The 144,179-nt window shown below is 41.6% G+C and overlaps 1 protein-coding gene and 2 long non-coding RNA genes across 4 annotated transcripts; 1 reads left to right on the top strand and 2 right to left on the bottom strand.

Moving 5' to 3' along the window:
* Positions 1 to 51,160: 51,160 nt before the first annotated feature.
* On the bottom strand, positions 51,161 to 119,790 carry Lpgat1 (lysophosphatidylglycerol acyltransferase 1). 2 transcript variants are annotated; one of them, XM_048356822.1, is made up of 9 exons: positions 119,057 to 119,569; positions 118,667 to 118,863; positions 117,422 to 117,686; positions 81,410 to 81,528; positions 76,787 to 76,882; positions 73,091 to 73,364; positions 67,688 to 67,814; positions 53,807 to 53,913; positions 51,161 to 51,393 (listed from the first exon to the last, which is right to left on the bottom strand). In XM_048356822.1, exons 2-9 carry the CDS (start codon positions 118,781 to 118,783, stop codon positions 51,242 to 51,244), a joined length of 1,257 nt encoding a protein of 418 aa, XP_048212779.1. In that variant the 5' UTR covers positions 118,784 to 118,863; positions 119,057 to 119,569; the 3' UTR covers positions 51,161 to 51,241. The 2 variants fall into 2 exon arrangements, with proteins under 2 accessions (XP_048212779.1, XP_048212780.1); XM_048356823.1 differs by lacking the exons at positions 51,161 to 51,393; positions 53,807 to 53,913 and adding an exon at positions 63,931 to 64,136 and having other exon boundaries at positions 119,520 to 119,790.
* LOC125359216 lies at positions 55,829 to 57,447 on the top strand. The gene is made up of 2 exons (XR_007212516.1): positions 55,829 to 56,171; positions 56,392 to 57,447. It is a non-coding gene; the product is annotated as an uncharacterized LOC125359216 (long non-coding RNA).
* LOC125359215 lies at positions 88,270 to 93,605 on the bottom strand. The gene is made up of 4 exons (XR_007212515.1): positions 92,885 to 93,605; positions 91,201 to 91,204; positions 89,075 to 89,255; positions 88,270 to 88,854 (listed from the first exon to the last, which is right to left on the bottom strand). It is a non-coding gene; the product is annotated as an uncharacterized LOC125359215 (long non-coding RNA).
* Positions 119,791 to 144,179: the final 24,389 nt, after the last annotated feature.

The raw sequence follows: 144,179 nt of genomic DNA, 5'->3' as shown, positions 1-144,179 counted from the left end.
TCCCTGCACCATCAAACTTACCTTCCCCAGGCTTTGCTTGCCATATGGGCTGCCATTGTCAAATTCCATTTATATCTGGTGATAGGAGTTCTATGTCCTCTCTGTTCACAAGGGCTCTACCTGCAAGAGCATTACAAACTTCGCAGGTCCAAAATCAAGCTTGTGGTAGATTTTTTTTTTTTGCCCCAAATTTGTTCAGCTCTTTGTCTTCAATAACTGATGCAGATCGGAGTAGGTGACTGTTTTATTCACTGAAGAACCTCCAGTACCTATAACATAGCAGGGACTCCATGAGCATTGATCTCTTTCATGAAGGAAGCCAGACCTCCTTGCCCTCAACCTCCATTTTTATACTATGTTTCTCTCGACTGAGTTTCCTGAGTTTCTGTACAACAATGTTAAAGGCCCACTAGAGGGCTGTACTACCCTGCATGGTAGTCTCGGCACTATCCTTACAGGAAACCCCAAAGTGTATACAGTTGACTATAATCAGATAATCTCATCTCTACAATGACTTGCTCACGGCAGTTAGAAGCTATGGATTATGAAACTTCTTTAAAGTGCTTCATAAAGATTTTTAGATGCTTCACACACCAGAGGGGAGGATGCATACCTGTAATCCTCACACTCAGCCCCAGGACTGGCAAATAATAATAATAATAATAATAATAATAATAATAATAATAATAATAATATAATCTCTAACATTCCTTCATTATCCTTTAATATACAATAGCTTGCCCTCAGGAAGTGGTGATCAGGAAGATTATAACTGGAGGTCAACTTGGGCAAAAAGTTAGTGAGACTCTGCCTAAAAAATAACTAAAGAAAATTTTGTATGTAGTCAATAAATATAGCTTTGCTCTAGAATAAAAAATGAAACGTAATATCAATAGATAGACAACATGTAGGCTAGGAGACAGCTATGGATCGAATGGCAGACAGCTGATAGAAGAATATGATGAGAAGAAATGTATCTTTAAAACAGACAATGTTTAACTTAGAGCTCCATGACATTGTCAACAGGGATAGGTGCAAACAAATCCAAGTACAGTTCAATACAAAGATCAACTTTTACACAAAGAAAGCCATTTATAAATTATGCGTTGCTTTCCATGAGATCTGTAAACTCAGTATCTTTGTTATCTCTATGACTGTTAATCATGTAAATTAAAAGAGAAGAACGTTAGAGCTCATCGTGGATGCTGAAACCCACTGTGGAGTGAATATATATGCCCCTAAATCATATGTTGAAACTTAACCTCCAAGGTAAAGGAATTCAGACGTAGTATCTTGGGGAAGTGATTAGTGCCACTCTGAAAGAGGCATGAGGGGTTCTATTTCCCGCTTCTGCCCTCTGAGGACACACAAGCCATGCATGAAGAACAAGCGCTTGCCAGAGACAGACCCTGATCTTGGACCTTACAGGTTCAGGACTCGTGAGCAAAAGTAAAATCCAATACTTAGAACTTTTCTAGTCTGTGATGTTTTGTTCTAGAAGGCCAAATGGCATGAGACAACAGTATTCATGCATTTTAAGCACCTTTTAGGATGCAAAAATCAGAGAATATCCCTGATCTTTCCCTTAGGGGGCAGCATCATGAAATCATGGAAGCCGTGGGTTCCAGCCTCTTCCACTTCCTGTCAGAATGAGTTGTGTGACCTGAGGAATCCATTCTACCTTTGTAGGTTTTGTAAAGGATTGGATTAGATGATGTTAATGATTGATTCTATGCCCTGTCACAGAAAACGCTCGCAAACTGCCATCAGACTGGAATACGGGCTTAGCTCTTGGTCTGTGGTAGCTATCTTTTTCTGCTGTAGCCTTTCATTCTTTACTGTTAGCATCAGTGAGTACTGAGTGACAGACAGGGATAGGTGCTAGGGCCAGAGGGATGGAAGTCCAGCCCCTTGACCTCAGGGGAGCCCCATGGGAATATGAGACAGTCATAAGTCACCTTTCTTTGTGGAAAATGTGTATTTGCCTAAAAGACAGTGAGGAGCCCAGACTCCAATAAAGATGGCTGATGTGCAGGACAGGCAAATGTTCATGGGAAGGTGATACCTGAAAATACCCAAAGGAGGAGTTGGAATCAGGAGAAGGGGAATGAGAAGAATGGATTTTTGCAGAGGCCTGCAGGTGATATGCATAGGACTTGTCTGTGAAACAGTATTACACAGTGAGTAGGAAGATCTAAGATCTGAAGCAGCCTTCGGAAGGTGATGGAATCACAGGGGAAACTGAGTCTCAGTAGATTCATGCTCTACATAAACCACTCTGGTAGAGGACAAATGTGGGGTATAAGAACACAGCATGGCAGCAACTAAGGGAAAGTGATGTGGACTAAATAAGGAATGGATGGCCCAATGAAGAGAAGAGTCCAGAAATGCTTTGGAAGTAGGTTAGATGAGACATGGTGATCAGCTATATCTGGGTAAGGAGGACAAGACTTGTCAAAATGGTGGGGTCTTTCAGGTCTGGACGGAGGTGGGAGATGGAGCAGGTGTGTGTGTGTGTGTGTGTGTGTGTGTGTGTGTGTGTGTGTGTGTGTGTGTAATACTTTAGGGTTTGAATATGAAGGTCCCAAAAGGTTCATTGTTAAAAATTGCCCCCCCACCCTTGGTGGTACTATTCTGTAAAGCTCTGGAAACTTCAGAAGGTCGGGCCTAAAGGAAGAAGGTCACTGGAGGGGGAGTGTCCTTGCGGAATATATCTTGTCCCGGCCCCTCCTTCCAGTGGACTATGGGGTGAAGATCCTCTCACATGCACCCACCATCCTCATATTCGGTCACACATGGACCCAGAATCATCAGCACCAAAAGACTGTGGATGGGAACATCTAAAATGGTGAGCAAAATAAGTAACTCCTCCCCTAAAATCTTCCTCGGGTGTTTTAGAAAAGTCTAACATAGGTGCTGAGCCTAAGGGACAGTTACAGCTGGACTCAAGATCTCAACAGAGCCTCTGAGCTACAGACAGAGAGCTGGGAAGCAGGGGTTGACAGGAGCCGGGTGTGAGGAAGAACACACCTTCCAGTGGTGGAGCAAGCAGGAAGGAGCCTGGATGGATGGAGACCAGAGGAGGAATTAAAGTCAGCACAGGAGACCAAGGGAGAGCCAGTGGAAAGAACTTGTAAGTTCCCACTGAGAAGAGCGTGTCAGGAATGTAGGAGGGGAACATAGCACTAGCCATTGTCATGGGGCATGGAAGGCTGGGTCTGTCATTTGGAGTGACCTCTCTGAGGGCATTTTCAACTTGCGTGGAGCAGCAACGGGCCCACCGGGGGTTACGCCCTGGGCTGATGGTGAGGGGGGTTGATGGAGTGCGCATGTGTAAGGACACTCTGGTGGTGAGGGGGTTGATGGAGTGTGTGTGTGTAAGGATGTCCTGGGCTGTTTTCCAGGGCAGCCACAGGCCCTGCCTTTTTGCCTGTTTGCACTTGGCTGCTGTGCCCCAGGAGTGTTTGTGTCCTGTCCAGCCCAGGATGGAGAGTGGCGGATGCAAAGTGAAGACCAGCTAGGATCCAAGATCTTTTAAACTGGTTTATATGGTTTGTGTGTAGTTTTATTTAGGGTGGATGGGATTAAAAAAAAAAAACACCAACAAGAAAATTCCAGCAACAACCCAGTTTCCAGTTTGCATTACCTATTAGTAGTGAAGGCCACAGGTCTGGCCCATGCCTTCTGACCCAGTGTTCAAGTCCTTGGTGAGCTCTAGGAGCTAGCTGGCTGCAACAGCACTCACTGTGGGGACACAGTGCTTCAAGATGCAGCTCCTGAGTCATGCAGACCTGAGGCTTTCTCACAGGCAGTTACCCTCCCCTCAAATTCTGGATGCTTCCCTGTGCCCTCAGCGGGAAATGAGGTCTGCTTTGCAAGGTTCTGTGGAAGGAAATGAAGTTTGGCCTGACTAAATGTCCCAGATATGCTAGTTGCTATGGTTTTTAGAAGAATTTTCCTACTGGCTAGAGTCGTGGAAGAAAAACGCAACTCCTGCTGTCTACCAAGATGCCACCAGGGGTATTTATTTTTTATTTTTATTTTCTGGCCAGTCCTGGGCCTTGAACTCAGGGCCTGAGCACTGTCCCTGGCTTCTTTTTGCTCAAGGCTAGCACTCTGCCACTTGAGCCACAGCGCCATTTCTGGCCATTTTCTATATATGTGGTGCTGGGGAATTGAACCCAGGGCCTCATGTATACGAGACAAGCACTCTTGCCACTAGGCCATATCCCCAGCCCCCCACCAGGGGTATTTTATACAACCTCCAGCATGGCTGTCCAGCCAGCATCCCCCCAGCAAGCACTTCATGGCTGACCTGGCTTACCATCTTGCTTCTGCTTTTGTCTTCCTCCGTCCTGCCATCCTGCCCTGGGCGGGCCCTCAAAACTGCATTCACCAAGCATGGGTGAAAGCTACTTCACTTCCCCCCAAAGTGCTCCCAAATGCTCACCACTCTCTGCTGCTCCCCCTACCCCCCGGCACCCCCAATCTCATGAATACGCTCAGTTACTTGGCAGAGTGAGACAGGCAGCTGATGGAGAGGAGGCCCTGTGTATAGAGGAGGCCTCTATGTTTAAATCCTATCTAGCCTCACTCAGGTCTGAGACTATGCAAAGAGCTTTGTCTTCCTATCTTCTTCTCCCCCCACCCCCCCCGCCCCAGGAAACATCTGGAAACTCCTTAGGGGAGATCTGCCTTTAGTAAGTTTTAGACTCCTGCTTAGTCTCTTCAACTTCTTTTTCTTTTTTTTTTTTTTGGCCAGTCCTGGGCCTTGGACTCAGGGCCTGAGCACTGTCCGTGGCTTCTTCCCGCTCAAGGCTAGCACTCTGCCACTTGAGCCACAGCGCCGCTTCTGGCCATTTTCTGTATATGTGGTGCTGGGGAATTGAACCCAGGGCCTCGTGTATCCGAGGCAGGCACTCTTGCCACTAGGCCATATCCCCAGCCCTCTTCAACTTCTTTGTTGGATATATGAGAAAGAACATGCATTCTCCAGAATACACAGCATGAGTCCAAAGGATTGAATGCAAGAATACCGGAATTGACTAAAAGGAATAATTTGCGGAAGAGGATTACTTGTGACATAAAGTGCTCTTTATTTTGTAAAATATTTGCTCTTGATTAAACACTAGTCTTCCAGAGAGCTCTTAAAACATGTTTTAAATTAAAAGATACTCTTTGCACTGTTGTTTCCCTTGAGGAATTTGTGGTACACAGAGGAGGTCAAACGTACAACTATTCAGGATCTGTCCAGCTGTGGTGTCCTGGAGTTTAGGCCCTGAATAGCCACGGAGGGCTGGGAAATCTGGTGGTCTGAGGGCACAGCTAGACATGGCGTAATAGGTATGGCCTACAGAACCAGGATGATAAAAGCACCTCCTCATCCATACCAAGCCTTGTGCCACTCACTCTTCTCTTTGGCTCTTTACCATATCCCACAATTGGAGCATTGGCTTATTTCCATTTTCCAGGAGAGAAAATGTGGTTGTTTCAGGCCTCATACTGGTTATATGAAATAGAGAAAGCATAAAGAACCGCCCACCCAGAGATTGTCAGAAGGCTGCTTCAAGAGTGTCTGAGAACTTTCTCCTCAACTCATCCCCCAGTTCTGCAGCCAGCCACCCAGAGGACTGGGAGGGGTGAAGAGTCGGGGGTCCTGAACACATTACTGGACCAGTGACTGCAGATGCTCCAGAGAGGGGGGCTCCAAAAGGAAGGGGGCCTCTCCCCGACCCCTGGGTACTGAGTTCTTAGTGTTGTCACCAAAAAATAAGAATTTGAGGACACATCGAGGTAGAAACCAAGAAAGCTTATTCTTAAAACAAAATGAAAGTTAGATAGATAGTACATAACCCAGACATGAGTGCGGGCACATCTGGTCAGAGGTGCAATGAGTGCACTACTAATATGGGTATTTATGGTGAAAAAGGTAGATTGGGTTTGACTTTGATTCACCTGAGGAGCAATGTTGCCCTTTGTTCCAACATCTGGTATATTTCATCATTCTTTTTTTTTTTTTTTTTTTTTTTTTTTTTTGGCCAGTCCTGGGCCTTGGACTCAGGGCCTGAGCACTGTCCCTGGCTTCTTCCCGCTCAAGGCTAGCACTCTGCCTCTTGAGCCACAGGGCCGCTTCTGGCCGTTTTCTGTATATGTGGTGCTGGGGAATCGAACCTAGGGCCTCGTGTATCCGAGGCAGGCACTCTTGCCACTAGGCTATATCCCCAGCCCTCATCATTCTTTTTGATTTTTTTTTATTGTTAGAAAGGTGGTGTACAGAGGTCTGGTGTATAAGTCTGGTAATGCATATATTTCTTTTTGCTCTCTCCTAGTTCCCCCCCCATCCCCACCCACTAGTTGTATAGTTCATTTTCAACATTGTATCTAGTGAGTACCACTGCTGCATTTTTTTCACCCTTTGTCCCTCCATTTCTGTGCCCTTCCCTTACCCTCTCAAAGACAGATAAATGAACAAATAAGACCTCCCCCCCCCCGCAAAAAAAGGAAAAGAAAAGATAAACAGCAACAAAGAAAAAAAAAAAACCTCTTGTTCCATGTCCTGGACTTCATTTTGAGATATAGATAGATAGGTAGGTAGATAGATAAGCAGATGCACATAGGCATTGTGTCTTGGTGTTCCTCTCCTAAGAATATCCTCCTTTACGGTCACTGTGAATTTCTTCATTCTTGCTGTTACACTATTTTATTAATGGGGCCCAGAGATTTTGAAGTTGGTCTTGGGTTATTGATGTTTGGGCATCCCTTGAATCTCAGAATGGATACTGTCACATGATCTTACCAAGACAAGTGTCCATCCCCAAGATAAGTTTTCTCCCCTAAACATGTTCTCTTCCAAGAGGAGTCATTTTTCTCAGGATAAGTTACTTTCTTTAAAATATTCTTGTCTAGGGGCTGGGAATATGGCTTAGTGGTAGAGTGCTTGCCTAGCATGCATGAAGCCTTGGGTTTGATTCTTCAGTACCACATAAACAGAAAAAGTTGGAAGTGGCTCAAGTAGTAGAGTGCTAGCCTTGAACAAAATAAGCTCAGGGGGGCTGGGAATATGGCCAAGTGGCAAGAGTGCTTGCCTCATATACATGAAGCCCTGGGTTCAATTCCCCAGCACCACATATATAGAAAACGGCCAGAAGCGGCGCTGTGGCTCAAGTGGCAGAGTGCTAGCCTTGAGCAAAAAGAAGCCAGGGACAGTGCTCTGGCCCTAAGTCCAAGGCCCAGGACTGGCCAAAAAAAAAAAAAAAAAAGAAGCTCAGGGACAATGCTCAGATCAGACCATGGGACTGGCAACACACACACACACACACACACACACACACACACACACACACACTATTCATCTAGTTCCCAGAGCACACTAATTATTTGGACAAACAGGCCAAGGTCAGAGGGAAAGAGCTGTCCTTTTAACTTTGTTGTTTTGTTCTGTGTTCTCTCTTTTTTTCTTTTTACTAAACCATGTCGTTGCTGAGGGACTACAAGGCTTAAAGCAAAAACAATGCATATGTGCTTTTAATCAAGCTATTCATTAACACAGTTAGTCTCTGAATTCCTGGCTGCTGTTTCCCAGGCCTCATTTTCCCTCCTGGGTGTGCACCTTACTCTGGGTGGCCTGTGAGTATTTGTGAACACAGAGGGAAGGCTGCTGTGGTGATGAGAGTTGTTTTGACAAATAGAAAAGCTACAAGCTCCCCCTTGTCAGCCTTGTGGGTTATGAGCTCACCACAATACAAGTGGGACAGGAGAATCATATAAAAACAGAATAAAAGGACCACAGCAAACCCCGCTTCAACAGGAAGTGAGAGAGGGAGGACTCCCAGGAGAGAAAGACACTCCTCATACTCTCTTATTGAGTATTTCGTCAATCTAAAGCCTTTCAAAACGACAGCATTTGGGACTGATGGTATAGCTCAGTAGTTGAACACATGTTCAGCGTGCATGAGGCCATGGATTTGATCTCTAGTACCAGAAATAAATAATTAAAAAATGTTTTTGTCTGACACTGTGGCCTTGGGCGTGTTGGCCTTTAGCTCTTTTGTTCAAGGTAGGTGCTCTACCACTTGATCCACAGGCCCACTTTTGGCTTTTTGCAGGTTAATTGGGGAAGAGTCTCATCAGTTTTCCTGCCTGAGACTGGCTTCAAACTGCAGTCCTTAGATCTCTGCCTACTGAAGTAGCTAGGATTATAGAAGTGAGCCATCATGGCCCAGCAGTAAAAATTCATTAAAATGTGAGAGAAGTTGGGTGCCAGTGGGCTCATGCCTGTAATCCTAGCTACTCAGGAGGATGAGATCTGAGGATCACTGTTCAAAGCCAACCGGGGGCGGGAAAGTCCCTGAGACTCAGGTTGAATTAACCCACCAGAAAACTGGAAGTTATACTGTGGCTCAAAGTGGTGGAGCGCTAGCCTTCAGGAAAAACAAAGCTCAGGGACAGTACCCAGGCCCTGAGTTCAAGCCCCAAGATTGCCAAAAAAAGAACCTGAAAAAGAAAAAAGGTTCAACTGATATTTGAACTGAGAATTTTGTTCTTTACCAAATGTGGATGTCTCCTAACATACTGTTTCAAGTTTGTCAGCACTGGGGAGCTTCCAGTTACTAGCAATGTGCTCATGGTTCCTTACAGGAAGCCCCTTCAGGCTGCCTTCCTCTTTAAGGTCTGAGACATGGAACAGGATTGCTAGAGTGGCTACTGGGCTGGATCATGGACTGTGAGCCAGGAAAGGAGAAGGAAGAGAAAGAGGAGAAAGAGGAGGAGGAAGAGGAGGAGGAGGAGGAGAGGAGGAGGAGGAGGAGGAGGAGGAGGAGGAGGGGGGAGAAGGAGAAGGAGGGGGAGGAGGAGAAGGAGGGGGAGGAGGGGGAGGAGGGGGAGGAGGGAAGATCCTAAAATAAATAAATATAACTATGTTACACAAATACAGTTGCACACATTGGAATGTGGTTTTAATGGTTTGGTAGGTCTGACAATGCAGAATGAAAGGCTTCACATGAAATCAATGTTAACCAAAGCTAACTTTCCCTCAGCCTAGCTTTGGGTCATTTTCTGGTTGCTTTTTTTTTGCCAGTCCTGGAGACTGAACTCAGGGCCTGAGCACTGCCCCTGGCTTCCTGGCTTCTTTTTGCTCAAGGCTACCATTTGAGCCACAGAGCTACTTCTGGCCTCTTCTATATATGTGGTGCGGAGGAATCGAACCCAGGGCTTCATGCATACGAGGCAAGCCCTCTACTACTAGGCCATATTCCCAGCCCCTTCTGATTACTTTTCTTTCACATCCTGCTCAAAGTTTAGCAATCCAGAGCCTACTGAATGACTACCATGAGTCTAATGTACCTGTCCTAAGTGCTTTCTTTTAATGTTTTTATTGTTATCATGAAGGTGATATACAGAGGGGTTACAGTTATATAAGTCAGGTCGTGCGTACATTTCTTTTTGGACAGTGTCACTCTTCCCTTGCTCTCTCCCAGTCCTCTCTGCTTTCAAAGCACTCTTCCCACACTAGGTAAACCTGTAATGCCGTTGTTCCCATGAAGATCGTTGAGCCTTCTCTAGATGTGCATTTGAATCCTCCACCTAATCCTATTGTGCTCTGTCTGTGCCACAGGGTAATCAGGCCTGGGCCTGTCCCACATCCTGAAAGGTGGCATCCTGGAAAGCTTCTGGAAAACCGAAAAGCCGAAAAAACTGGAAAACCAGGAAAACCAAAACAATTGGTCAGTTTTCCTCTGAAGCCTCCTCTGTAGCCTCTCACGTATCATGCAGTCGGTCCTTGGATGGCACAGTGGAGATGGCTAAAGATTATCTCCATCATTTCTATCCTTGCCATGTTTGAATATGGCTTAACTGCTCCCAAAACTCATGTTGAAGCCTAATCTTCATAAATGGATGAAAATGTAATCTGATCATGGTGCTTAGAGGTGAATGAGATGAGGCAAGCTCATCAGAACAGAGTCCTTACGTTTGAATACTCAAATGCTGTGAATCCCAGTGGTGGCTTTGTAGGAAGAGGAAGAAAGACCAGAGAAGTCAAACATGCGCGTGCGCGCGCGCGCGCACACACACACACACACACACACACACACTTCACACTTCAATTTGGACCCAAGCTTTTGGGAGGCCAGCAAGGCTCTAGAGCAAACAGAAACATCTCAGTCTGAACAGGTATCAGCTATTGTATTCTGCAAGGTTGAGGAAGCCTGTAAGTGTACAGGTGTCCAACAACACCACCAGAATGTCCTGTCCTCTCTGAGTATACAATGGAAAAGGAGAGCTAGAGAAATGCCTCAAGCCTGCTCATATGTAATGTACTGATTCAAAATAAATAATTGAAAATGATTTGTAAGACCTCGCCTTCAATTTCAATACCCTACAATTCTCGTGTGTGTGTGTGTGTGTGTGTGTGTGTGTGTGTGTGTGTGTGTGTGTGTAGATGTGGATTCCGAGACTGGACTCTAGAGAACTCAAAACCTTTGGGAGGCTTAGAGACGACACAATGTCTGATTATAAACCATACTGGCCCAATTACTAGAACAGTAATAGCAGCAAATTGCTGCTTTTTATGGACAGAGATATTCCTGAAGCGGTCTAGGGACCTGTTCGCCCAACCTGGGAGTGATTGGTTCTGATCCCTTCTCTCTTTTCAATTCCAGCTCTTCTCATCTGCTCTGATCTGACTTTGAGAAGAGCCTAGGGAGGTGAAACTTTTTCTTTCCAAGTGCCAGGAAAGATCTTCCCAGAATCCTTTGCAGACAAGAGCCTCCCTCACTGTGTCCTCTGGGGCTTCACAGTGAGCTTCAGGGGTCTGCTAGTGACCCCTCCACACCACTCCGCTTAGTTGTCAGCTGGCTGCAAATGACTTGACACCTCTTTTTCATATAACTGAAGAGCAGGTGGGGCTGGAGGGGTGGGGAGAGAGGGGGGTGGGGACTTGGCAGAGGCAGGGACTGGGAAGGAACCAGTATAGTTACAGCCTGTTATAGCCTTTGCCTGTCCCCTACCTCTCTGGCCTAAGTTGGTTCACTTTGTCTTTGTGATGTGTTCAGCTTACAGGACCAGTTCTGGTTTTGTTGTTTTTTGGTTTTTCGTTTTGTTCTGGTCTGAGACTGGGACTCGAACTTAGTACCTGATGTTTTCACTCATCGGCTAGCTCTCTACCAACTGAGCCACACTTCTAACCCCTAAAAGGTTGGTTACTTCTTTTCTTTTTTTGTTGGTCATGGGGCTTGAACTTGGGGCCTGAGTGCTGTCCCTGAGCTCTTTTGCTCAAGGCTGGTGCTCTACCACTTTGAGTCATGGCTTCCACTTCCCGTTTTCCACTTCCTGGTGGTTAATGTGAACTAATAGTCTGGTGGACTTTGCTGCCTGGGCTGCTGTTGAACTGAAATCCTCAGATCTCAGCTTCCTGAGTAGCTAGGACTACAGGTGTGAGCCACCAGCACCTGGCTGTGGTTACTTCTTTTCCTTCCTTCCTTCCTTCCTTCCTTCCTTCCTTCCTTCCTTCCTTCCTTCCTTCCTTCTTTCTTTCCTTCACCCCTCTCTCCCTCCCTCCTTCCCTCCCTCTCCCTTTCCTACCTTCATCCCTCCATCTCCTTCCTTCCTTCCTTCCTTCCTTCCTTCTTTTCTTTTTTCTCATGCTTGTACATGGACAAGTGTTCCTGCCTACCAAGTGTAACAACAGAGCACAGGTATGGGACACACTCATACAAACATACCTGAGATACAAGTTCTGAGGGAGTCATTGAGGAAGACCCCTTGGCCTTTCCTGCTGGGGTGGGGGAGGCTCCAGCCCACTAGGGTCTTTATGTGTCTAGCTTTGTGCCAACTCTTTGTAAGTTAATGTCATTTTATACTTCTACTGCGCTAGGAGAAAATAGCATGAATCCCATCTGGCTTTGTTTTAGTTTTAGAAGAAATAATGCCAACTTAAACTAGCAAATGTACCAGGGCCTGCTGAAAGTCTGTAATTTGCAGGTCTTCCCTGTTGAATTAAAACATTCTATTCTATAGCATTCTATTCTAGTCCATTTTCTGCTGCTATTATAGAACATTGCAGACTGCATAAGCTATCAACAACAGAAGGTCATTTGGCTTACAGCTCTGGAGGTTTGGAAGTCCAAGGTCAAGGTGCCACATTCTTTTTTTTTCCACAGCTTATAGTTTTATTATCTTTTAAGTAGTTGTACAAAGAGGTTACCATTTAATGTATCTGTAGGAGTACAGTGCATCTTTTTTTATTAAATTTAATTTTATTGTCAAGGTGATGTACAGAGGGGTTACAGTTACATAATAAGGTAGTGAGCACATTTCTTGTCATACTTGTTAGACCCTCCCTCATTTTTCTCTCTTTCCCTCTCTCCCAGCCTGCTAGTTGTACAGTTCCTTTCCAACATATTATCTTATGAGTATCGCTATTGCATTGGTTCGCCCTTTATTCTTTGTCTCACCATTCTGATGTTCCCATTCCCTTCCCTAATTCAGATAAGCATATATACCATATACTGGGTATACAATACTCAGTATACCAAAATCATATACAGTAGTAACAGGGGATAAGCCATAGGAGATTCATGCAGTACATTCAAAATAACAACAACAATAAAATCCTCTTGTTTCCATAGCTCAGAGTTCATTTTGCTTAGCCTCATCTTATACGATCATATGTACATAGCTGTTGAGCTATTGTGATCCTCTGCTAGGACTATCCTAGACATTTTTATGTTTAGTAATTGTTTGGTTTTAGAGACATGATGTAAAGTCACTGACCAAAACATGAAGAAATACCATTTGAAAAGATGTTTCTTATTTTACAGACATGTTCTCTGCTTTTTAATGTTTTCCCCCTAACATCCACATATCAGAGAGACCATGCGCCTTTGTTCTCTGTGTTCTAGGCTTGTCTTGCTCAACATTATTTGTTCAAGATCTGTCCATTTCCCTGTGAATAAGGCACCACATTCTTTGAGGAGAACCTTTGGGTTTGTGGCAGAAGGACAAGCTAGTGCAAGAGACAGAGAGGGTGCTGGGCTAGACTTGTCCTATTATCAGTAACCCACTAATGGCAAAGACAGTAATCCATTTCCTCTAATCATCTCTTTTGTTTTTGTTTTTGTTGCCAGTGAGGTTTTGACCTCAAGGCCTTGTGCTTGTTAGAGAGCCACTCTACCCCTTGAGACAAATTCCTGGTTGGTTCTTTTTGCTTAAAAAAAATTGCTATTATAAAAGTGATATACAGAGGGCTAGGGTTACATAAGTCAGGTAAAGAGTATATTTTGGGGCAATGCCATCATCCCCTCTCTCCCCTCTCCCAGTTTTTCCCTCCCAGCACCGGTTGGACAGTTCATTTTCAACATGGTGCCCAGTGAATCCCATTGCTGTATTTATTTACCCTTTGTCCCTCAATTCCCGTGCTTTTGCTTCATTTTTCAGATAGGGTCTCAAGCTTCCTCCCTACTCCTCCCTGGAGCAGGCCTCAAATTACAATCCTCTTACCCACACCTCTCTCTCCCTTAGAGCTAGGATGACAGATGTGAATTTCAGAGGGAAACACTGTGTCACCATTTGATTTATAAAGCTCCCCACAGTTGTCCATTGAGAATAAACTAGCCTCAACATGGGGCCCTGACTTGTAAAGCCATCGCTAAGTATTCGGCACCTGTTTGTAACTGATTCCCTCAAGAGTGAGTTGAACTCTTCTAAAAATACTGGTTCTGTGTTAAAAATGAACTATCCAACTCGTGGGTGGGGAGGGGAGGAAAAAACTGGGAGACAGAAAGGGAAGGAGTGACACTGTCCCAAAAGAAATGTACTTGCTTACCTGACTTCCATGATTATAACCCCTCTGTGCATCACCTTTATGATAACAATGAAAAAGAAAACTTAAACAACAATAACACTGGTTGTTCAGGACAACTTAGTGCATTTGCAAAATTTGAGAGGAGAGAGAGAGGAAAGATCAAAACTTCTGCAGCATAATCAGGACAGTTTTTTGTTGTTGTTGTTGTTTGTTTATTTGCCAGTCCTGGGCCTTGAGCTCAGGGCCTGAGCACTGTCCCTGACTTCTTTTTGCTCAAGGCCAGCACTCTGTCACTTGAGCCACAGCACCACGTCTGGCCTTTTCTATATATGTGGTGCTGAGGAATCGAACCCAGGGCTTCATGTATATGCGGCAAACACTCTTGCCACTAGGCCATATTCCCAGCCCCTCAGGAGAGTTTAAAAACGACCCGTCACTGCTTTGCCAGAGAGAGGTAAGTACCACTTGAGAATCAAGGAGGGCTGCCTAGGAAATGGAGGTTTCAATTGGGTTTTGCAGGTCAAGTAGGAGTGAGCCAGGAAGTCTGAAGTGGGGGAGACGAAACATACAGTCTCTTTGTACTCACACATTCCTGCACTAGTGGGGTGGTCAGCCTGCAAACCCAGTGGGGCATTGTACAATGTAACCCAATTCTCCTATTCTCCAACTTGGGCTCAGAGGATGTGCTCAGTCTTCCAAGCCAGTCAGGGCTTCCTGGCCTTCTGACCAACCAGGTATAAATAGAGAGTTGCCACCTGCCTTCACCCCCACCCCCACAGGGGTCTCACAATTTGCTGGAGTGACTCACTTGTCACAATAAGCCACTATCTTTAGTCCCTGGATTATTATAAAGTGGATGCCACTCGGGAAGAGTCCGGTGAAGAGATGGATGCACAGGGGAAGATGTGGGCAGACCAAGGTGTGAGGGAGACAAAACTCCCAAGTCCTTTCTGGGCACCCCACCCATCCTAACACCTTTATCTCTTCACCCATTAAGACACCTGGGGTCATCAGCAGGTGAGTGATAGTGGGAGCTACAGAGGGGGGCATGAGTGAGGTGGCCAGATGGTCAAAGAGATGTGTGGGGCCAGTGATCTCTGCCTTCAGGATGTTGCTAAGCTTTTGTGCTGATGAATCCAAACCCAGCTACGTCTGCTAGTCATGAGAGTGGGATTGGCACCCGCTCTCCAATAAGCGAGTTCTTAACCGTTGGCCGCTGCTTCCATGAGGAGCTTTTTGGACAAGTGTTAAAGTGAGGGTTTGGAGTCGGGGTGAAGCAAGTGAAGATGTCCCCTGCCCTGAGTACATATGAACTCACGGGTGGCAATGGCCTTGGAAGGAAGAATCGGGCTCAGAAGCGCATGAGAGAAGATGGAGGCTTCACAACTGCCTCCTCCACTGCGCCCCAGAAATGACCTTCCTTCCTTCTCCTCTCACAGGAAAGAGGCAGCAGGGTGCGGACGGTGGCTCTTATCACCTGTGCCCACAAAGGGAAGCTTTGGACTGCAATTCAGGCGTGAGCTCCTCCTCTGGAAGCGCTGGAGGCCGCCAGGGTGCCCCTGCAGCAGGAGAGCTTGGGAGGAGAGCTGCGTCCTGAAGCTGTGGCTTTGGCCATGGGGCTTCCTTCAGCTCCTCCCTACCAGCTCCAGGGAGCACTGGCAAAGGAATCCTTGGGTGTGGCACATGTCCAGTGCCCAGGGCACAGTTTGTTTTCTCATCCAGCATGGCTGCCACCTTCTCAGTTGGTCCTCTCCTCTTCCCTCCACAGGACTTCCACGATGTTCTTCAGGGATTGCCAAGTCCTGTCCACAGAGGGCTTCTGGAAAGGAATGGAAAGGACCTACCTGCCTTTGCAAATTCTGCCAAGAACGCGCAAGTGCTCAGCACGCATGTGAATTGAATTCTTCCTCATCTCTTCCCAACGCCAAGTTGGGGGTCCTAACCCTAGTCCCTCAGAAAGTGACCTTACTTGGAAATAGGCTCATTGCAGACAGAGTTAGAACCCCGTCATTTTGGCACGCCTAATTCAATATGACCAGTGGCCTTGTAAGAAAGGGCAATTTGGAGGCAGTCACATGCCCACAAGGAAGATGCCGTGCCAGGGGGGAGGCAGAGACCCAGGGCAGGCCGAGGGCACGTTCTGCCCCACAGTGCTCCTCAACCCTGCCGACATCTTGAACTCCCAAACTCCATAACGGTCAGGCTCTACATTCCTGTCACTAAGTGTGTGACACTTTGCTATAGCAGCCCTCTCAAATAATCATGGCTCTGTCTAGAATACTGTATGGGCTGGACACACTGGTGGAACTGCCACAAGGTTCAAGGGAGGGGGTTCCCCGTCCCTCTAAGAGTCCACCACTCAGAGACAGTCTCAGGTAAAAAGATGGGTTTATTGGGAAGCAAAAAGCTAACTGACGGGCCAGGGACACAGGGAAGACTTGGGTGCTGACACTGTGACCCCAGGCAGTCCTCAAATTGGGGTTTATAAAGGTAGCACAGATATAGGGGGTTGACACAGGGGGTAGAGCAAGCAACAAACAAGTTAAGCCAGCCAATTACAGAAGCAGAATTTTGGGGTCAGGTTGACCTAATCTACTTCCCCCAACATGTCTTACCATGTTTCCCTAGTCAAGATGGAGTCAGCTCTACAATAGTGTCTTTCATACCTACACAGGGCCTTTCATGCAGGAATTGGGGGAGGCACCCTTCCCAAAGTGGGCTTCTATGGTCTCTCCATCCCGCCAAGTTACTCTAGCGCATCTCAGTAGGTTCTCGTTGTTCCTCCTCCATGGCCTGTTCATGACTCTCCCTCCATGTGTTCTTTCTCTTATCTGCTTGTCCATCTGTCCACTTGTCCATTTATTTTGTTGTTGTTCACAGAATATGTTTTTCTCATCCCTGCCTTGTGTGCTGGCTGTTGTTTTAGGTGCCATACACTGTGGGGGCCAGAAAGAGCCTTCCCCTTGGGGAGCATTCACTTCAGTGGGAGGAGAGGTCACCACACAAAGCCGAGTAGTGAAAAGCATTGCCATGACAGAATGGATACAATGAGGGGTGTGTGTGTGTGTGTGTGTGTGTGTGTGTGTGTGTGTGTGTGTGTGTGTACTGGGGCCTAAATGCAGGGTCTGGGTATAGTCCCATAGCTTTTTCAATGAAGGTTGACACTCCAGCTCTACTTCTGGCATTTTGGTGGTTAATTGGAGATAAATGTCTCACAGAATTTTTTACCAGGTTGGTTTTGAACCATGATCTCAGATCTCAGCCTCCCGAGTAGCTAGGCATAAGGAGTTTTTTTTGTCACCTCCTAGTGTTCCGATATTTTGAGTAGGTAGCCCACCCTTCTCACTACAGTAAAATCATAACCAACTCATGGTTTTGGTGCTTGTGCCAGGGCCCAGGAACTTACAAGTATCACTTAATCTCATCTTTCTTGGACGACTTTAAAAGTTGGTCCTAGAAGTGAGGCGCTATTTTATATGTGTACACCCTATTAAAGATAAGGCAACAAACAGCCTCACTGATCTATAGGCCAGTTCTCTCAGTCAAGAGGAAGTCTGTTTGTCCCCAAGCCATGTTTGTGGCTATCAGTGTCCTCCGCTTCCAGAAACAGCAGCGTTGTAGGCCAGCCTCCCTGGAGGAGATGCCAGAAGGGTAAGATGATACCTAGCAACTACTCAGTGGGTGGGTGAGGCAGTGGGTGGTTGTGCCTAGCTCCCAGCTACACCTGAACCCAGCCAGTTTAGAAGCCAGTTCTTTCATGGGAAGCTGGAATGGCTCAAATTATGCATGAACAGCCTCCTGTCAAACATTTTTTTGTCTTCTAAAGAATCACCAGTGGCTCAGGCCTGTAATCCTAGCTACTCAAGGAGGCTGAGGTCTGAGGATGGCAGTTTAAAACCAACCTGGGCAGAGACTCTTATCTCCATTTAGCCACTCAAAACAAAAAACAAACAAAAAAAAAAAAAACCAAAACCAACTGGAAGTGGAGCTGTGCCTCAAAGTGGTAGAGTGCTAGCCTTGAGCCAAAGCTCAGGGACGTGCCCAGGCCCCGAGTTCAAGCATCATGACAAAAAAAAACCAAAACAACCATGCACCTTGGCAACTTGGACATAGCTGTGAGCATCAGGGTAGCCTGAGGGTTCTCTGGCTAAGTTGGTGGGGATGTGCAACACCCATTTGTAGTGCTACCATTGCTGCATGAAGACCAAGAAGTGCCAACACTGTGTAAGAGACCCAGGTGGTCTGCAGGAGGTGTGAGCCCCATGTTTAGTATAGGACTGTGCTACTGAAGGGTGGCTCCCTGACCAGAAGTCCTTCTGTAGGACAGCTTTTGAAGAATGCAGATTCTGGCCCATCTAGAGCTACCGAGTCAAGAACTCCAGGCAGAGTCCTGCGCTTCAACATGTCCTCCAGGGATGGTGGCCTGGGAAGAGGCTGGAAACTACAAACATCGTTGTGGGGCAAAGAGACTCCAGGGAGAAATTGTGTCTGGATTACTGAAGTATGGTTCTTATCTTCTTTTTAAGTGTTGTTGTTTGTTTGTTTTGTGCCTGTCTGGGGCTCTTGGTCTCAGTGCTCTACCACCTTCGCTTAGAAGTTCATTGAAGATAAGAATCTTCTGGGCTTTCTCGCCCAACAACTTTGAAGCATGCTCCTGCATAGCTAGGATTATGGACTTGAGCCACCAGAGCTGGGCTCAGTTCTCTTATCTGTAAGTACAAGTGTGCGTCTATAAAAATAGCACCCAACTTCTTGGACCAAGTCGAAAGTTGCAAAGATTAGATTAGGTAATACATGTCAAGTGTCAAGGATCTGGCACAAATACCCAAAACATGAGCTGGTTATCTAGGTGTCTGTGGAGAGTGAGCTTATCTACACAATCCACTGGGACACTGGGAGGTGTTGGAAAGGTCTGAGTCTGGCGGGCCCTGAGCTCTGCAGGTCTGCAGTCTGGCAGAGCTGTACCGGGAGGCTGAGGAGGTTGCCTAAGCTCCGGGACTGGGTGTCTCCTGGACGTGAGGGCTTGTGGAACAAAGTCAGGAATCTGGGCCTTCACTGGTTCCCAGAACTTCAACTTTGCGGATCAGGTTACATCTGCGAATCAGCAGCAGACACCAGGCCAGCCAAGCCCAGTAGCCTGGTGTGCCTCCTGTGGGATCTAAACCAGGGTGTTGACCTTGCCTGTGTGTGAAGAGGAGGGCCCCATAGTCTCCCCATAGGCAAGGGAGGTCCCGCTTACCATCTCCAGTGCTTCCGTTACCTCTTGGTCTACTTGTTTCTTTAAGCCGCTTGATTGTGCTCTGCCAGAGCTGGGAACAGCCACGCTTTCCAGGTCAGATGGCCCAAGGCAGATGAACAGACACACGCACGTTTCCAAAAGGAGCGCAGCTTGCTTCACTACTCTTCTGGGAATTGACAACATGTTATTAGACTCCCAGGGCTGGCTGCATGGGTAATAGGCCAGTCACCCACTGCCTCCTCCCACTTGCAAGGCGACAAATCAGCCAGTTTGGCGCATCTGCTTGATGGGATAAGATCCTGAGGGTCTGGTGGTCTTACCGGGATGCAGAGTACAAGTGGCACCTGCCTTGTCTGTTCTACACTTTTTTGTGCAGGGAGGGAGTCATGGGGCTTGAATTCCGGGCCTGGGTGCTATCCCCAAGCTTTCCTTCTCACCGTTTAGCACTCTAACACTTTGAGCCACAGCACCACTTCTGGTTTTCTGGTTAATTGGAGATACAAGTCTCATGAACTTTCCTTCCCCAGGTTGGCTTTAAACTGCAATCCTCATATCTCTGCCTCCTGAGTAGCTAGGATTACAGGTGTTTGCCACTGGTGCCTGACTCTATCCATTTTCTTGTATGGTGGTGTGGAAATCAAATGACCTGCTTGAAACTATTCCACATTATATATAACAGTTTTCAGTTTCTGCTTTGTTGTGAGTGTGTGTGTGTGTGTGTGTGTGTGTGTGTGTGTGTGTTACTGGAGCTTGAATTCATGGCTTGGGTGCTATCCCTTAGCTTTTTTTGCTCAAAGCTAGTGCTCTATCATTTGAGCCATAGCTCTGCTTCTGGCTTTATTTTGGTGGTTAATTGGAGCTAAACGTGCGTGTGTCTGTTCATCTGCCTTGGGCCATCTGACCTGGAAAGCGTGGCTGTCCCCAGCTCTGGCAGAGCACAATCAAGAGGCTTAAAGAGACAAGTAGTCCAAGAGGTAACGGAAACATGCTTTTCTGTCTGGGTGGACTTCAAGCCATTGATCCTCAGATCTCCACCTCCTAAGTAGCTAGGATTACAGGTGTGAGACACCGGTGCCTTTCAAATGGCAATCTATTCTTATCTGAAAAGTATGGGAAGGATGTTATCCCCCAAATCAGGACTCACTTTAAGACACTGGAGAAGGCATAGGACTAGAGGTCCCATGGTCGGTTGATCTTTGTGCCCATTCAGTTTCCAGGAACAGCTTTTGTTCTTGTTTCTTTTCTTCTCCCTGTTCCTGCCCACAGAAAGAGTGTCAGATGCACCTTGAGGACAGCCCTCTCTCCCTGTTCTTCTTCTCTCAGGAAGCCCCTTGGAGGGAGAGGATATGGATATTGTCCTCTTGCTTACCTCACCAGAACCCTCCTTAGACATGGCTCTTGGCACACTACCTCACAACAAGCTTCTGAAACACTCCTGGATGCCCCGCAGACCCAACAGGGAGCCCCTCTACCCTCCATGCCCACTGTGGCTTCCTCTTCCACCTTTCCCCATCATCTGACCCAAGTGCCCAGCAGCCAATTGGCAGAAGATGTAGTAAGACCCACCATCCATCACTTTTCTTTTCTTTTTTTTTTTTTTTTTTTTTTTGCCAGTCCTGGGCCTTGGACTCAGGGCCTGAGCACTGTCCCTGGCTTCTTCCCGCTCAAGGCTAGCACTCTGCCACTTGAGCCACAGCGCCGCTTCTGGCCGTTTTCTGTATATGTGGTGCTGGGGAATCGAACCTAGGGCCTCGCGTATCCGAGGCAGGCACTCTTGCCGCTAGGCTATATCCCCAGCCCCCATCCATCACTTTTCATTCCTCTCCACTCCCTTCCCTGTCTCGGACCCAAGGCCTTGCACACAGTAGGTAAGCTCTGAGCTGTACATCCCAGCCCACATTCTGTTGAATCTGACATTCTCTCCCACTGAAATCCCAGCACTGGCTGCCAATACTTATTGATAATGAGTTCCTAAATATGCACCTGCCACCATGCTGACAACCTATGAGCCATCATGGAAGGACTCAGGACTACAGGTTCCACATCTCCACATTTTGTTAAGAAGGGCAGTGTGGTCACCTGTCACTATTCTCAGGAGACTGGTTCTAAGACTTCTCATCTTCCCCCAATCTTAACTTCCCAACCTCCAATGACAGTATTGACACGTAACGTGCCCACATTCTTCTGTATAGTTGACAGGACATCCAATACAGTATAATGCTATGTGAATAGTTGTTATACTGTGTGGTCTAGGGAAAAATGTTTATAAATCATTGCAGGCCTAACTACATAACGCATAGTACACTTCAGCAGCAATGGAACATTGTTTATAAAAGGTTTTTTAATCCAGTGTTGGCTGAATCTCTGGATGAAGAACCCCCCAGTACAGAAGACCAATCAAATAGAGGAAAGGTTTGGCTGGGAGACTACTATTTGGGCATAAAATGACACTCAGTTATTGAATGTGCTTGGAAAAATAACCTCTTTTTTGTTGTCATATTTTAGTTTCTTTTTTTTTGGAGACAAAGTCTTAACATGTAGCCTAGTCTGGCCTTAAACTCATGAATCTCCTTCCTTGGTTTCATGAGTGCTTGGATTATAGGTGTATGCCACCGCTCCCCGCTCCATTTTAGCCATCTTTAAGTGTTCAGTTCAGAGATATGAAGGACACTCACAGAATTGTACACATTATTATCCATCTGAAACACTGGTAGCTTGCACAACAGAAATTCTGGGAAGTGCTGATATGTGTTCCAACATGGGTAAGTCAGTTAAGAAAAGACCAACTCATGATTCCACTTACATCAGAGACAGAGAACATAGAAACGTAGACAGAGAGCAGGCTGTGGGGGCCAGGTGCTGGGAAAGGGTTATGAATTGAGAGCTTGAAAACAGTGTGCAGATTGAATGTACAGCAAGATGAATGTATCTAACATGGCAGAAACAAGCACTCATAATATTTCAAGACAAGAAATTGTATGTTATGTGTATTTTTTCCACAATTATTTTTAAGGGCCGAGGATATAGCTTGGTGGTAGAGAATGTGCTAGAAAGTGTGAGACCTTGAATCTTGGGTTCAATCCTTAATAGGGTAAAAATAAATAAATAAAGGAACTCTGAAAACTCTGCTCACTCAGCTTATCTCTTTTTATTCAATTTCCTGATTTGTAAAGCAGGGATAATTAAACTACCTCCTGCACAAGGCTGTGGCGAGGGTTCTCAGGGTAATCACTCACTCTCCTGCAAGCTGTAATTACGGTGCACGGGAACAGCAATGATGCGAGGCGGTGTGTTGGGGAGACCACCTAACGATTCCGGGACTGTAGGAATCTCCCCTGAAAGGTGGAAGAATCTGTCAATGCTTGTTTGAACATCTGGAAAATGACTTAAACTGAAAGCACTCACCTTTCCTCTGACAGCTTTATCTTAGAACTGTCCTTGCTGCTGACCCACTGAATCAGCTCCCCTCCCTGGACCCGTGAACAAACATACCTCATCTGGTCTTGGAAGAGAGACCAAGGCCATGGGATGCTGATGTCCCTAGTGGACTCAGATTCTGTTGAGAACTTGAAACTCCTCAGCCAAAATAGCATTGCTCAGCCACCCTCCCTCCATCTCACTTCTATCGGCCCCAGCTGCCTTCATTCTGCCTAATATTTAAAGAGACTCTCGTTGTAAGGGGGTACGCCATTTCCCCTTCATTCTGGCTGAAGGAGACTCAGTTACCCTTCTCAGGCTTCACTCCTGAATAAAGCCTGTTGGATTGTTGCGTTTATTTTTCCATTCTTACAGGGCCCAAGAGAACTTCCCTGTCACTCTAATAATTCTGAATTTATGATTATTGGTACACAGGCTGGAGTTTCTGATTCTTTGATCACACAGAAGAGTGAGCCTAACTCATTGTGGATTCAAATAAGGTAGATGGAGTGCAGGTGACACGTCTGAATTTCTCAGCAGAATAAATTTCTTTGCCACCAAGACCCATTAGCAGGGGTTTGCAGAAATATCGTAAATCATCTTGCCTTCTAGTCAAGAAATATTTCCTAATGAACACCCTAGTTATTTTTTTTCATTCTGGTAAGATATACATGAAACATCAAAATTTGCCATCTTTACCATTGTAAATGTACGCTTCAGCAGTGTTGTAGATTCCCATTGCTGCCCAATTTGTAAGCTGTATGCATTTGAAAGTCTCATGAGATTATAGAATGTTCATCACATGTGTGTATTTGTGTAATTTTTGTATTGCTGAGAATTGAATCTGTGGTCTTGCATAGGAAAGCACTCTACCACTCACTGAACTACACTGTTAGCACCCTGTAATCTTATTTAGCAAAAAAAAAAAAAAAATTAATTAAAAGAAAAAAACCATACTGGAAACCTGGGAAGTATAGACCCCTGTTTTATTGGGATCCTCCATCATGAAGCCAGGAGGTTGAATTCTCTCCTTTCCCTAGTGTTCTTGGGATGACTTGCAAAGAGAGCAGCAAAATGGAGTACCAACAATTTGAAGTAAAGACCCAGATGTAGATAGGCAGCAAAGAGAAATGACGCAAAGCAAAGAGATTATTCCAGGGGGCTTTACAACATCTGTTAGACCACATGTTCTCAGACAGCTGCACTGAGAGGATTGTTAGAGTCCTCTCATTCCTCCGGAATTTCCCCAGCAGCCATGCTACAAGGCCACTGCAAGAGTGAGGCCTCCCCTCCTGGGGAATGGGGCTGACAAACCCTAGGGGCAAAAGAAGGTAGGGGTGGTGCGGATGGGGACAGACTTCCTGCAGTCAGTCATTCTGGCACACAGGGTGTGGGTAGATAGGGGCTCGCAGGGCTGAGAACAGATGGTCCTTTGTTGCCTCCCTCTCTTCCCTGCCTCTATTGAGACACAGGGCCACAGCACTAATGCTGGGAACACTGAAGACATTGGCTGCTTTGGGGGAGGGGGCTGGTCCTGTGGCTTGAATTCAGAACCTGGATCCCTGTGCTTTTTTTGTTCAAGGCTATTGCTCTACCACTTGGGCTACAGCTCTGTTTCTGCTACCTCCTCCTCCTCTCCCTCCTCCTCTTCCTTCTTCTTTTCCTTATGGTTAGTAGGAGGCAAGAATCTCACAGACTTTCCTACCCAGGCTGGCTTTGAATCTTGATCCTCAGGTCTCAGCCTCCTGAGTAGCTAGGATTACAGGTGTGAGCCTACCTCATGCGTTTTAATGCCACATTAGTTAATTTCTCTGATTTGGACTTGGTTTAATGTAACATGTAAGTCTGACACAAACCCAGGTGAAGGGCAGGCCCACAGTCTATATACTTTCAGTTGTGTACCCTTCCCATGGTGATCTATGCTCAGGCAGGATTGTGAGGCCAACCTGGGTTACATAGCAAGACCTGTTCTAAACACAGCAACAACAACAACAAAATCAACAACGATCTATCCAACCTCCATGGCCTAGCAAAATGTGACCTCTATGAAGTATTCCCCGATTCCTCAGTGGCATTGCCACCCTCTTATTCTGTAGTCCCATGGCTTATCTGAGTCTGCTTTTAAATATCATATGATTAGTAGCCAACTAGCACGTCATGCCTGTAATCCTAGCTACTCAGTAGGCTGAGATCTGAGGATTAAAGTTCAAAGCAGCCAGGGTAGGAAAGTCTATGAGACTCTTATCTCCAATGAGCCACCAAAAAGCTAGAAGTAGAAGTATAACTCAGGTGGTAGAGCTCTAGCTTTGAACAAAAAAAGCTAAGGGACAATGCCCAGGCTCAGAAGTCAAGCTGTAGTATCAACACACACACACACACACACACACACACACACACGATTAGTAGTGTCCAGGCCTTTTATGCGGACAAGTGAACATTTCATGAAGCCAGAAACCATGTCTTAATCATTCCATAAGTCTGCTTCTTCAAGCAGGGACTGGCCTGGCAGAAGCTCAAGGGAAGTTTGAGGCGTAAATGAATAAATGAACTGAGATCCAGTGACAACACTAAAGAACAGGCATTCTCAGCCCTAGTGGGAAAGTCTTGGAGATAGTGAAGGTCATCAGGGACTCATGGAAGACCAACCAAGGAAGAGGGGAGTTTGGGCCTTTGGATACATGTGTTAGCTCTAGGTAAAGCCAGGGAAGTAATGAGGACACTTAGTTCCATGTCCAGCCTCTTTGTTGATGCTATCATGATGCTGAATGGTCACACTTAGAAGATGAACTTCCAGTGTGTTTGCTAAAGAGGCTGCAGAGAACACAAGAATGATACACCCAGATGCACACAGACAATGGCAGCAGACACATGAATTATCAAAGGGGGTCATGCCTACATGGAGACCTACAAACGTATACTTGAATGGCCAGGCATGAATAGTTGCATGCAGAGTGTGTGCGCGCACAGGCTCTGCAATTTTTGTTGCCCAGGAGAGCACAGTGGAGTATGATAAAAAAAAAAAAAAAAAACCTGAGAAAACACCAGCTTCCTTCTGATGACCAAAGCGAAAGAGGTCAACCAGGCTACTACCGAACTGCTTTTCTTTTCTCTCCATTTTCCCCTTCTCTAGTCCAGAAAAATAGACTAAAAATAAAGGGATGGACAAGCAAGATCCTTGCAACTATTGCATTCCTTAAGGAACCACACAGTCCCTTGAGAATACTCAGCAGGCACGGAGGAAATTTGGACTCTTCTTTGCACAGCTCTGCACTGGTTGACAGGGGGGCCTTATAGGAATGGATGACTTCCATGCCAATCTCCTTCAGTGGTCAAATTAGTTCTTGCCTCTGGCTCAGTATATGCCTTGCTTGTACTTTGTTCTAGTTGCTTGTACTTTGTTCTAGGTGTTACAAACATGTGTGTGGGCGCACACGCGTGCATGCCAACAGCTCCCTAAAGACAGGGTGATTCCTCCTGCAGCTACACTTCGGCTGAGCATCTCTCTAGGGAAGAGCTTGCCTCCCCTGGGCTCTTCCAGTGTGAAGCTGATGTTGCTTTCCTCCTTGCCTTCACATATACCCAGGGCCCTGAAGGAGTGTGCTCTCTGAGTTAGGTTTCTTCTATTGATGGGTTGCTGTTCTCTCCTCCCTAGAGATCTTTTGGGAAATCCCCCTGAAGGCTGGGATAAGCCCCGGGCTTTGGGTCTCAATCTGTGGCAAACACAGAGGCCTAGCTCAATCCCAGCTGGGGCACCCAAGCTCTGGGTCCTCTCAGATTTCCTGACCTACAAGAATGGCTAGGGAATTGTTGAGAACCTGAGACTTCCTCAAGAATTCACATCCACGATCCTCTTTTTGCTGGGTTGTATGGCCTCAAACAAAGTCAGTGAACATTACCCCACGGAAACCTAATCTCCCAGATCAGCTAACAATAAGGAGAACAGTACCAAGGATTACCTTGAACTCTGGCCAGCGCCCCCTGGGAGAGCTGAACCTAGCTGGAGGCCAGTGACCTGGAAAAGCCACTTAAGCTCAGCAATGGGCTTCATTTTGCTGGGAAGTGCAGGATAATGGAGCAAAAGGAAGCTGTTTACTTTGAGAGCCTCAGGAAAATAATGGAGGCCTCTGTTGCTTGGGGGATGGTGAGTGAATTTAGCCTGGATGTCTGTTTTCTACCTTGTCTCAAGCACTATTAAACTGGGGCCTCTGTTGATCATCTGTTCTGTTTCCTTTCACTTGTGCTCCAGGTCTATCCCTGTCCTTGTTCGATTCCTTCCTTCCTTCCTTCCTTCCTTCCTTCCTTCCTTCCTTCCTTCCTTCCTTCCTTCCTTCCTTCTTTCTTGTCCCATTTCCTCAATAAAAAACAGGTTCTTGAGGTTGGGAATGTGGCTTAGCGGTATAGTGCTTGCCTAATGTGTTTGAAGCCCTGGGTTTGACTCCTCACTACCACAGAAACAGAAAAAGCCAGAAGTGGCACTGTGGCTCAAGTGGTAGAGTGCTAGCCTTGAGCAAAATAAGTTCAGGGACAGTACATAGGCCCTGAGTCCAAGCCCCAGGACTGACAAAAAAAAATGAAAATATCAGTTTCCTCATCAATTGTATTCAATTCCACTAATTTCATTCAATTTCCTTCATCCATTTCTGGACTCTTCTATCTCCTCCCTTTCTAAACTCGATACCTGTGTAGCCTTCATGGGATGGGACTTAAACCCTTAGTAGGCGCGCGCACGTGTGTGTGTGTGTGTGTGTGTGTGTGTGTGTGTGTGTACACGAAATGCTTTGGGATACCTGTTCTCAAAAAGTGAGTGATCTTGTAATATTTCTGAGTGTGAGTTTTACTTTTCATGTTGCAGTATCCTTTGGTAGAGTTTTATTCTTAATGGTTCTGCATTTCTAAGATGGATGTACAAAAACACTTCTTGAGTGAAATACAAGACTACACGCGCATATACACACACTAACACACATACACACAAAAATGCCTGTTACAGGTATTGACACAAGGTCTTTCAAGTATTTTCTGTGAGCTGACTATGATATAATAGAAAATATATTCTCAATGGCTGGAGGGGGGAGTACAGCTCAGCTATGGGGTACTTGCTTAGCATGAGCAAGGTCTGGGTTTAACTTTTCTTTTTTTTTTTTTTTTGCCAGTCCTGGGGTTTGAACTCAGGGCCTGAGCACTGTCCCTCGCTTCTTTCTGCTCAAGGCTGGCACTCTACCACTTGAGCAGCAGCGCCACTTCTGGCTTTTTCTACACATGTGGTGCTGAGGAATCGAACCCAGGGCTTTGTGCATGCTAGGCAAGCACTCTACCACTAAGCTCCATTCCCAACCCCATCCTAATCTTTTGTGACCTAGCCACAGTCAATACATTCTATCACCTTAACTGTAACAACTCCGGGATCAACTTATGTACTAGGGAAGGAATCCTGAAGTTTGTGAGTACCAGAAGATAGGAGGGTTGGTGACTGGGACTGTGCTCCAAGACTACCTACCACAAGGTAGAGCTATTTAAGAAATGAAATTTCTAGCTGCATGCCTAGCTTATGCCCATAATCCTAGCTACTCAGGAGGCTGAGATCTGAGGATCATGATTCAAAGGCAGCCCAGGTAGGAAAAATCCATGAGACTCTCACCTTCAATTAACTACCAGAAAACCAGAAGTGGAGCTGTGGTATAGCACCATTCTTGAATGAAAAAGCTCAGGTACAGTGTCAAGGCCTTGAGGTCAATCCACAGTACTGGCACAACATTTAAAAAAATTAATGTAATTGAACATCCCCTTTGCTTTTCTATTGAATAAGTGGGTAAAAGGGGAAATGTTACAGATAGCTGTAACCAGCTCTCCAGTGCCAAGTCTCTGCACACAGTGTCTGCTCTTCTCTGTGATGGTGCTGTTCCTGTGGACATCAGCAGCTTGACCAAGAATCTCACTGTCAGCCCTCAATTGCAAAGCAGTAGCTGTTTCCCTCAGCTTGATTCACACAGTCATCTCTGGGGTATTTGAGCACAGAACAAGTATGCTGGGCATTGGGCCCCATATGGGCCTCTGGGCCAGGGAAGGGAACCTATCAGAGCAAGGTTACTCCATGGAACATGTGACCAGAAAGGTCAAAGCCAATCAAGAGAGCTTGACAGACAGGACAAATGCCCCTTCTCACATCTCTCTTGCACATAGACGCACACAATGAATCTGGGATCTGTTCCCACCATCTAGTCGTATAACCATAGGATGAGGCTGCTTAATGTCTCCTCTCTAAGATTTGCTCATTTATAAAATGAAAATATCAGGACTTGTCTTGGCTCTGGGGCCACTGTGAAGATCAGGTGATTTAAGAGTGTCTCCCCCACCAAAATTCGTGTTTACACAAATTCTTAGAATGTGACCTGATTGGGGGCTAGGGGCATGGATCATATGGTAGAACACTAACCTAGAAAGCTTGAGGCCCTGAGTTCAAACCCTAGTACTGACAAAAAGAGGAGAAGTTGGAAGGAGAAGGAGGAGGAGAAGGAAGAGGAGAGTGAGGAGGAGGAGGAAGAAGGGGAAGAAGAAAAGGAGGAGGAAGAGGAGGAGGAGGGAGAGGCTGACCTTATTGGAAAACAGGGGATTTGCAGATGTAATAAATCCTGGGCTTAGGGTGGGGGCTTAGGGTGGGCCCTAAATCTAACGATTTAGAGGAGGATCAGGGAGGGGCACCAGCAAGCCCAGGAAGGTCAAGGTTTGGAAGTCACCAGAAGCAAGGAAAGATGGCTTCCTCTTTACAGCCCTTGGAAGGATCTGACCTTGCCAATACCTTTGACTTGAGCTTCTGACCTCCTGATCTGAGAGAATATAATTTTGTCATTTGAGGCCACCCAGTTTGTAGCAATCCATACATTCGTCGTAGAGATTAATGCATAAAGGTGAAGAATGTAAATTACAAGTGTCATGGGGTAAAGGATGTTATTAGAAAAAAAGCATAGCAATTACATGGAAACCCATAGTAATTTTGCCTAGTTCAGGCTGTTCAGCTCCCTCCCTGTTGTACTTAATCCTGCCAGCTGTCTTCCCTCATCTGTGCAGGAGTATACTGCAGCTAGAAGGTCATCACCAAACACAGAGGCAGAAGTTACACGGGCTCAGTACTGACTCTACATACTGGTAGTGATTACTGAGTACATGCTTCAATGCTAGCCATCGTTCCAGGCACCAGATCCACCAGTACACTGTGTGCCAGATTCTCTTCTGCCGCTGGGAAAACAGGCAGAGCACGTAACAAAAGGCTAAACTCAGATTTGAATCCAAGTGGTTAGAACCTGTGCAACAACACCATCATTGTCATTGCCCTGAGTTGGTAGCTGATCCTCGCCCTTCCTTCTGCCATTTGCCTTAATGTCTAAGGAGATTACTCATCTCTGAAAACCTCATGTGTCCTAGTCCACCTCCTCCTCAGGTCAGGCCTGGCCTTTGCTGTCCTCACCGAGTAGCCAGCCCCAGCAGCACAAACCATTACACACAGGGAAACAACCTGCTTGGAATTACAAACCCACCATATCTAGCCCAGGTACTTACTGTCAGGTTCCACATAATAGTTGTGAAAGACAGCCCCCTCCCCGTCCCCCAGTTATGGGGAAGCTGGGTCCCTGCCAGCAATCCCAGCTCAGGGCTGCAGGGGGCGCTCTTGAGTATTTCAGCCCTGAGCTGCTGATTTTTCTCAGTTCTCTTTTTTCATTTCCCCAAGTGGAAATGTTCAGCCACCCCCTCCCCCTCTATTCCCACCTCCAGAGACCTTGGGCTTACACTCAGCCTCTCCCTGCCATGGCTCATTTCATCCTGAATCCCTAGGATCCCCAGTAGCCTATCAACCCCGAGCAACCTCACCTAGCCCTACCGCTTCCATATTATGTGTTCAACACAGACACATCCCTGAGGAATCCAATCACTCACTGGCCACGTCCCCTTAGATATCTAGTAAGTATCTCAAAAACCTATCCTTTCAGAATTCTCCTGCTCTTGTCATCCCCACCTCAGCAAATGGTACCTCAATCTCAATTCACCCACTTGTTTTAGTCTTAAACCTAGGGCTCTCTCTCTCTCTCTCTCTCTCTCTCTCTCTCTCTCTCTCTCTCTCTCTCTCTCTCTCTCTCTCTCTCTCTCCTCCCCCCACCCCCATTCCTCTTGAATATATTCTGTATCTGCCCCAAGTGTCATGGCTCTGGGTGGAGGCTCTGCTTGGACATGGGGGTCACTTCTCACCTGGACCCCAGCTTCCATCTTGGTATCTTTCGTCTAATCTCTGACATAGCAGCCACAGCTCTAGGAAAACCCATAGATCAGCTTCATTGTTCTTCTGGAACCTTCCATTGACTTCCTTGACACTCAGAATCAAAGAGAAGGTTTTGAGAATCAGAATCAAAAGCGAAAGCTCTGGAGACCTGAGGTCTTCTCTCTAGCACCTTCTTCTTCTTCTTCTTCTTCTTCTTCTTCTTCTTTTTTGGGCCAGTCCTGGGCCTTGGACTTAGGGCCTGAGTACTGTCCCTGGCTTCCTTTTGCCCAAGGCTAGCACTCTGCCACTTGAGCCACAGTGCCACTTCTGGCCGTTTTCTGTATATGTGGTGCTGGGGAATCGACCCCAGGCCTTCATGTATATGTGGCAAGCACTCTTGCCATTAGGCCATATTCCCAGCCCTCTAGCATTGTCTTATACTACCTTTGCCTCTCAGCTGTTCCACACTGTTTAGCCATGGGGAACTCAGTCTGTCCCCACCCATGCCCACAGGTCTCCCACCCTAGGTCTCTCTCTTTGTCCCACCCCTCAGAATGCTGCCAAGTCCACCCGTGGCAGCCTGATTCCTGTCAAGCAGGTCTTATACTTAAAAGTCACCCTGGAGCAAGGTTCCTTGATAGCTCTCCACTCCAACCACACCCAAATCCATCTGTCTTCCCATTTGATGTTTGTGGAGCTTATAACTAAAACTACCACCCATCCTCATTGTTTGTGGTAGTTATTTTCTGTGAAGATACCATGAACATGGAATCAGTGCATGCTGAACCACTGGGGAAATACAGAGGGTTTTTTTTTCTTTAAAAATGGTTATTATAAAGGTGATGTGCAGAGGGGTTACAGTTACATAAGTTGAGTAGAATATATTTCTTCTTGGACAACGTCACTCCTTCCCTTGAGCTTTCCCTTCCCTCCCATCCCCACCCTTGATTTGTGTAGTTCATTTTCAACATAGTGTCTAGTAAGTACCACTGCTGCTTTTTTTTAACCCTTTGTCCCTCCATTTCTATAATCTATAACCCTCTCGTACCCTCCCAAAGACCGATAAATGAACAAGCAAGACAAAAAGAAAACAAAACAGAAACAGCAACAAAGAAAAGACCTCTTGTTTCCATTTCTTGGAATATATAAATATAAATATTATTTTATATGATCAGATGCGCATAGGCAAAACAATCAATATGTAATCTTTGTGTGTGTGTTTTATTTAAAGTTAATATACATTATTGATTCACTAGGGATGATCTAACGCCTGCTTGAACAAATTTACCTAACCAAGCTATTTTCTTTTTAAGGCATATCTCAGCCTGTTTTTCACTTAGGAACATTAGGTAGCACTCTAGTGTTGCGTTTGGTCATTTTAAGAAGTGAAATCACCAATAAAAAGCAGCCTGTGCAGGATCCAGAGATGAGAGGACTGAAGCCCAGAGGAGAGCCAGCCTAAGCAAAACATTTAGCAAGACCAATCAGCTGTCAACCAATAAACTGTCCATAGTGCTGCACATCTTAATCCCAATTCTGTAGGCAGCAAGAGTAGGAGAATCATGGTAAGTGAGCCCTGTGCAGAAGCACGAGACCCTCTCTGAAGTGAGAGGGGCTTGAGTGTTTCTCAAGTGATAGATCACTTGCCTAGAAAGTGTTCAAACATCAATACCACCCAAAAAAGCACATCCAAATGCAACAAACAAACCTTACCACAAGAACCCCCAATAACAAAATGACACTAAATAGACTTTGAAAAGGATTCTTGTTTACCAGATAGGAGGTTAAAACAAAAAGCTTGAGTTTATCTGGAAACACGCATTGCGCAACTAAAATTGTTACTAATTTGTATGTACTGTGAATAACTTAGAAACTACTTTGATTATTGATTTTGGGGTTATAAATAAGTTTAGCAGGTAGACAAATTCACAATCAGAATCTGTGAATAAGGAAGATTGACTCTATTCTATATGGTCAGTTGTTTTCTGTTTCCCTTGACTAGAATACAAATTTGAGGAGACTGTTTTGTTCCCTGCTGTGTGACCAGCACTTAGCCCAGCACCTAATACAGAGTAAGTGCTTAGGACATAGTGACCACAAAAAAAATAGGGGAAGGAAGGAAGAAGACAAGGGAGGGAGGTAAAGAGAACAAAATAAAGCCTTCCAGATGCTGGTGGCTCATGCCTGTAATCTTAGCTACTCAGGAGGCTGAGATTTGAGGATTGTGGTTTGAAGTCAGCCTGGACAGGAAACTCCATGAAACTCCTATCTCCAATTAACCACCAGAAAACTGAAAGTGGTAGAACACTAGAGCACAAAAGCCCAGGGATAGCACCTAGGCCTTGAGTTCAAGTCTCAAGACTGACCAAAAAGAAAAGAAAAAGGAAGTCCACTTTCAATTTCAGTATGCCTATCACAGACCTACTATTCCCAAAGAGCTCACTGGGCCACTATTAGCCTTGTCCCTTTGTTGCCATGGTTAGGGTCTCAACTAGGTCCCCAAGAAGAAACAAAAAGGCCTCAACTTGACTCTTAAGTCTTATCTAATAACAGAAGAATTTCAGGATGAGATTCAGGGTAAAAGGCTGGTATGATTTATTTAGCAAGTAAAACATCTTGTAAAACATCTTGTAAAGCATCTTGTAGACAAACGTGTGCACAGAGGGAGGAGATAGGGGTATAAGCGCTAGGAAGAGTGGGGCTGATGGTCCTGTTAAACACTCCTTTGAATAAGTAGTCCTCTTTTTTTTTTCTTTCCTAGCAACCTGGCACAACCTGATCATTCCTGCTGCCATAATGTGTTGAGGTTATCTACTGAGAGGACATGGCTAAGTTGGTTAACTCTAGGTCCTTGCAACATAGACTCTGTTTATGATTTTAAGCCAAGGGATGTTTTCTTTTTCTTTTTTTTTCCATTTTTTTCTCTACTGTCAAAGTGTGACACAAAGGGGTTACAGATTCATATGAAAGGCAGTGAGTACATTTCTTGTTCTACTTGTTACCTCCTCCCTCATTTCCCCCCTCCCTCTCCCCCTTTCCCTCTTTCCCCCAAGAGTTGTGCAGTTGATTCACATCAAATGGTTTCATAAGTGCTGCTTTTTGAATGGTTTGTCTTTATGTTCTATGTCTCTTGATTTTGGTATTCCCTAAGGATGTTTTCTTGAAGGGATGCATGTTGATCCCTAGGGACTGAAGCAAGGATGAAGATGAGGGGGAAGAAGTCTTTCTTTTTCTTTCTTTCTTTTTTTAATTTTTAGGAGCATAAGGCTTAAAGAAAATAGTGTTTGTGCACTTCTGAATCGTGTTATACATCAGTTCAATGTTTATTTCTGATTTCTTGGGCTTTGCTTCCTAGGGCCCTACCTCTTCTTCATTCAACTTAATTATATCCTGGTGAATTTTCCTATGGTTTGGGCTCCTTCCTGGAACTCCATGTCTTTCCCGTCTGCCTCTGCCGTCAGATCCACACATGCCTGCACAGGCAGCTCAGCTGGCTGCATGCCTTGTATTCTCTCATCTTTTCCTTCTACCTAGGAGCTTCCTGGGAGTGGTATAGGAACATGTTGCCTCCCTTACTGGCCCATTTCTCCACTTCCATGCTATCTGGTTCCCAGAACAAGGCCCCACCCTCCCTACAAACACCCTCAGCCTGGCTCCATAATCTAATGGCTGGCCAGTGTCTGATGGTTCTCCATCCTCCATTCCTCTCATCCTGAAACTCATCTAAGAGGGAAAGGTAAGGAGCCATCTGGCCTTTCATTTTAGTTATGGGAAATACATAATATTCTGTAGCTTGAGGGACTGGAGTCTCTTCCAGGGCGGGAAGTATATTGGGTCAGGCAGCAGAAGCCATCACTTAAAAGTATCAGTGCCACAAATGTTGCGTTGTCCAAAGTCATCTTCCCAGTCCCCCCCCCAACCCTGCCTCCTTTACAGCCTCTTCTCCAGCATAGTGGTGAGTTCTACCTCACACTCTCTCAATCCAGGCCCTCATGTAGGCCCTGCCTTCTCTTTCCTTGTTGTTCCTCCCATGGCTTCCCTCATTGTCTTCCATTTCTGGAACATACAACAACCATGGGACTACAACAACCACGGTTAAGTGCACCACTACCCCTTCCTGTCTTCATCTATTTTATGCTGCTATAACAGAATATCAGTACCTGGGTAATTTAGAGAGAACAGAAACATATGTGCTCACCATTCTGGAAGCTTGGAAGTCCAAGACTGAGGGATTGCCTCTGATGAGAGCCTTTTAGTTGCATCATCTCATGGTAGAAGGGCAGAAATAGGCAAAGGAGCGAGGGAGTAGGGCACTGGTGGCTCATGTCTAATCCTGGCTATTCAGGAGGATGAGATCTGAGGATTGTTGGTCAAAGCTAGCCCAGGCAGGAAAGTCTGGGGAGGCTCTTATCTCCAATAAACCACCAGAAAGCACGGAGTGGTGCTGTGGCTCAAAGTGGTGGAGCTCTAGCCTTGAGCAAAAGCGCTCAGAGACAGCACCCAGACCCTGAGTTTAAGATCCACAACCCAAAGCAAATCAAAACAAAACAAAAAACCACAGGAGACTGAGAAAAAAGAGACCAAGTTCAACCTGTGACCATGAATCCATTCCCACAATAGCTAACCCCTACTATAAGCCATTAATCCACTCACAAGGGCAGAACTCTCCTGATCTGATCTCTTTTCAAAGGGCCCCCCTCTCCTCAGAAGTCTCAAATACATGAACTTGGGAGAATACATTCAAACCCAAACATCTGGTCAGTAAAGATGAGTCATTCTTTTCATGCACTTTTTGTTTTTTCAAATGTACCTTAAAACATTTCAGGATCTTGCTTTCAAGTCTATACTAGGCTTGAGGGATGAATAAATGCTATGGAATCAAGTCAGAAAGCTCATTCCCCCCCTCCCACCCCAATAATAATACCCTATGTTGACATAGCACTTGACCATAGGGCTCATTCTTATGCGGAGAGTCACATCTGAAGTGACTCTCTTTAGAAGGCAGGAAACAGACAGGAGCAGGCATAATAACCTCCTTTATCAGTTGAATCACAGGAGATTCAGAAAATGTAAGATTTTGCCTCAGGCCACAGAGCTCCTAAAGTTTGGCTCTGGAGGGAGAATTTCTGGCTCCCACCCTCATGTCATGCATGCTCACAACCCTGAGACAACTTACCATTGGCCTGTTGGAGCATCTAGTTCAGATTCCAGACAAACAGGAGTTTGCCAAGCTAACAAACTCCAATAACAAAGTCCACCGTGTGTACCAGGAAGCCAACCTTGGAACAAAGCACAAAGGCAGCAAACTGTCGTTTTTCACATCACATTCACATTAGACTGCAGTAGTGTGAAAGAAAGTTCTGCTCTACATCACTGGCCATAAAAGAAATGCAAATCAAAACAACATTGAGATTCCATCTCCCCAGTAAGAATGTCCTATATCAAGAAAACTAACAATAACAACTGTTGGAGGGGATGTGGCCAAAAGGGAACCCTACTTCATTGTTGGTGGGAATGTAAACTGGTTCAGCCACTCTGGCAAGCAGTATGGAGATTCCTCAGAAGGCTAAATATAGAACTCCCCTATGACCCAGCAGCCCCACTGTTGGGTATCTACCCAAAAGACCACAAACATAATCACACTAAAGCCACCAGCACAACAATGTTCATCGCAGCACAATTTGTCATAGCTAGAATCTGGAACCAACCCAGATGCCCCTCAGTAGATGAGTGGATCAGGAAAATGTGGTACATATACACAATGGAATTTTATGCCTCTATCAGAAAGAATGACATTGCCCCATTTGTAAGGAAATGGAAGGACTTGGAAAAAGTTATACTAAGTGAAGTGAGCCAGACCCAAAGAAACATGGACTATATGGTCTCCCTTATAGGGAATAATTAGCACAGGTTTAGGCAAGTCACAGCAGAGGATCACAGGAGCCCAATAGCTATACCCTTATGAACACATAAGATAATGCTAAGTGAAATGAACTCCATGTTATGGAAACGATTGTTATATCACAGTTGTAAATACTTTCAATGCGCCATATGTAACTGTAGCCTCTATTATTGATAATATTCCTGTATCACCTTCCTGTGGTTGTACCTACACTATCTCTGTATCTTATCTGAGTATATTGGAAACCATGTATACTGGTATTAGAACCAGGAAATTGGAAGAGAATACCAAAATCGAGAGACACAGGGTAAAAAAAAGACAAACAACTACAAAAGCAATACTTACAAACTGTTTGATGAAAATGAACTGAACAACTGAACAACTCGTGGGGGGGGCAGGGAAAGAGAGAGGGGATGGGGGAATGAGGGACGAGGTAACAGTACCAGAAATGTATCCAGTGCCTAATGTATGAAACTGTAACCTCTCTGTAATTCAGTTTGATAATAAATATATATATATTAAAAAAAAGAAAGTTCCAGATCTCACAAAGACTCTATGAGATAGGAATGGTAGGGCTGATCACTGTCTCAAGAAGTGGAAATTATGGAAATTAAAGTTCTTTAGATCATACTCTATTAAGATTCCTATGTGTCCTTTGAGGTGGCTCCTTTCACTCACAGACTAATACTATGTTTCTGCCTCTGCTGGCAGGTTCAAGTTCAGGGCTTCTGGGCAGGACAATTTGCCAATCAGTGTCTCAGAACAATGTGAGAGATAACTGGGGCCTAGGAAGCGATTAATAAGACTCAGGAAGAGGGCCTTGAAAAGGGGAGGGAGACCTAGGCACCAATCAGAGCTCAAGGTGAGCTGTGGCAGGTGTCTAAGGAGCAGAGCAGCAGTCTCTGGTATTCATTCTCGTGCCAGCTGTGAGATTCATTCTGGATCCTTCCCTAGGCTTCATGCTTTGTTCTAAGGATTACTCTCCTCCCTGCCAGCCCCCTCCCCCCCCCCCCTTCCTCAAGCCCTGCAGCACTGCCATGGCTTATCTTATTTCATCCTTGGGTTGTTACCTGTAGTGATGCCTGTGCTAGCCCCGCCCCCTGTTCCCTTCTCCAGAATGGCAGTTCCACTAGGGACCTGGTGGGTAGGGAGGAGGCTGACTCCAAGAATGGACAACTGTCAGTGAGAGGATCTAGCGGGGGGGGGGGGGGGGGGGTAGGAATTTGCAGAACAATGCAGATCGTTTTCTGCTCTCACCAGGTGCCACTTCTGCCCAGTATTCTCTTGGGAGCTGGTCCTTAGGGAAATCTGGGCCCTTGGACAGATGGACAGACAGATAGCTTACTGCTGCTCAGCACATCCCCTTGGCTCACTGTTTTCCCAGGTCATTGTGCCCTGCAGCTCTGGGTCTATAGAACTCACTTGCCTTGGGCAATTTCCCTCCTCAAACACAGAACTAAGTCTTTCTGCCTAATTTGTTTTTTTTTTTAGTTCAAATTTTATTGTATTTAAAAAAATCTAATTTTATTGTCAGGGTGATGTACACAAGGGTTAGTTACATATGTAAGGTAGTGAGTACATTTCTTGTCAAACTTGTTACCTCCTCCTTCATTTTTCTCCCTGCCTTTGTCCTTGGGGATTCTCTTGGTGCTAGGGATGGAGGGACGTGTGTGTGTGTGTGTGTGTGTGTGTGTGTGTGTGTGTGTGTGTGTGTGTATACCATGTACAAGTCCTGGGGCTTGAACTCAAGGCCTGGGTGCTGATTCTGAACTTCTTTTATTCAAGGCTAGTGCTCTACCACTTGAACCACAACTCCACTTCTGGCTTTTTGGTATTTAATTGAACACATAAGAATCTCTTGGATGTTTTCAGCCCAGGCTAGGTTTGAACCTTGATCCTCAGATCTGAGCCTCCTGAGTAGCTAGGACTACAGGTGTAAGCCACCAGCAGCCAGCAATTGGGAACCTTTTACTAACCCACTGCAGGGGCAACCCAGGAGGTTTTGGTTGGGGTTGGGGGTGGATTCGTGGTCATAGAGATAGCTGTTAGCAGTTGGTGAAGGATAGGTTTCCATGCATCTTTTAGGGTCTCAGGCTTGCAGCTGAGTGCTGATTCGCTTGCTGCTCTTAACTTCCTGCTCTCTAAGAGCACCAGGGCCTGTCCAGGGCCTGAGAAGGAGAGACAGAGAGGGGCACTGAGGAATCCGGTCTCTGGCATTTTCCCACTCCTCACTGCCTTCTTGGTGGTCCTGTGGAAGGACTGACTTCACAAGTGTGTGACCTGATTGTTTCAATGTTTTGCATGCTCTCTGGACATTCGTACCGTGTATTCATGAAGGCAGAAAGATCCTTCTAGATTTCAGTGACTTGAACAATATGCTATTCATTGATCAAAGGAAGAGATTAGATATTTGGTAAAGATTAGACAGTTTTACTATGTACAAGACAAAAAGAACAACTTAAAAATTGTTGCTGCAAAACTGTTTGGTGTAAATGAACTGAACACCTCATGGGGGGAAAGGGAAAGGGGGAGGGGGAAGGGGGAATGAGGGAGGAGGTAACAAACAGTACAAGAAATGTATCCAATGCCTAACGTATGAAACTGTAACCTCTCTGTACATCAGTTTGATAATAAAAATTTGGAAAAAAAATTGTTGCTGCAAATTATTTTGCGTAAAAACAAAAACGAAAACAAAACAAAAGAAATTCTTCACACTTCTTAGCCAGAACCTTAGAATTTTCCCTTTGCACCCAAGTGTCATGGCTGCCCCTGCCTGGTAGTTTAAAGCTTGGTGCGGCCTCTGTGGTGATGAGGGTGAAATGACCCTGTCATCTGGCCAGGCTGAGCTCATGGTTCCCTCTCTCCTCTGAGCACAATAGAAAAGACAAAGCACAGTAGAAGCGTTGATCAGGGTCCCTATGACAAGGGTCTATGGTGGCTACTGAAGGAGAGAGGCTTTAGGGGGGGTCAGCTGGTCGAGCTCCCCCCCATCCCAGTTGGGTTCTTCCACCCAGCACCCCTGGTACTGGCTTGCTCAGCCAGTGTGTGAATTCTTCTGGTGACAAGAGAATGTTTGTCTCATTGTGGACTCAGAACTGCCCTCACATGTGAAGTATTCTGAGTTTCTTCCAGCCTTTTCATGAGGTCAAGTGATCTCCCTGGATGCTAAGGGCTTTCTCCTTGGGTGATGAGTAATCTCTAAGCAGGCATGGAGAAAAACCATCAAATCAACTACCTGAGCAGCTGTGCTCTTCCCATCTGGCCTTTTCTTTTCCTTCCATCAGCAATGCACATCTTGCCTCAGCTACCAAGTCTTTCAGCCTATCAGAAGAGAGGGGGGAAAAAAACCCAACAACAAACTACTGATTCTTTGTACTAAATTATCTCCTCCTTGTTGTTGTAGTCAATGTGTTTTCCCCACCTCCAGATGTGTTTCACTTTAAATGGTATGAATTCCAGCAGCCTATGTTCTCTACAAATGCTTGCCATGCATTAGAACTTTGTTTTAAGGGTGGCAAAAGAAAGCAGGGTCTCAGACTCTTCATCCTCATTGCCCAAAGAAATAAAAGCAGAAATTCACAGGCAAATAAAAGCAGTAACAGCTACCTCAAACCACACCAGAGTTATCAACATCAGTCACAGAAGGAAAGGGCCCAGTACATGTTGTGAAAAGTATCGGTCAAGGGAAGGACATGGACATTTCTAGAGTCATGAGACCTTTACCTCATCCCCACAATTCGTAGGAGCAGCTTGCTGGGGGGATGCCAGGCGAGGCTCTCTGAGTGGATGTCTTTGGACCCAAGCAGTGCAGGAAGAACACGCCTTGGTTTGCTCTCTTCCAGGTGGGGTCCAGGGTTAGAAACTGGCTCTCTGACCTCAAGCTTTTTGCTTGCCCTGAAGGGCCTAGATACATGAAATAAGGTCTGACAGTGGGGTCAGGAGCTTGGCTAAGTCCACTTGCTGGTTGGGCTGAAAACCCTCCTGCTTCCATAGCTCAGAGCACACCTTACAGGCTCAAGGCCTTTTGCTTCCTTCCTGTCTGTGGCTTCCAGTCTTAGTACCCCCAGGTCCTGTGCCAACTCTACTGGCCACTCCTCTCCCAACAGTGAACACTCTTAACATGACAGGTTCTATTTGCCTTAGACTGGGCCACTCTGTTAGGCACCTCAAGTAGGGCTGGAGAGCTTGGCCCTGCTGCTGTTCCGTCCTTTCTCTTTCAAGGCCCAATGAATGAAGAGTAAACCAGGTTGGACCATGTGCTTCCTTACCCACCAGGTACCCCACCACGCATGCACAGTGACTGTTCCTGTGGTCACCCCCAAACAGACACCACCTCTCTACTCAATGTAGTCAGCTACTCCACGGAGAAACTGGGATATAAATTCTGTGTCCATTCACTCCATTGTTTTTCCTTTCTAGCAATGCTTTGGGAAGACAAACCAGGCTTTCTTGACTGTGTGTAGCCCAGCACTGCTCTGAATGTCATGGTACAGGCATCTCCACGAGTGGTTCATGCTAAGCTTCCTACAAGATGATGCCTTATGAGTATTAAGACATCCATTCCATAATCTCATCCTTGCCCTGTATCTTGCTTTCTCTCCTGCAGTCCCCACCTTCTGGTGTTGCTCTGTAGAAGACCTGTGAATGCGATCTGTTGGGTATCAGGTTGAGGAATCACAGGCTCTTAGAGATTTTAAATAATCTCCTCTATTGGATACTGGTAGCTCCTATCTGTATTCCTTGCTCCTTAGGAGGCTGAGGCATGGAAGACCTTGGTTTGAAGCCAGACAAGCCAAAGAGTGCAACTCTATCACCAATTAACCAGCAAAAAAGCAGGCTGGAGGTATATAGCTCAAGAGGCAGAACAGAAGCCATGACCAGCACATCTGCCGACCCAAGTGTAGCTCAACTTCCCCTGTAGTATACTATAATCTCAATAAGCAGAAGCAGGACTCATTCTCATCTCACTTCTGCTGGCACCTTGATTCTTAACAACAGATCCCCAGCACTTACCACTAGGAGATAAAATGTCAGCTCGCAAGACAAACTTCTGAGATTTCTTCTGCAATTAAGAAGAACAAGTTTTCCACTTTACTCTCATCTTCCTGAAGTTTTAGGATGCTTTCAATGGAGAATTTTATATTTAGGATCAAATGAATTATGCAGACAGAGGGGAACCAAGGATCTGATGGATCGCTTCCAAACACTAGAAATTATATTTCCCTCTCTTTTGATAATTAGTTCAAGGTCTTGGCCATAGGTGACATCATGTCTCAGAAGCAAAAATAGGTCCCTATTAAAACTATGTAATGTCTCCTGTCTAGCAGATCCTATTTCTCCTTTATGTGCCCGTCTCTTCACTTTCATAATTGCTTCTCCAACCTCAGAGCTTTTTCTTACAGAAGACCTTAGATATATCAGACACAGGGTCAGGAGCTGGTAATGTGGACTACAATTGTCTAGCTTAGAAACTCAATGCACCCAGGGCTATGGAAAATAGGCTGGTAGGCATTCATAGCCTACGTGAGTAGTGCAATTTTTATGTACAGATCAGGTCATTTGGAGTTTGGGCTCAGCTAAGTACAGGAATAATTACATACTCTGTTGAGCTCAGTGGAACAGATAAACATATCCTCCTTACTGAATGTTCAGCACATGTGCTAATGACCTATGTACCTCAGATGTTTCAGCCCACTTTATACTATAAGGAACTCTTTAAGTTTCCCACTAGACACATGTGAATGAAGTTGCGAAGAAATATGTCAAAGGGCAGAACTGTGGTTCAAGCTCATGGCTTCTGTGGTTTTTCTGTAGGCTCCTTCTTGGACAAAACTTTGAAGTTAATGGTGCTATGATGGAAGGACTCTTGGGCACTAAATGTTAATAATCACAGCCTAGAATTTATCACCCAGCATCAGTTTCAGATATGGAATTCAGAAATAACAGGCACTATTCCAAGATTGAACTCTATTTCCTTCCGTGCAAAGCTAAGACACTTGCTTATATTCTACACAGGGCAAAAACCACTGCACACTTCCAAAGCCACAATCCCCAAAGAACAAAACCATGGATTTCAGGCTTTTAAAGTGACGAATGGTATCTTTGAAATACTCAAAAGGAACACTTGTAAAAATTATCTGATTTTGGCTAGGTGCCAGTGGTTTGTGCTTGCAATCCTAGCTACTTAGGAAGCTGAGGTCTGAGGATTGCCATTCGAAGCCATCCCTGGCAGGAAAATCTATGAGATTCTTATTTCCAACTAACCACCAAAAAGCCAGAAGTGGAGCTGTGGCTTCATTGGTAAAGTGTAGCCTTGAGCAGAAAAGCTCAGGGACAGCACCCAGGCTGAGTTCAAGCCCCAGAACTGGCACATACACACACACACATGCATGTATGCACACACACATGCACGCACACACATGCATGCATGCACATACACACACAATCTAATTTTGAAGGCTGTTAAGTTTGCCTTAAAATTGAGGAATTGTAGAACTCTTAGATCAACCATCCCCTTTATAAATGTATTTAATTCTTGATATTTCTCATTTACTAAAAATAGAAACCTTAACAGGGGCAATCTGCTGTTTTGGGCAAAGCATTTGAATAGAAGTCAAGAGACCGGATTCTAGTTCCACAATTATCAAGGAGCCATTTGATGCCACCAGCAAGGAATCCAAACTACACCAGAATAAAATCTGCCCTCCCAGAGCAAAGTGGTTTCTAAGGTTCCTAATAACTCTGAAGTTCCAAGGGCAAGTGAGTCACATGTGAATCACTGTCAAAAATAGCATAAAGACTAATCTCAAACAAAAGCCTTATTGTTTTAGCTAGGTGTCTATTTGATTGTGACTTAAATGAGTGGCAGTATAACAGATCTAATCTGCTAAGTATTTGGAAACTTGAAACATTTCCAACTAATAGGGATTGTGGGCAAATTTGTGAAGTATGAGAACCCTTCTAGACCTAACCAACATTCTTTATTTAAATAGCTGAGGGATGTTCTACTGTGAGAGTCAATCTTTTAAAATAGCTCCGATCACCAGGTGCTGGTGGCTCACGTCTGTAGTCCTAGCTACTCAGGAGGCTGAAATCTGAAGATGGCAGTTTGAAGCCAGCCCGGGCAGGAAAGTCTGTAAGACTATCTCCAATAAACTCAGAAAAAGCTGAAATTGGTGCTCTGACTCAAGTGGCAAGGTGCTAGCTTTGAGAAAAAGAATCTCAGGGACAGCACCCAGGCACTGAGTTCAAGCCCCAGGACCACCCTCTATCTCAAAGCAAATAGCACCTACAAGACTGGAGGTGTGGCTCATTTGTCAATAACCAGCCAGCCATAAACTAGCAAGCCAAACAAACATGAGGCACTGAGCTCAAGCCCTGATACCAGCAAAAGCAGCTCCTGCAGTGAACCTGGACAGGTCCCTGTGGCTTGCTTTAATCAAAGAGTACACAGCAAGTGATGCTGTTCCTGGTCAAGGCTCTAAGAAGTCCTGGCAGCTTAGACTTTTGTGCCTTTGGGAGCCTCAAGCTACCATTGTTCTCCTTTCCTACACTGAGTACACCAGAGATCTAGTAAATCTAATATGGTCCCAAATTCTAAGGCTATCTTTGTCCTCACTGGTTGTATGTATGCATATGTGTGTGTGTGTGTGTATACATTTACATATATAATTATACACACATATATTTGGAGAAAAACTCTATTGTAGACCATAGATGATGACTGTGTCCTTGGTTGGGCCTCCTGGAGGGAAGGTGCCTAATGTTTGAGAACTAAGCTTTCTTCTGCATGTGCATATACGTGCTTATGTGCATGAGTGTGTGATCGTGTGTGTGTTGTGGAGGGGCAGATACCTGAGGGAAGAGACATTCTTAAACCTGGATGCTCAGGATGCATTCTGGGCAGTTAAATGTGGAAGCCGATTTTCTTGAGACTATCATTTGTTGCCGTTTAAATTTAGGGATTTTCCTTTCCCCTCAACTGTCCATCAAGCTGGTCCTGACATTGCCAACTAGTAGGTCAAGCAGGAGTTTTTGCATCAAAATGAAGTAGAGGGATGAAGATATAATAGTAGGGTTTCCAGGGCTGGTACTTAAGTCACACATTTTCTCAGTGACACCATTAAGACAACCTTCACACGAGGCGCTGGTGGCTCAGGCCTGTAATCCTAGCTACTCAGGAGGCTGAGATCTGAGGATTGTAGTTCAAAGCCACCCAGGGCAGGAAAGTCCCCAGGCGACTCATATCTCCAGTTAGCCACCAGAAAAGCGGAAGTGGCACTGTGGCTCAAGTGGTAGAGCTCAAGAGCTCAGGGACAGTGCCCAGGCAGAGTTCAAGCCCCATGGCAGGAAGAAAATAAAAAAGCCTTCACATTCACAAGATGGCCCTGGTCTCTCTGACCTTGGGTTAGCTCCAGATTAAGACTCACACCTAAAAGGCAGGAAGTATTCTCAGAGGTCTGTGCTGTGATACTTTCCATGATTCCTAACAGAACACTGTTTCAACTCCTTCCTTTGTATAAATGGCCCAATTAATCTAATTATTATATCGATTTTTTTTTTCTGAAAGGAGCCTCTTTTGTTTCCAACAGTTTGCTAGCCTTCTTCCTAAGGCTGCATTTACGCATCTATTTTCCTATGACTTGAATTTTGGAAACAGTTGGTGTTTCTCCAGCCTCAAGGTTAATAACAAACTTACCCAAATCCTGAGAGGTAAAAATTTATTGATTTCTATCATATCAGCATTTAAGATATGGTTATACCTGTTCATACAGCTGACTTCTTAGAGCCAATAGGATTTTTATTTTATGTTTAAAAATGCATTTTTTTCCACCAGGAAGAAACATTTTTTTAAAACAAGCAATTTCATATTAAGTGGGAATTAAAAGCAATGTTTCCCCCCAACTCATGAAGAAGAGGGCTGGTCAGCAATAGATCTCTGAGTGTTTTGAATTTACTTTCAGGTCTCTGCCCCAATCTGTTCTTCCACAGAATATACTTCTCAGAGGGAAAAACTAGAACCTCACCAGAACAGCAGCTTAAATCAAGATAAAGAAAGAAGAGGTAGACTGAACTGTAACTATTTAACTTATTTGGTAGATGAAACAAGGTATTTTAACACAGTTGAATTTTTCAGTGGGATCAAATACATTCTACAAACACGTAACGAAACAACTGATGTTTCAAATGCTTACAATCAAGTCTTAGAGATGCTTATAATACATTTACTTAGCTTTGAATAATAAAAACAATTTAATATGCAAGCTTCCCTTGTACTTCAGGAAGTTTGCTCGTCAGATCTTTTCAGATGAAAAGCTCACTCACTAGGGTTGATCTGAATGCTTTTTCTCAGCCTTTTAAGCCTCTTCAAGAGTCAATAGTAGCATCTCTGAGCAGGGAGTAAATTAAGTTTTGAGAAGCTTAACTAATATCAATAGTTAAAAACAAAAATAAAAAATCCAACCCTACAAAGACCAGGGCAGTGGTGTGCTGGAGACAGCTCCTACTGGCTCCCAAGAGCCAAATAATAAATTTTAGGATTTTTTTTTTCAATACTTGCTAAGCAAGTGTTTAACTTTTATTAAAACTGAGTTATATAAAGTTATCATTGGTGCTGAAGGTACACGTGGCTTTGTATAAGAAGAAATAATTTAACTGCACAGTAAATCACATACTAGATTAGATGACAATAACTTTATTGGGAGACAAGTTAGTTAGTAGTTTAGGATATAATGCTGTAATGCATATCTTGCTTGATCTGAGATCTTAGGTTGCCTATAATGGCTTAGCAAAAAGCAAGTGAATATCTTGTTGAGAATCAAGATATAATTGGTGATATGGACTGATGAAATTTATAATTTACTCACTCATGGATCCATAATTTTTTTTCAGGACAGTGGACTATTACCAGCATACCATGGAATGGGAAGACAGAAGGGGACAAATGATGAAACCAGTGAAGGAAGCCTGGTGTGTTTTCATCTGGTGTTTCAGCTTACCTTCCACCTTCAACTGCTCTAGGTACATGCCTACAGGGGTTAACACACAGCACCAGAACACAGACACCCCAAACCCCATTACTAAGAATGAAAAGCATTGTACTTGAAAAAAATCAACTTTATTTTCTCTACGTTTAAAAAAAAATAGAACCAGCTATTAATTTTTGCTGAGAAAATGCTTCTTTTGGTGTGTACATCTAAATTTCTGCAAAGGTGATCTGGTTACTAATTTTATCCCAAATGCATTCATAAGCCAGATCCATGTGTGACCAGCCCTTTACAGAAGTTAATTACAGTTGCCACAGCCTTTACATTCATTCTCATCACACAGTACTTCATGTCATGCAGGTACACAAAGAAAGGTCAACAAGCCAAAGTAAACATTACAGCAGAAAATGAAAATCCATTCATATAAAATAAATAGAACTTCGTAATAATTGTAAAGACAATGAAAGCACTTAATAAAACATGGCAGTTGAATGTGTAACTGTCTCATTACCCAATCATCAAGGAAGTTACTGTAAAGTGCATAGATTCTTTACATGTAAAGAATTTGTGCACCACAGTCATGTGTTCAACAGTTTTACACAAGAAAAATAAAGCCATTTGAAATGTGTGCACACATTGCAGGTAGAATACACTTAAAATCTTTTTGCTCTTTAAACTGTTTTAAAAAAATATTAAATGTAAAAATCCTCAGATGGAAATTTTGCAGCAACCCCCATATTTTATCTTCATATGGCTACAGTCACATCCCCCAACAGTTCGCACGCTCCGCATATTCCCACGACCCATTTCCTAAGTGCTGGGGACTGGTGCAAAATGGTTACAATACAGCACCGAACAATGGCTGCTCCAGAGTACTCCCGGCCCTTTTGTGAAATTTCCAACTTAGGTGGTTTTGGTCCCAAACACATTAGTCTCTAACTGTCATAAAATGAACTCATACACTTGTTGTCCAGTGCTCCTTTTGACTTTGCCTTGCATGGTAACAGATGTAAGGCTCATAGCACTGCAGGACAAGGAACATAAAACAAAACCACATGACTAACCATGATTACCCATCCACTGTGGACCAGTGTTGAATACACTCATAATGGTAACTCTGGAGTGAAGTCCTGTGTAGTGACTTCAAAAAAAAGAACAACAAAAATAGTTCACCCTTCCTATTCAGTAGTGCAAATAAAACATTTTTTAAATATAAAAGAGAACACAAGACTACTCATGATCAAAGACTACGTTCTAAGATGATAATCAGGACCAAGTAGTTCAGAAGAGTCTTTTCAGAAGTGATTGTCAAAAAACATTACTAAGACAAAATCACAAGAAGTGAGCAACGAAAGTCACAAAGTTGTATTCTCAACGCTAGACGCTAGGAAACTGAAGACTTCATTTTCAGAACAATTTTAGTTCCAGCAGCTCTTGATTATTCAGGGATACCTTTTCCAGCCCAGGGATTAGTCAGGCTTTGGTAGTTCCTCTTCCTGATAGCAGTCTGTATTTCCATATCATTTCACTTCCTTATTAACACAACCACAAATACATAGGCAAAAGAAGTACATCAATTCTCTCATTGATCCAATGAAAAATAATCCAGAAAAAATTAAATTAGTAAGCATCCCTATAAGGAAAAAAAAGTTTGATGAGAGTGAAAAGTTACACTCCTATGCAGAATTTTTTTGGCTTCCCTATGACTTACCACTACTGGATTAACTAGCCAGTAATAACTAGGCAGTAGTCCTTAATTCCTTTACTGTGGAAAATTAAGAATTAGTTGTAACATCAAAAGAGATTAAATAGCATGACAGATCTGAATTTACAGCTATCTTCTATTCTCAGCAATTTTGCCCACCCAAAACTTTATTTTCTGCCTTGATTTTGGTTTAGTTTCCATTGTGTATAGGTTTCTTTGTCATATATTCCAACACCAATCATTGTTCTTGCAGCTAAGAGTGCGCTATGGCTTGGTCATTTTTGGAGTTGCTGGACCCTATGGTGGACGAGCAGATGCTTTATCACTAGGACTTGTTGACACTGGATTTCGGTAAGGAGTTCTTGACCTGTCTGCAGTGGGCATCTAGGAAGTCCACCTGAACCCAACAAGTGCTGAGATTTCTAACAAGCCACTGGCATAAAACAGACATAGGCTTCCCCACAACACACTAGGAACAAAAGCATAACTTTCTTTCATTTCACTTTACAAAGAAAGCACAGGCAGGAATTTTTATTCAATTCTGTGTAGTGGCATATTGCTGCTGCCCCAGATGGCCATAAATGAACATGATTCTTTCTTAACATGTCTTAGTGCAAGCAGGTGAACTCCAATTACTAAGAAGGAAAGCACTATCAATGCTCCCAAACATATTCTGCAAACAATTTCAGAAAGAATTGAAGAGGGGTAGGACAGTCAAATGCACATCTATTTACAACTCATGGATCTATTTTCAAAAGGTAACTCACAAATCTATAGGTCATTTTAGAGGCTGTGGAAATGACACTGCACATGAAATGTAAAGCATCTTAACAGGAGAGTGTGTCTAACACACACAGAATTTTTAACAATGTCATGTTCCTTTGGAGCACAGTGATGGCAAAGGTGGTCCAAAGCCACATTTATGTATACACATATGCATTATTTTTTGGATTAGGCAACTGACCACTCTACCTTGTAGCATCCTTTGCAATGAGGAAATGGTCTATTAGCTAGGACTGTACATGCTATACTTGCCAGTGAGCAACTTCTTCCCCAGATGGCTATTGCCTCAAATGAACAACTCCAATTCATCCTGCAACTGAGTAGTTTGGTGGGTTGCAAAAAAACAAAACAAAACAAAAAAAAACCAAACAAACCAAAAACCAACAACATTGTACAGCTTCTCTTTGGCTTTCCACCATCACTGATACCTCAAAATGAGACTTTTCACAAATTTACTCATTGTAGAACACATAATGATGTGTTGATTTCCAAAAAACTGAATTAATAACAATGGTTACCAAACAAACATATTCTGCATTTTAACAGTGGTATAATATTCAATGAGGTATTTTCAGTTAATGAATCATTCTCTTTCACGTATTCTCTGAGTTATCTTAAAGATGAAGCTGTTGTAAGCTTTTATTTGGTGTTGCTTTGACTTTCCCACATAACTGGGGGAAAATTCACATTTTTTTTGGTTTATTTGAAACAGAGAACATTAGCCTTTATTTTTGTTCAGCAATCTACTTCTCAGAATTGTTATTTGTGTGATTAGTTGGCAATGGGGATCTATAATGCTTACATCACAGAAAACTACCACTGACTTATTTTTGGATCTTAACCGTCTTACAATCCTAAGCCAAAAACAAAAACAAAAACAAAATCCTCCTCTTAGCCTGAATTTATGGTGAAGTTTGGTTCTATTGTGAGGTAAATCACATGAACACAATTACTAATTTAAAAAAAAACCTTTTCTAGAAATAATAGAACCTTGTCTTTACCCTCTTCAAAAGCAACTGGAAGAGAACGAAAAGCCTTTTGTGCTGGTCTCTCCTTGGTTACACCAGCTGCTTGTCGCAATGACAAAACACATTGCTTCCTATACCAGCTCTGGGGTGCCCATAAGACCTTGTCACCACGATAAGCTAATGAATGTCTGGCTCAAGCTCTTTTATTTCTAATAAACTAGTCTATTTTCCCTTAAGCTGATCATTTGAATGTTGGGTTTCAACTATCCCCGACTGCATTTAGTGCTACTATGTCAAGATGGGAAAAAGTTTCCTGCTACAAACAAGGACATGAGGTCAGGGTGACCAATGTGGCGTTGGTGCTGAAGCGCATCGGGGCTCCCAGGAAAGCCTCCTGGGAGCTGCTCACTGACGAGGCTTCCCTTTGTTTGGAGGCTTCATGACTATCTTTTGCTATTTTTGCATCTGATAAAAGTGCATTTTGTAAAACACAATTATCCATCTGTGAGATGCCTTTTGAAGATAAAGAGAAATTCGGTGACATAGCCACAGTGGAAGGGAGAGCACTAGTGCATGTAAACATGGTGCTGGACTGAGCTAGCCTCTGAAGGAACACAGGTGTTCAATGGACACCACCCCACCCTCAAGAAGGCCAACACTGGGTTTCGTCCTATGTTGAGCACTGGAGTCTATTACTCCAAAGGGCCAGGACACCAATCTCCAGGGGGTGCCCAGCTGCTCTTCTCAGACTACTGGAACCGCAGTGTGGATGAGGGAAGTGAGGGCGGCATGGAGCACTGCTCTGATGGAGATTACTAGCTAGGAGGGGTGAGCACAATTTCTCAGCCCGAACTACATGACCAAGTGGATCTGGTGGCAATAGGGTTTCTTTCAGATGTCTTCTAGGATGATGTTATGATTTCTTCTTTTTCAAATAGGATGTTTCCTTAAATATATGGTAGAGTGTATCTCTTTAAAACATGGAAAGTTTTAAAATATATTATTAGCAGGTCATTATATTACCGATCTTCATTTGAGTGGAGTTTTAAAATATCCCAAAGGGGGATAAACATTAATCCATCCATTGAATTTCCTCTGCTTCTTGATAGTATTTTGATTTGCACATGTAAAATAATGCACACTTATGAAAGTCTGAACTCCTATGGTGACCTTGACAAGTTCAAGTCAATTTCTAAAATAGGCAATGGTAAAAATACTGAATGATGTTGTACCACATATAGCCAGACAAGAATGCAAAAGACTGTATGAGAAATATCCACATGTTGCTGAGAGTCATCTCCTTGGAAACAGCTTCTTTATGGCCCTTGAGAGGTGGAAAGGCTCCTAAAAGATATGATAGAAATCTGTTTTATTGTGGTGGCAGGTATCCTGGAATAAAAGTTGAAGATTTTTTTAATTACAATGGTGTGATTTTTCATTGCTTTTGAGAGATTTCTTCTAAGCTGTGTACCCCTGGCCCTTGCCTTTCTTATTCTCGTTCTCGGTAAATGGCTGGGTCACTGGCATCCGTCCCACACCAGAAAAATGCCCACTTCTGACCCCTGTCATTCTCCCCTCCAGCTTTAGTTCCTTCCTGGCACTCTCCCCAATCTGTACCAGTCTCTTGTCTCTGCTTCTGCCTCTCTGTTTACCACCTGTCTGCCAATGGAATAGAATCTGCAGGAGAGCCGGGGCTCTGGTTGCCTGTCTTATGTCCACTGGATGCCTACAGAGTCCCACAAACCTGTAAAACTGACATCAAACCATTTCTGAAAGCACAAAAGTTATACTAACTCCTTTATTTACAAGTTCGATATTTTTGGTCTCAAAAAGTATTTTATAATACTGACATTTTCAAGAGGTAATATGGTTTATGAACTATATCTTAATAATAAAAAAGGAAATACAAAGTAATTAGACATCTTTAAATTCTCTTCTGAAAGACAAACTAGATCACTTCAGAGCAAACTTACTGAAGGTCATCTTTAACACTGTTCAGCATTCAGTCTCTCCTTGCTAATAATCCCCCAGGGTAAGCTGATTCATAAGGGGATTTGCTTCTTGCAAGCAATTTAGAGTGCACTTTAAGATTTCAAGGTCTATTATGAAAATAGCTTTTTTAAAAAGAGGCTTCCAAGGTGGGCCTGGGGCCCATAATCCTAGCTACTCAGAGGCTGAGATCTGAGGAACGCAGTTCAAAGCCAGCCCAGGCAGGAAAGTCTGTGAGACTCTTAGCTCCAATTAACCACCAGAAAACTGGAAATGGCGTTGTGGCTCAAAGTAGTAGAGTGCTAGTCTGGAGCAAGAGAGCTCAGGGACATGGGCCAGGCCCTGATTTCAAGCCACAACAACAATAACAACAACAACAAAAGAGGCTTCCATTATTCTTGCTATAACTTAGGCCAAATATCACAGGCAAGTGACTGAGGACTAAAAAGGAGAAGGACTATATTGGTCTCTCATCATTTCAACCTCTCATCATCTCATGCCTTCTCAGTCCAATCTGTAACCTGTGGCTATCCTGAGATACACGATACCTTTGTTTCTTTTTCATCCCATTTAGGTGCTGGAAAAACCAGCAATTCCTCAAAGTATTTTGAAGTCTCTGGCATTCGACCAATGCTATTTCTTTCCTTTCTTCTTCCCCATTTCCTCCTCCCCTCAGGTTGTTCTCATTGTAGTTCTCATGAACTATTGAGAAGACAGAAGTGAGCTTCAGCTGGACATGATTTCCCTCCCAAGGAGAAAAGCCTGTATCCATGAAAATTTATGAAATAAACTATCCCTTCATGTAAAGAAACTGTTTTGTTACCATGAGGTAAGCAGCTTCTCTCCACCTGTGTCTTCCCCATGATCTTCAGAGACCACAGACTGAGATTTTGCAACTGGGCTCACAGCTAAGAGTTCATTTTGAGGCTCAAAAAAAAAAAGATTTCATTTGGATTTTTGAGCAATGTTGAAACTCTGAGACTTTGGGGACTTAAAAAGATGGACTACATGCTGATTATGAGATGGACATGAGCTTTTAGGTACAAGCAGAAGAACTCATGGTTTGGCTCTGAAATATTCCCCTAAAACCAACAGAAGCCAATCTGTGGCACTACCGGAAGGTGATGCAACCTTTAGGAGATGGGATGTACAGAAACAATCAAGTTGACTAGAGGGACAGGGCACACCCTTGAATGGATATTGGGACCTTGGCCTCTCCTTTCACTGTTTTTGCTTTCCAGCCACCATGAGGTACATAGATGTATGCCCCAGATCCACTAAAATAGTTTTCTACCTGGTCATAGGCAACTGGCCCAAAGCAATGGACTGAAACCTCTGAAACCATGTAACAAATTGTTCCTCAAAAATTTTTTAAAACATTTTTTAAAACGACTGCAAATGCCACTAGTAATCAAGTACAGTGATTAGGTATGAATGTTATCACTATTCATAAAAGACCTCACATAATGGGGTATGAACAATTGCAATCACTTGAGACTGGTGTTCCTCCTCGTGAATGAGATCCACTGTGTGATACCACACTTGTCACATGGTCCTTGCCCACAGGCTGATAAAGAACATGAATACATTTAACATAAACTTATTTTTACAGAAATTCTAAACTGAAAATTTTAACTATTAAAAACTCTGGTTTCTTTAGGGTATTGACAGAATTTTAAGAAAGAAAAAAAAAAGGTTCTTTCTCCTCAAGCACACATTTGAAATTTCTAGTAACTTCACAAATGCATGTAAATAGAAGACTGTGTACCTGTTTCATAAAAATGTGTTAAGAGGTCTTCTTTTTCAATAAACCGTTGATACAGCCAACTGGCAAGATCATCCGTCTCCAGAGGTACATCTTTAATGGGAAAGATCCTATTAAGAGGGGGGGAAAAGGGTAAAATTACCCTTAACTCAGAATGAAAATCATTCGGAACCAGACATTAGCTTTGATGATAAAAAAGATGAATGAACTTACTGACCACCTTGAGCTTTTATAAGGGTTTTAGCTTCTTTAGCTTTTCAGAGGCCCCTGGTCTTTTGAAGTTGTTGTCGATTATACAACAGTCATTTATACATTCACATAAAAACATTCAGTAGCATATTTTGTGTTAGGTGCGGAAGACATACTTTTTTTTTAGACATACTTTTAAATTGTGCTCTATCTATGAATAATTACTAGGAGTAATTATTTTTCCTGTGTTTGTGGATTTATGTATGAACAGTATATAGAAAAGATAAAGTTTTAAATGTAGCTAAATGAGAACATGCTCAGTCATTCAGTGAAATGCTAGATCAAATAATGCATCTTGGCAATATTTGGTGGGAAAGTCTGAGAATCAGATTAAATCGACCCAACTAGTGGTTTTGTTTTACTAATTATATGTTTCATGAATAGAATACCTTTTTCTTCAGTACTGGGGTTTGAACTCAGGACCTTTTGCTAACCTGAATAGGTGTTCTACCATTTGAGCTATGTACCCAGCCCTTTTAACTTTTATTCTTAAAATAGGTCTCATGTTTATATTCAGGTCAACCAGTACTGTGATCCTATTTATTCTTCCTGTGTAGCTGGGATAACAGACATGCACTATCATGATCAATTTTTTATTGGTTGAGATGGGAGTTTTGCAAACTTTTGTACAGGCTGCCTTAATTAAATCTTGATCCTTTAGATCTCAGCTTTCCAAGTAGCTCAGATTATAGGTTTGAGCCACCACGATCTATCTAGCCCAGGCTGGCTTGAAACTTGCAATCCTCCTGCCTCTACTTCCCAGGTGCCGGGATTACAGACATGACTACCATGTCCAGCTGAGAAAACTTTCACCGACCAGGATGACTCTTGGGACACTATTCCAAAAGCTCTCAGATCATGTCCTAGTTAAAGAGGAAATAAGATTGTGATCATTAATGATACCAATGAAGTGAGAAGAAAAGAGGTAGCATGAGTCTTATTTACTATGAGGTTTTCTTGCCTTCCAGTTTATTGGCAGGTTTTCTCTATCTTTTCTTTATTAAAGTTAGAAACATACAGTTTTAAAAATCTGCAAAATGTATACGAAAAATGGCAGTCCTGCTCCTCCTTCTGTATCTCCCTACCCAAGGGAATTGATTTTCACCTCCTTTAAACAATTACCTTGGTATTTATCACTGAGTTTCTTCTGTTATACATGGAAGATAAGAATCAAACTGCTTCTTTTTCCTACTCACATGCATACCTCCATCTTCCCAGTGCAATTGTATAGTTAATTTAGTCAGCTCAATTTTAGCTGTTATGTATGATCAAAATCTAGACATAATCACACAGATGAGCCAAGCCATAAATAAATCCTGGCTACTTTTTCTTTCTTGTCCAGTTTTTATTTTCCCTAGATTAGTCATTTATATTGCTTTCCATTTGCTTCACTTTCTGCGTACATAAAACTACTGCCACCATAAGCTCTCAGTCAGTTGCCTAGAATCAACTCTCTAAAACAAATCTGCAGACTGTTTGAAAGGCTAGGTAGATTCTAGGCATTAGACAATTTGGTCTCTGTCATAGCTACTAGTACTGTCTGTAGTAATGAAAGCAGCTGGTGAGAATGCATAAATAAATATGCAGACCTATAATTAACACAATTGTATTTTCATATGTCGTGCAGAGTGGATTTGATGCCTGCCATTTTCATTCTGTGACAACACTATCATCTTGATGTACTGCATTCTTAAAATGTTCCCCAAATCTTCCTCTTTCCTTCTCATTTCATGGAACACATCCTCCGGCAATTCTTTGAGAAAGGGTACAAAATCTTACATGTCTGACACTGCCACTTTTCCTCCAATATTTCTGAAGCTTGAATCTTAAATGTTCCCTAAACATGCAGATTGTTAGAGGCTCAATCCCCAGGCAGAAGCTAGCTATCAGGAGGTGGTGACTCGTTTAAAAGATGGGGGCAATTGTGATGTCCTTAAATTATGAAGTGTGTGTCCTTGAAGTGGGTTGTGGGACCCCAGCTTTCTCTTCTCTCCTTGCTCCTTAGCCTGAGGTGAGTAGTTTTGCTCTACCATACACTCTGGCCATGATGTCACAGGTCCAAAAGTAACAGGGCCACCTCATCTTGACTAAAACTTCTAGAACTATGAGCCAAAAGAAAGTTCTACTCTTGGGGCTGGGGATATGGCCTAGTGGCAAGAGCGCTTGCCTCGTATACTTGAAGCCCTGGGTTCGATTCCCCAGCACCACATATACAGAAAATGGCCAGAAGTGGCGCTGTGACTCAAGTGGCAGAGTGCTAGCCTTGAGCAAAAAGAAGCCAGGGATGTACTCAGGCCCTGAGTCTAAGGCCCAGGACTGGCAAAAAAAAAAAAAAAAAGTTCTACTCTTTATAAATTACTATACCAGGTGTTTGCTACAGCTCACAAACATAGTCCCCAGATTATAGGTTTGAGCTGCTAAGTACTTGGCTGCTAAGTAATTTGGCTAGATATAGGATTCAGGGTTAGAAACCATTTTCTTCTATTGCTGTCTTTTTGTCCTCCTTTATGGGAGACTTCGCATTTAACTTCTAAACCTTCTATTGATTTTATTTTGCTGTATTTTAATTTCTAAGAGCTCTTCATATCACATTTTTATAGCATGCTATTTTTGTTTCATTGTTGCAGTCTCTTACTGTTACAAGAAGTTTTTACAACTATCACAGAAAAAAAACTGAAACAGTCACAAAAGTAGAGAAAAGGATTAATATTGGAATTTGGGGAAGTTGTGCTTTCCCCATACTGCCTCTGTTCTTCCAAGTTTGTTTTAGTCTCTTTCAGACATAGGCTGGTTAGATTACTAATTACCAGCAATTCTTTGTTGCTGGCTCACATTTGCAGATGTGAGGCTGAAGAGCAAATTCCAAGTTCTCAGGGTGCGTGGAGCCGGCTGACCGTGAGCTCACTAAGGACCACCTGGATGGCCCACGTCAACGGTCTTTCTTAGTCTTAATGCATTCTTAAATACATCCATTCCTCACTAGAGATCTCTTAACTTCCTGCTCAGAGTGAAGCTTTCCTGTAGCCAGAGAAATAAGAGGGCTGGGAATGTCAGCACTCAGCACACTGACATCCCTTCACCATTGGGGACCTGGGCTTGAGTAAGGCCTGTGGCTTAGAGCATGCTAGGCAAGCACTCTACCACTAAGCTACGCCCTCAACCCCAGGCTCAGAGTTTTGTTGCCAACTTCCTAAGAAATGATGCCGATGGCTTCCCTAATGTTCTTCTCTTCCTTGTGGGTTTTCACCTTTAAAAACTCTATTTAGGCTGAGTGCTGGTGGCTCACACCTGTAATCCTAGATTCTCAGGAGGCTGAGATCGGAGGATTGATGATGGTTCAAAGCCAGCCTCGGCAGGAAAGTCTGTCTGTAAGACTCTTTTCTCCACTAAACTACCAGGAAAGCCAGAAGTGGAGCTCAAGTGGTAGAGGACTAGCCCTGAACAAAAGAAGCTCAGGGACAGTGCCCAGGCCTTGCATTCAAGCCCCAGAAATGGCAAAAAGAAAAGAAAGGAAAAAAAGAAAAGAACACAGGTTCTTTTTACACATGAGGTCTCCAAGTCCTTCACACTTGGAAGAAGTCAAATTATCCCTATTCACAGATGACAGGATTCTGTAATTGAAGACCTTAAAGAAGCTGGGTGCTGGTGGCACATGTCTAAAATCTTGACTTCTCAGAAGGCTGAAATCTGAGGATCTGAAGCTACAAAGAGGATCCATCCATCTGTGAGTCCTCTTCATTTTCATTAAGATTATAGCTGTCTTATGTTTTCATCTCAACATTCATCTTAATTACATAAAACACTCTGAGTCATGAAGATAAGCACCTTGTAATTAAGTACTACAATGTGACTCTGAGGCCTGTGCTTGCACAATCACTTGGTACCATGTAACCCTACTAAAAGCAAAAGGCAAAGGCATATTTAAAAGCAAAGCTTATTCTCTCATTTCTTAAAGTTCAAGACTGAGCTGTAATTCTCTGTAATCTTCTTCTAAAGCAGTCAATCAGGAAATGGTGGCTCACTGAACTTGCAGAGAGCAGGATCAGCTGATAAACCAAAATCAGAAATGGGGGCAAGGGGCTACAAAAGAATGAAAGAGTAAGAAGGACCAAAGAATGAGAAAGCAAGAAGGACAAAAGAATGAGGAAATAAGGACTAGGCACTAAATCTCTGCATCAAGACCTTACAGGAAATAGAAAGGAGATCCACCAATCAGAAACTCATCTTTAAAGGATTTCAATTCTCACTGTTTAACCCAAGACCAAGCTCTTTAAGGAGGAAGACAATAAGATAGTGCAAGATGGCTGACTTGGGCTGTCTTCCCTGTGGCATATCTACGACACACTGTGTTTGTGTGTGTATGTGTGTGCGTGTGCGAGTACACATGCACACCAATACCGAAGCTTGAATGCAGGGCCTCAGAGGTGTCCTTCAGCCTTTTCAGCTCAAGGCTAGAGCTCTACCACTTGACCCACAGCTCCATTTCCAGATTTGTGGTGGTTAATTGGAGATAAGAGCCTATGGGCTTTCCTACCAGGGCAAGCTTTGGACAAATTCTTAGATGTCAACTTCCAGAGTAGCTAAGATTACAGGCATGAGCCATGGGTGCCCAGGACATATTGCTCCTTTAATAAACTTTTCTATCATCTTTAACTTAAGAAAAAAGAGCACTCTACTTCTATTACTCTGATTATTGTGTACCCTGGGATTAAAATATTAAAATGAATAATCCTCTAATACAGCAAAGGATCAAATGAAGTGAATATCAGTCAGCTCTTTTGGAATCAAATAAGAGGTGTTATTAGGGGGTTTAAATTAAAAAAAAAAAGAAACTACACATATCAGAAATAAACCTTTAGAATACCAACAGCTATCCAAATGGAAAAACAGCTCCTCATTTTTGAGAAACAAAAATTTTTACTACCAGTAATCTAAAATATGCTTTTAACAGAATATTTCAACTGAATCCATAGAATTTGATTTAAGTACTAGATGAAATTACAGTTAAAAAAGATGTAAAACTGATTAGATGGCACTCTCTATATTCAAGTTAGAACATTTGAACTTTTAAGCTATCAGGATACCAAAATGTGAGCCAACAAACCTACCTAAAATCCTCAATTCAAATATGTCAACTATATGTTACAAACCAAGCATGGATGAGATGGTGAGATAATCAATTCCTGATTTCAAATGGTTAGTAAGAGAGCAAAGCGACGAAAGAAATAAGCCACCAAATATGGAGAGTGTTGTATAGTTTAAAGAACTGTCATGCGAGTTTAAATGAAGGAATGTTTGTGTTCATTTATGGCACAGGTTATGGAAAAAGTATCACTTGAGTTTGATTTAAAAGAGTTAATACTAACAATCAAAACATTTTAAACTAAGTAATACTGCATATAATTTTCAAAAATTAAAAGCATCCCATACAAATGTATAGTATCTCAAATATACTCCCGTTCTTCTAACAGTATGTTTTGCTATTTGCTTCCATCTAGTTTACCAACATGTGAGTGTCACTATTTCAAGACGATCCCACTGTAAATGTACTCACTGATTCCTGCTATGGAAGATAAGCATCTGCATGTCTTCCACCATTTCTTCTCTTTCTCATCCCCCTTCCTCCTCTCTTAGACAATTAAAACTTCCTTCTCCTCTTTACCTGCCATTAACTGTAGTCACTCTGTATATCACTTTTATAATAGCAAAATTTTAAAAAGTTATGCTCTGAAAAAAACAACTTCCTTCTCTGTGCTCACCTGGTCCTTTTTAACTATGTCTATGATTATGCTTATAATTTTATGGGTTCTATATTTTCTTAAGTATTTGTTTTCTCTAGTCAACTGTGTTATACTCTTCTTTGCATACCCAATGTAAAAGCCAGGACCTGGTCTTTAATGGGAACTCACCTTTGCTGAACCGAATTTCATTGACAGTGCTAAAAGTGGCTCAGATGGTAGTGTGCTTGCCAAATAAGCACAAAGCTATGAGTTCAAACCCCACTATCTCACACACACACACACACACACACACACACACACACACACACACCCTAAATTAACAATAACCTGCTGGCATAAAACTTTATCAGGACTGTAACCTCTCTGTATATCAGTTTTATAATAAAAACTTAAAAAAAAACAAAAAACTTTATCAGGTACCATCTATAGACAGCCATTGATACCATGGGCTTAGTGAACAGACACTACCAGAGTAAGACAAGAATAGCTGTGCAATACCAAAACAAAACAACAACAACAAAAAACTTATGACCAAGTACAGATACCATCAAATATAATGTTTCAGAATATCTCTCAGCATTCATTTTCCCAAAGTCTTACCCTGAGCCATTATCCTAAGGTAAGCTGCTTAGGCCTAATCTTCAACATACTAAACCAGACTAGCTATATAGCTCCCCACTGGAACCATTAGAAATGCTCTAGAAACCACTTTGTTATCTGAAAACAGAATTCAGAAAATCAGATGTTAACTTTTATGTACTTTAATACAAGAAATAAACCAAGACAGATATTTCTAGACTCTACAGGTAACAAACCTATAATAATACTGGGAAATACTATTGAGTGACGAAGTTTGCTATTCAAAAGGAAAGTGGCATATAGCACCTAGGCTCCTGTTTGCTTCATAGTCAGGAATAACTGAGCACCTTGCCCTGGAACCCTGCTCATTGCAACAGACTATGCTACATCACATTAGAATGCCACTTGAGAATACAAAGAATGGCACTGCTTACAATCAAAACTGTGGATGTAAGAGTTTTCTTCTACTAGAGAGGAAATGCCACTTGTAGCTCAAGAATGCTCAAAGATTATCTCATTTGCAGACAGGTACTCTGGAGCTTGCTGAATACTCTCAACTTCTAAGCACATTTCAATGTACCACTTGAGTAGGCAACACTTTAAGAGTTACTCATAGCTAATGGGAGATGCAGACCAAAACCATGATTCCCATGTTAAAAAACTGATTTTTATCATTATTGATTTTACTCTATTCTAATTTCACATCAAAAAGTTATATAAATTTTAATCCCCCAAAGCTCAGTTTTACAGAGAAAACACAAGAACATACTTTAAGCTAGTTCAATATCTTTGATTAAAAAAAAACCTATTTGGGGTTGGGGATATGGCCTAGTGGCAAGAGTGCCTGCCTCATATACATGAGGCCCTGGGTTTGATTCCCCAGCACCACATATACAGAAAATGGCCAGAAGTGGCGCTGTGGCTCAAGTGGCAGAGTGCTAGCCTTGAGCAAAAAGAAGCCAGGGACAGTGCTCAGGCCCTGAGTCCAAGCACCAGGAATGGCCAAAAAAAAACCCAACCTATTTAGTATCTATTAAATGTTATGCATTTAAAATGTAAATTCATAAAATATTTATAACTATGAGATGAAAACACTTTGGTTGCAATAATTAAGTCCTGATTCTAAATTGAGTGGAGAATTCTTTTTCCCCAATTAATTTTTTAAAATTGGAAACAATAAATTCATATTGTAAAAACAAAAAAACCCTCAATAGTATAGTAAGAAGTAGGAGCCTCTACCCAGAGTCACCCATAGCCAACACTAAATATCTTCCTGTCTTTCGGCTGCAGAGAGACAGGGATGGGGTGGAGGAAAACTACCTTTAAAACTCTTTTGGTTTGTTTGAAGTGCTTCCTGTGGACTATCCAATTAAATTATAAACAAGCTTTCCAACTTTGATTTTAGAATTTTTCCTAGTTTTTATGATGTTAATATGTGAAGAATATACACCTTAATTTATTAATGATGGTATACGCTGCAGTTTTCATTACTTGAATTTGGCATTTAAGAAGTGAAAGTACCTTATCTATATGGGATATAATTTGAATATCACTTATATAACCCTCAAATCTAAAAAATACAAGATCACACTGGGCTTAGGAGACAAGAACAATTTAAAAGAGGATGAAACAATGACATTTGAGAAAAGATTTGCAGGGAATCAGGCGATCCGTCCTGCAGATTTCTAAATGAAGGCTCTTTGTGAAAGAGGAGACAGCCAGCACCAAGTCTCTGAGGTAGGAACATGTTCAGTAACAGCAAGAAAGCCAGCAAAGCCAAAGGGAGGTAAGTAGAAGTAGTTGGGCTTGAGGTCAGAGGGAAGAGAAAGGGCCTTCCACACCACTGCAAGACTCCCAAGTTTACATGGGGAAGCCATGGCAAGATTCTCAGCCTAACACTGACACAATCTGACTTAGATTGCAAGAGGATTATTCTGGATACTATGCTGGAAACAGATGCTAGAGGAACAAAGTTAAAACTAGTGAGCCAGTAGGACATCTTACAGTCTTCTTGTAACAGGTTCAAGTGGTGGGAGCTAGGAACAGGATGAAAAGAAATGGTGAGATCCAAGATACGTATTGGAGTTTAAAACCCAAAGGATTATATAGTGAAAGCAATGAAGCTCCAAAAAATCTGGAAGTGGAAGTGTGGCTTAAGTGGTAGAGCACAAGCCTTGAACAAAAAAGCTCAGTGAAGCACCCAGGCCCTGAGGTCAAGCTCCAGGACCAACAAAACACACACACACACACACATACACACTATTTTAGCTTTTCATTTATCTTTATTCTCCTGAATGAATTTTATTACTGTTTTGTCAAGTTTGCTGAAAAACTATCTTCAACTGTGACTAAAATTACATTAAAATTATAGATTCACTTGGAGTAACTAAATTATTTATAGTTTTGAGTTTTCCCCTCTCCATATATGAAGATATTTTATGTTCTAATATTTTATATTATATACAATGACAAGTTAAATAATGTTCAAGTCTTGCTTCAAAATAATCCAATTGGGTCTGGGCAATAAAAGAGGACACATCCTTGACCTCAAGTTTCTTAAGGGGTAAGGTTGGGGACATGAGGCTTCATTTGTAGACTTGTTATAATCAATCAAAGAAAATCTTGGGGTGCTGGGAATACGGCCTAGTGGCAAGAGTGCTTGCCTCGTATACATGAAGCCCTGGGTTCGATTCCCTAGCACCGCATATATAGAAAATGGCCAGAGCGGCACTGTGGCTCAAGTGGCAGAGTGCTAGCCTTGAGCAAAAAGAAGCCAGGGACAGTGCTCAGGCCCTGAGTCGAAGGCTCAGGACTTCCTACCCCCACCCCCCCAAAAAAAACCTTGGGGAAGATACGCCAAAATGTTAATACATGTATACTTTATCTAGGCAGTGAGCATATCTGACTTAACACATAATTAGATATTTCTTCTCTTGGGGGTCTTCTACCCCCAAGTTGAAAATCAAGTTCTTGCCTCAAGTCCCTAATTGAATACCTGCTCCATCAAATCAGAAAAGACAATAATGCCTCTACTTTTGGTACTCTATCTATGCCACTAGACTTCAGACTGCATTTTTTTCTCAAATTTTTAAAAATAAGCATCATCTTCTCCAACTTACTGACCCAATTTGGAGTGAAGCAGACATTTATATTAAGGAGAGGGATTATTGCTCCTTTTACTCCTGTGAACATTCTTACCTACAATTAAAATCTAATCATGCTTAGTTTTCTGGTTACTTAATAGCAGTGTACTGTGTCTACTACTTATTTCATAGGAATAAACTGTCTTCCAGTTTAACTAAAATCAAAGGGAGAGGGAAAAGGAAAGTTCTTTCTTCTCAAATGCTTTCCGTAGTTAAGCCATAATACAAGCTTTTAATACAAGCTTTTAATACAAGCTTTAGGGGCTGGGAATGTAGAGTAGTGGTAGAGTGCTTGCCTAGCATGCATGAAGCCCTGGGTTTGATACCTAGGGATCACATAAACAGAAAAAGCCAGAAGTGAGGCTGTGGCTCAAGAGGTAGAGTGCTAGCCTTGAGCAAAAGGAAGCCAAGGACAGTGCTCAGGCCCTGAATTTAAGCCCCAGTAATGGCAAAGAGAGAGAGAGAGAGAGAGAGAGAGAGAGAAAACAAGCTTTATTCCTCCCTCTTTCCCTCCTGTTTTTTAGTTTTTTGATATAGGGTCTCACTACCATATCAGGCTGACCTTGAACTCCTGGCCTTCAACTCAATCCTCTTGCCTCAGTCACAATGTCTTACAAATTCCTGAAAGAAAAGGAAAGTGTATTTCCTCACCTGTCCCATGAGTCCTAGGGTATGCATACATAAATAACTGGGTATAACGTGCACTTTAATGAATTCTTTGACGCATTATTCCATATCTTAATTTAATCTCTACAAAACCAATACAATATAGCTTTCTTTATTGAAATTTTTATGCCTAGCAATAACATTTCTATAAAGAAACATACTTCCATGAAGCTTCTTTTTAATCATTGGAAGCATTATTCTGTATCAGTCCTCATTCTCTATCAGCAATGTAGTTTTGTTCTCTGAGATATAAATTCTTTATTTTATTTTTTTATTTTTTGGCCAGTCCTGGGGCTTGGACTCAGGGCCTGAGCACTGTCCCTGGCTTCTTTTTGCTCAAGGCTAGCACTCTGCCACTTGAGCCACAGCGCCATTTCTGGCCATTTTCTGTATATGTGGTGCTGGGGAATCGAACCTAGGGCCGCATGTATATGAGGCAAGCACTCTTGCCACTAGGCCATATCCCCAGCCCCTAAATTCTTTATTTTTAGGTCATACATAATTTTGAGAATACAGTGAATACTATGAACCTCTGTAAAGAATACTAATTATACACAACAGTTTGCCTATAAATTCAGCGAAAAAATTCTGAGATCCATTAATGAGCCCAATGGTAAAGAACCTCTGTTTCAAATGAATTTAAGAATCTTACTCCTGTTAAAGTAATTTTTTCTAAAAATGGCTCAATTCTTCAGTTTTTAAGATCCTTTATCTTTTATTTTCTCTGATATCTACAAGTAAATTCCATCTAGTTCCTGCCAGCCTGGGCAAGAAAGTCCCATGAAACTCTTATCTCCAACTAAATACCAAAAGTCAGAAGTGGCGCTGTGGATCTAGTCGTAGAACACTAGCCTTGAGCAAAGAAGCTCAGGAAAAGCGCCCAGGCCCCGAGTTCAAGCCCCAGGACAGGATATATACACACTCAACAAAAAGGAAAGTAGGGTTAACTATAACTGATTGCCTATATACTAGAATGTTCTCTTCATTTCAGTTCTTCAGGGTACAGTTTGCTAGGAATATCACGTATATCCAATGTAAGTGCAATCTACCAGTATGCTATACATATCCAACAACCATGTAACCCATGTAACCCTAGCTTGGACATTAACATTGAACTTTACTGATAATAACTTAAGTACCTAAGGCTAGGTATGGTTCATATATATGAAATAAAACTATTCCTAAATCAATTCTTCCAGGGCCTAGCATATCACCTTGTATATAGTAAGTGCTCAATAATTTAAGAAAGATACACAACATTCATGGAATAAGAGTCAAAGCAGCCTGAAGAATGACACTGCTAGAGCTGGGTGTGGTGGCTCATGCCTGTACTCATAGCTACGCCAGAGGCTGAGATTGAGAAGATTATGGTTCAAAAATCAGTTCAGAGAAAAAAAAAATCTGTGAGACCTCCATCTTAACCAATAAAGATCTAGGAGTGGTGGTGTACATCTGTGATCTCAGCTATGTGAGAAGTATAAATAAGGAAGAATGCAGTCTAGGCTAGCCCAAGTAAAAAGCAAGATCTATTCAAGGAATAACAAAAGCAAAAAGGCTGAGGATGTGGCTCAGGTGATAGAGTATCTTCCTAGCAAGCATGAGGCCCTGAGTGTACCACCAAAAAGAAAAAAGAAAAAAAGAATTATATTCTACTCTTACTTTATGCATGGACTTCCTAATTTGGCAATGTAAGTCAAATGGTAGAATCAACTGTAATCTTACAGCCATCTATCATACATTAAAAGTCCAAACTATAGTATTTACTTCTTTTTCTTTTTTTGGTGTCAGTACTTACACTTGAACTCGGGGCCTGGGTGCTGTTTGTTCCTTAGCTTTTCTGCTCAAGGCTGGCTCTTTACCATTTGAGCTATAGCTCTACTTCTGAATTTGGGGTAATTAATTGGAAATAAATCTTATGGACTTTCCTACCTGGGTTGGCTTCAAACTGCGTGCGTGCGTGCGTGTGTGTGTGTGTGTGTGTGTGTGTGTGTGTGTGTGTGTGTGAGAGAGAGAGAGAGAGAGAGAGAGAGAGAGAGAGACAGAGAGAGAGAGTGTGTCCTGGGGCTTGGACTCAGGGCCTGAACGCTGTCCCTGGCTTCTTTTTGCTCAAGGCTAGCACTCTACCTCTTGAGCCACAGCCCCACTTCTGGCTTTTTCTGTTTATGTGGTGCCTAGGAATCAAACCCAGGGCTTCATGTATACAAGGCAAGCACTCTACCACTAGGCCATATTCCCAGCCCTTAACATTTACTTTTTACTTTTTAAAAATTTTTTATAGTTCAGAAAGACCTTTATTTTCTTATATGAACTCATATGCTTCTCTCAGCAACCTATATTTATGACCCTTTTTACAGATGAGGAGATTGAGACTCTCCCGCCTTCACACAGCTAGCATGACAGAGGTAAATTTGAACTTCAGCTTGCAAAATCTCCTAACATTTACTTTTAAGTTACAAAATTTAAGTTCTAAATCTTTCCAGCTGTGTACTTATATTCATATATAAATATTCTTCCAACGCCATACTTACAGAATGCTGATTCAACATATTCAACATATGAAAACAAACTAGTATTAGCTATCAATGGGTATGTAATCAATTTTCCTCTTGTCTTGAGTGTCCTTTATGGCTACTGTTTTCCTTGGGACTAACTCCTCACATTTTAAGTTAGTTACTGTGTTGAGGTATCTGACAAGGAAATGAAAGCTAAACGGCCTGTACAAGCCTGATCCATGTCAAGCTTTAATAGGAACACTTCGAGAAATTTACAAAATTCCCTCCAAAAATGTACATTTAAAAAAAAATCCCAAGAGGCTAGCAAGACTACTCAATAAATATTTTTGCCTTTATTTATGCACATAGAATAGCCACAGCAAAGTATTAAAACCTGTATTAGTGTAATTTATATCTAAGTTATCAGTTTACTCACTCAGATTTTTTTTTTTTCCAGTCCTGGGGCTTGAACTCAGGCCATGTACTGTCCATGAACTTCTTCTGCTCAAGGTAAGCAATCTACCACTTGAGCCACAGGGCAAGTTCAGGCCTTTTCTGTTTATGTGGTACTAAGGCATCGAACCCAGGGCTTCATGCATGCTATGCGAGCACTCTACCACTAAGCCCCATTCCTAGCTTTCACTCAGAAATTTTATGTGGATTAGTGATTTCAAAACAAATTTCATGTCTATACACATATATCTAGGTAACCCAAGTGAGTATATTTTTATTTCTGACACTTTCCCTTTAAGTTAATAATCATAGTGTCTGCAGAACATCATTTTTAGATATCTGTATTATTCAGTGAAAACTACTGCAAACAAATGTTTCATATTAAAGATTCAGCATAAGAGTAATTTTTATTCCTGCAGCCACGAACCATGAGATCTGATCCAAGCCAGCAAGCGCAAGGCCCCAAGTTAAAACTCCAGAACCACCAAAATAATTAAAATATTCACACTGTCCTGAGGTAGTATGGCTGGATACATACTGAGTACTAGTGAAAATTCTTACCTGTAATGTACATGTGTGACTGTTGGTTTCCTGTACCCAAGGATCCAGGTTTGAATATCTATAGGCTCAGCTTTGGGATAAGCTATGGTTGTATCTATTATCCACTGGAGGCCTTTTGATTTGCTTTCTGAGAACAAATTTTAAAAAATGATTTAAGGTTGGATTAGACTATATACTATCTGTGGCAAACAATACAGCATATATTATTTTAGCAGCATAAAGTTTATCAATATAACTTTTGCTTTAAAAAGCAGAATTTTGGTTCTATAATGCACTTAAGATTAAATTTAAAACTGTAAAATTTAAATTAAATATTTCTGGCCAGATGCTGGCAGTTCATGCCTATAATCCTAGTTACTCAGGAGCCCAAGATCCAAGTATTGAGATTTGAAGCCAGCCTGGGCAGAAAAGTTCATGAGATTCTTATCTTCAATTAACGAGCAAAGGCCAGAAGTGGTGGAGTGGCTCAAGTGGTAGATTGCCAGCCCTGAGTGAAAAAAATCAAGCTAGAGCACCAGTTCAAGTCCCAGTACTAACATAAAATTTTAAACTAATTAATTAAAATTTCTCATTATAAAATGAACTGCCAAACAAATAATAGACCACTATTATTTCCTATATATGTACCATGAGAGTATTTCATATAATGGTAGACTAGTACTCATATTTATAATATTACTATATTACTATATCTTATCATTCCTATAAAAATGACTATGAAGAAAAAGATTAGAAGTTAAAGCATCACATCACAAAAATGAAAAAACAGAATTCCCTAAATGAAATATAATACAATACAAATAACAGTTGCAATACTTAGGTGAAATGGCAATAGAATTGAGCTTTTTTTTTTTTTGGCCAGTCCTGGGCCTTGGACTCAGGGCCTGAGCACTGTCCCTGGCTTCTTTTTGCTCAAGGCTAGCACTCTACCACTTGAGCCACAGCGCCACTTCTGGCCATTTTCTGTATATGTGGTGCTGGGGAATTGAAGCCAGGGCTTCATTCATGTACGGGAGACAAGCACTCTTGCCACTAGGCCATATTCCCAACCCCAGAATTGAGCATTTTTAGACCTTTTAATCAGTTGCTGCTCTTGTTTAAAACAAAGCAGAAAAAAAGAAAATCCTCCAGTTTTAGCCTTCCTGCCCTTCAAAAGTAATAATAGGTAAAGTGTAAGAGGGGTTGAGGAAGTTCTATTTAGTCCTCTGCTTTGTGACTTAAAAGTGTAATAGTCTGTTCTGTTTGAAGTACCAAAGAAATCTACAACAATAACAAAAAGAACAACAACAATACAACAGTCTCCACGGAAGTGGTGCTACAGGTCAAGTAGTAGAGCCACAAGCCTTGAGCACAAAGAGGCTCAGGGACAGCGCCTAGACTCTGAGTTCAAGCTCCACAATCGACAAAAAACAAACAAAAAACCCCAACTCTCTAGTTTTCAAGCCTAAATCTAAATGCACATCAAGATTCAATGAAACACTGTTTTGCTTCCATACATTAAAATCTGGCCATAAGTTCTTTAAAGATTTCAGAACAAGGCTGGTAATGTGGCTTAACGGTAGAGTGCTTGCCTAGCATGTATGAAGCCCTGGGTTTGATTCCTCAGTGCCACATAAACTAAAAGCTGGAAGTGGTGTTATAGCTTAAGTGGTAGAGTGCTAGCGTTGAGCCAAAAAGAAGCTCAGGGACAGTGCCCAAGCCCTAACCCTAGGACTAGTTTTGCTTTAAAAAAAAAAAAAAAAGGTTTTAGAACAACATTCAGAAAGATGAAAAATAACCTTTAAAAGAAGTTTACAAAAACCTAAACTCACTTTAAAGTAAGTTGGGGGTGGGGGTGGGGGGCACATAACTGTAATCGCAGCACTTTGTGGGAAGATTGTGAGTTCAAGGTTAGCCTGGAAGACAGAGCAACACTCTGTCTCAAAAGCAAACAAATAACAAAAACAAAGAAAACCCAACCTCTACCATTAAAGGAACAGATTCTATGTCAATATTTTAACAAGCTACCAGTTATATATTCTGGGTGAAGCATACTGATTATCTCTGAGATATATTAAAAAAAAACAACCAACAAGATGGATGGAGAGAAGGGTAGAGAGAGATATGATAAAGCAAATATAATAATTTTTAATAGAATCTAATTGAGCAGCTCATAGTCACTGTAAATTCTTTGAATTTTATGTTGAAACTTTCATAATAAAATAAGGGGGAAGTCTTCCTTCAGAGTTCAGTTTAATATGTGCTGAATCATACACTAAAAACACAAAAAATACTAATGCTTTTCAAGTTAATCAGATAGGATTTAACTGTGATTTACGTGTATCACGTATTAAAATAGAAAATCATGGTTTGTATTTACAGGGGATAAAACACTAGCTCAGCCTGCAAAGTATGCGATACTCTTATCTCCAATAAACTCCTCAGAAAAAGCTAGAAGTGGCGTTGTGTCTCAAGTGGTAGAGTGCTATCCTTGAGCAAAAGAAGCTCAGGGACAGCACCCAAAAGCCCTGAGTTAAATCCCCCAAACTGGCAAAACAAACAAACAAATAAAAAAAAAACACTAGCCAAATATGAACATAAAGGAAAACAATACCAAAACATAAGAAATTAGTCTAACACAGGTCAAACTAGTTTTTAGAAATAATGATGACCTTTTCTAAACAGCTACAATTAAAAAAAAATTAAAGTAGTATAAAAGCAATAAAGTACTTTGCTTCAGTTATAAAGAGAAATTGTTTCTTTCCAAGAGAAAATCATCTTTCTCTCTTGTTTATCTTCCTTATGGTTTAGCCCCTGTTTGTCACAGTATTTGATTTTGGTGCCCTGGTTATTGTATATGTTTGTCTGAATCAGGGAAGGGAAGGGGAACGTCAAAATGGTAAGACAAAGGGTAAAAGGGCGAAACAATACTTACAAACTAATTGTACAACTAAACTAACTGTACAACTCGGGGAGAAGGGGGGAGATTGGGGGAGGAGAGAAGTGGGAGAAAAAATAAGGAGGTAACAAGTTTGACAAGAAATGTACTCATTACCTTACATATATAACAGTAATCCCTCTGTATATCACCTTGACAATAACAATTTTAAAAAAGAAATAAGGAGTGGGCTGGGAATATGGCCTAGTGGCAAGAGAGCCTGCCTCGTATATATGAAGCCCTGGGTTCAATTCCCCAGTACCACATATATGGAAAATGGCCAGAATGGTGCTGTGGCTCAAGTGGCAGAGTGCTAGCCTTGAGCAAAAAGAAGCCAGGGACAGTGCTCAGGCCCTGAGTCCAAGGCCCAGGACTGGCAAAAAAAAAGAAAAAGAAAAGAAAAAAAAAAAGAAAGAAAGAAGGAAAACCATCTTTCTTTACTCCTAAGCAATTGGTATGACATTTGCCCCTTCCTTTGAGATCTAGAACAAGGTCAAAATAGTGACCAATGCACTCTTTAGACAGTCTGCCTTAGTGGAACTAATTCTGTTTGAAAGACCTTTGCCTTCAGCTTTGGCTTGGCAACTGCCAGCATCTCTCCATCAGTGAAGCTATTCTGAACTTTCCTTTTCTATTAAAAGACTCTTTCAATTTGTCTTTGTAATGGATGATAAATGATAGTTGACTGCCAAGCAGTTCCTTGAAAAACAACAACAAATGAACAGAAAAACTCAGTGCAATCTAATGGGCATTATTTCTATATCCTCTTTTTAATCACCATTTAAAAATGTATTTCCAAGAGTCAATATTTCAATCTTTATTTTATTAAAAGAATATTAAAATATCAAAATGCTATTGGGGGGAAAGGCCTGGTAAATATCATTCAGCTTTTTAATTTATAACTTTTTCCTAAATTTCTATAGTGGTAGTGGCTTTCAGCTTACTCAAAAGACACATGCAGTTGATACAAACACAAACCTTCACAAGACAATTTTTTTAAATGCATGTTCTGGGACTTGAACTCAGGGCCTGAGCACTGTCCTTGGCTTCTTTTTGCTCAAGGCTAGCACTCTCCCACTTGAGCCAAAGCACCACTTCTGGCTTGTTCTATATATGGGGTGTTGAGGAATCAAACCCAGGGCTTCATGAATGCAAGGCAAGCATAGGCTATATTCCCAGTCCTGATAATTTTGTCTTTTGATGACTGCCTACATATTCTTTGCCATAAAAGGAATTACTTTTTTTTTTTTTTGGCCAGTCCTGGGCCTGGGACTCAGGGCCTGCGCACTGTCCCTGGCTTCCTTTTGCTCAAGGCTAGCACTCTGCCACTTGAGCCACAGCGCCACTTCTGGCCGTTTTCTGTATATGTGGTGCTGGGGAATTGAACCCAGGGCCTCATGTATACGAGGCAAGCTCTCTTGCCACTAGGCCATATCCCCAGCCCCCGGGAATTACTTTTAAAAATGGGAAATTCAACTAGGTGCTACTTCCTGGCTTACTCATATAATTCTGCCTATTCTGGAGGTTCAGGTGTCAAGAATCACAGCACGCAATATAGACCTACCCTATGACCCAGCCATACCACTCCTAGGCATCTATCCTGAACAGCAGGTCGCAAGGTATCAAAAAGACATTTGTACTTCCATGTTTACTGCGGCACAATTCACAATAGCCAAAATAAGGAAACAACCCAGATGCCCCTCCACAGATGAATGGATCCAAAAAATACGGTACCTATACACAATGGAATACTACATAGCGATTAGGAATGGTGAAATATTGTTATTCGCAGGGAAATGGTCAGAACTTGAACAAATAATGTTGAGAGAGACAAGCCTAGAACTCAGAAAACATAGAACAGATATTTGATAATTACTTATCCATTCTCCTTCTGTTATAACTAACGCTGTGATAAATTTCAATGCCTGGACTTCAGACTATTTCCTTTTGGTAAAGATCATTTGCAATAGAATAACAAATCCACTTATTAACACTTTAAATGGCTTAATAAATACTGTCAAACGACATTAAATTTATTGCCTACTAAAAGCAAACAAAAGCTAGAAAGCTTTTAAGAAAAAAACTAGTAAGTGAAAAATATATGATTACGATGATAGTTTTTTCCAATGATTTATTTTTGTATTTCTTTCAACCTAATAATTCCAGTCCTAGGCAACTGTGCCACAGAAAGTTTCACAACATATAGCTATTTCTAGGAATATTTAATTTGCAGTGGGATTTGTCCTAAGTAAAGCTATGTGGGCAGGAAAGACACCTTTGACCTTACACATTTCTGTATTACTTGAACAAATTATTGTAAGCACAGACTACTTTTGTGAATAAAAATCATCAGAACTTAACAATTTCATCTCCCTGAGTATTATTTCTATTTGACAAAAATTAGATTTAAAAAACAATTACATCTTCTGGAACTCTAGAAAAACCTTTAATTCATGCAAGGTTCGAAACGCTAAAAGCCATCGTACCTAGTTGTTTCGCATCTCCTCCTGCTGGACTTCCATTCTCCTGTCGTGCGACCAGTGCACTCAGAATAATCTGTGTGGCCCCAAACCTTGGCAAAGTGACGTGTGTAAGAAATGGCAAGTTGTTCTTCTTTGCAAATGCCTGACTCGTTTCTCGCCTCTTCCTGAGAAAGCCCCCTTCGGGAAACAAAACAATCCATTTTCGATCTCTGTTCCTGTAGTTATGTTCTAGGTGCTTCCTGAGAAGAAGCAGTTGCTGGTCACGATGAGATTTCCCCTAGAAAGTACACACATTTAGTAAGGACAGGTACCTCGGAAACTAAAGATTAAGTAGCAATAACAGGTTCTAAAACCCAATCATAGGATAGAACAGTGACACCTCCCCACCCCCACACTTCTCTTTGTGACTCCAGTGGTAAAAAGACAGACATTATCAATGCTTCAACAAATATTTGTTTCTGAAAGAAAAGCAATTTGCTCATTCACCAACTCAGTGACTGAATGCCTATTATTTGAGAAGCACAGTCAAATTGTAGTCAGAGGAATCAACAAGAAGCCCTTGGGCAGTTGACCACTTGAGCAGGTGGTAAATCTAGGATGTAAATTCAGTTGGTGATAGGTATTAGGAAGAAAGGAGGGCCAAGGGGGTCAAGGAACGTTGCTGAAAGAAGGTGACAATTGAGCAAGATGCTGCTACTGTAAGAAAATAGGAAGATAAAGAAGCAGAATATTCCAAGTGACAATAACAAAAACAGATGAAGTCCCAGAGGTGAGAAGACACTTGGCATGTTCAGAGAACAGTACCAAGGCCAGTGTAGCTATGGGTAGTCAGTGGGAGAGGATGGATGACATTGCAGAGGGAGGCAAGGCCAAATAAAAATGGACCTGTCCAAAGAAAGAAGTTTTAGATGTGAAATCTCTACAGTTCTGAACCCAGAAGTGTCATAATCTATCTTGTTCTTATATACATTCTTGTTTGTTCCTATATAAAGAAGGCAAGTTTCACTTCTACTGCAGCCAAAAACCTGTGACAAAAAGCCCACAGGCTTTGCAGGGGGACACTTCTGCAGTGGTCCACACAAGATGTTAACTATCGTGTATTCATGAGAAGTAAGTACACTCAGGAAGAATTTTGAAAGCAAAGTTAACTGGACATTCTGATGGACCAGGATTTTGTTGTGAGGGAAAGAGGAGAAAGAGGATGAAGATTAAAAACAGGAACTCAGAAAAATGCAGAGGAAGGCCCCAAATCTGTAAATGAATACCATAAAGGTTCTTCCTTTCAAAGCAATTAGTACATAGTCAATCTTCAGATTAAATGTATCCCAAATACAAAGCAACAAAGATACTTTATTATCTGGTTAGCTGGCTTACTGAACTGAACTGATAACTTTTAAGTTCCCAAGACAACATATAAAATGTTTTTATTTTCAGTATTCTTGGGAGGTCCTGTCAAAAAATGTCCTATTAGCAAAGTCCTAGGAGATTTAAAAAAAGCTTTCTATTCCAATAGCCTATTATAGTTAATTAAATGTTAATTAATTTGTATTGAGGACTAAACCCCACTAAGCTACATTCCCAGCTCCAGTTTCTTTTGTTTGAGACAGAGAGACAGAGAGACAGAGACAGAGAGAGACAGAGAGAGACAGAGAGAGTATTGGCCCTCTGGCTTGAATTCAGGGATACCCTGGGTGCTATCCCTGAGCTTTTTTGCTCAAAGTTGATTCTCTACCACTTGATCCAGAGCTCCACTCTGGCTTTTTGGTGGATAACTAGAAATAAGAGACTTAGGGACATTCCTGTCCAGATTGGCTTTGAACCACGATTCTCAGATCTCAGCCTTCTGAGTAGCTGGCATAACAGGTATGAGCACTGGCACCCAGTCTGTTTTAGATTCTTCTTCTTTTTTTTTTTTTGGCCACTCCTGGGCCTTGAACTCAGGGTTTGAGCACTGTCGCTGGCTTCTTTTTGCTCAAGGCTAGCACTCTGCCACTTGAGCCACAGCGCCACTTCTGGCCGTTTTCTATATATGTGGTGCTGAGGAATCGAACTCAGGGCTTCATGTATGCGAGGCAAAGCACTCTTGCCACTAGGCCATATTCCCAGCCCCTTTAGATTCTTATAATTACCCTATTAGGAGAAAAATGTTGGTCTTCAGAGGTGAATTTATAGCTCTGTCAGATACACTTAAGTATACTTTTTATGTATGTAAAACTGTACATTGTAATTACAAGGGAAGTATTATGAAGTATATAATTTTTCATTTTTAGCCCATCTACTGATAATTGAGCCTTTTCTAGATTCTTGAGGGCTATCATAGAATCAACTGTTAGAGTGCAGTATAAAATCAATAATTTTCTCAGATCTCATGAAGTGTGGAGCTTAACCTCAACTAGTTTTTCCACTCAATTCCCCTAGGTTGCTAAGCTTTGTAATTGTTGGTTCTCCTGTCCTTTCTGAGCTATTAGGCTAGATTCTTTGTTAATTTGTTCTGGTCACTGTTTACTTTGTTTTGACTTGGTAGCCAATCCCCATTGCCACTTCTTTCTGAGGTTCCAATCCATTCTATTTGTCTCTCTGCTAAGAAGAGAAATTTCCAGAAGAAATTAGACAAGTAAGCAGCACATAAAATAACAAAAGTAAGCAGTGTGTTAAAAACAAAAACAAAAACCGACTACCATGTTCCATATGTGAAACCATGTGGTGAAAGGAGGATGTGTTCTGTGGCATTTACTCTTAGAACTTAGAAGTTTTTACTCCTGGCTAATTTCTGATTTGTACTCTTTAGACGAGAATTCATTCAATGCACTAGTTATTTGTGAAGTACTCATGTGCAGAACACTGCACAATTCAGGTTAAAGATGCTTAATACATAAACACCAAATAAGTGTGGCATATCCATGCAGAGGAACTCTTCACATGTTATTGCTTTCCTCTTTGGAGAAAATAAAGGGTGTGATACGCACAGCATGTGAGGGAAATACTATAATGCAGGGCTGACAGGCTGAGTTGTGCTGCTTTTTCCTACACTAAACTATTCCTTATGGTTAGGACCCTTTTTAATCCACCTTCATCCATTAAATCCCCACTTATACTCTTTAAATTTTATACCAAATACCTTCTGTAAAGTTTTTCTGGTTCACAGAAATCTGATGTACTCATTTTCCTAGTATGGACTTCCAAAACATGTCCTATTACTATTATTTATTTACATATGTAATGAGCTCCCTACTGGTGATTAATATATCCTCTGTATCATATGATAAGGCTTTGTAAATAAAAAAATCATGATAATATAATAACAGTGGTAATCCTGACAAAAGGATGACTAAGTTAGCAAGAACTATTCTTTCTGAGTACTTTATTTAATCCCCATAGCAGATGTCAGTGGGGGGATTGCTATGTATTATTTCCATGTGAAAAATGAAAGTTTGACCATTTAAGTAATGTGCCTAATTCATATAGCTAAGAAGCTGAAGAGCAGGAAATGTCACCAGTACTTGGCAAGTGTATTATAAGGATCTTATTACTTATGCACCCTTAGATTCAAGTTGGAATAAATGTTTAGGAGACAAAGACTCCAAGGAAGAGCTCCCGCAAGACACTAGAACAGGCTCTTCTGTCTTGTTATGCCTCATTTTGAAATCAGGAATCAGTTTGACCAGGCTATCACTAAAGACAAAAATGATAATCACTTACTTGTCTTATAAAGAAGTCTCCATGGATTAGAGAAACAATTCCAAAGTTTGTATACTTAAAAATATGATCCATCAGCCACATCATTTGAGCAACAACCTAAAATATTAAAAATAAAAAAACAACCAAGAGATAAAATTAACTGTTGGACAAAGAAGCTTGACTTTGGTCTAATCCATGTCCTTAAGTTTTAAATATAATTATCTAGACATTTTCTTTTTATTTTTTTTGCCGGTCTTGGGGCTTGACCTCTGGGCCTGGGCGCTGTTCTCTGAGCTTCTTTTGCTCAAAGGTAGCTCTCTACCACTTGAGCCACAGTGCCACTTCTGGCTTTTTTTTGAGTAATTTATTGGAGATAAGAGTCTCACAGACTTTCCTGCCTGGGCTGGCTTCAAACCAGAATCCTCAGGTCTCAGTTTCCTGAGTAGCTAGAATTATAGGTGTGAGCCACCAGCATCCAGTTCAGATATATTCTTAATGACTAAATATGTTAATTCTAATAAACATACATGATACTATACAATAAGTAAAGGTGAATTAGCTTCTTAAACATAGACTTAAATTAGTTCTACCTAAACAAAGTTGATTGTAATTCTTATAATTTATGAGATTATATTGAATCAATACAAATAAATGGTTAAAGTTAACTAATGAAGGCTATGCATTTAATTAATAAGCACTAAAACTATAAAATGTGAGTGCACCTTAACAGCTAAGTTATGAAAAGTTACTGTTCAAAATAAGAGAACATTTATAAACTAATTTAATAAGATGATTCATACATTCTATTATGCTATGAAATCATACTCGTTGCAGGTATATTTATAATGTCTCAGGCCTTAAACACAATCAATTTCTGATAAAATTCTCACTGTGAGAGCCGAAGACTTCCTTTCATGCAAATTTAAAGTTAAAAGTATAAACAGGACCTAATTAATGAACTGGTTGTTATTTCCTGCTGAGGCAATAGCATTCCTTATTATAAGCCGTAAAGTAAAAGCTGTAAATTCATTGTAGAATGCAATGAGTTCTACTTTGGCCTCCCTTGGGAATAATAAATGTAAACACCATCTCCTGCCACAAAATTATGTTAACTTGTATATAAGGAAAAACTGAATAACTGATATTCATGTCTGTACTTACAAAGCATTATAAAGGTTCAAAGGTGACAAATCAGTTTCTGCTTTAGTTTTTTAATGGTACAACCCTACACTATCAGCTTTACTGTATTAAATCACTTAAAGATTTTTAAGCTAGATACCAGGGGTTTATGCTTGTAATCCTAGTCTTCAGGAGGCTGAGATCTAGAGGATCAAGGTTCAAAGCCAGCCAGAGATATGTATGCAGTGAAAAACGGAGTCACCATATATCATCAGTGAGATGATCATTCTTCATCAAGAGTAATATAATCACTAGCATCTCATTTTTCATTCTGGTTTTGCTTTGCAATAATGACTACTTTGTTTGAATAAACCAAGACTTGATTTAAATGGAATTTGTTGAAAATTAAATAGATACAAATAGTGGATTCAATCTATAAAACATTTTAACTTCATAGACAGTATGAAGTATAGCTACAATTTATTGGTTTATGGGTTTAAAATACTGACATAGAAGCAATTAACTTCTTATGTTTAATCTTTCATTTATTGTAGATTTCTCTCTTCAGTTAGAAGAGTGACTTAAATTCGGCTAGTAAAGCTATATTCTGAGATTTTCCATAATTTCTTTTAGGGAAAATGCTGTAAGTAAATAAATGTTTTTTACACATTTAACTAATTTCTTTTGGCACAAATAACTCTACTGTTATCAGAAGTTATAAAAATGACAAGACTCCCCATTTCACAGATAATTATTAAAAAGATTTCAGCACAGGGGCTGGGAATATGGCCTAGTGGCAAGAGTGCTTGCCTCCTATACATGAAGCTCTCGGTTCGATTCCCCAGCACCACATATATGGAAAATGGCCAGAAGGGGCTCTGTGGCTCAGGTGGCAGAGTGCTAGCCTTGAGCGGGAAGAAGTCAGGGATTGTGCTCAGACCCTGAGTCCAAGGCCCAGGACTGGCCAAAAAAGATTTCAGCACAGTTAGAAAATATAATCAATCCTGGGTTGTCTATTCCTGAGAAAAAAAGTCAGAAGAGTAATGAACATTGAAACATCAACAGATTCAATGAACCATCAACTAGAATTAATCAATCATTTATCACTTGAATCAACTCTGTCAAATATTAATAGATCTGTTATCAGAACTTTATTACTTATTTCTTTATAGGGAAGCAGAGATATTGTATATGTCAAAACATCATCCAAAGAGACTTAACTGATTTTATTCTGTCTTTCTGAAGACATAATCAGGTGACCATTCTTCATTTGATTGTATGAAAAGTAAGAAGGACAGTATTTGTGGTCAAGATGATTAGCATTTAGTGCATGGCAGTAGGAAATGCAAAACTTCCAGCAATGCTCACGCCAGCTCTGAACAACAGTGTTGTCCTACTAAGCCGTGTGTCCACTGGAGTTCAAAATGCTGTGGAATATTTTTAAACTATTCTACAATTTAGCAATAACTTTCCTTCTGTGAACAAGCTTATGGAGTAATGAATGAATCCAAATAAGCATTCCCACCTGCAAATATAACCTAATATTGCTCTAAGCTTATTAAGCAGGAAGTAGAGATTATAATGCTTTTGTCTTTCTATTTCTCAATTTCCACCTTGTGAAATAAGACTTTAAAAATTCTAGGTTTAAAATTAGTTAGTAATTACAGAGCATTATCAAAACTGATTGGTAATGCCAGGTGCTGGTGGCTCATACTGTAATCCTAGTTATTTGGGAGGCTAAGATCTGAGGATTGCATATTGAAGCCAGCCCAGTCAGGAAAGTCTGTGAAACTCTCCAATTAACTAACCAAAAAAAAAAAAAAATCTGGATGTGGAGCTCTGGTTCAAGTGATAGAGCACTAGCCTTCAGCAAAAAAATTCAGCAATAGTGTCCAGGCCCTGAGTTCAAACCCCAGACTGGCACCAAAAACAAACACAAAAAACAAACCAAAAAAAACCCAAAAACAAAACAACAGTGTTAACTAACCCAAAAATAAATAAAAATAAAATTTCTTGGGATAGGAAAATGAACCACAAGTTAATTAGAAACTTTTTGTTTAAACCACCAACCTTCCACTTGCCGACATGGCCTACGAACTTCAGATTACCTAACATTCGTACAGTTATCATCTAGCACCAGAATAGGCAGTAGTTAGTACCAGTTAGGCATATTTATACTGTTCAAAAACCATTGGATGATCTCAGAGTAATTATTGTTAAGTGTAATTTTCATATCATTGTGAATAAAAGTGTTAATTGGGGAAATCTCTTCAATAGAAAACCAAATAAAGTAGTTTCTACAAAATTTTAACAGCAATTTAAAGAATTTAAGGACAAACAGTAAGTATAATTAAGCGCAAATATATTTATATGGCAACACAGTTTTAATAATTCAATAATCTGACTATAAGAGGGATCATATTTATTTCATATCCCAGCAAAATTATACGTGCTTTTTAGATAAACAGATTCTGCGTAGCTAAACATACTTTCTTTTAGTATCACTTTATTCTTCCCTAGTGAATCAAAGCCACTAGACCTACCTAATAAAAACCCCACACTTACTTTTGCCTCCAGGATTTTGCCAATATTATTCACTAAAGTTAATAACCCTTTTCTTCACCTCTCTAACTGAATTCTACTGATCCTTCAAGGCCAAGCTTAAGTCTTCTTCCCTTCACAGTTTTCTATATTTACCACTTAATGGTAAACTTACTCTCAGCTAATGCCCTTTCATTTTGCAACTATGTGTTGCTTATAACACTGCCTCTTCACCTCTTATTGAACTGCTGTCTCCTTGAGGGAAGGATGGTGCCTCTGTACTTCTTATAGTCATTGGCTGTAAACATTAAGCACTTAAGTAACATCTAGTGTTTTGTTTACTGACAATTAAATTAGGCGAAATACTGACTCCACTGATTTTAAATACTATTCATTCATTCAGTTTCTATAAACCTACCTTCCTTAACTTCTCAGGTAATAATATTTTTTCTAATGATGAAGATCAAACTTACTTTTTAAATCTACTTAATTTATAGATAAACTTTAGTTATTAATATAAATAATGTAAAATCAACAGTTCAAACACAGCCTTGGTCATAAAACTAGATAAAACAAGCGCAATGTCTTTGACTTTGTAAATGCAATCCAAAATAACAATGACCTTAATTTCTCCTGGCTAAGATCCCATGCTAACTTAATAACCTCATTACTTTTACTTTCTTGCCTTGAGCAATTTTTTGGTTGCATTTCTCAAAATGACTACCTATCACTTCCCCTCCAGACAGCACTTAAGACTGCATTAACTTTTCTTTCTTTTCATTGACTATTTTTAAGTAGTTTTGTTGAGAGGCAATTCACACTATCCTATTTGCTTACCTTTTTAAGTTCTTCAATCACTGTTCTGGCATGATTTCAAATTACGTATTTTTTTCTTTCCCATATTTTCTAAAGTTTTGGGAAAACTACACATACCAAGTACAAGTCTATGTGTCAACAATAGTAACACACTTCAGGATGGCTTACCAGTCCCTTGTCCTGCAAGCACATCATCAGTGTGCACACATCTCCTGTTGCCTGATGGTTCACCAGCATCACTGCTTCATCTTCTGAAATTGCCTTAATATCTTCTCCCCATTCCATCACTGTAAAATAAAAAGTTTCCAAGTGTTAACGTTTTTATATAACTGAAAACCTCCTATTAGAAGAAAAATGGTATACATTAATAAGAACACCTCCTAGGCTCATGCCTATAATCCTAGCTACTTTGGAGGCTGAGATCTGAGGATCATAACTGGAAGCCAGGGTAGGTAGGAAGACACCTAGAAATCACAGAAAAAGTTGGAAGTAGAGCTGTGGTTCAAAAGGTAGAGCACTAGCCTTGAGCAAAAGAAGTCCAGGGATAGTGCCCAAGCCCCTAAGTTCAAGCCCCAGGACCAAAACACAACACAACACAACACAACACAACACACACACACACACACAGTATATATATAATTTTTAAAAATTTTTTGGCCAGTCCTGGGGCTTAGATTCAGGGCCTGAGTACTGTCCCTAGCTGCTGCTGCTTCTTTTTTTCCCCTCAAGTCTAGCACTCTGCCACTTGAGCCACAGCGCCACTTCTGGCCATTTTCTCTATAAGTGGTGCTGGGGAATTGAACCCAGGGCTTCATGTATGGGAGGCAAGCACTCTTGCCACTAGGCCATATCCCCAGGCCCACAATCAGAATATTGACAGAACATTTTATAGAGACCCAAATATCCATTAAGATATAAGATGGTCATCATCTTTAATGTAGAAATTCTCTTTCCTGGAACTTATCCTATAAAATACAAACAGGATTACCCAAATAGGAAAAATATAGATAGGTATGTAGGATATTTGTTACAACTTAAATGTTTACCTATGAAAGAATAAACAACAAAAAGATGATGTAAAGGAAGAATATAAATCCATTAAAAGGTATAGAGTATATCTGTATAATAACCTCCTAAACTATACAAACTATATTACCAATTGTAATATTATCAGATACAATATACATAGCTATTGTCTAAGGTTCCTAGCTTCTAACTGCTTCCGCAAAGCAGGCCATAGGAACCCAAATTTCTTTTTCTTGTGGTAGTCATAGGTCATCCAACCTCTAATCTTCCTGGTCTTTCTCTGATCTTTCTTGTCTGATATGATAAAATACCATTTAGAAAGAATCCAGACCCATATCTCTAGGAAGGAATGCTGAATAGACAGGACTTGCTGGGTTTCTCCACTCATTTATTAGTGTTTATTATTTGATATGTAATAAAGTTTCCATAAAATCCCTAAGACAGGGTTGAAGGAGCTGATCACCTGGAGGTTCCTGGAGAATGGCTCTCCAGAGAAGGCATGGAAGCTCTATGATCCTTTCCTTGCACCTTGCCCTGTGTACCTCTTCATCTGTATCTTTGGAATATGATCTATAATAAACTGGCAAATGTTTCCCTGGGTTCTGTGAGCCACTTGAGCAGATTAACTGAACCTGAGGACAGGGTTGTGGGAACCCTCATTTTATAGCTAGCTGGATAGAAGCACAGATAAAACAACTTGGAGTTGGTGACTGGCATCTAAAGATGGGGTGGGGGGGGGCGGTTTTGCCAATTGATCTTTCAACCTGTGGAATCTGATACTATTTTCAGGTGGATGATGTCTAACCTGACTTGGATTAGAAGATGCTCAACTGGTGTCCACTGTTGACTGCTTGCTTAGTGCAAGATGGCAGGGGCAGGGGACCCCGCCTACCCGCCTGGCATCACAAGTAATAAATGTTAGTACAGCACTGGTGGCTCATATACTCGAGAGGCTGAAATATGAGGACTGAGGTTCAAACCCAGCCTTGGGAGCAAAGTCTGTGAGACTCTTATCTCCAATTATCCAGCAAAAAGCTGTGGAGCTGTGGAGCTGTGCCTCAAGCGGTAGAGTGCCAGTCTTGAGTAGAAAAAGCCAAGTGACAGTGCCAGGCCTTGAGTTCAAGCCCTAGTATCAGCACACACAAAAATAGTGATCAGTGCTAAGAGTATAGTAAGAGAAACTAAACTTGGTTTGTTTCATTTTTACATGATTCTGGGGATCAAACTCAAGGCTTTTCACATGCTAGGCAAACACTTTATTTTGTTTTTGGCCAGTCCTGGGGCTTGGACTCAGGGCCTGAGCACTGTCCCTGGCTTCTTTTTGCTCAAGGCTAGCACTCTGCCACTTGAGCCACAGCGCCACTTCTGGCCATTTTCTGTATATGTGGTGCTGGGGAATCGAACCCAGGGCCTCATGTATATGAGGCAGGCACTCTTGCCGCTAGGCCATATCCCCAGCCCCTAGGCAAACACTTTATTATTGAGCTAAACCCCAGCCTTTGGGCTTGATTTCTGTCTTTTCACTGTATCTCTGGACCACTGTATCTTTTTTTTTTTTTTTTTTTTGGCCAGTCCTGGGGCTTGGACTCAGGGCCTGAGCACTGTCCCTGGCTTCTTTTTGCTCAAGGCTAGCACTCTGCCACTTGAGTCACAGCGCCACTTCTGGCCATTTTCTATATATGTGGTGCTGGGGAATTGAACCCAGGGCCTCATGTATATGAGGCAAGCACTCTTGCCACTAGGCCATATCCCCAGCCCCATGGACCACTGTATCTTTAGAGACAAATCATAAGACAGTATATACACAGAGTATTCCATCTTTATTCAATGCACTAAGGAAATAAATATCAAGCAATTAATACTGATTATTAGGACATGGTTTCTAAACCCTTTAATTTCTACGGTGTAACAAAGTATCTAGACAGTGCAAAAACTATATTTTCACTTTAACATTTTTTAAAAAACTGAGAAAATGAAATTTGTCTAAGATCTGCAGACAAAAGTATTGCACAAAACCTATATGTGCATTGCATGACTCATTTTATGTAGTAAATTTTTAGAAAAAAAATGCAACTGGGCCTCGGTTTTCAAATGCCTGATGTGAATCACCAGAAGTTGACTGCACATTAGTGTCCATGTACACTCTAGCCTCAGCTCATTCTGCTATCAGGAAAATGAGTCAAAGCTGCTGTGCTGACAGTGCTGGATACACTGGGATACGGAGGCCCAGAGGCCCTGATTCACAGTCCTCCTCGCTCCTGGATCTCCTCTTATGAGAAAATGGTGGGGTTGCACATTAGAGTTGATTTAAGAAAAGGGCCCTGCTGACATTTTTCTTTCTGTTGAAACCCATTTAAGCAAGGTGTCTATTTCCTTTTAATAATCTTAGTGATCTGTGAAGAAATTTTCAGCAGAACTGAGAACATACCAACGTGTGGTATCTACACACAGAGTGGGGCAATACCACCATTCTATCAGATACTGTAAGTTTCTGGTGTCTATGAAAAAATGTTTTATTTAAAACTGTTTAGAGGAAAAAAAATTAATGAGAGCCCGACACTAGTGGCTCACACCTATAATCCCTGCAATGCAGGAGACCAGGATCTGAGGAGCCTGAGCAAGAAAGTATGTGAGACTCTCATCTCCAAGTAACCAGCAAAAAAACAGGTGTGGAACTGTGGCTCCAGTGGCAGAGTTCTAGCCTTGAGTGGGAAAAGCTAAGGGACAGTGCTCAGGGCCTGAATTCAAGCCCCAGGAACGTCCTTCCCACCCACCAAAAGAAGTATATGATACAGTGCAATCCTTAGGAACAGGGGTAAAACCTGGAGATCCCAGCCTCTTGCAAACTTCAGCAGAATAGATTTTTCAGAACCCCTCCTTCACCAATGTTCCAACTCAGTTTAGCTGACAAGCTCGCTTTACTGAAGCATATTTAAACAACTGACACATTGCTAGAGGATATTGAAATTGGTACTTCTTTTTTGAAGTCAATGTGTCACTACATTTCAAAAGACGTTCACAAATCATTTCACCCTGTAATTCCACTTCTAGGGATTCATCTTACAAATATACTCACTCATGTGCAAAATGACATGTATGCAAGTCTCTGGCAACACTGTTTGCCAAAGCCTTTGCATCTTTATGAAAACAACTAAAAAGGGAGACTAGTTCAAAGTCAAAAAAGCAGAAAACAGGATGATGGTTGCAGGGGCTGAAGGAGGGGGACAGTGATGTTTAATGAGTAATTACTCTTCCTTATTTGCAGTCAACTGGTTCTAGAAGCCCTTGAGGATACCTAAATCTGTGGATGCTCCAGTCCCTTATAAAGAGACACAGTAGCTACCTATAACCTATGCATATCCTCCAGAACACTTTCAATCATCTCTAGATTACTTAGACTGCCTAATACAATGTAAATGCTATATAAATAGTTGTTACACTGCATAGGTTAGGAAATTAATGACAAGAAAAAAGCCTGTGCAACTTTCATCCAGAGGCAATTTTTTTTTTCAAATAGTTTCAATCCACAGTTGGTTGAGTCTATAATGTAGAACTAGAATCCACAGATATGGAGGGCCAACCATATCAAGTTTTAGTCTTGAGAAATAAAAACTTTGGGAGCCTGGTTGCATATCAACATGAATACATTTAATACCAAAGTATTTTTAAAGGGGGGGGGGGCAAAATTGAGGTTTGAACTCGGGACCTAGACAGCATCTCTATCCCTTGAATCATGCCCCTATCCCCCAAGAACCATCCTTATCTATCCTGTTTACATTTCCAATGTAGTTGGGATAACAGGCACGCACCACGGCTTCCAACTTTATATTGGTTGAGATGGGTTCTTGTAAACTTTTTACTCGGGTAGTCTCATCCCAATCTCAGCCTCACAAATAACTAGCATTATTATTCAATATTCAGTTTCAACTATATGTAATTTTTCTTTTAAAATATATTTAAAGGACCACTGTTGAAAAATTAAATGACTAACAAAAATAAAAACCATGGTAAAGAACAATTTATCTATAAAGTAGCTATGTTCCTCAGCTCTCCCAGGACCAGTAAATATAGTAAAGTTAATATCTTAATGAGTTGGTAGGATTATTGTTATGTTAAAGAATAGAAGCTATGGATACCAGCCAATTCTTAAATTGTACTTGATTAGAAGAACAAAAATATGTTAACACACTGTTCTGGGAATTCATTCTAAAAGAGAATTGGGTCAGGTCTACTATTTCCAAAGGGAATGAAGGGTAATGGAATAACAACTGAAAGAAAAGTCTTCTAGTTGTAATGCAAAAAAAAAAAAAATTCTTTCTCTCACAAACCCTCCCACATAATCAACACCCTTCTCCTAACAATTATAGACTAGAATTGGTCAGGCCAGTTTACATTTCAGAAAGAAAATACAAATCATAACTCATCAAAAACTCTTTAAAAATTATATTAATTAGCTGGGCACCAGTGGTTCATCCCTATAATCCTAGCTACTCGGTAGGCTGAGATCTGAGGATCACAGTTCAAAGCCAGCCCAGGCAGAAAAGTCCCTGTGAGACTCATATCTCCTATTAACCACTCAAAAACTGGAAGCGACACTGTGGCTCAAGTGGTAGAGCACTAGCCTTGAGTACAAAGTGGCTCAGGGACAGCACCCAGGCCAAGTTCAAGCTCCCCGCCCCCCAAGTATTAATTATATAGTATCACATGTTAACATTATATATTAAATTAATAATAGTCAATAATAAGTTATCTTTTAGCTGAGCACAGTGGCTCATACCCATAGTCTCACCTACTTGGGAGGATCAGGAAGATCATAGTTCAAGGCTGGGGGATGGGGGAACAAAAAAATACTGGCAAGACAGATTCTGTGTCTAGCAGCTACATGGAAAGGCATAGGTAGGAGGATCGTGGTCTGAGGCCACACTGACAAAAAGTGAGACCCCCATATGAAAAATAACCTACAAGCAAGAAGGGCTGGGGACATAGATCAGGTGATATGGCACTTGCTTATTAGCATGTGCAAGGCCCTGAACTCAAAGCCCAGAACTATCCCTCACAAATAACAGACCTTCAAAAGCTCAGAAAGAATGATGCCTTCCTGCTTATGTCACAAACTATTTTTACCATTCTGTCTGTGCTGTAGTCTTCTCATTTATGAAACATTACTAGTAGCATTAATGCTACTCATTCATGTAACTATGAATGAAATATAACCTAGTACTATGCAGATCTTGGGGCTACATGACGGTAAAGTCACTTTTACAGTTGCTCTTATCTGAAAAGCATATGCCTGTGTCATGTAAAGTTAGATACACCAACATGGATGGTAACAATTTAAGAGCCAAAATACCCATGAATGAATCTCCGAAAGCCCAAGATCTGTGGCTTTTAGTCGTCCAGGTTATAGGCAATGTGTACTGGACTTAGGCAAGGTTCAAGGCAAATAGGGCAAGAAAGAGAAGATGTTATCCACAGGTGGTAGAAAGAAAGCAGCCTAGAGCACTGGTTAACAGAGGGCTATTTGGTCAGCAAAAAGCCAGAAATGGAGCTGTGACTCATTTGGTAGAATATGATCCTTGAGTGAAAAAGCTAAGGGACAGCACCCAGGTCATGAATTCAAGCCCTGACACTTACACACACACACACACACACACACACACACACACACACACACACACACACACATATTATTGCTTTAGACAAAGAAAATTGTTCTAGTTTTACTCCAAGGCATTAAATTTTGACAAATGATTTCCTTCTTAAATAAAATAACTTTTAGGGGCTGGGCATATGGCCTAGTGGCAAGAGTGCTTGCCTCCTATACATGAGGCCCTGGGTTCAATTCCCCAGCACCACATATACAGAAAATGGCCAGAAGTGGCGCTGTGGCTCAAGCAGCAGAGCACTAGCTTTGAGCAAAAAGAAGCCAGGGACAGTGCTCTAGACCCTGAGTCTAAGCCCCAGGACTGGCCAAAATAAATAAATAAAATAAAATAAAATAAAATAACTTTTAGCAGTCTTACAGCTTTAATACATCATTTTCTTATCTAGTCTGCAAATATACAGATAGTATTATCCCCATTCTATACATGAGGAAAATGAGACACAAAAGGTGAAACACTGTTCTTAACATTACATAGTTAGGAAGCAGAGGAACCAGAATTCAAAACCATTGTATCATACTATCACTGCTACATACTGCAGGTCCCAAAGTTGTACATGATAATGTCAGGGAATGAGGATGGATACACAGTTTTTAACAAATAAGCTTGATGGGTGGCAGCAGTTGGAGAGGTAGAGAGGGATAAAGTCAAAACATCAAGTGGTTTTGAATGACCACTGAAAAATAACAAAGTCTAAAGAGACAATGAGTAGCTAAGAAAACAAACCTATAGCTCAGCAGTAGGCATATTAAATTTTATTTGTTTAATGTGGAAATGGCTCTTGTCACTAGTCTTCTTTAGTGAACCACTTGTTCACCTACTCATTTCAAGAGAACACTCAGAATTCCCTTTGGCTTCTCTCTTTCCTTAATCTTCCACAATTAGCTCACCTCTAAATCTCATAAACTTACACATAAAAAGCACCTTGCCTGGGGCTGGGAATATGGCCTAGTGGCAAGAGTGCTTGCCTCGTATACATGAAGCCCTGGGTTCAATTCCTCAGCACAACATATATAGAAAAAGCCAGCAAGTAGCACTGTGGCTCAAGTGGAAGAGTGATAGTCTTGAGCAAAAAGAAGCCAAGGACAGTGCTCAGGCCCTGAGTTCAAGGACCAGGACTGACCAAAAAAAAAAAAAAAAGCACCTTGCCTTTTCGATGTCTCTCCTTTTTTCCAACTACCATTCTAGCCCAACCCACCAATAAATATTATCTTGACTTCTGCAGTGATCTAATAATTAATCTTCTTGCTTCTACTCTGGCCACCTACTTAAAAGAATATTCACAATTCCAATTTCAAAATCAGAGTTAAAAACCACAATCAATGCTGACAGCATGACTTAAGGAAGAGCAGCAAAGTAAAAACTAGTTAAAAAAAAAATAGTACTAGAGAGTCAGTGGTTCACACCTGTAATCCTAGCTACTCAGGAGGCTAAGATCAGATAATGATAGTTTGAAGCCAGCCTGGGCAGGAAAATCTGTGAGACTCTTATCTCCAATTAACTACCAAAAGCTAGGTATTGGAGCTGTGACTTAAGTGGTTGAGTGGTACTCTTGAGCAAAAAACAAAAGCTCCAGAACAGTGCCTAGGCCTGAGTTCAAGCTTCAGGATTTGGAAAGGGGGGGGGGGGGCGAGTTCCAATTGGTAATTAGCTCTAACTGGAACTGAAACTGAGATTTGCTTTAAGACTTGAACTGCTCACATAAGAGGATCTATTGGCATGTGTGGTAGAACAATTCTTCCTTTGTTATTTGTATTTCAAAACTTCTAGCATCAAGATAAATTAGGTCAATAAAAGCCTGAGTGAGGTACATAACAAACAGGAATCTTACCAGAAACAAAGATTCCCCCCTCTCTCTTTACCCTCCAATTCCCACCCCAGACAGTTCTCAGGCAGCTGTTTGGAAATATTTTCTAGGACAATTGAGTAACTCAAGAAATACCCATATGCTTTCCTATGATATTCCAGGCACATCATTCTACAATGAGGCTCAATGTCAACAAGTCTTAGGTACTTGCACGTCTACCAACGAACTTTAGTTTTTTGCTCCAAGAAACAAAAACTTTAAAAAAAAAAAAAGTGGGGCTGGGGATATAGCCTAGTGGCAAGAGTGCCTGCCTCGGATACACGAGGCCCTAGGTTCGATTCCCCAGCACCACATATACAGAAAACGGCCAGAAGCGGCGCTGTGGCTCAAGTGGCAGAGTGATAGCCTTGAGCGGGAAGAAGCCAGAGACAGTGCTCAGGCCCTGAGTCCAAGGCCCAGGACTGGCCAAAAAAAAAAAAAAAAAAAAAAAGTGTATTTGAAAGGGATCCTCTCTGCAATATTTCACTTTGGCATATTGACTACTTTGAGCTGAGGGAAGTTGAGAAATAGCAGATGAGGGAAGGGTAGCATCCCCCCTACCTGCCTAGAAGCAAAGCATAAATTCTCCACTAGAAGACAGCCTCCAGGTATTAAGAAGAAAGCATTCTTATTACTGGAAGTCAGTTGTCAACATGGAGATGACAACATGGAGATGTACAAATAAACCTTACTAAAATAACTCTTATTTTCCAATAGTTTTCCCCATATACACTCTCATATACCCAACTATTTACTGCTCGTAGGAACCCAAACCCTTTCATTGTCTAGTTTTCTCCATGACTAGTTGCTCTTTGATTAAATGGTTGGGAATGTGGCCTAGTGGTAGAGAGTGCTTGCCTAGCATGCATGAAGCCCTGGGTTTGATTCTCAGCACCACATATACAGAAAAAGCTGGAAGTGGCACGGTGGCTCAAGTGATAGAGTGCTAGCCTTGACCAAAAAGAAGCCAGGGACAGTGCTCAGGCTTTGAGTTAAGCACCAGGACTGGCACCAAAAACACACACAAAAAAAAGAGCGCACAAGAGAGATGGAGTCTAAATATTTCTTTGGAATTTTTAGGTTTTTTTTTTTTTCTATGAAGTTCCCAATCCCACATTGATATATTAATTAACATAAAATTAAAATGTGTATGTTTTTCTAATGGCAATCTGTTTGGGCAGAATCCACATTTGAACTCAGGGTCTTATGTTAACCACTTGAGCCACACTGCTAGCTCTTTTTGCTTTTAGCTGTTTTTCTGGATATAGTTTCACAGTCTTGCTTGGTGCTGGCTCAATACAATGATCCTCCTACCTAGCTGAAATAGTAGGTATATATCACCACTGTGTGTGTGTGTGTGTGTGTGTGTGTGTGTGTGTGTGTGTGTGTGTGTGTACAATGATCCTCCTACCTAGGCCTCCTACCTAACTGAAATAGTAGGTATATATCTCGTGTGTGTGTGTGTGTGTGTGTGTGTGTGTGTGTGTGTTGGGGCTTGAATGCGGGGCTTGAGAGCTGTCTCCGAGCTATTTTGCTCCAAGCTAGCACTCTCCCACTTGAGCCACAGCTCTACTTTGTTTTTCTGGTGATTAAGTGGAGATAAGAGTCTCATGGACTTTCCTGCCTGGCTTTGAACCGCATCCTCAAATCTCAGCCTCCTGAGTATTTAGGATTATAAGCATGAGTCATTGGTACTTGGCTCCTGAAGTAATATTTTTGTTTTGTTGGATGAATTCACAGCTCTATTCACAAAATCTGAGAGAGTGGCTTTTCCTTCATTATGTAGTCATGTACTACCAGATGGCTGAAGAAAAAAAGTCCCTTCATGTGAAAGGGATCAAAGCAAACAGAAAAATGAAAAACCTGGGGGAAAAAGAGATAACACATGAATAATGAAATCTTGAAAAGGACCAGTACTAATACTCAAATCATGGGACTGGGAATCTGACTCAGTGGTAGAGATCCTAGCATGATCACAGCTTTGGGTTCAGTATCACACCCCAAAAAAAATCTACACTGAAGTAAAAGATGAGATGACATGGTAACCAAGAGACATGAACAACATGCTTTTGCAAAGAAAAGGGACGTGTTGGAAATTAATTAGATAGAAAACAGTATGCCTTCATAGAAGGATGAAGAGATAAAGTTGGGATAACCTTCTAAACAGTAGATCAAAAGTCAAAATGAAAACAAGGAGAGAAAAGATATGAACAAAGTCTATTCATTCAAAGAACAGGAGTTGCAGAAAAAGAGAGAGAGAGAAATCTAAGGAATAATAGGAACATTTAGGCTCAGTCTCTTTCATACAATGTATCCCCCACAGCTCATGTGTTGAAAACTTCTTCCTTAATGCAATAAAGTTGAGAAACGGGGCCTAATGAGAAGTGATTAGGTCATAAGGACTTTGCCCTCATAAATGGACTGAGGTTATTATCTTGGGACTGTTATTTATCTCGAGTAGATTGTTATAAAGTGAGTTTAACCTCCACTAGTTATTTAACTTTTGCCTGCCCTTGCTCTTCTGCCTTCTGCCATGGGTTATCCTACGAAAAAGCATTCCTCATGTATCTATGTATCTTAGGGCTTGCCAGAATCAACAACTTAAAGCCAAATAAATGTCTATTCTTTATAAATTATTCACTCTGTGGTATTCTGTTAAAAGCAGCAAAAAATGCACTAAGAAAACATCTGAGAACATGGATTTCCAGATTGACAGGAAGCAGATGAACTTTCAAATTTTTCAATAGCTATAGAAAGCTAAGATGGTAGCGTTTCAATCTTCAAAATCCCAAAGAAAAATTAATTCCAGCCTAGAATGCTCTACCTACTCAAGACTATCAGGTGTGAGGCCAGAAAAATATTTTCAAGTGTGCATATTTTATTTTTATTTATTTTGCCAGTCCTGGGGCTTGAACTCAGGGCCTGGGCACTGTTCCTGAGCTTCTTTTACTCAAGGCTAGCACTCTACCACTTGAGCCACAGAGCCATTTCTGGCTTTTTCTGTTTATGTGGTACTGAGGAACGGAACCCAGGGCTTCATGCATGCTAGGCAAGCACTCTACCACTAAGCCACATTCCCAGCCCTGTGCAATGTATTTTAAAAACTACCGTTTTGTTCTTAAGAAGATAGTGGATGATGTCCTTCATTAAGATGAAGAAGAAAACAAAGAAAGGAAAAAAAAAAAAACCATGACACAAGAAATTGAGATTGTAACCTAAGAGAGGCAAAAAGAATTTCCAGTATATTAGAGATCAAAGATAATCAGGGTGTTAGCCATACACCAGGCTTAGTGGATAGCAAAAAAGCAAGTTCCTCAACGTGAGCATTTTTCTACCTCAAACCTATTGTTGACATAATAGTGTAGTGGTGTTTCTCCCTAAGGCTGAAAGCAAAACAAGGATCACCACCCTCACTACTCTTACTTAACATTGTATTTGAATTCCTAAACAGGTTAATGATGTAATAAAAAGAAGAAACAGACATATTGGCTGTAAAAGAAGATATAAAACTCTACTGAGACTGAAGCACTGTCTCTGCATGTCAGAGTGGAAATCCATGTGGCAAATCTTTTTAACAGTTAACAGTTTTAAAAAGTGAGTATCAGAAATCTGAAACACGCTTGAATGGGGGAGGGCCAACAGCAGGGGAACAGATGAATGAAAAATCAGAATATTCAATGATATATGGTATAGACAGTGGGAAAGGCAAAATGAGTCTGGAGGAAAGGACAGTTAGAATGGGGGATGACTCTAATCAGGAAGCACTGGAACCATAAATGGACATGTTTAATTTAATTTGTAGCCCCCTTGTACAACCATTTAAAGTTTAAAGTAAAAAGTAAAGTTTAAAGTAAAAAAAAAAAAATTTTTAAGGTCTTCTCAAGCTGGGCATCAGTGGCTCACACCTATAATCCTAACTACTCAAGAGGCTGAGATCTGAGGATCAGGGTTCAAAGCCACCTGGGCAGGAAAGTCCTTGAGACTCTTATCTCCAATAAACTACCACTCCTCCCCTACTGAAAAAAAAAAGCCAGAGATGAAGCTCTCGCTCAAGTAGTAGAGTTCTAGTCTTGGGCAAAAGAAGCACAAGGACAGTGCCTAGAATTGGCACCAATTAATCTACAAAAGGATCCTATGAGTCAAATTAGCAAGGCTGCAGGATACAAAATCATCACAAAAACATACTAGGAATGAACCACAGGAATCTGAAATGTTTTTCTTACCTCATGAAAGTGCCCCTAAAATAAAATATGTAGTCGTAAATCTAAAACACATAGGATCTATATACTAAAAACTACCAAAGACTGATGAAAGAAATCTAAACAAAGAGATACATAATGTTCATGAACTAATAGAATCAATATTACAAAGCATATTCAACTTTGAAGAGTTATATTCTGTAAACAATAGCAATCAAAATCCCAGGAAGAATTTTTACAAATAAGTGGCTGCTAAACTTTATACAGAATGACAAAAAGCTAGAATGGCCAAAATGATTGAAAAAAGATTTTTAAAAGAAATTAATTTTCTTTAAAAATATTGTTACACATAAATTATATTGTTATATATAAAGGCATATTTATTATATGTAAAAACTAGGTATAATTACATATATATACATACATATATATATACATATATATATATATCAGGGCCTTCTCATGAAAACCAAAAAATTCAGAAAAGTGATTTCCAGTAGGGATGGGGATGTGAAATAATGGGGCCCTCCAAGCACTACTGGTGAAAACCATAAACCAGGAACAACCTAACAAGGGATGTGGATCCAGAATATGAAAAGAGTCCTCAAGGGCTGGGAATACGGCCTAGTGGCAAGAGTGCTTGCCTCAAATACATGAAGCCCTGGGTTCGATTCCCCAGCACCACCTATACAGAAAACGGCCAGAAGTGGCGCTGTGGCTCAAGTGGCAGAGTGCTAGTCTTGAGCAAACAGAAGCCAGGGACAGTGCTCAGGCCCTGAGTCCAAGCCGAGGACTGGCAAAAAAAAAAAAAAAAACAAAAAAAGAATCCTCAAATCTCAGTGGTAGGATAACTAAATAATCAATTCAAAAATGAACCAGATAGGAAACTGAAAGGGAATACCAAAATCGAGAGACACAGGGTAAAAAAGACAAATGACTACAAATGCAATACTTGCAAAACTGTTTGGTGTAAATGAACTGAACAACAAGGGAAAGGGAAAGGGGGAGGGGGAGAGGCAGGGGGAAGGGGGAGGGGGGAATGGGGAAGGTAACAAACAGTACAAGAAATGCATCCAATGCCTAAGGTATGAAACTGTAACCTCTCTGTACATCAGTTTGACAATAAAAATTTTTTTAAAAAAAAGAACCAGAGACTGACATCTCAACAAGAAGGGTACAATATAGAGATATGAAAACAAAAAAAAATCTGGAAAGAAGTTTAACATCGTTAGCAACTAAGAAAATGAATACTAAGCTACATTAATAGGTTTTCTGAACCCTTTTTTAAAAAAAGCTCTTTTTCATTTACCTATAAATTGACCAGCTATAGTGAAAGCAGGGATTACAATGTAAATCAAAAGTCATGTACTTGTATTCTGTTAGGAGAACATGGGGTAATGAAATTAGCACCTACTTTCGATTCTTAAAATGAGATATCAGAAACAAAAAACAAAAAAATGCTAAGTTCTTCCAACGTAAATAATTAAATTACACCCAATTGCCAGGTAATAAGTACATTACATAAGTATGTCATTTATGCTACCATAGCTATTTCCAGTCAGGCAATAAGGCTTTTAATCTTAAAGAAATTTAGAACTGGAAAATAATTTAAACATATTCTCATACAAACTCTTTACAGGTAATTTCAACAAACACAAGCAATATAATTCTATGGCTGCTCCTTGCTTGACTGAAGAGTTGCAAAGAAGAACACACAGATGGTAAGTATAATTAATTTGCACCACCTCCTGCTCACTATCCCCCAAATCACTTACGGATATATTCATTCATTCAACTAGGTTTACTCTCTGCACAGAGACATGGGGTTCAATCGTTGTGGGAAATATAAAAGTATACTGGAATTCTACCATGAAGTAATTAATGTATGAAAGTCAACTATATGAGCTTAGCAAAAAGAAAAAAAAGATAAACTGGGTGAGGGAAAGAGTGGGCAGAAGACGGAAAGGACATAGATAGTCACTTTGATTCATACATATAATTGTGCCTCCCTTTTCACTCAACAGATGCACGCCCTGCAGTAGGCACAAGACTGGAATCGTGAATCTGTTGCTCCCTGTCACCTGCAGTTCTCATGTGCCATGCCAGCACCTCACTAACTTGTGTAATTTATATACGACATAAACCAGCTTTTAAAATATGATCCCTGTTCTCAAGGAGTTTGCTCATTTATTGGGAGTAAAAGACAAACTGGGCAAGAACAAAATAACATGTACCACAGGAGGAAGAAATCCTTTTGAGTTGAAATATAAAGGGAAGAGAGAGATACCAAAGCCATGGATACTTACTCTGTAAAAGAGAATATACGGTATCAGTAAATAAAAGTTTGGCTTGTAGGTTTACTATTGAAAAGGGATATAATAGAATACAAAAATTTTAAGCCGCCATGCAAGTGACAACTTGTTTAAAAAAAGCACAAGTCCTACCCATGGAGGGTAGCTACTACCCGGTTCCAGTCTCACATTCTTTTCTGACCCTGGAGTTTATGGACTCAAACCACCACTATATCCTCAATTCTTCAAGAGTATAGTTATGAGTCACATAAGGATGTCTTTATCATCAAAGAGCTGCATACACACAGGTGGCTATATTATATAGCCTAGATGTGTAATTTAAGTTGGTGTAAATATATTATATGATGTTTACACAGGACAAAACTGTCTAACAATAAATTTCTCAAAATAACTCCATCACTAAGCAACCCATAATTGGATATCCAAGAATTTTTATGAAAGTTAAGAAAAGAGTAAATTAACCATGGAGGAAGGTTCCTGAGCCAGGAGGAAGGAAAGGAACCAAACAAAGTAATTAGATCTTGAAAGAAGGTACCCTCTATGCTGCAGCAAGAAGAATAAAGGGGAAGAGCTCCCAGAGATATGGCTGAAGAGGCAGGCCTAGGAAGCAAGCTTATTAAAGTACCATAATTCTCAATTTTTTTTTTTTTTTTTTTTTTTTGCCAGTCCTGGGCCTTAAACTCAGGGCCTGAGCACTGTCCCTGGCTTCTCTTTGCTCAAGGCTAGCACTCTACCACTTGAGCCACAGCGCCACTTCTGGCCGTTTTCTATATATGTGGTGCTGAGGAATCAAACCCAGGGCTTCATGTATATGAGGCAAGCACTCTTGCCACTAGGCCATATTCCCAGCCCCCTCTCAATTTTTTTTAAAAAAACAACTGACACTAGAAAGGAAGAAATGAAGGCTCTGATGATGAAGGAGAATGTTAGTTTGCTACATGGAAGTATTTTTTTCAAGTAAAAATGTTGGATAAAGTTGAGGAAGCCCATAAAGTTAAAGAACAGAAAGCAGAATATGAACATTTGGGTCAACCAAATACCCACTAATTTCTTAAACAAAGAAATTCACAGTTGGAGTTAATGTAGCTTCTGGTTTGAGACTTGGCTACTTTCCCTAAATTTGAAATCTAGGAATGGAAAAGAAGTGAACAATATAATTGAATGAGAAGCTAACTATAGTACATATTAGTTAAGTTTCCTTACTTAGAAAACTATTCTTCATAGTTTCAATTTCTACAGTAGCCCCCAAAGATATATAAGCTAGGACTAGGAATCAGTCTTATTTAAAGCTAAGGATCAAACACAATACTCAAGTAAGGTAATACTACCAACTATGCATCATAAATCTGACAATGATCAAGGACTTGCTAACTAACTTCAGGACTGGTTTTAATGTTAAATAAGAACCCATGTGTAAACACATGTTAAAAGGCCTGGCACACTAAGTGCCCAGTTAGTGAGTTTCTCTTCTCATTGGAGGCATTATCAGTTATCTACTGTTTGCATGGAAGTTACTTGTCCAACTGTAGAATGGAATGTAAGGCTTTTCTTTAAAAAAAAAAAAAGTCTTACCGAAGGATTGATAATTTTTAAAGGAAGCAGAGAAATTAATTGAAATAGAAAAGTATAAATTGAAGAACCTAATGTCACAAAAGAAAAACATTTCAAGATTAGTATTAATGGGATGAAGAACACAAGAACAAGACACCATGACAAGAGAAAGTAAGGGTTACATAAGAGTACACAGTAGATGTATGCTTCCTTATTTGAACAAGAAGTACAAATCTAGAATCCATGGGGTTCATAGATAAACTTCAAAGACTTTTGACCCCTTGCAAATGTTGGTAAAATTCTGTGCATGTGCAAAAGTTTTGGCGAAAGATTCATGCCTCTAAGGTATCCACATCAAACCTCTGTAACCTGTGAATATTACTTTTATATGATTTTAAAATGTGATTAAACTAAGGATCTTGAGAGAGGACATACCCTGCATTAGCTGGATGGAACTGAATTCCAATGACACTTGTCTTTATAGGGAAGTCACACAGAAGAGAAGGCCATGCAATGCTGGAGGCAGAAACATCATGATGTAGCCATAGCCTGGAACACAACCCCAAACCTCTAAGAGGCAAGCCTCTGTGAAGGTGAGGAGAGAGAGAGAGAGAGAGAGAGAGAGAGAGAGAGAGAGAGAGAGAGAGTGTAAAGAGGGAGAGACCTGGCCCTGCTGACACTTGTCTTTATAGGGAAGTCACACAGAAGAGAAGGCCATGCAATGCTGGAGGCAGAAACATCATGATGTAGCCATAGCCTGGAACACAACCCCAAACCTCTAAGAGGCAAGCCTCTGTGAAGGTGAGGAGAGAGAGAGAGAGAGAGAGAGAGAGAGAGAGAGAGAGAGAGAGAGAGAGAGAGAGAGAGAGAGAGAGAGAGAGAGAGAGTGTGTAAAGAGGGAGAGACCTGGCCCTGCTGACACTTGTCTTTATAGGGAAGTCACACAGAAGAGAAGGCCATGCAATGCTGGAGGCAGAAACATCATGATGTAGCCATAGCCTGGAACACAACCCCAAACCTCTAAGAGGCAAGCCTCTGTGAAGGTGAGGAGAGAGAGAGAGAGAGAGAGAGAGAGAGAGAGAGAGAGAGAGAGAGAGAGAGAGAGAGAGAGAGTGTAAAGAGGGAGAGACCTGGCCCTGCTGACTACGTGGTTTGAACTTGAACTTCTGATCTCTAGAACTGTGAGAGTATAAAGGCAACAAACAAATGTTTTCTGTTTTAGCACTTCTGTAGTAATTTGTTATGTCAGTCTGGAAACTTGTAACAGGTGCTTAAAAAGTTGCTTTTGCTGAGAATCACTGAGTCCTTATTTAGTAAACTAAATTAAATAAAAGCCAGGCATCTCTGCCTCCATTAGCATCTATGCCCTTTGGCTTGAGCCATTCTCCACAGTAGTGACTTTATAGGCATCTTGGAATCTGGAAAGGATTCCTAAAGTGACTGCTGAAGACATTCGCACTGGAGTTGTTAGCACTTTATCACCTGAACAGGCAGACCACAGGTGGTCATAAGGCCCACACATTCTTTTAGTATATGACAGGATCCATACACAATGCTTCTCATCAGCTACCAGCAGCTCATATGTCCATTTTGACCATTTTTCATAGTTCATAATGATATTATAAATATTAAAATGACCTGTCATAAAAAAAATTCCCTGGGCTAGGAATGTGGCTTAGTCTTGCATGCATGAAGCCCTGGGTTCGATTCCCAGTACCACATAAACAAAAAAAGCCAGAAGTGGTGCTGTGGCTCAAATGGTAGAGTGCTAGCCTTGAGCAATAAGAAGCCAGGAACAGTGCTCAGGCCCTGAGTTGAAGCTCCAGGACTGGTAAAAAAACAACAACAACAACACCATAATAATAATAATTAATAAATAAATAAAAATTAAAAGGTTCCCTACTCCTTCAACAAGAACTGAGATATCAGAACACACCTGTGACTAAATACCCCATTACCCAGTGCTTCTAATTCTTTGTCTATTTAAACCTATAGCTCACGTCTGTATCTAGAAGGTGGCTGAAGAAAGACTTATGTGCTTATTTCTTCATTTGTTCTCATGGTTAATGGTGTAAATAATCAATCTCCTTTCTTTACCCTGGACCATGTCTCTTTATTTGCTGTATAGAGATGAGTGTCTGAATCTGACATGGAGAATTTCTGGAGTTGGGGCCCAGGTGGGCCTAAAATGCCTTCTCACGTTTCAGAGTGAGGAATAACATTCATCAGATTCTGAAAGAGATTCTTACAAATACCAAAAGATAAAATAACTAGTACATGAAAAGTAAAGCAAAATTAATAAGAACTAGAAAATTTAAAAACCTGGAGACCGGAACTGTGGCTTAGTGATAGAGTTCTTGCCTAACATGCATGAAGCCCTGGGTTATATTCCTCAGTACCACATAAACAGAAAAGGCCAGATGTGGTGCTGTGGCTCAAGTGATAGAGTGCTGGCCTTGAGCAAAAGCAGCTCAGGAACAGTGCCCAGGCCCTGAGTTCAAGCCCCAGAACTGGCACAAAAAGGAAAAATACTGAAGTGGTTACTTGTATAAGGTCCCACAGCTAAATAAAAAAAGTTGAAACAGGGGGTGGCTCATGCCTATAATCCTAGCTACTCAGGAGACTCAGATCTGAGGATCACGGTTCAAAGCCATCCTGGATATGAAAGTCTGTGAGATTCTTATCTTTAATTAAATCACAGAAGAAGCTCCTTTGAGCACAAAGGAGCTCAGTGACAGTACTGAGTCCCAGAGTCCAAGCCTCAGAACCATAAAAAAAAAAAGTCATTGATTCCCAAGCAACTCAAGATGGCTTGTTAAAAATTTGAGTTTCCTAGGGGCTGGGGATATGGCCTCTAGGGGCAAGAGTGCTTGCCTCCTATACATGAAGCCCTAGGTTTTATTCCCCAGCACCACATATATAGAAAATGGCCAGAAGTGGCGCTGTGGCTCAGGTGGCAGAGTGCTAGCCTTGAGCAAAAAAAACAAAAAAAAAAAGAAGCAAGGACAGTGCTCAGGCCATGAGTCCAAGACCCATGACTGGCCAAAAAAACAAAAAAATTGAGTTCCCAGTCTCTACTCACAACATTCTTCTCCAGGGTATATATATAAGTATATCTCTTGTATACATATACATATTTAGATTCTTATGAATATATGTGTATGTATGCACTTACTTATTAAAGCTCATCAGATAATTCAGATAAGCAAACATGTTGGGGACTACCACTTATAAAGAAAACTTTTTCTAAAAAGGGTCAGATGACAGAAATCTTAAGATATACAGGTCAAGAGAAAAAATTCTGGATATTATGTAGGTACTTATGTAATATTTTCTAACACATTCAACAAGATTTTTGTTGATACAACTCAAAATACAAAAATTTAAAAATAGGGCTGGGAATATGGCCTAGTGGTAGAGTGCTCACCTTGTACACATGAAGCCCTGGGTTTGATTCCTCAGCACCACATATATAGAAAAAGCCGGAAGTAGTGCTGTGGCTCAAGTGGTAGAGTGCTAGCCTTGAGCAAAAAGAAGTCAGAGACAGTGCTCAGGCCCTGAGTGCAAGCCCCAGGACTGGCAAAAAACAGAACAAAACAATTTAAAAATAATAATAATTGAACACAACTCTGATTCAGAGCTATCAATAAGAAGCATGGAATTTTCTCTTAGGAGACATACTCAACTGGAGGGTAAAGTTAGTTCGTTCATCAGATCGACTGCCAAAGTTCAGCTGTAAAACTCTTAGCTGGAGGGAACTTACAGAACAGGAAGTGAGCTGGATATAACCCAAGGGCTAATCTCTGAAGTAAAGCAGAAGAATCATAACCTTTGCCCAAGCAATTATCATGTTCTGTTAAAGAGATTGGAACAGCAACGGTAAAATAGTGAAGAACATGAAGCAGAATGCAAAATGTTAAATTTTTTAGTGCAATGATTAATAATCTTTGAAGTATGAGCATTCGTTTCAAGGCCAAGAAATAAGGCAGACCTCTATAAAGTAGTTCTACTACTGAGTGAAAATAACATAAAAGCAATTTTAACAAAAATCAACTATCTGTCCACGAAACTTTTAGAAGACTACTTTTAGAAAATTTCCTATCAAAAAGACACACAGACACACATATTAGGAAAATATTAGCACATACAAGAACATTACTTATTATCCACAGATGGTACTTAATATGTATACATATATTTCTGGCCTTGGGGATAACTAAGCAATGAGGAAAATCTCAGCCCAGTGGTTAAAAACCACAATTACAGGGCTGGGAATACGGCCTAGTGGCAAGAGTGCATGCCTTGTATATATGAAGCCCTGGGTTCGATTCCTCAGCACCACATATATAGAAAACGGCCAGAAGTGGCACTGTGGCTCAAGTGGTAGAGTGCTAGCCTTGAGCAAACAGAAGCCAGGGATAGTACTCAGGCCCTGAGCGCAAGGCCCAAGACTGGCCAAAAAAAAACCCCAAAAACAAAAAAAAAACCACAATTACAGAAGAGATGCCAAAGAGGTTCCGAAAGAAGACAGTGGTAACTGGAGCAGTGGGAAAGGTTATTACTGTGGGGTTAGAAAGGCAAGTTCAAATTTAAAAAGAAATGGAAGAAGAAACTTTAGGGCAAGGAAAAAAGCAAATAAGGAAATTCAGTCCAGGCACCAATGGCTCATACCTGTAAACCTAACCACTCAGGAGGCTGAGATTTAAACATCCTAGTTTGAAGCTAGCAGGGCAGAAAAGTCTAGGAGACTTTTGTCTCCAATTAACTATAGTAAAAAGCCAGAAGTGGAGCTATGGCTCAAGTAGTAGGGCTCCAGCCTTGAGTAAAAAAAAGGTCAAGGATAGTGCCCAGACCCTGAATTCAAGCCCAGTTAATACTAGCACAAAAAGGAGGGGGGGAGGGGAAGAGGGGGGGAGGGGAGATGGGAGAAAGAGAGGGAAGGGGAGAGAGAATGCAGAGGAAGCAAAGCAACTTTATGGAACTAGACCAGTTCATAGAGGCTTTGGGCCTCTCTGCCTGTCTCTACCACGAGAGCCAATGCTTGTTTTCCATATTCTGAGTGCTGACAGACATTCTCTTATTCAATCACATCAAGCCTAGTTTTCTAAATGCATTGGCTATGTAAATAAATGACAGTGGTTCAGGTTCTACATTTTTCATCTTAAAAATATATATGTATGTATGTGTATGTATATATATTTTGGGGGGGAGGGGGGGCTGGTCCTGGGCCTTGAACTAGGCCTAGGCACTGTCCCTAAGCTCCTTTTGCTCAAGGATAGCACTAATTGAGCTACAGCACCACATCTGGCTTTTTCTGTGATTAACTAGAGGTAAGATTCTCACAGACTTTCCTGCCGGGACTGATTTCAAACCATGATCCGCAGATCTCAGCCCCCTGAGTAGCTGGCAAAAAAAAAAAAAACTTTAAAGGACCTTCCCCCAGCCCTAATATTCTTCTACAATTCCTACCTACTACAATTTCACAGCCAAACATCTTGTTTCCATCTTATCCCTTGCCATTCATCCCTAATCTCCAACCTACTCCAATCTACTTTCTAGTTCTGCCACCTCAATGAAGCTGCTCTTGCCAAATGTAATAAAAGATATATTAGTTCTCATCTTACAAACCCGAAGCTCTCCGCAGCATTCTGCAACCCTGCCCTGCTGCCCTGCACACATGCCTTGAAAGGCTGTTGATTTCTGGGGTGTTGCACTCTTACGGCAAGAATTCCTTGCGCTGCTCTAGCTGCTCCTCTTAGGTCTGTACCATGGGCCTCCCCAACTTCTTCATGTTGGTGGCACTTGGGGGGTTTGATCCTGGGCCACTCAACACCTAGAACTTAAGTCTCCCTAGGGTGTCTCACTCAGCTTCTCAGCTTTGAAAGCCCCGAAATGCCCATTTCTCTTTCTAGCTCAGCTTCTATCTGGAGTTTCAGAATGTATATCCATGTCTGTTTCATAGCTCCAAATGGGCAGTTCTCACTTTTACAATCTTCCTTCTTGTTGCTCCCCAATCTACCCAGAAGCTCCTACCTGCAATCTTAGGAGCATCCCTATGACCTGCAGGGTAGGGAATGTCCAGCCTGAAAGCATATGCTTTTCACCAACTGCTCATGGTCATCTCCCTGTGATGATAACTTTATATGAACCACAAAAGATATTATAAATATCCAAATGGCCCTTGACAAAAAAAAAAAAAATTCCCCACTCCCACTCCTGCATGGCTCCCTCCGTGGCTCAATCCCTCAGCAAGTCCTGACCAGTTTTCCCGCTTATGAAACTCCTCCAAGTTATCATTCTTAGAATGCTAAACACCATGCTATACTAAAACACAGTCTCTAGCCCATTATTTTATAAATCAATAACTTTGCAGGGCTGTAGGTGTGGCTCAAATGGTAGAGTCAGCCTAGCAAGCCCAAGATTCCAAACTCAAATCACAATACCACCCAAATAACAACAACAAAAAGCTTTAGTAACTGGTAGTAAACAGTTAATAAGCATTTAACTGATCAATCATATGACTCCACACTTCTATAACTGAGGTCTTTCTTTGAGAGTAATATTTATAAAACAACTACTTGTAAAGTATCTTCTCAGTATAAAATAGGAAGAGATCATTTGAACAAATTATGTGTATTAATTAAAAAAAACACTCTCCTATGAGTTTTAAATCCAAAATAGTTTTAAATTCGAATTTCTGAGTAGTGAATAGCCTTACTATTTTCATAATATATAACAAAAATCGGTCATAAATCTTTTTTTTTTTTTTTATGCTGGTCTTAGGGCTTGAACTCAGGGTCTGGGCACTGTCCTTCAGCTTTTATGTTCAAAGCTCTACCACTGTGAGCCACTGCTCCACTTCCAGCTTTTGATGGTTAATTGGTGTCCATAGATAAGGTCCCACAGACTTTCCTACCCAGGTTAAGCTTGAATTCAGTGCCTGGTTGCAGTCCTTGAGTTTTTTTGCTCAAGGCCAATGTTATACCACTTTGAGCCACAGTTCCACTTCCATTTTTCTGGTAAGTAATTGGAGATAATTGTCTCATGGGGACTTTTCTATCCTGGGAGCTTTGAATTGCCATCTTCAAATCGCAGCCTCATAAATAGCTAGGATTACAGGTATGAGCCACTGGCACCTCGCAGATTGAGAATTCTTAAGAATTAAAACTTAAATTACCATTTAAATCTTACCACTCAGTAATCTGAGATCTGAGAATCACTGTTCAAAGCCAGCCCAGGCAAGAAAGTCCATGAGACTCATCTCCAATTAACCACCAGAAAATGAGAAGTGGAGCTTTGGCTCAAAGTGGTAAAGTAGGAGGCTGGGGATATAGCCTAGTGGCAAGAGTGCCTGCCTCGGATACACGAGGCCCTAGGTTCGATTCCCAGCACCACATATACAGAAAACGGCCAGAAGCGGCGCTGTGGCTCAAGTGGCAGAGTGCTAGCCTTGAGCGGGAAGAAGCCAGGGACAGTGCTCAGGCCCTGAGTCCAAGGCCCAGGACTGGCCAAAAAAAAAAAAAAAAAAAAAAAATGAAAAAAGTGGTAAAGTAGTAGCCGTGAGCAAAAAGCTCAGAGACAGCACCCAGGCCCTGAGTCCAAGCCCTATGACAGACAAAAACAAAAACAAAAAACAAACCTTACTATTGTTACAGTCATCAAGACAATACAGTTCTGACAGAAAGAAAGGCATATAGACTAATGGAACATTATTTAGAGTCAAAAAATAAATCCCTATTTCTACAGTCAACTAATTCTTAACAAGTATACCATGGTCATTTAGTATGGAAAAAAAGCTTTTATCAACAAATGACACTAGAACACAAGATAGCCATATGACAAAGAATGAGGTATGGACCCTTGCATCACTTCATACAGAAAAATGAACTCAAAGCAGACCACACAACTACACATAAAGGACAAACTCTTAAGAGAAGAAATAGGTATAACTCTTCATGACCTTGAATTAGGTTTATGACACTAAAATCACAAGACTAATGAAAAAACACGAAGAATCTAGTGTCCATAAGCCAGGCCTAGTAGCTCACATCTGTAACCCTAGTTACTCAGGAGGTTGAGATTTGAAGGTTCAAAGCCAGTCTGGGCAGGAAAGTCCATGTGACTCTTCATCTCTAATTAACCTCCAAAAAAGCCAGAAGTAGAACTGTGGTTCAAGTTGTGGAACGATAACTTTGAGCACAAAAGCTCAGGGACAACAACCAGGCTCTGAGTTCAAGCCCCAGGACTGGCAAATAATAATAATAACAACAACAATAATAATAGAATCTAGTGTCCATAATTTTAGAAAGAACTCATAACTTATATTAGAGAATTTTACATTAAAACAACAAAATACCTGGGACAGGCTAACTTCCTAAGAAAAAGAAGTCTTTTGAGGGTGAAAGGTCAAATGTCACAGTAAAGGCTCAAGCTAGCTCCCCTCCCCAGCAATGTCACCCCATGGCAGATTGCAAGGGCAGGAGTGAGCAATCGCTTTACCAAATTAAAGTCAGAGAGAGACTGGGACCTGGTTCATACTTTCATAATAATTCTCTTAAGAGAATCACCAGAGCCCCACATGAAATATCTTCAACTCTTTCAGTACATCCCAAACTGACCTAAGGGCTTCCCACTAGGCCTCATCTCTCAAAAGTTCAAATCACCTTCTAGTATTGCCTCCAGGGGGACCAAACTTCAATACATGACACTTTGAAGGAAGAAACCACATAGAAACCATAGAATATGCCATAATAAAAACTCACACAATCCAGTTTAAAAACAGGAAAAAAATACAAGGAGACATTTCTCCAAAGATACAAATGGCCAATAATATATAAAAAGATCATTAAGGAAATGCAAATCTAAACCAGAATGAGTTAACACTTGAGTGGCTAAAATAAAACAAACAATAAGACAGAAAATAACAAGTATTCTTGAAGTTGCTGGTGGGAATGTACAATAGTAAAGCCATTATCAAAAAGTTTGGCAGTTCCTCAAAAGTTAAACATAAAATTATCATATGACCTAGCAACTCAACTCCTAGGTCCAAAAGAAACAATATGTCTATACACAACTTGTATATAAGTGCTCATAACTGCCTGGCACTGGTGGCTCATGCATATAATCCTAGCTTCTCAGGAAACCTGAGATCTGAAGATCATGGTTGGAAGCCAGCCAGGACAGGAAAGTCCATGAGATCCCTCGTCTCCAATTAACCACCAAAAAGCTAGACGTGGAGCTGTGGCTTAAGTGGTAGAGCACTAGCCTTGAGCAAAAACACTCAGGGAGAACACTGATTCAAGCCACAGGACTGGCACCAAAAATAATTCAAACAGCATTATTCATAATAGCCAAAAAGTGAAAACAACTTTAATTGTTTACCTGATGGACTACATATAAACAAAATATGGTATCTCTACACAGTGGAATATATTGCTTAGCCATATAAAGGTATAAAGTACCGGTATGTTATAATATGAACACTGAAAATTTTAGGTCAACTGAAAGAGGCCAAACAAGCGATCACATATGGTATGATTCCATTTATACAAAGTGTCCAGAATAAGCAAATCCACAGAGACAGAACACAGATTAGTGGTTAACAGGGGCAGGGAGGGGAGATGGGGAGGAAGAACTAATGAGTTTGGAATTTCTTTTGTGGATTATGGAATGTTCTGGAATTAGGTGGTAGTGAGGGATACATAACCATGTGAATATACTAAAAACACCAAACTGTATACTTCAAAATAGCAAATATTCTTATACTTTTATTATATGTTCAACACTAAAGCTAGGTCTTTAGATGACTCAGGAACACTTTGATGTAAGTAGATTGTATTTTTCCCTTACATAAACAATGTGAATTTCTAATTATAGTAACGCAAACGTCTACTTGATGTATGTGTGTGTGTGTGAGAGAGAGAGAGAGAGAGAGAGAGAGACTTTTTTTTCAGTGCTGAGGATTGAACTTAGAACCTTAAACTTTCAAGGAAGGTACTCTACTACTTGAACCATGCCTCTAGTTCCTATTTACCTTGGTATTCTCAAGGTAGGGTCTCAGCTTATGCCCAGATTGAACTGGACTACAATCCTCCTAACTGGTCCTTCCCTGTGTTGCTGGAGATGACAAGAGTGTGCCATTGAGCCTAGCTACTGTGCTTCCCAATACCATGTTAGCAGGTGCCCGGCCACTGAGTGAGATGGAGTCGTCTCTCTAATTTTTTTGGTCAGGCTGGCCTAGAACTGCTATCCCCAATTTCTGACTCCAGGCTAGGGTTACAGGCTTGAGCCTCTACCTTATCCAGTAAATTCATATGATTGCTTAATGTTTAACAAATGTTTAAAAGTTTGGCAAAGTGTTTTGGAAGCAAGATCTGATCAAATCTTACTAGGTCATAGAGGAAAAGTATAACACTATAAGTAATTTTTTTCTTATATTATTTTATAGTTCTGTATATTGTAAAATAAACATAAATCAAACAGACCTGCTCTGCTTTTCCTATTAAGATATGAAATAGTAAAGACAATTTCTAATGATCTAGATTTTACACAACTGTATTCTTAAGAAGAGATGAGACATTCTACTAAGAAGTAATGTGTGCACAAACAGGAAATGCCTGGCTAGGTTAGTGACATAGTACATAAAACTTGAAAAACTTGTGACTACAGCTCTTGCTAATCATAGTCACTCTTCATGTTCAGTTCCCAATGAATGCCTCTACTTCACAAAATGAGTAGTGGAGAATATTAATCAACTTTCAGTTTGAAATGATAGAGTCACAAGTCTTAAGCACAACTACAGCTATATACTTGGTGTATTTATGTAATCCCAAACTATCATATGCCTATCACAGACAGAATAGTCATTATAGCTTAATTTTTTTTTTTTTTTTTTTTTTTTGGCCTGTCCTGGGCCTTGGACTCAGGGCCTGAGCACTGTCCCTGGCTTCTTCCTGCTCAAAGCTAGCACTCTGCCACCTGAGCCACAGCGCCCCTGCTGGCCGTTTTCCATATATGTGGTGCTGGGGAATCAAACCGAGAGCTTCATGTGCAGGAGGCAAGCGCTCTTGCCACTAGGCCATATTCCCAGTCCCATGGCTTAATTTTTTTAAACAAATAAAACATCACCCAATTTTCTGGGGCCCAAGGATTAAGGCAAGGCAAATGAGAAGAGTAAGTTCAAAGGTGAAGGAAAAGCAGCCTTTCAGGTGAACTGGAGAGCACAGGCCATCACACAACTCCAGCAGGCAGCTCCTAGCACGAATCAGGGTCAGGATGGCACAATCACTAATTTCTCAAGAGTAACTGGAAACAATAAAAATTTCCCCATGATTCATGAAATATCACTAATGTTGAAATGTTGGTAACTAACTTTGTGAAAAGTTTAAATAGCCGGGTGCCAATGACTCATCGCCTGTAATGCTAGCTACTCAGGAGGCTGAGATCCGAGGATCATGATTAGAAGCCACCAGCAGCTTAAGGAGGTTATTTCTAATTAACTAACAAAAGTGGAGTTGTGGTTCAAGTGGAAGAATGCTAGCTTTGAGCACAAAAGCTCAAGGATAGCACCCAGGCCCTAAGTTCAAGCCCCAGAACCAGCACACACACAAAAAAATGTAAATCCTGTTAAGGCTAATAAATAAACACATCAGCTACTGAATATGGCTATTAGTTTTTAAACTCTGAAAGCTAAACCAGGGACTCAACCTATAATCCTAGATACTCAGGAGGCTGAGATCTGAGGATACATTTCAAAGCTAACCCGGGCAGAAAAATCCATGAGACTCTTATCTCCAATTAACCATCAAAAAGCCAGAAGTGGAGCTGTAGCTCTGGTGGTATAGTGCTAACCTTGAGCACATAAACTCAGGGACAGCATGGAGGACTGGCACAAAAATACATACATACATACATACATACATACATAAACAACAAAGGCTAAGTACTTAGTAAACTCTCATTTTTATATCAAGAGAGGTAGAAACAGGAAATTAATTTATATTTTCAAAGTTTGAAGGCCATTGGTGATCTTTAACCTTACCAAGGTGATTCACAGATTAGATTCTAGAGAATGGCATTAGTGTCATGTTTTATTCATATTCCTTACTGAAGTATCAAAGGTAACTCATTTCTCTCATTGATTTTGATGACATTTTCTTACTGAACCCAAGTGGCAACAGTGTAGATGTCCTAACTACATGCAGTCAGTAAACAGTTCAAGATAACAATTTAGGAACCACTGGGAGGGAAAATACACACATACATATACACATTTGGCGGCTACTTCTCGCTTCTTCTTATGAGCAACTTCAGAGAAAATTAGCTAGCTAGTAAAAATGGTCTTCATTTTATAATAATCAACAGTACAGTAAAATGATAAAAGAAATACTTGAACATGAAGAACAGAAGAGTGAGAACCTATGCTGCACTTTCTGAAAGCAGTATAGACATGACTGTCCCTGGAAAACAACAAGGCAATAGAAAAACATACAGAACTCTTCTTCAGCAAACCAAGAGGGACCACAGATATATAAACCTCAAAAGTACCTGAGAACAGGGGCTGGGATCCAAGAAGGTTGGCAGAATCCATCCTGAAATGGTGCAGCGATGGTGATGTGCCAGTGGTATGTGCTGAGCTGACAAGGGCTCAGCAGCAGCAGATCTCGGAAAGCAACAGTTGCAATGAACTTCCTTAAAGAAAAGGGTTCAGCTAGCACACTGGGGTTGTCAACATTCCTCCAGTCACATTTGCAAAAGGAGTGGGAGGTCCAGAACTGGCTGCAAAAGGCCACTCAGTCTCACTTGAAGAGGAATAAGACTTGTGACAATAAACACATTCAGGCACCCTATGTGAAAAGGACCATCTCTGAGAAAAAAAAATCTGGAAATCTACTCTGACTCCAACCAAACCACTTAAAATAACTTCTTAGGAAAATCAAGTTCATTAAGTTACAAGGAATAAAAAGGTAGGTGGCAAGGCACTGATGAAGAGATATTATAAGAAAAATGTTACAAGCTGAATACAGGGGCACTTGCCTATAATTCCAGTACTTGGGAAGGTGAGGAAGGAGCACAAGAAAATCTGAGGCCAACCTGGGCTATGTAGCAAAACTCTAAAAAAGAAAGGGATGAAGAGAAGAAGATGGAAATGAGAAAGAAGGCAGGGAGGGAGGGAAGGAGGAAGAGAAGGAAGGAAAAAAATTAAGATAAAGAAAAAGTAATAGAAACGAGCAGCAAAATATGTTACCAAAGAATAGTCATCAGAATAATTATACTAGAACAGATAAAATTATCAAAACTTTTGTCTCTCTGGAGTATTTTCTCTAAGTAGCTGAGGCTAGCCTTGAAACTCACTATGTAGCCTAGGCTAGCCTCAAACTAGGTATCCTCTTTCCACAGCTTCCTGAGTTGAGATTACTTTGGTGTATACCACCATGCCCAACAATAATTATTTGTGCACACATGTAAAAGAGACAATGAAGCCACACCATCCCTATGAGCAAGACTATAAAAGCAGAAATATATGAACTGAAGGAATAACATCTAGATAAGAGGAATATAGGAAGCAAAAACTGCCAGAACTAAACAAGAATCTAGAAGAATAAGCAAAACTATCACAGAAATGAAGAACAAAGAGCAGACATTTCACAAAACATAGAAAGACCATAAAACAGAAATGAAAAAGTATATAAAAGAATTAAAGGAAAAGAAAATAACTAAAATGGAAAAACATGCAAAGGAAGATTTGACATACATGTAATTAGTCTCCAAAAAAGAAAATCAAAACAATGAGAAGTGATGTTCATGTAAGATGAATAAATAAATATCTAAGATGAATTAAACAAAACTATCCTGAAATAAAACCAAACTTAAATCTATACTTTACCATGAAAATTTGAGCTAAAAAGCCAACACCAACATACCCCAGTAAAATCACTAGATAACAGAGACAGAGAATCCTTTGGGTACATAGCTATAAAGATCAAATGACTAATATTGGGGAAATATTCAGGCTGGCTTTTCTACTCTTTTTTTTTTTTTTTTTTTGGCCAGTCATGGGCCTTGGACTCAGGACCTGAGCACTGTTCCTGGGCTTCTTTTTGCTCAAGGCTAGCACTCTGCCACTTGAGCCACAGCGCCACTTCTGCTATTTTCTGTATATGTGGTGCTGGGGAATTGAACCCAGGGCTTCATGTATATGAGGCAAGCACTCTTGCCACTAGGCCATATCCCCAGCCCCGAGGCTGGCTTTTCTATATCTCCACAAAAACACTTAATGCCAGAAGACATTTGTGTAATATTGTAAGATACTTAGGAAAGGATGAACCAAGCATTTTGTAATCTGTTTAGTCCTTCAAATATAAAGCATAAGAAAGTTGTGAAAATGCTGTAAAAATTTTCTCCAAGCCAGACACTATTCTAGCTACTCAGGAGGCTGAGATCTGAGGATCATGTTTCAAAGCCAGCCTAAGCAGGAAAGTCCATGAAACTCTTCTCTCCAATTAACCACTAGAAAACCAGAAGTAGAGCTGTGGCTCAAAGTGGTATGACACTAGCCTTGAGCAAAAAGAACCCAGGGACAATGCCCAGGCCCTGAGTTCAAGCCCTACTACCAACAACAAAATCTACTCTCATAATTGATGATGGAATTACACTAGATGACTACAGAGAAACACTGCCCAAGAATTTGAAGTCTCTCCTCCTTTATGTTTCCTGTGCCCTTCCGACCACCTACTACAGTGGCAGACCAGAAGCTTGATCAGTACTGATCTGGTGGTGATGATGCCCCTTCTTTTTCATCCTACAGTACATCTCTATGACTGACAGCTTCATTCAATATACTATACATTGTCTCTCCACCAATACCAGTGAGTTCCTTAAAGTTGGCTTGGGATGTCAGCACTTTCACCTGTTCCTACACATAACAGAAGCTCAATAAAAGCTGTGTAACATTAACAAGTACTCATTTTCTATTACTGGATTGGGTTTATAGTTTATGGACTGTAACCACCTTGATATTTGACCTTTTAGGAAAGTAGGCAAACAAGGAATCTCAGCTAGGATCAGGAAAGAAAGAAAGAGATTATTCAAGAAAGAGATGTTGGGAGCTAGGCTTAATGGTACATGAATGTAATCCTAGCACTCAGGCATGGAGGCAGGTGGATTGCAAGTATAATGCCAGCCTGGACTACATAGTAAGATTCTGTCTCAAAAATTAAAATAAAAAGAAAGACACTTGGGCTGGAACTGCTTAGCATGTGTGGGACTCTGTATTCAATCCCTAACATTGCAAAAATAAAACAAAATAAAAAAATACAAACAACAAAAGAGATACTTATTGAACACTCTGAGTATCAGGCAAGCCTCAGGCAACAAATTATGCTCTAGAACCATAAAAAGATCCAGTGTACATGGAACAAGTAAGGCCTCTCACCCACACTAGTGAGCAGAGACATCACAGTTAAAGCTAGATCAATACCACTGATGCTTAGAGTCTCATTAGCTCCACTACAGCAATGCCTTTCAAATGCTAACTGCATTCATAATAAAAAATACATCCTGAAACACCACTTAGTTCAGATGTAGATGTTTCTGATGGTTTTTTTAAAAGCCTATTCAATTTCCCTTTTTTTAAAAAAATGTAACTATCTTGACATACTAAGCTGGTTTTGTGGATCAAAGATAGAAAAGACTTCTCTACAAGATATACTTTTCCAACCTTGTCTAGAATTTCAAGATCAGGTATAATCCCTAAACATTATTTTTTGGGGTATACAACATATTTTTATGCCAACAGAACAAAAAAGTAGAGCACTACTAAATCCACAAAATCAAATAACCCACAAAGACAAACATGGGGCCAATGCAGCTGGGGAGTGGGAGGAAATTAAGCCTAATCTGCATCAGCTTTCCCTAAAGCCACCCCAAGCAAATACCCAATCTAAGGGAAAGAGCATTTGCTAAGCAAAACCAGCTTGACAGCAATTCCCCAGGTACTCCAATTCCCTGCCAGCCGGACTCTGGCCCAAAAGACTCAATCCAATACAGACATTCTGGAGCTTCTACTTACAATGATAATCTTCAGACTGTTTTCTCTAAGACTTTAATCAATTGTGTTTGGAGGACAATGACTTTATTAAAACAAATGAAAAATTTAAAAACGATTTTAAATAATCACACTTTGAGCAAAAATAGCTCTGAAATTTTCCAATCTCCACTTAAACTGGTGGGAGGGATGTCCTGGTTAACTCCAGATCCACACATGCAGAAGTCCATTGTGAGTTCAGCAAAGACAGAAAGAACAGAAAAATCCCACTTTCATCTTTGAGTCTCAAGCTCTGAGAATGCAAACTAAATGCAAGACCTCCCCATTCCTCTTCTAAAAAGCATGTCTCTAATGTCTTTGTAATGTTTCTCTCAAATTAAGAAGCAATTTTGCAGAACTTTAATAAATCTTCTTGTATACCTAAAAGAGTTATGTTCATTGATTTGTGATCAAACCTAGGGCATGCCAGACAACTGCTCTGCCACTAAGTTGCACCTCTTGTCCAGAACTCCGTTTAGAACTAGAGACAGATGTGCATCTTAAATATATAACTTTCTAAGGAAATAAGTCCTAATTACTGCTTATTAACTCTGTCAAGTGGAATGATACAAGTGATGGTACAATTGTTCTGTATCTGCACTGTTCACTAAGTGGCCAGCAGTCAGCCTCCAAGTAAAAAGCATTTGAAATGTGGTTGGTGTAACTGAATTGCAATTTTATATTTTTAATCATCTAAGTTTAAACAATTGCATTCAGTCAGTGGCTATCATACAAGGCAGTCAATGTAGGTGAGATACTCACCCTAAGTCTCCAGCAGCACAGCTGAGTAACTGAATTGTCTTACACATTTTGAAATGTCACAATCTCAAACTTCGATATTCTAAACCAATATTCAATCTTCAGTTTCCTAATTGCTATTTTAAGGCTTCTCCTAAGTGGTTCCTTAACAAAATTTTGGCAATTTTTATTCTAAAACATGGCCCTGCTAATTCTGCTGTGCAGAATGCCTCTGGAATGCTCAATTTTCCATCTGTGAAAACTGGAGTTAGGGAAAGAAAAACAGTAACAACAACAAAAACCAAATGCACCATCTTCTGCATACCAAGGGAAGAAATTAAGTACATAGAGCAAAGAAAGGGGCTTTTAACCCCTGAGATACTTCTTACGGGTACACTTGCTTATCAACTCTTGGATAGGATGGCTTCTTTACACCTGGTTATGACTTTCAACAAATTTCAACCCTCTATTCTTTTGAGCTCTTGACTATTTTGATTAAACTATGACCAGACTTGCTAGCATCAACTATTCTGCTTATGGGAAAAACCACTTATAATGTACATATTAAAGCATTCTATATTTGAATGAGAAACTGATCAAATTGTCAACACACAGTAGCCTGAAGAAGAGTAGAATCTTCAGAGAGACCATGATACACAGATCATGCCAAGAGCACTTTCCAAGGGGGAGGGGGGGGTGTCGCAGTGCTACAGTTGGCAAAGAAGAGATACCCCAAGGAAATATGCTTAAAAAATACATTGCAGCTGTGCTATGGCCAAAGGGCAACTAACTTCAACCAGCAGCACTGTATTCTCCAGAACCTCAAGGTCAATGACATATTCACATATTCCTATCACTAATACATAAATATATCACACACATGAATACTGACACTCATCCATAAATATATCACACACATAAACACAAACACTTCAGTACTGCATCATGTTTAAATATAATAAACACTTAGAATCAGTTTCTAAAAAGACAATGAGTTGTTGGGCTGGGGATATAGCCTAGTGGCAAGAGTGCCTGCCTCGGATACATGAGGCCCTAGGTTCGGTTCCCCAGCACCACATATACAGAAAACGGCCAGAAGCGGCGCTGTGGCTCAAGTGGCAGAGTGCTAGCCTTGAGCGGGAAGAAGCCAGGGACAGTGCTCAGGCCCTGAGTCCAAGGCCCAGGACTGGCCAAAAAAAAAAAAACAAAACAAAAAAAAAAAAAAAAAAAAAAAAAAGACAATGAGTTGAAATGGAACAAGAGAATCAGTTTCTAAAAAGACAATGAGATCAAATGGAACAAGCAAATTAAAGTACGCTGTATAAAGAAGAGAGCCATCAGAAATTGCATAGCATATTTGGCAAACTATATCAAGCAAAGCCTCTCTAAGACAGTAGTGTGAGTCAGATAAGAATTCAGCAGCACAGCACAGACTAGAACTTTCCTTTTTCTTTCCCCTCTATCACTGCTACTGGTACCATGAGGGCCTAAAAGAGGACTAGAAATCACCTACAGTTTCCAGGAGTATCAGAATCTCAAAAAGACCAATGATAAGGAAGCCATGTATATGCTACCCCAAGGGCTTCAGTGCTTGCAGAGTTCACAACACTGCTGGAAGGGGGGTAAAAAAGGCTTCATCTGAAGCATCTGAGAACATTTTGACATAGCAAGAGCCTGCCAGACTCCATAAAAGCTGTGTGCTGTCAGTCCTTTTCTCCTGGGTATGGACACAATCTGCAGATGAAGCTTGGGCAGGAAAGAGGAAGACAGAATTTAAAATGGAGAACTGCATGAGGCCTGACTCTGAGAGTATGTACCCTCCTCTTTTTTCCAAGCTATGAACTGCAAACTATGGCTGACCTGACTTCTGCTGCATGACCGATATGCATTTCTGTGGTTAAAAACTCCAGGTCTGACAAGCGCTGCACACCTCACGACTTTCTTCATTATCCTCATTCTGAGAGAAAAATGTCAAATAAATATAATAAAGGGAATGGTATTGTCAAGGTAGAAGCTGAAGCTCTCAGAGAACCTAAGATTTACAAATAGAAAAATAAATGCTACTATTCATTTAGTTTCATAAAAGTCCACTTCAGAACAGTGCTACTCCTGCTCCCTAAAATGCAATTTAAAACCCGAAACAAATCTACTAAACACTTCAAGAAATAAGTTGGCTTAACAGATAATTTTTAAAATTTAATATTCTTAAGTGGGATAAAATATAGATGCTAGAACACAAAAGATGCGTGCCTAACAGAAAAGATCCTTCTGTTGTTGTTTGGTTTAAAATGTCAACACAGTACAATATCACATTCGATGAGAAGAAAAAGCACTTATTACATTGTTTTAGCACAAGCAGAGCCCAGTTGCCTTTCTAAATTCCCAGCATTTATGGCCTAATAAGTCCAATGTTCACAGACTATCTTATATTGTTGTAAGTGCTATATATCTCACTCCTATTCTTCTAAGAGCTTTCACAGACCAGTTTTAATAAATGAATGTCAATCACATAAAAAAATTCGAGGAACTTATCAATACTTAATTATGACATTACACTTCTGAGAACATCATGTTTCCTTCCCCGAGAAACCAGAGAGCACCGTCTCCTATTTATTTGTTCAATACTGAAAGCCTAGAAGCACCTTCAACCCAAAGCATAATGTACCGTCAATCATGGCCCCTGACTTTAAATATAACGCTGCAATATTTATTTTTTCCATATGCATTCCACAAAAGTACTTTTTTTCACCCCGGCTCTTACCTGTGTATCCGGCGTACCATCCCCAGGAGGCCACCATTCCTAAAAGCCATTTGTACATGATTCCCTCTATATGCCAGAAGCGCTTGCTGTCCAGCACCCGGAGGGGCTGCAGGATAATCACATAGCAGATGTAGGAGGGAATAGCCACCAGGTTGTTGGCGACCATGAAGGCAAATCTCATCAGGGCTTTCACCCACATCCAGCCCAGCCACGGAGCTCCTTCCAAAGTCACAGCCATCCTCACACTGGAGTCCATCCTGTCTCTCTGGGTGGGGGTGGGGGTGAAAAGAAAATTCATTTAGAAAGGAACATGGGTGAGACCCATCTCCAGGAGCCAGAGGCGCACCAGGGCGCCTCCAGCACACAAATAAGAGGAGAAGGAGACGAGGGTCCTCCGGCTTCCCCGGGCCCAGTACCTCGGTGATCGCCCGCCCGGGAGGAGTTCCAGAGGGGGGGGGGGACAGGGAGCGAGGGAGGAGGAGCCGCACAAGGTCACGGGTGCCGCTCCCCGGGACGCGGGGCCGGTCACCGAGAGCGAGCGAGGACACGATCCCCGCTCCCGGAGCGGCGGCGACCGCCGCACCGCGTCCCCCCGCGGCGCTCCATTCGGACTTGAAGTAAGAAGAAGAGGAAATCGAGCCACTTGCTCCAGACACCCTCAGCGAGCTCCAAAGCGGCGGCCCCGGGGACAGGAGCCAGGCTGAGCCGGGGACCTGGAGATCGGAGACCCCGGGAAGCGGGGTCCCCCGGCCGCCTCCGTGCCCGCAAGCGGATCCATGCTGGGACCAGGTCTCCGGCGTCCGCTGCTTTCCCGTTGGCAACCAAGCGAGGGGGAGGCGGACTCTGGTTTCCTTTTTGTTTTTGTTTTTTTTTTTCCCCTCTCTCCCCCCCCCCCCCCAAATTATAACAGGAAAGGGGCCTAGGGTGGAGAAGGGACCGGGTGGGAGGAAGAAAGCGGGAGACCGAGGCGCAGAGCCGGGCGAGCGGCGGAGGGGGAGGGGAGCCGGGGGCGGGGGGGGGGGGCACGGAGGGCGAAGCCCCGGGGGCGCGGGGCGAGGAGAGGATGCCCCGCCGGCCCCGGACCGCACGGAGAACGGGGAAGCGAGGGATGAGGAGAGAGCCCGGGGAGCGGGGTCCCCGGCCGTGCGCGGCGGGGAGACGCAGCGGTTTGGGCGAAGGAGGCGGAGGACCCGGGCGGCGGCGGCGGCGGCGGGCGGGCGGGCGCGGCCCGCGCTCCAGGCTCACCTCAGCGGGCGCGGGGGCGAGCGGGACCCGGGGCCCGAGGACCGGGGCGCGGGGCGGGGCGGCGGAGGCGGCGGCGGCGGCGGCGACGGGTGTCCCCGGCCAAGGGGTCGCGGTCATGGACACGGCGGCGGCCGAGACGGCCCGAGGCGCGCGGCGCGAGCGGGCGCGCGCGGGCGCCCTACTCCCCTCGCGGCTGCCTGCGGACAGAGGGACGGCGGGGACTTAGAGGCCGGACCTGTCACCGGGGCGGGCCCCGAGGAGGAGGCGGGCGGCGGCCGCCCCGCACTCCCCGCCTCCTCCCCGGGGCCTACCGCGCCCTCGTCCCGGGCCCGGCGACACCCCTTCCCCGCCCCCTCCCCGGGGCCTGCGCCCCGCCGAGCCGTGGGTTACCTCGAGCTGGCCGGGGCTCGGCCCGCGCCGCGGGGATCGGAGGAGCCGGAAGAATGCATGGCCGGCGGAAGGAGACGGCGGCCCCGGCCCGCCCGGCCCAGGCGGCTCCGAGGCTCGGTCCCCGAGGCTCGGCAGCGTTCGTTCTCCAGGGCTGGCGGGGAGGGGCGGCGGGAGGAAGCGGCGGGAGCCGGGACTGCGCCCCCAGAGCGCCCCCTAATGAAAGCGCGGCGGCCCCCGCTCATTGGCGGGTCAGGCCCCCCGGAGCCACCGGGCCGGCTAGGCCGGGACCTCGCGGCGCCCACAACCCGGCCGGGCGCGGCCCCGAAAGATCTGGGGGGCGGTCCCTGGCGCCGCTCGGGGGGCCCCGCCGCCCAGGCCCGGAGCCCTGGGCGGCGCACGCGGCCGCTTTGCATTGTTAGGACCCCTTCCCTGCCCCGAACTCGGAAGCCTTCTCCTGGAAGACCTGGCGAAATGCACTTGTGCCCGGGGCGCAGCTCTTCGGCCTCCTCCGAGCCCTGAGTCTGGAGTTTGAAGTCAATCCTTTCCAAGTGCCAGAATTCTGGTTTCTGGAAAGCACCGGGAACAGGAGGGGCCATCCCAGAGACCCGGCCGCCCCCAGCCCCTGCCCAGAGGAACCCGGCGCGAACCCGGCCGGCCACGCTGGGAGATGAGCTTGGTCAAAGAGACCGAAGCCCTTAGCCCACTGCCTGACACTGAACGAGTGCTGAGAAAAAAGAAAAAGAAAAAAAATAGAACAAAACCGTGGTCCTAGGAATTCAGACAGGCCGGGTCACCCCAGAGCTGGTGTAGCTGCTCAAGGGCATGTCATCAATGGGAAAATAAAAAGGACTTGCCTACATTTCCAAAAAACAAACCACAGAAACATTGATAAAACCTTGCCTCCCTTGATCACATGTGTAAACAGGAGGGCAGTTTTTACATGCCTCTAGGAAACTGCCATATCTGAAGGGCTGCCTTCTAGTCTGTCTACTTGGAAGATGTTCAAGCCCAGCATGATGGCATACTGCTATAACCTCAATACTCAAGAGGATGAAGCAGGAGAATTCAGAGTTCAAGGCCAGTCTGGCTGCCTAAGGAGTTCCATGCCAGCCGAGGGTGCATCGTGAGACCTTAAGACAACAAAAGAAAATTTTCATCACTATATTTCCTTGAACTGACACTATTCCTCTGTCTCTCTTCTCTTTTTCTCTCTCCCTCTCTCCTCTCTCCTCTCTCTCCCTCTCTCCTCTCTCTCTCTCTCTCTCTCTCTCTCTCCTCTCTCTCTCTCTCTCTCTCTCTCTCTCTCTCCAATTCCAATTTGGTCCACAGGTGAAGGGGAAACTTCACCTTATGCATGTGCAAGAATATTTTCCATTAGTGGCGGCGAAATAAAAGCATAGAGCCTTTTTTGTTTTTTGGTGTCCAGTCCTGGGGTTTGAACTCAGGGCCTGGACACTGTCCCTGAAGCTTTTGCTCAAGGCAAAAGGTAGAGAGCACTAGCTCTACAACTTGAGCCATAGCACCACTTCCAGCTTTTTCTGCTTATGTGGTACTGAGGAATGGAACCCAGGGCTTCAGCTCTACCACTGATCCACATTCCTAGCCCAGCATGGAGCCTTTTGACATATGTGCTAGATCCCTTTCCTTTTATTAATAGCCTTTTATATCTGTATTGTTTTAGTGTTATATTTTAATTGTATAGGTCATAAAAAGGCATTGGATGGGGATGTAGATCAGTGGTAGAGCTCTTGTCTAGAATGTGCAATGTTCTGAGTTCAATTCATCATCTTTACCCCACACACCAAAATAGAAGGCATAGGCCATGACAAAGAACTGTCCAAAGAGACTGATTGATAACAATAGTTAAATTACATATGCCCATTCTGTTTCTTACATTCCCTCTGTTAATTTAGGTGCCAAGGTTTTAGAACCTTTAAATAAACCAAGTTAGAGAAATAATATGTGTACCAAAGATTATTGTTTAAACTGTGTTCATTGTGTTCATAAGTAAGTAAGATATGTGAAGCAGGGCTGGGGATATGGCCTAGTGGCAAGAGAGCTTGCCTCGTATACATGAGGCCCTGGGTTCGATTCCCCAGCACCACATATACAGAAAACAGCCAGAAGTGGCGCTGTGGCTCAAGTGGCAGAGTGTTAGCCTTGGGCAAAAGGAAGCCAGGGACAGTGCTCAGGCCCTGAGTCCAAGGCCCAGGACTGGCCAAAAAAACAGAAAAAAAAAAAAAAAAAGATATGTGAAGCACACATTTCTTTCCAGAAATGAAAGAAAATCCCCCTCAGGATTCCATTTGTTCCATCCCATTCCACTTTCTCACATGCTAAGTAAACATCTGCTGACACCTGGAGAGAGATGACCTGCTAGGGGAATCATTATTGGTTCTTGGATGGCAGGACATCTGCCAGAGCACCAGAACACCAAACATTTGAGTTAGTACTGCAAGCCAAACACAGAAAAGAGCCAAAGATCAAGCAATACCTTGAGCAATATACCTCAGGCTTGAGAATACAAAACATATCACTTGGGTATCTTCCCAAAAAGACAGCCAGATTCTTGGGCAATCATAGAAGAATATTTTAACACTCTTGACCCAGTGGACTTGGGAAGTTGTTTGTTTGTTAAAGTATCCTAGGTGATTCTGATGTACAAAGCATACATAATTTGCTTTGAAAAAACCTTCAATCTACTGATATAAATAATAAAATATAAATAATGTGATCCTATTTATCTCCTTTGTATTAATCTGCAAGCACTGTTAATAACAAAATGGCCCAGACTGGATGTTTGAACAATAGAAACCAGTTTCCTCACAGTTTGGGGGGCCAAAAATCAAGGATCAAGGTGTAGGCATTTGGTTTCTTCTGAGGCCATTGCTGATCTTCTTACTAGGTGTTCGAATGATCATCTTGCCATGCATGCACTTGTCTTCTTGCTCTCTCTCCCCGCTTTTTCTTGAAATCTCTTCTTATAAAGACACCAATCAGATTGCATTAGGGACCATGTATGAAACTGCATTTTTAATTAATTATTTTTGTAAAGGACCAAACATCTCATTCTGAACAGGTAGGGGGTAGGGCTTCAATATATGAACTGAGGTGGCACAAAGCAACCATAAAATTATTCTTCTAGTTTTCACTCTGCAGGTGGCTGATATTTCAGTTGCTCCTCATCTACCCCATTCAGGAAAAATGGGAGCTCTAATCTTCACTGTTTCAGTTCTATTGACTAGCTACAACTTCGTTAGACTTTTCTTTATTTTGTTCTTTTTGGATAAGAGGTACTTGCTGAAGGCTGAACATGGGACCTCACTCCTGCTAAATCCCAGCCCAATGTTAGATTTTTCTTGGAACTCAGCAACTAGTATAACATGTTGTGTTCCTGGTGTAGATATGTCCTAGTTTCGTGCCCAAGGTGTAGAGAGGAGTTGGTTTTCTTAACTTCCTGACCACAGCAGTAGATTTAGCTTAAGCCAATTTAGTACCTATAATACAAGAGAAACTATTTGGGGGCTGACTTCTTTAAGGAACAATTTCAGATGATGCTTGTATTTATTTCTTGTGCTTCATTTTTAAATGACGAAGAGTGGTTTGTTAGCAAAGCATAAGTACACCTCAAAGTGGTAAGTGGACAGTTGAATCTGTCAACTGCCTAAATGAGATGTACTACGTTTGAACTATGTCCTAGTTCATGTTTTGTATTTTAAGGTTCATTTTAGTTACACAGTATTTAGTTTTTCACCTTACATGGAATACTTTCCTCTTGCCTAAAAGTTTCTTTCTACCTTTTGCTGTGATAACCACTTAACCATGTAGATCGTCTGCTAAGATTTTTCTGTGTTTTATTTCCACTGTACTGCTTGCAGGTGGATGGATGAATGGCCTGAATGACTGACACAGGAGGATAGGGATAGCCAGGTGAACAGACCTTTAGAAAGCAAGTACCTCCTTCAATGACTACTTGATTTTGTTCTACAATCCTAATACCTTAAAGCCATCTTAACTTCAGAACCGTCACAAACATCTCCAGTAGGGGAACAAAAAGGAATATACCACACATATTACAGTTTCTGTTTCTAAGGCCCACATCTTAACCAACAGAGGATGGGCCTTTGAAAGAGAACTAAGACTTCTCATATGTCCTGGAGTCACCAAACATTTGCAAACAACCTAACCATAATACCTTGGAAAGTTTAATTCTACCCATCTGGTCCACACATTCATATAACAAATTAGATTAGAACCAGGAAGGGGTTCCCTTGGGCAAATAAAACCTCCTGGGCCCTGGCTTTTTCCTGGTGGCAATTACAATAGTATCTTACCTACCTGAGCTTGTTTGGGCACTGAAGGCACTGAAGTTCCATTGAACTATTTCCTCTCTAGGGGGGAAACCCAACCACCAGGCCCCACCCATATCACTAGGAAACAGTAGCAACCTAGAAATAAGCAAGCCCAAGTAAGTAGGCATTCTGACTTGTGTCAGCTTTATCATCAAAGAAAACTAGATAGATAGGTAGATAGATAGATAGATGAATGGTTTTCTTTTCTATCACCAACAGACATAATTTTACTATGTATTTATTATATTATATATTTATTATATTATAATAATATTTATATAAAATAATATAAATGTGTTGGACTTGTTACCTTAAAATCTTTTAGATAAGGTGGGTCAAATCATCAAGTTTTAACTGCAACTTTAAGCCATATCAGTAATTATTATTAATGGGATTGGTCCTTCACAATACTGTGAAGTAAACAAGTTTGTCTTTTCCATGCCCCTTTTCTGTTCAGATAATGTTCCTCCTCCTCCTCCTCCTCCTCCTCCTCCTCCTCCTCCTCCTCCTCCTCCTCCTCCTCCTCCTCCCCCCCTCCTCCTCCCCCCCCTCCTCCTCCTCCTCCTTTTCCTCCCCTCCCCTTTTGTGCTGGTCATAAGGCATAAACTCAGGGCCTGGGTGCTGTCCCTGAGCTTTTTTTTTTTTTTTTGTCTCAGTCCTGGAGCTTGAACTCAGGACCTGAGCACTGTTTCTGAGCTTTTGGGCTCAAGGCTAGTGCTCTATCACTTTGAGCCACAGCTCTACTTCCAATTTTTGAGTGGTTAATTGGAGATAAGAGTCTCACAGGGGCTTTTCTGCTCAGGCTGACATCAAACCACAATTCTCAGAACCCAGTCTCTAGGAGTATAGGCTTGAGCCATTAGGGCCCAGCTTCCTGAGCTTTGTTATTCAAGCTAACAGTCTATTGCTTGAGGCACAGCTCCAGCTCCACTCCTGATTTTTTCTTTTTTCTTTATTTTAGTGATCAGAGATAAGAACTAACAGACTTTTCTGCCCAAGCTGACTTTGAACCTCAATCCTCAGATCTCAGCCTGTTGTGGAGCTCGGGTTACCGGCGTGAGCCACTGGTGCTCAGCCGTTACTCCCTCTTAAGGCTAAAATTATCCCTCATTTCCAAAGGGCCTTCAAGCCTCCATGTAAGACATAGCTCCAGAAGCCTGCAGTAGATAACACCCTCAACTAGAACCTTCTTTCTCACCTGTTCAAGATTTCTTTTCCTTGGCTCACCCCATCTGTCCTGCCTAGTGTGATAAACTAATCCACGATAAGTGTTTATGACTACAAAGAGTGTTCCTGAAGTATTGGCAACTCCAAAAGCTGTACTGCTTTTCTGCTTTTAGTTCCTCAGGACCTATACTGGGTTGATATACTTGTAATAATACATTTTGGAAAAATATATTTGACAAGTTCCTCCACTTACAAAACCTATAAAAGTCACCAAGTATGTATGCCCTTGAATAAGAAAGGTTCAGATTTGAAATTATATTTTCCTAACATGAGAACCAAAAGGAGGACATGTTATTACATGGCAGAGGCAATGATGAAGAACTGTCCAAATAAACAGAACTGATGAATAACAGTTCTTTCTATTATGCTAAAATAGTAAGAATCATTGGCAATGACCACGGAACATTCCAGGGCACTTTCTCAGTTCTTCATGTGTATTCATTCGTTTAATCTTCGTAACAACTTTGTAAGGATCCTGTTGTTACATTCTACAAATGAGGTGATTAAGCAATTAGGCCTTGATGAAGTGAGACTCAATTCCCAGTTTTCTAGCTCTAGAGCCTCCATTCCTGACACACACTGCTGTGGCTCTCTACAAGCGACCGGCAGAGAAGCTGTTCACTGAGAGAGAGAGGAAGTTTCAGAGGATACTGCTTTCTCTAGTTTCTTCTCTCATTGCTCTCTCCTTTCTTCTCCCCAACTCCTGGCTCTGCCTCTCATTGTACTGGCCACACTAAGGAAAGAATGTATTAACTCCCTACTTACAAGCTCATACTTTTCCTTTCTGTGTCTAGTTAGTCAAATTCATTGCTCACGGTCCAGCTAAGACATCAAAGACTCCCTCTAGCCCAGTTCTGGTGGCTGGGGAATGTAATCCTACCTACTCAGGAGGCTGAGCTCCAAAGGAGTGCAGTTCTAGGGAAATCCTCAGTACTGGCAAATTGTTGTTGACCCTCTGATTTCTGGGTTCCAGAGCATTCTCTTAGCCAAGTTACAAAGGTCCAGCTTGCCTCTACACCCTGTTCTCCAAGTGCTTCTATCTTTTGCTTTCTTATATCTCCTTCCTGATAATCTGATAAATCGAAAGCCAACAAGCTGATAGTGGTGTTTAATGTTTCCTTTAAAGCATATTACCTGTCCTTAACCTGGGTTACATTTCCTACTCTTATCCAAGCCTTCTGCAGTGTAGCTTGGCCCTTTCTGTGGTTCTCATCAGCTTAAATCATAATGCGTGGAAGCAAAACATTTTATTCCGCTCTTACTTTAGCTACCTGCTTGAAGTGAATTTGTCATGTTGGATACTGAGACTGTTGGCTGAAATGCCGCTTTGCATTTCTTCAGCACTTTGTAGATTACAGAGCTTCTTTGCACATACACAATCTTGTTGGATGCTAACAACCGCCTCCCCCTCCTACAGACACAACTAGGTAGGTACTTAATGGTAAGTAGAAGGATAAGGAAGAAGGAATTTCTTTACAAGTGTTTTCTTTTGCAATATCTTTAAGAAATATTTCGTGAAATATACTTTCCAATTATTTGTTTCTCTTAACTTTGCTTCAAAGCATAATCTAAGGTAGAGTTCTAAATTATTTGAAATTAATTGTTGGAAACCAAATAGCCTTGATGAGAAGCCCCCAGGTGGAGCTGTGGGATCCTGGAACAGCACCTACTTTAAGTGTTATGAATTATGGTCAAAAAGGTGATGTCAAAATGCTGCATCTGGGGGCTGGGAATGTGGCTTAGCAGTAGAATGCTTGCCTTGTATGCATGAAGTCCTGGGTTCAAATCTTCAGCACCACATAAACAGAAATAGCCAGAAGTGGTGCTGTGGCTCAAATGGTACAGTGCTAGCCTTGAGCAAAAATGAAGCCAGGGACAGTGCTCAGGCTGAGTCCAAGCCCCAGGACTGGCAAAAAAAAAAAAAAAAAAAAAAGCATCTGCAAATAAGGGATTTTTAAAATTTTACAAGATTTCAAGTCAAATTATCATATACTTTCAGTTCTTGTACCAAGTGTTGATAGTTACAGTTATTCCACATAAGGCTGACCTGATAACTTCCTTCTAAAAGCTCCCTAATTCTATTTCAATTGTTCTTAGACATGTCTTATCATAGGCATCATCCGGGGTTCTTTTGCGCCTCAATCTTGGTATTTATGTGGATTTCTGAGACAACTTGTTAAGTGCTGATTCTGGGACCTCCTTCAGAGGTCTGGGACCTGAGAGTCAGCAAGCCTGGGCTGGACCCCAGAGATCTTTAGCTTTAGAAAGAATCTTCCTGTAATGAGGCAGGGAATCCAGTGATCTCACAGCCTTGTTATTTACATGCTATTACAAATCACCTGGAATGTTTTAGAAATGCAGAATTTTATGCTGTACTCAGATCACCTGAATTTTATTAAGATGCATCCAGTGATCCTAGTACATGTAAGTTTTGAGAAGCACAACACAACAAATACTGACACATCAATTCTGAAATCAGAAACAAATCAAGATTACAAATGAATAAAAGAGCAAGCTTTGTTTTCATGGGGGCTTTTAACATGTAGACAATTGATATTTGTTAGATGAGTGTGTCTTCATGGGAGAGAGACTACATGTATCATTGTGTAAACTAAATTGGACTGACAAAATGTCCTGAACAAACCAGAAGTCTAGGTAAGGGTTAGATAAATAGGGTTATTTTACATATTAGTAACTGTTATGTGTCTATGTATATAGACTTTGTTTCTCTAATCTTATTTGGAGGAAAAAAGTAAATATAGGTTTTTTTTTATGGTTCTGGGGGTTGAGCTTAGGGCCTAGGTGCTGTTCCTGCACTCCTTTTGCTCAAGGCTAGTGCTCTACCACTTGAACCACAGCTCCACTTTCAACTTTTTCTGTGATTAGAGATATGGATCTCATGAACTTTCCTGCCCAGGCTGACTTTGAATCATGATCCTCAGTTCTCACCCACCTGAGTAGCTAGGATTATAGGGTTGAGCCACCAGTGCCCAGCTGTATATAGAGACTTTCCAAATACTATGTAATGACCTTAAGCTATGTGGACATTTGGTATTTGCAACTAGAGTTTAAAGAAGACAAAAGAGGCTGGCTAAGCCTTGTGGAGGTGGAGGGGGTGAACTGACTAACAAATGTAGGTAGGATTCATGTAGGCTGACATGAAGCCTTCCTTGAAAGGGAGAATAGAGAAGAGTAAAACTGAAAAAGGGCTTGATTAGTCTTGGAGGCAAAGAGGCAAATGGCCTCATTTTGGCAAAGGTTTAAAGTAAGCCAGTGATTAAAAAAACTATAAAAATGAGCTGTAGAATGAAAATAAATCATAAATCATTTCAAAAGCCAATAGTTGAATTTTCTATGCATGTGGTTAGCAGGTACAGATAATTTCTCCAAATTTTCATTCTTTGGGTTTAGCTTCTAAGATTTATTTTTTTAATGCTGAGCTATAGCTGACAAAAACATAGATTACATTTCCCAGCTTCCTTTGCAGTGAGATGTGATCATGTGACAATGTTCTTGCCAATGGGATATAAATGGAAGTAGCAGCTGTGGCCTCTCTAAAGTTATCTTGATTTGGTTTTTTGTTGTTGTTGTTGTTGCCAGCCCTGGGGCGTGGACTCAGGGCCTGAGCATTGTCCCTGGCTCCTTTATGCTTAAGGCTAGCACTTTACCTCTTGAGCCACAGCACCACTTCCAGCTTTTTTCTGTATATGTGGTATTGAGGGCTGGGAATATGGCCTAGTGGCAAGAGAGCTTGCCTTATATACATGAAGGCCTGGGTTCAATTCCCCAGTACCACATATATGGAAAACAGCCAGAAGTGGCACTGTGGCTCAAGTGGCAGAGTGCTAGCCTTGAACAAAAAGAAGCCAGGGACAGTGCTCAGGCCCTGAGTCCAAGGCCCAGGACTGGCAAAAATAAATAAATAAATAAATAAATAAATAAATATGTGGTGTTGAGGAGTCGAACCCAGGGCTTCATGTATACGAGGCGAGCACTTTACCACTAGGCCATATTCCCAGCCCTCTAAAGTTATCTTGAAAGGATAAGGACGCATCCTTCTTTACATCTTTCCTTTTTATTAACAAAATAGGGAAGATCATTGGAGTTCAATTAGGCATTTGGGATGTGAAGGTAAAAGTCACGGCTGAAGTAGCAACACTACATGTCTAATCCCTGATATTCAAGCCACCTAACTCCAGACTGCTTTCTTTTGATCTTTGACATGAGAGAGATCATGAATGATATGCCACTTTCTTTTTAAAAAAAAATTTTTTTATTGTCAAACTGATGTACAGAGAGGTTACAGTTTCATACGTTAGGCACTGGATACATTTCTTGTACTGTTTGTTACCTCATCCCTCATTCCCCCTCCCCCTCCCCCTTTCCCTTTCCCCCCATGAGTTGTTCAGTTGATTTACACCAAACAGTTTTGCAAGTATTGCTTTTGTAGTCGTTTGTCTTTTTACCCTGTGTCTCTCGATTTTGGTATTCCCTTTCAGTTTCCTAGTTCTAATACCAGTGTACACGGTTTCCAATGTACTCAGATAAGATACAGAGATAGTGCAGGTACAACCACAGGAAGGGGATACAAGAGGGTCATCAATAATAGAAGCTACAGTTTCACATCACATGTTGAAAGTGATTACAACAGTGTTATAACAGTCATTTCCATAACATGGAGTTCATTTCACTTAGCATCATCTTATGTGTTCATAAGGGTATAGCTATTGGGCTCTTGTGATCCTCTGCTGTGACTTGCCTAAACCTGTGCTAATTATTCCCTATGAGGGAGACCATAGAGTCCATGTTTCTTTGGGTCTGGCTCACTTCACTTAGTATAATTTTTTCCAAGTCCTTCTATTTCCTTACGAATGGGGCAATGTCATTATTTCTGATAGAGGATATGCCACTTTCTTAAGCCACCATTCCTGTACTTTGGATTGTCTGCCATGCACAGGCAACTCTAATTCAAACTAGTACATACAGAATTCAAATACTGTTATGTTTGGATAAGTGTCTCCCAAAGGCCTATGAGTTGAAAGCTTGTGGTCCCCAGCCTGTGACACTACTGGAAGGTGGTGGAATATTTAGGAGATGGGATCTAGTAGAAGATCTTCCAGCCAGTGAGAGTGCCTCTGAAGAGGATATCAATTCAGGACTGCAGTCCTTTTCTCTACTTCTGTAAAGCAACCTGGACATGAAGTAAACAACTCTTTCCTTCCATGCACTCCTGCCACGATGTGCTATCACAAACCTAAAGCAACTAGACCAATCAATCATAGGCTGAAATCTCTGAAACCATGAACCAAAATAATACTTTTCTTTTTATAAGTTGATATATCTCAGGTACTTGTTCAATAACAAACCCAGATAATACATATTTTCTGACAGTTTCGTTTCTTATAAATTATATGACCATAACAGAGTAATTATCAACTCTAAGTCTTTGTCTCCTCACATTTCAAGTAGGGAGAATGTTCTTCAAGGTTGGTTGTGAGGAGCAAGTAATATTCGATATATAAAGTATCTAGAATGGCGCTGGTACATAGTATCTCCTCTCCCCCAAATCCTAGGCTCATACTCAGGGCCTGGGTGCTGTTTCTAAGCTTTTTCAGTTCAAAACTAGTGCTCTACCGCTTGAGCCACAGCTCTGCTTCTGGCTTGTTTTGTTTCTTGTTAATTGGAGATAAGAGTCTTATGAACTTTCTTGCTTAGGCTGGCTTTAAACTTTGATCCTCAAATCTCAGCCTCCAGAGTAGCCAAGGTTATAGGTGTGAGCCACTGGAGCCCAGCTAACAGTATAATCTTTTTTTTTTTTTTTTTTTTTTTTTTGGCCTGTCCTGGGCCTGAGCAGTGTCCCTGGCTTCCTTTTTGCTCAAGGCTAGCACTCTGCCACTTGAGCCACAGCGCCACTTCTGGCCGTTTTCTGTATATGTGGTGCTGGGGAATCGAACCCAGAGCCTCATGTATACGAGGCAAGCTCTCTCGCCACTAGGCCATATCCCCAGCCCCTAACAGTATAATCTTAATAGGTGTACCTTTTCCTTACAAAGATATACTTGTACCAGAGTATCTTGTCCTTATATCCAGGGATCAGCAGACCAGCAACCTACCTGGAACACAGTGATAATGGTTATAGAAAATTTGAGGGCACTCACAGCTAAAATATAGACATGGCAGTAGTGGATACAATGGTTTAGAAGATGAATAGACTAGAATTACAGAAACAGTTCAAAATTCTCAACTCTAGCTTATGACATTGGAAGGAGAACCAAAGAGCATATTTACTGAAGTTCCTTGTATGTGTCAGGCACACTCTATGAGTTAAATCCACTATCATCAACAAAAGCATACATTGCTTTTACGTAGGGTAGGATGTTGCTCAGTGATACACGTGCTTTTAAAATCCTGAGGAAGAAAATAAGGGAGGGAGGGAGGGAGGGAGGGAAGGAGGGAAGGAGGGAAGGAGGGAGGGAGGGAAGGAGGGAGGGAGGAAGAGAGGGAGGGAGAAAAGAAAGAGAAAGAAAGAAGGAAGGAAGGAAGGAAGGAAGGAAGGAAGGAAAAGGAGAGGAGAAGGGAGGGGAGGAAAAGGGAGGGAATATGGTAGTTAGATATAAAACTACTAATGAAATTATGTAATGACAAACAATACTAAGTGCCCTAAAAGAAAGGAACAGAATGTTCTGAGAGCTTGGATTAGAGGGATTTAACATAGTGAGGTAGGATTAAGCTATGAAATGGAAGGTAAACCTAAGGTACCTATAATAAAGGGAGGCAGAAAGTGCATTTACTCAAGGGAAATGCTTCTGTTAGGCAGGTGAGATTTTCTCTTAAGAGTGAGGGGGGGGGGGCTGAGAATATGGCCTAGTGGCAAGAGTGCTTGCCTCATATACATGAAGCCCTGGGTTTGATTCCCCAGCACCACATATATAGAAAACGGCCAGAAGTGGCGCTGTGGCTCAAGTGGTAAAGTGCTAGCCTTGAGCAAAAAGAAGCCAGGGACAGTGCTCAGGCCCTGAGTTCAAGGCCCAGGACTGGTAAAAAAAGAAAAAAAAAAAGAGTGAGGAAGGTGCTGGGAATGTGGCTTAGTGGTAGAGTGCTTGCCTATCACGCATGAAGCCCAGGGTTTGATTCCTCAGCACCACATAAACAGAAAAGGCCAGAAGTGGCACTGTGGCTCATGAGGTAAAGTGCTAGCTTTGAGCAAAAGAAGCTCAGGGACAGTGCCCAGGCCCTGAGTTCAAGCCCCAGGATGGAGGAGGAGAAGGACGAGGGCAAGGAGGAGGAGGGGGAGGAGGAGGGGGAGGAGGAGGAGGGGGAGGAGGAGGAGGGGGAGGAGGAGGAGGGGGAGGAGGAGGGGGAGGAGGAGGGGGAGGAGGAGGGGGAGGAGGAGGAGGGGGAGGAGGAGGGGGAGGAGGAGGAGGGGGAGGAGGAGGGGGAGGAGGAGGAGGGGGAGGAGGAGGGGGAGGAGGAGGAGGGGGAGGAGGAGGAGGAGGAGGAGGATTTGACTTTCTGTTCTAGCTCCTCTGTTTTATCCTCAACTTCTGAAGTTTTATTTTCCATGTCACTGATTCTGTTACCTATGGATTCCACTGTGGTTTGCATCATGGAAATTGAATCTTTTATGGTTAAAATGGGAAATGAAGGACACACATTTTGTGGTGAACAACATCACAATAGATTCTTGAAATGAGGATATAGCCAGTGCTCCCAGAGTGGTGAGCTCTTGTGGAGACTAATCAGAAAGGTTCTGAAGCAAGAAACAAGCCCTATGGGACTTGGCTGGACAATATGAAGGTTTTTAATCCAAGGATGATTAGAAGATGTTGGTAGACTTTGAACCAAATCCAAAGGTGGCCAGACACATCAGTCTTCATAGGATCAGTGTAGGATGGTCAGTGCTGAGACTGAGATGATCCAGGGTAAAGGGGTTATCTCCTTAATAGTAAGATGATCTGATTTTCTTTCCTAGGAGTTATATCATGAGTTGGAAGCTGGTGAATCATTCCTGTAATCCTAGCTAGCCAGGAGTCTGAGATCTAAGGATTGCAGTTTGAAGCCAGCCTGGGCAGGAAATTCTCTAAGACTCTTACATCTAATTAACAACCAGAAAACTGGAAGTGGTGCTGTGGTTCAAAGTAATAGAGTGCTAGCCTTGAGTGAAAGAGCTCACTGACAGCACCCAGGCCCTGAGTTCAAGCTCCATGATGCCCCTCCCATCCCCTCTCCCCCTAAAAAGGCAAGAGAAGATGGCACCTTATGTTGGGGTGGTGACAATAGAGTTCGAAAGTGAATGGATTTGAGTGAAATTTAGGGGGTAAAATTGGTAGGAGATGGTGAGAAGTGGGATATGATAACTTTCAAGACCACATGGAACTGTAAAAATGAAATGATTCAAATCCCACACAGAACAACTACTTTCTATTCTGGGAATGAAACATGAGAATAGATCCACGAGGATGCTACCTGAACCAAAGTAGAAGCTATTGGTCAAGAACCTAAGTTTAAGGCACAAAGAATGTAAAGGGAAAAATTATGACTCTCCAATTGCTGCCTTCAGGGTCATTTAAACCATCTCAGATCAATGTGCTCCTCAAGGAACACCATCTTTATGGCTGAACAACTATACCTAACCCCAAACACAAGCCAAGAATTCCTTTACCTCCACAGTAGAAAGTGTTTCAATAGCTTCCATGAGTTACTTATCTAAGTTTTATTGATGTGAGAACTGAGTTTTTGGCAGTTCTCTCCACCTACTCATTTGTTCCTGCCATATTATGAAAGTCCCATGCTAAGAACAGTTAACGAAATTATTGTTTACCTATGGCGGTTATTGTGGCAACTTTTATTTTGGCAAAATATTATACCTATTTTCTAGATATCACAAACAGTATATATACCTTTTTAATTGTGGTATTCTTTTTTTTGTGAACCATAAAGCAAACTTGTGGCTTTAGAAATAAGTGAATAATAGTTGGGAGCCAAGCAAAAAATGATTGAAAAAAAGCTTGATGTTCTAGAACCAACATTCATATATAGCCATCTCTCTGATTTGTTTTTCTCCAGTTATATATAATCTAAAGTCTCTAATATAATAAATATTTAATGTTAAAATATATTAAAACATATAAATAAACTAAAAATATAAAATATACCAAAATATTAATGAAATACTGGGTGTCATGATTTTTTGACTTGCATAAGTTTAGATGCTTTGGGGTCAACTGAATATGTGACAGAAGTAGGACCAGGCAAATTACTTTCTTTTCTTTTGACAAAGATCTTGCTACGAAGATCGGGCTATCTTCAAATTTAGTGTTCTCTTTGCCTCTGTTTCCCGAGTGCTAGCATTAGAAATATCACCACCTTTTTTTTTTTTCTTTTTGCCAGTCCTGGGGCTTGAAGTCAGGGCCTGAGCACTGTCCCTGGCTTCTTTTTGCTCAAGGCTAGCACTCTACCACTTGAGCCACAGCGCCACTTCTGGTTTTTTCTATATATGTGGTGCTGAGGAATCGAACCCAGGGCTTCATGTATGTGAGGCAATCACTCTACCACTAGGCCATATTCCCAGCCCTGCTTTTCCACCTTTTAAGATAGCAATAAATCTTGCTTCCATTCCCTGAAGATCCAGCCAAAAAGTTAAAAAGCTGTTAGGCATGGTAGTTCACATCTGTAATCACAATATAAGTATAGGCTGGGAGGTGGATCATAGTTTGAGATCTGCTCAGGCAAGAGCTCAAGGCCCTAATCAGAAAAACAAAATGCAGAAGGACTAAGGGTGTGACTCAAGCAATACAGTGCCTATCTAGCAAGTATGAGGCCCTGAGTTGAATCCCTAGCACCACCAGCAAGAAAAAAGAAAAGAAGGATGCGGGGAGGGGAGTAGGAGAGGAAAGGAAAAAAGCATTCCCAACATCTGGAAGCTGGAAGGAAGCCAGTTTGGAGGTTATGTAGCATCTGTTCACCAACAACCCACTGTGTCATCTCCAAAGCTTCTCACCACTTAGAACTGCTTGAATATGAGATCTGAAACACTATTATTTCAGCCTCTGACTGCAACTTGCTGCTCTTCCCACTCTTATTGTTACCTTGAAACCCCTCCTAGTCTTCATTTTTCATACTCCCCTTTTTTCTTCAACTTGCCTTTCCTCTAGGAGTCTATATTACACCTGCACAGAAAACTAGAATTTTGGACTTGATTTCTTTCTTTTCACACATATACTAGGACTCCTGGGCTTAGTTCAAAACAAAACAAAACAAGATCACACAGCTCTGTACAGAAAAATAGCACGACACAGTATGGCTTCTGATCTCAACTAGCCAGTCCTGAGTCACATATCTTTCCCATAGCTAGCTCCCTGACCAGCATCCCATTCCATTTGTTTCATGCAGCAACCTGAATTCCTTATGAATATATGCTGACTAGCCAGTTTAGATCTGGTGTTACTGGTGACTTCCCTACCCAGAGGATATTTTGTTCTTCAAGTTATCTCAGATCTTCATAGACATCTTTTACATGTTAGCCCTGAAGATTTGAATCATCTCCATCTTATGCATCCATGTTATCATTGTAAGAATTACATTAGAGGCTGATAGGGATATTCTTCTGCAGGGGCTTGGTCAAATAGCAGCCAAATGTTGTCTTCCTTCAGGCTGAGATTCAGGTTCAAGTGTGGCTCTGGCTCCAGCTGTGGCACTCACACATGTACATTTCCCAGAAGGTTTACTAGCTATTTAGCCATAACTCTTCCAGTAGCTGAAATGTTTCCTTCTTTTCTCAGAGGCACTCTGGCCTGTAGCTTTTCACTGACTTTGTTACCAGTGTCTCCAAGAGCTGTTATTGGCCTCTGCCTGCCTTTGGAGGTTGCAGCCATGGCCACAGGGCACATGATTTGCACCTGTCACACTGACCTTGACCTTCAGCATTCATTTTCATATCCCTGGTGACATGGAATACCATGGCTTCCACTATACCACGCAGCAGCTCGGTGGCCAGAGGCATTCCTGACCCAATCACAGATCTATCTTTTACATGTATTTTTTTTAACTTAAAGGATATTTTCAACCTATCAACATTTGTTCTTTAAACCTCCCCTTGGGGCTGGGAATGTGGCTTAGTGGGTAGAGTGCTTGCCTAGCATGCATGAAGCCCTGGGTTCGATTCCTCAGCATCATATAAACAGAAAAAGCCAGAAATGGCGCTGTGGCTCAAGTGGTAGAGTGCTAGCCTTGAGCAAAAGAAGCTCAGGGACAGTGCTCAGGCCCTGAGTTCAAGCCCTAGGACTGGCAAAATGAACAAATAAACCTCCCCTTTGTTTAACATGTCTTATCTTCCTGCCCTCTCATAGAAAGCTGTGTGCAACCATCTTTATATGTTTTGATCAGCTAGAAAAGTTTCAATTCACGTTTCACAAGACATAGCAAGCAGGGCTGGGGATATGGCCTAGTGGCAAGAGTGCTTGCCCCGTATACATGAAGCCCTGGGTTCAATTCCCCAGCACCACATACACAGAAAATGGCCGGAAGTGGCGCTGCGGCTCAAGTGGCAGAGTGCTAGCCTTGAGCAAAAAGAAGCCACGGACAGTGCTCAGGCCCTGAGTCGAAGGCTCAGGACTTCCCACCCCTAGCTATAAACCTAGCTACTTTGGAGGTAGAAGGCTCTCAGTATAAGGCCAAGGGCATGCCTCAAATTGTAGAGCACTTGTCTAACAAGTACAAGACACCAAGTTCAAATCACAGTACTATTAAATTTTTTAAAAAGTAACAAACATCAAATTTCTAAGTAGTGAGTTCTCATTGAGCAACTAACAGGAAAAGAATGATACAACTTTCTTTAGATAGACAGATTCATATCTATATATATTGATATATACATAAATATGGTGATATAACTAAATACATGTAGTTATATGTGTGAGTATATAACTATATTGCATATATTGCTATTTCTATTTTTCTTCTCTTTTTTTAAAGAAAGAGAAAGAAAAGATAGAAAAGGATCGATTATTTCTTTTTTATTTTTTACTGTTGATTATAGTGATTGATGTATTCTAAATGCAAGCTCTTTACCAGAAATATTGTAATTAGGAAAATGAGGGAGGGGGTAACAAGTATGACAAAAAATGTACTCATTACCTTACTATGTAACTGTAACCCCTCTGTACTTCACCTTGACACTTAAATTAAATTTTAAAAAGAAATATTGCAACTATGTCCCATTCTGCAAATTTCCTTTTTTACTTTCTTGATGGTAAATGAAAAAATTTACATTGATAGTCAACTTATCTATTTTTCTTTTGTTTCTGGTGCTTTTGGTAACATATTTAAGAAACCATTGCTTAGTCCAAGATCACACAGATTTATGTTAGTGTTTTCTTCTAAGAGTTAAAATTTTAGTCCTATATTTTGAGTTAGCTTTTCTATGTGGTACAGATTAGGGACCCAACTTTATTATTTTGCATATGGTTATCCAATTGTCCCCAGGGGCTGGGGATTTAGCTCAGCAGAAGAGTGCCTGCCTGGCAAGCACAAGGCCCGAGTTCCGTCCTCAGCTCTGGAAAAAAACACACAAACAAACAAACAAACAAAATACTATAAAACACCAATTATCCCCAAACCACATTGGTTTCTCCATCAAATGGTCTTAGTATGGCCTAACTGTAAATGTTATTTCTGGATTCTCAATTCTTACCCATTTTGAACGTATATATCTTTACTCAAGTCAATAACATGTATCTTGATTACTACAACTTTGTAATAAGTCTTGAAATGTGTGAGTCCTTCAACCTTACTCTTTTTCAAGAATGTTCTAGCTATTCTTAGTGGCCTTGAATTGCCATGTGGATTTTATGATGAGATTGTCAATTTCTGCGAAGAAGCCAGATGGAATTATGATTAGCATTGTGTTATATCTATAAACAACCTGAAGAATATTGCCATCTTAACAATATTAAATCTCATTTATTTAGATCTCCTTTAATTTCAACAATATTTTGTGATTTTTGGAGCAGAGATTATGTACTTCTTTTAATTTATTTCTAAGTATTTTATTTTTTAATGCTATAAACAGAACTGTTTTCCCAATTTTATTTCAGAGTAAGTAGATGGAAATATATGTTTTTTTTGTACATCAGTCTTATATCCTGCAACTTTGCTGAATTTATTTAGGTCTAATTTCTCTTCAAGTGGATTCCTTGAGATTTTCTATATATGAAGTTTTTTTGCCTTCAACCTGGAGGTTCTTAAGAACTGGCAATGATAACTACACGGTGCTGGTTGTTCTTCACTTCTTTCAAATAGTACTGTGAGTTTTTTGCTGAAGGCTTTTTGCTTTTCTCATTAGAAAAGATGAATCCTAGGGCTGATGATATAGTTCAGTGGCAGGACACAGGTTTAACAAGCATGGGTTTAATCATTAGCAACAATTCCCAGCACAGAGACAGATGAATCTCTCATCACAATAATTACTAATTGTTTACACATTACATCTCAACTAGATACAGCTGCAAAACACATTTTTATTTCTTACTTCAAGCACTACACTTAACAATCTGCATGAATAGATGGGACTATGATTACAACAATTAGCATTACTGTTATTCGTTCAGGAGGCAGCAAGTTTAATGTAAAGAGCTTGATGTCTGGAAGGCTGATTTCAAGTCCAGCTCTGTCCTTATTAGCAGGGATGCTCATGCCTTCACAAGTCATTTCACAGGGTTATTGTAGATGGTCCAACCATCTATTTCTTTAGGCTGTCTTCTGCAGATTGGCTATCTATTTTGCAAAGATTCTCAGAGGGTGGTACTAGAGGAGGCAAGACTGGCTGGGCTGTATCCTCAATATCTACCTCTTTTAATTTCAGCCAAATTATTTCCTTGGTTTTATCAGGGATTATTTCTTTCCTGGTTAAAACTGTTATGCTGTTCCACACCTCGGAGGAACCCTTCCCATATCCAGGATAGGTCTGTCTTTGGTGATGGTCTAACCAGATGTCTCTCAGCTTGGTGCCTGCAAGTCAAAGAGGATCTAGATATCTGTGATGGAGAAAAAGACAGTAGAGCTCAGGAAGAAGCAACTGGTGGCAGCCTTATCTTAGTCACAGACTCAAGTCTTTGTGGCCTTAATGGAGGATTAGCAGGGGGAATTCCAAACTATATCATAATATGCATTGTTTTAATTGCTCCACTGCCTCCTTCCTTAATATGTAAATAAAGGCTGATACTATATGAGATAAACAACTTGTTAGTTTTATGATAATCAAAGCCAATAATGTTAAATATTTTTTCCTAGCTAGGCTCAATAGCGCAGTGGCAAGACTATCACCCAGATTGTCCTTAAATTTGAATCTTGGCTCCATCTTTTAATAACTTGGCAATTTATATAATCTCTCTATGTCCTATTTCCTTATTGATAAGGTATATATAATTATAGGAATTCATAGAAGTTACTATGAGAATTGAATCATGCTTACTAGATGATGCATTTAAACTAGCTGCGGTAGACTTTATAACATTTACTTAACTAAGCTAAGAAAACACTGAAACAACATTAAAGTATTATTTGAAGTCTACCCCAGTATTTCCCCAAACTTTAGAATGCAAAATAATCACCAAGAATAACCTTTTGAATGAAAATTTCCATGCTATTTTCCCAGAATTCTTTTCAGTACTAAAATTTGAGCCCAGGATCTTGTGCATGCTAGCTGAGCACTCTACCACTAATTTACATCCCAATGTCCCACTCCCAAACCCTTGCTTGGGAATTTTTGACCAGTAGTTAGTGGCAAGTCCTATTAATCTACATTTTAGGAAATGTTATACTCCAAGTACACTAATTGGGTGCTTCATGAACACTTTTTAAAATTAATGTTAAACTTTGCACTTATAAAACATTGCAAAACTGTCACAATGTGATAGTTCTTCAATTTGTATCAATTGTTTCAATAATTCACTTAACAGCAACTTTCCCCCACTCCATAGAGGGTCCACTTCAAGATCACATATTATCTTCAGAATGGCATCCTTTTTGTTTCTTCAGTATATTTCTTGAATGAAAATTATTTGGACTTATAATATTGTCTTAAGGAAGTAGGATTAATCAGAAAACCTCTTACTTCTGAGATAAGAACTGTAAACAAATTCCCCAGGCCATACTGGACAGAGGGACCTTGAGTCTGTATTTGATGTTAAGAAAACCTTTAATTCAATTGAGCTCAACATCTTTCAAAATGGGACACAAAATTTAACCCTCTTTCTATTCTATTTAACCTTTTCAGTATTTCAATAATAACTATATATTAGAGCAGAGGCAAGAGAATGGTGAGAACAGTCTGGGTTACTTAACAAATTCTAGGTCTAGCCTCGGCACACTGCAAGACCTTGTCTCAAAAACAGTCATGACAGGGGCTGGGAATATGACCTAGTGGCAAGAGAGCTTGCCTCATATACATGGAGCCCTGGGTTCGATTCCCCAGCACCACATATATAGAAAATGGCCAGAAGTGGCACTGTGGCTCCAGTGGTAGAGTGCTAGCCTTGAGCAAAAAGGAAGCCAGGAACAGTGCTCAGGCCCTGATTCTAAGGCCCAGGACTGGCAAAAAAACAAAACAAAAAGTCATGACAGTAAGAACAAAAAACCCTCTCAACTTAAGGATTATAAGAAATATAGCCTTATCTACACCAAAGACCACAAACAAGAACACACTAAAGCCACCAGCACAACAATGTTCATCGTAGCACAATTTGTCATAGCTAAAATATAGAACCAACCCAGATGCCCCTCTGTAGACGAATGGATCAGGAAAATGTGGTACATATACACAATGGAATTTTATGCCTCTATCAGAAGGAATGGCATTGCCCCATTCATAAGGAAATGGAAGAACTTGGAAAAAATTATACTAAGTGAAGTGAGCCAGACCCCAAAAAACATGGACTCTATGGTTTCCCTCATAGGGAATAATTAGTACAGGTTTAGGCTTTTCACAGCAGAGGATCACAAGAGCCCAATAGCTATGCCCTTATGAACACATAAGATGATGCTAAGTGAAATGAACTCCATGTTATGGAAATGACTGTTATATCACTGTTGTAATCACTTTCAACACTCCATGTGAAACCGTAGCTTCTATTGTTGATGATCCTCTTGTATCCCCTTCCTGTGGTTGTACCTGCACTATCACTGTATCTCATCTGAGTACCCTGGATACTGTATATATTAGAACTAGGGAAGTGAAAGGGAATATCAAAGTCGAGAGACAAAGGATAAAAAGACAAACGACTCCAAAAGCAAAACTTGCAAAACCGTTTGGTGTAAACTAACTAAACAACTCATGGCGGGAGAGGGAAAGGGAGAGGGGAGGGGGGGAAGGGGGAGGAGGTAACAAACAGTACAAGAAATGTACCCAAGGCCTAAGGTATGAAATTGTAACTTCTCTGTACATCACTTTGACAATAAATAAGAAAAATAAGTAAATAAATAAAATGTAAAAAAAAGAAAAGAATATAGCCTTTACATATAATATGGTATACTTCAATCTTTGTTAACCAAACCTTTCAGTATTGTCTTCATTTGTTCATTTAAAAATTTTTGGCAGTAGTGGGGTTTGAACTCAGGGCCTTGACTCAGCTAGTGCTCTACTGTGGGGCATGCCCTGCCTTGAATCATTAATAGGCAATTAGCTGGCCCCGCCTGTTTTCCCAGCCCTGGGGTCACGCGTGGCTGTCACACCGCAAACCGGAAAGGCGGTCCTAGTTGGCCCCGCCTCCCAGCCTTGGGACCACGTGTGGCCAAGATGACGCCTGGTGGTGAACCCGGAGGTGATCCTGTGGGCTGTGAGGTAGAATTAGGCCGCCTCTTAGGATTGGTCCCTCGGCCCTCCACCCTTGATGGACAGCTCAGGCCTCCCTTCACAGTCCCTAGATAGGTGCACGTACACCTCCCTCCCGCCCCCACGTTTCCTGCCGCTCTCTGACCTACTTAAGAGCGGTGCTCTTTCAGTAAAGCAAAGCGGAAGCGTGGACAGACATTTCCTCCCGGACTTGGTATGATTGTCCTCTGGGGAGGGCGGGGGGGTCGGGGGGGGCCTGGGTGCGGCAGTCTGTCGACCCTTCTCCTTTCTTGGCCCGGCCTGGTCCGGGTGAGCTTCCTTGTCTCTTCTGCAGGTCGGGAGAGCGCTGGGGGCTGAGACCGGGACACCCTACCAGTTGAGCCACATCTCCAGCTTGGGTTTTTGCTGCTTATTTTGAACGTGGAGATGGGCAAACCATTCTGCCCTGGTTGACTTCAAACTATGATCCTCCAGATTGCAGCCTCTTGAGCAGCTAGAGTTACAGATATGAGCCATTGGCACCTGGCTATTTTATTTATTTAATAGTTTTTGTTGTTGCACTGGGGCTAGAATTTGGGGCCTTGAACTCTTTCCTTACTATCCTACTCATTGCTAGTAGTCTACAACTCAAACCATACCTCCAGTCCAACTTTATTGGGATAAGTTCTTAAGGACTTTTCTGTCCCAGCTAACTTCAAACTATGATCCTCAGATCTCAAGTTCCTCATTAGCTAGGATTACAAGTGTGAGTACCTGTACCTGGCAAGAACATGGGGTTTGAACTCAGAACCTTGCTCTTGCTAGGTATGTTCTCTATAGCTGAGCTATGCCTCCAGCCCTTGGCTTATTTTAGAAATTGGAATGCAAAATGCCAAGTCTAAATCACATGATTGCAGCCTCAAAAATGAAAGGAAACTACAGAGAAGAGGAGGACAAGCAGAAAGAGCTGTTAAGGATTCTTGGGTACCAAATAGAGACAAAATAAGAGGACAGTCATAGGTGGAGAGCAATCTAAGTACCTTTAGCAAAAGGTACTGCTAAAGGGATGTGAAAATTATATGGACTTCTCGATCTCGAGGCTCAAGAGAAGGTAAGTGGATATTTTGAGAAAACAAGTGCATATGCAAGCCAAGCATCATGACTATAATCAAGGAAGGGCATAGAATGACTGTAACTGAGCAAAGAGTTTCCAAGTCACAAAATGTGCTGAGTCTAAATGATGGGTAATGGCAAAAGAGAGATGGCTTAGAGAATTTAAAGAAAATTAAAAGTAATCAAAATCAACTTGATGAGGATCCAAAGGGAAGAACCCAATGGAATTCTTCCAAGTAGTCTTCATTATTTTCAAAGCATAGACATTTCAAAAGGAGGGAAAGGCATGTAGAGACATAACAAGAGCTAGCATATGTGATGACATCAGGTACAGGCTAAACAAAGGCATTGGGGTGTGTGTGTGTGTGTGTGTGTGTGTGTGTGTGTGTGTGTGTGTCCACATACATGCCAGAACTGGAGCTTGAACTCTGACCTAGATGCTATTCCTTAATGTTTTCATTTAAGGCTGAAGCTCAATGGCTTGAGCCACAGCTCCACTTCTAGCTTTTTGCTGGTTAATTGGAAATGAGAGTCTCACAGACTTTCCTGCCTGGACTGGCTTCAAACCACAATCTTCAGATCTCAGCTTCCTGAGTAGCCAGGATTACAGGCATAAATCATTAGTGCCCAGCTCAGAAGCACTGTTATTCTAATAACAGTATGAAACTAATGTTTATTTATTCATCATTCACTAGCTGACATAATGCTAGCTTCTCATAGCATTATCACTGCTAATCTTCACAGCAACACTCTAAAGAGGAACTATTTCCTACCATTTGCAGATGAGGAGATTGACGGTTTGTGATTCTAACTACCTTGCCCTATATTATACATCCGAGTCCAGGACTTCAATTAAGTTCTGACTGTAGAATTGGAGCAAATGAATAATATTAATAATTACTATTTCATAAATATTGATATATCGAGCGCTTGACATACATTTATCTTTATTCTTCATCACAACTCTGTGAGGCAACAATACAGATATTTATAGTATATTACCTTATTAATTATTAATAACATTGATGGAGACTTACAACCAAAAGTATGAAAAGCTATTATTGAATTCCCTCAAAAGCGAACCATCTTAGCTCTGTGTTTTGTATCCAGTGAGACTACTTGTTAGAGAAAAGTTCACTGAGTGTGGATAACGAAGCTAGATAGGCCTAACTCTGACAGATTTTTTTTTTATCAGATTTCAACACAGTTGGGAAAACAAAAAATCAAAGGAACACAACCAATTCTCCAACTCCTTTGTAATCTTTGGTGTGTTGTGGATATAGACTTATGTGTTAAACCTCAAATTTATACAATGTATGGAAAAGACTTAAAAGGAAAACATAGGGGAGAGTGTCAGAGAATTAACATAATTCAAAGAAAGAGTTGAATGTTCTTTGCAAATAGCATATCTAAAAACCCAGATAAATAATATAGATCTGTTATAGAAAACACAGGTTTAACTGGGCTCTGATGGCTTGTGCCTCTAATCCTAGCTACTCAGGAGGTTGAGATCTGAGAATCATGGTTCAAAGTAAACCCAGGCAGGAAAGTCTACAAGACTCTGATCTCCAATTAACCACCAGGAAATTAGAAGTGGTGCGATGGCTCTAAGTGGTTGAACACC

The sequence above is a fragment of the Perognathus longimembris genome, chromosome 11 (assembly GCF_023159225.1).
Source record: "Perognathus longimembris pacificus isolate PPM17 chromosome 11, ASM2315922v1, whole genome shotgun sequence".
NCBI classification, from domain to species: Eukaryota; Metazoa; Chordata; class Mammalia; order Rodentia; family Heteromyidae; genus Perognathus; species Perognathus longimembris.
The sequence above is the reverse complement of the archived record's forward strand: the minus strand, read 5'-3'. Positions and strand labels throughout refer to the sequence as shown.

Bases quoted from the DNA above. Each gene is read 5' to 3' on its own strand.
- Lpgat1 (XM_048356822.1), bottom strand. From the start codon at position 118,783: ATGACCGCGACCCCTTGGCCGGGGACACCCGTCGCCGCCGCCGCCGCC. The intron at 81,529-117,421 runs GTAAGAGCCGGG...TTTATTTTACAG, and splicing joins ATGGTACGCCGGATACACAG to TGATGGAATGGGGAGAAGAT. The intron at 67,815-73,090 runs GTACGATGGCTT...ATTTGTTCTCAG, and splicing joins AGGAGATGCGAAACAACTAG to AAAGCAAATCAAAAGGCCTC.